Below are 144,179 nucleotides of genomic sequence, written 5' to 3'. Positions count from 1 at the left end.
CAAGCAATCACTATATAAGTTTTTGGGAAACAATTTGTATTTAAACCAGAACGAATGCTTCATATTCACAAAATAGGGTAACTAAGGCCATTATGACTCATGACTGATCAGCAAACTTGATTGTGAGGATTTTTAATAATTTTATCGCTTTCATTATTATTTTATTCACCCAATATTTTTCAACAAATAGATGTGTCATTGTACGCACTCTCCAGGACTTAAGCATAGTGATGATTACAATCTTTAACCAATAATAATAGGTTTGTATATGAACAATTAAAACTATTTACCTACAAATGAATTTTTGAAATTCAGGTAGGTATAATAATATTTTAAACTTATAATGGCTAAAGTATGAAAATTTAAGTATTTATTGACAGATTTTTGGCCCAGACAGGACCCTGTAGCCAGTAAAGCCTCAGGCAGAACCAAGGATCTCCATCTCTCCCACCCCTAGGAATTTACTTCTGGCACCAAAAGAATACCAGTGTGGGCTACCTGTGCATCACTAATGCCCCTTAGGTTCCACCCCAAACATAGGCTACTTATATGCCCACACTCCACATGTTCCATGGAGAGATTGCTGACCCCAAGGGGAGATGCTGCACCCCAGTGGGATGGGGGTCTCTCCCCACATTCTCAAATAAAGGTCATTTATATTTCATACTTCTTATCTTTTCAGCCACCGCCAGTCCCCCACAGATCTATTATATGGATCCCTGACCAGTCAGAGACTCCTGGCCCTCCCAGTTTGAGTCCCCTGCCGTTCAGGACCAGGACTGGACTACATCCTGCATTAATTCCTCATTTCTACACTCAGGAGTTGTAAACTTGTCACTGTTGCCTCACAAACAACACCAACCCAATTTACCACAATTGAGCAACCCCTGGAGATTGCTGCTGGGCCAAGCCCCAGGTGGGTTTTCTCCCCCTTTCCATGGGTTCACGTGATGCTCTCACATTCTTAGATAGCCCAAGGCAGAGTTTTTCTGGGCCAACCTGTGTCCACACTGGGAAACTCTCACGTCCTTTGGGATCAGATAGCCCAAGGCAGAGTCTTCCCTGGGCCAGCCTGTATCCACACTGAAAGACATTCACATCCTTCAGAGCTTTTTAAGTTCTCACGGGGAGAGCTGTTTCTAAAACCCATGAGAAATCCACTCGTATATACTTGTTATGGTCAATTATTATGAGCTTTGGAACCATATAATACTGATTGGTCTAAAATAAGTAAAAAGTGATGACTTATACTTAGTAGACCACAGTCCATTGCCTCATCTGGCTATAACTCTGTGGGCTAGACCCCATAGGAGATTTTATATTCGGGACAACATTCTGTCACACCCCCAAAAAACCATACCTATTTATAGCTTATCACACTGACCACAAGTTTACAAAATTCTCTATCTTTAAGCCTTTGTTTTGAGAATGTATCCTTTCCCGCCACGGTCCCTTTGTTTCCTCACTGCTTTCCCTTTCCAGCCGCATGCTGATCCATTCCCTGCCTAGATGGGAGGTACACCCAAACAGTGTTGAGAGATACTTGTGGCTACTTTAAGCTTCTTAAAGCTTTCACACCATGCCCCAACTTCACGCAGTATCTCAGCTCTCACGCAACACTCTGGATCTGCAGGGTGTTGGCTCTAATGCCTCACCCTAATCTTTGCGCCCCCTGAACAGCTCTGGCTCCACGTGGTAGCTCAGATCCATGTCAGGCTGCCTCCCAGCTCCACCCCCTGTGTGCCGCACACCCACCACCGCTGCCTCCAACACCATCACTCCCCCACCCTGCATGCATTTCTAGGGGCAGTCCCAGCCTGCTCCTTGTGCTACATCCCTGCACTCACCCCACCTTCACTGTGATTGTGCCGCCCCCACCTGGGGGACACCCAGCCCAGCCTCAGATTTCTGTCCTGCCTTAGGCACAGCGCATCTCCCAAACAAGAATGTCTCCCAAACAAGCATCTCCCAAACACAAGCAGAGCTTTAAACACGAATATAGATACACAACAGCTCAGGGGCTCAGCTCAGAGATGCTTTTTTTTTTCATTCTCAAACCATTTAATCAATTTTAAATAACCTGTCAATAGACAAGACTTTGGCTGATAAACGGGAAACTGGCCAACTGGTAATTTTACCAGCCTTGTATATCGCTAAAGCCTTCAGTAATCTCCTAAACATTTAACAAGTAAAATTAAGGGGTATTTATGAATTCCTTTTATAATAAACCACTAGTAATGTTTTATGTTAAGCTTACTGCCTATATTATACTGTATTGTCACTGATCTCCTGTTTAACAACTAAATTTTTTTTAAAAAAAATATATAAATTCCTTTTGCTGGGAACTACTAGCTCTTTTCCAAGACAAGGGTTATATGATACATGCAAAACAATAAGACCAACACTGCGGCAGAAGCCAAACTTAAACCTTTCCCGGCCTATCTGCCTGCCCTGGCTCAGCCCTCCACTGAGCCATAATTAACTATATTCAACCAAGATTAAATAATTGAATTATAGCTGATTTCTCTCCTAAATAAAAAGGTAAAAATTAGTTAAACAGGCCATCTTCTAAACATTATATGGCATTAGACATTTTAATAACATAAAGAGATACTCATATATATGACATAAATAACATGTCAGTTCCTAAAATTCTCTGGACCTGTCTTCCTTATGGGAATTCATTACTAAAATTATAAATACCCTGTTGATTATATTTGACTCCTGCATGCTTACTTAATTCTACAGACACCTTCTACTGTGGTCCAGACCCCAAACAAAAAGGCAAAACTTGACCTTCAAACCTCGTAGAGACCTTAATATGGCTTTTCATATTTTCAACAACAGAGATAACACTAACACTTGGAGTTCTGAGACAGGTAAACCTACACAAGGTGGAGCTGCCTGGGCCTCCCCCCATGGACCATGCCTCAAATGCAGCAGAAGACATTAGGCAAGAGACTTCTCCATCCTGGCATTCCTTTGGGACCTTACCCCAGGGCTACTGGACTGTCCTAACCACCAGAGAGTGGGTAAGCCATCCTAACTTCCAGCCCTCACAAGAAACGCCAACACTGCCAGATTCATTGCCAAAAAAGATCTCTTTAAACTTGCTGCTAAAGACTGAAAGGGCTCAGCGCCAACAACAGCCCTCTTTATGGGTGTCCGTATCAGAGTCCAAGTCCCACTAAAAGTCTCAGCTAAGACATTCTCTATATTTGTGGACATAGAGGCCATATATATAGAGCTCTTCCTCAGTTTTCAGGCTGCTATATTAAATCCTCAGCCTCTAGGGGCATTAAAGGTCAACCTATGCCATTTACAAAGAGGCCCTATTTTGTGCAGGTCCCAGACTGCTTCTTCCCAATCTACTCAGTGGTGCCAAATCTTCCCTCCACCACTCACTCTACAGTCCTAAATCATAAAAATGCTTTTTATTCCCTTGTGTTTACAGGCTGACCCAGACACTGAGGTTTCAACAGCTTATACCTGTTATCACTAGTAAACCTCTCCTCAGTGATATAAACCAACCCCTTCTTTTCCTACCCATCAGTTTCGAGGACACACCCCTGGTCAGGACTGGCAGATAGATTTTACACGCATGTCCTGCCACGAAACTCTCAAATATCTTCTCATCTTTGTTTGTATCTTTTCAGGATGAATAGAAGACTTTCCCACAACCAGGGAAACTGCTAATATAGTTACCAAAGTCATATTATAAGGAATCATTCCAAGGTTTGGTCTACCTCAGACTATTCAGGTAGATAATGGTCTCGCCTTTATTTCTCAGATCACTCAACAGGTATCCTCAGGCTTACACATCACCTGGCACCTACACATACCATACCATTCACAATCCTCAGGAAAAATAGAAAAGGCAAATGGCCTCATAAAGACACACCTTACAATACTCACTTTAAAACTACACCAACCTTGCCCTCAACTTTTGCCCTTAGCCTTAGCCAAGCTCAGGGCACTTCCCCAGGCTCCTACCTTCTTAAGTCCTTTTGAACTTATAAACGTCAGGCCATTCTTACTCCACAATCTTCCTGCTCCCCAAAATCTCCCTCCCCTTGCTGACTATGTCCCAGTCCTCTCCTTCCTCAGACACTTGTTGCGACGACATGATGATCTCTGCCTTCCACAATCCTCTGGAGAGACCAAACCAGATCCTCCTACATCCTCAGGAGATCTAATTTATCTCAAATGTTCTAAATCCACAGGACTACAACCAAGGTGGAGTTACCCTTATTTGGTCTACTTGATGACCCCTACACTGGTCAAAGTTGCTGGAATCCCATACTGGTTTCACATCACTCAGATTAAGCGGTGCCCTTTCAGCCCTAAATCTGATCATTCTGAGTGGTCACCTCATCTTCTGTCACCCACCCATCTCCTTTTCACAATGGCCTCACAGCCATAGTTCACAGGCTAAGTCATGTTTTGTTATCCACTTGGTTCCTAATTTCTTACATTCTATTAATGATCATTTTTATAGCAGGACTCTTGACAGTCTTTCCTAAAGACTCCCACATCATGCGTAAGATCATCTTCATAATGTTCTATGTGACAACTGTCTTAGTTCTTTCTACTCTCAGCTGTTTGGTTAAACGTGACATTCCTGAAAGCCTAGGCCCTTACCTTCCCTATACTGGTACAGCCACTGCCTTCCCTGCTCCCACTATTTTTTTAAAGTTCAACTCCTAGACCAGAGACAAGTTTTACCCACCTACCTCTTAACTTTTATGCTTTCAGATGATGAATAATCACCTCTCATAACTTCACTCCTCCTAACCTCACACTTATTTTTCAGAATTCTGCCTTTCCATGGAAATGATTCTACCTCAACATGGTCCTGATATAATGACATGTCTAAATCAAAGGCACCGTTCCTTCTACCTCACCTGGGTCCTTAAATATGATAGTGACATGCCTCCTCATAGCATCTTGTCTCTTTGTTTTCTCAGTCTAACATATGTGCATTCTCCAGTGAAGTTGTCTTGGCTAAAACACCTGGCACCAGCTTCTACCTGGGCATCAACCATCATCCCGTTGACTCCCCTAGACACCCATACAGTGCCCTCTTCCAGCAGGAATCAGTGAAGAAAAAAATCTTTGCCCCTTTTCATAAAAATAATCATTAGGCGGGATATGAAAGAGTTTTGGCCCAGACAGAACACTGTAGCCGGTAAAGCCTCAGGTGGAATCAAGAAGCTCCATCTCCCCCACCCCTAATTTACCTTTGGGGCCAAAAGAATACCAGTGGGCTACCTGTGCATCACTAATGCCCCTTAGGTACCACCCCAAACCTAGGCTACTTATATGCCCCCACTCCACCTGTTCCATGGAGAGATCGCCGATCCCGAGGGGAGATGCCACACCCCATGGGGTCAGGGGGGATCTCTCCCCGCATTCTCAAAATAAAGGTCACTTATATTTCATACTTATCTTTTCAGCTGCTACCGGTCCCCCACAGTTCTGTCATTTATTTGTAAAATATTCATTATGTAAAGGAGAAAAATGACAATTTTATCCATGTTAAATTTTTCTTACATTTAGATAATTTTTTAGGAAAAGAGCTAGCAAACTACTACAAGCAAAGATGAGGATAATCTTTAAAAAAAAACTTTTTTCTTGGTACTCAGATTTAAACTCAGGACTGCAGCTATGTGCCAGGTGCTTATGTCACTGAATTATATCCCTGGCCCTTTAAAATACATTTTATACAATAAAAATTTAAAGACAGCACAGAAGATGAGGAAAAGGAAAGAAAGAAGAAATGAAGGAAGAAAGAGAATGGGCAAAAGGAAGGAAATATACAGTAGTTATTCCAGGAAGAAATCAAGGTAGCTCTGTGCCTGATACACATAAGTTATTTCTAACATGAATTGTTAACCAAAAAGAACACAAATGTCCCTAAATAAAACCCACATATTAAAAGGTAAAAAAGAGAATCCTGCTTGTGACTGTACTCAATTACTACAATCATACAGAGCTTCAAGAAACTAAAATTAAATTTAAAATATGATTAATCTGCATCATTTGTAGACTTACAATGAATAAAAAGAAATCCATTCATGTGTGGCCTGAGCCTTCACATTTATCTGACATTTTTTATAACTGGCAAGCGATGGAATCAGTCAGTTTAGATGTCCATCGATGCTTGACTGAGTAATAAATATGTGTATCTATACATCGGAATATTATTCTGAAATTTATTGGAGAGAATAAAATTCTGAAATTTATCAGATAACAAATAGAAGTAGAAGACATCACATCATGTGAGATAAACACAGATATAAAATGATAAATATCACATGTTTTCTCTCATATAATGGAGCTGAAATACTTAGATTGAAAATATATGTACAGTAGTGATTACTAAAGGCTAAGAAAATAAATGAGAGTAAAAGAGAGAAATGTGGATAAGGTAAGATTGTTTAGCACATTATATATTGACACATCAGATTTATTCCCTGGTATGTGTGTTTAATATATCTTAATCAAGCAGTTTGAAAGAAAATAAAAGTACTTCACACAATAATCAGTACATGAAATGATTTGAGTCACTCAATTTTACTGAAAATTAGGCAGCAAAATACTAGTATTAAATAATCTATATACTTATGTGGCATATGCACTGTAATCCTGTCATAGTAAATACATAGAGTATAAAATTGGCAAATACTTAATTCAAGGAATAGAAAGGCAATCCTTGTGATATTTGGCAGTAGAGAATTATAACAGTGCTCAACTTACTACTGTTTGTTTGATAAGCCTGGAGGGATATAAAATAGTTTTGCAACCAACTTCAGTAACATGATTTTGTTTGGTTATTATTTCTTCTCCAAAAGTAGTCTTTGAAAATTGTTTGTAAGTTAAATCAAGTTAGACAGTGAGATGCAAATAATTTCTAATGAGAAAATTGCCAACTTTGGAAAAATTCAGGAAAATATATAAGCATTTTAACTATTAAAATAAAAGAGATTTTTTATAGATTTTAAAGATTTTCATTTATGAAGGAATAGATTTTATGCAGGACACATTGATTGGAAATTTTATAATATTCACCTAGGAAAGAATGCATGAGTTCTCTTAGCATGCTATAGATCTTAAAAAACAGAGCTGAGAGCCTGGATCCCATACCAGTGTTCCCAGGAGTCCAGCCAAAAGCCTTCCTTTTGCCCATTCTCTTTCTTCCTTCATTTCTTCTTTCTTTCCTTCTCCTCATCTTCTGTGCTGTCTTTAATTTTTTATTGTATAAAATGTATTTTAAAGGGCCAGGGATATAATTCAGTGGCATAAGCACCTGGCTGGTAGGTGCAGTCCTGAGTTTAAATCTGAGTACCAAGAAAAAGGTTTTTTTTAAAAAAAAGATTATCCTCATTTTTGCTTGTAGTAGTTTGCTAGCGCTTTTCCTAAAATTTATCTAAATGTAAGAAAAATTTAACATGGATAAAATTGTCATTTTTTATAAAATATTATCTCATGCAAGTGTGTATCAAGGATATGCATGGGGGTGGCCCATGCATGGTGGGAGCTAGAAAGTCTGCACCAGTGGGTTAAAGCATCTGTGTCACAAGGCTGAGGAGTCTGCACTGGTGACAGAAAGCAACAAAACCCAAGACAAAGGTGAAGAGCAGAGCTGCAAAGTGAAGCTGTAACTCAAATCAAATCATATGTGTCATGAGCTAACATTCATCCCACTTGAAGCATTTTCTTAGTTGTGTGTCCACTAAATTACTGTGATTTCACTGCAGTGTTTAAAAATGTTCTCCCAGCCCTGACTGTGTATTCCTCCTATGACATGCAAATTGAAACACAGAAAACTATCTTTTGATGGCTTTAATCCTAGCTATAAACAAACTCTTGAAAAAAAAAAAGCCTCGATATTTGAATGGCTAAGGCCTTGACATTTTTGTTTTTATAAACTTAATCATACCGATGCCCAAAAATATGTGGATTTTAATAAACAACTGAATAACTGAATAAATATATATTTTTTTTGTCTTTTTCATTTTTTTTTTATCAGTACTGGGAATCGAACCCACGACTGCCTGCTTGCAAGGCAGGTGCTTATGCCGCTGAGCTAGATCCCCAGCCCCATAAATGTATAGATTTAAATAAACAACAAATGACAAAACAATGGGCTGTGCCCTGCTTCCTCACATGTTAGGAAAGTTTTGAGGACTTGGTACAGTCACCTCAATTATAAATAAGCTACAGAAAGCAAAATTAAATAGATTATGAACGGTCATAGGAAGAGAGAAGAACTACAACGCATATTCATATAAAGACTGCACAATAAATAAGTTTTTATTTGTAAACCATTTATGTTAAATATGACAGCAATAATATACTTTCTCTAGTACATGATCTCTGAGGCAGGACTTTCAGACACCCTAAGAGGATGATTTCAACCAATTATTCCTGTGAGTCAGGACCAAAACAACTGTAACTGATGCTCTGAAATTTAGGTTAACATTGAACTCAATATTGTCAGATGTGAAAAGTGCGAGAATGATCTATATTAATTTAAATGTTGAAATAAAAAAATACCATACAGAGGCTGCATATGCAGACTTTGACAGAGGAGAAACAAAATTTGAGTACAATTTGGTAAGGAAGAGATATACATCAAGACAATGAGTATAATGGCATCAAGTTATTTCAAAGGCAGAACTGGCTACATTCTTACAAAGGTTTAATATTATAATAATCCCCTTGAATACATTATCTCACTTACTATACATAAATACAGTGTTTTATCCCATTTTACAGGTAAGAACAGAGATATTAAATTCTCTGACATAAATTCTGAATACGTTGGTAGAGCTTTAAGTCTGAGTAATAGAGCAGGAACATCAGTCTGTCACGCTAATTGATTAACAAAAGAGTGTTGAAGAACTATGGCAGTATAGCACTGAAGGACAGACTGCGTTTAACACACGCCTAGGCTTTATTATGTTCCCACCTCTCTGTATAAGCAGGACTCCCAAGAACCACTGGAAAGTGATTAAGGAAAAAAAAAATTTAGTCCTAACTTAGTTTTGAGATCTGTAATTAGCTTTATCCTGGAAAATGGGAAGCTTCAAACCAAATTAATCAGAGTGAGACAGACAGACAGAAAGGTGGAGATATAGGAGAGGTCACAGAAATAGAGGCAGTAAGAAAAAATATCTTGAGGATAGTAAATTGGTTTCAGTAAGCTATATTATAAATATCCTCAAAAAGTAAAAGAAAATAATATATCCACTTTGATGCAGTATTTTAAGAATGCTTTGTGATTCACAGAAAAGTTCTGAAAACAAAAAGTTCTCATAGATTCCACGACCAGTTCCCCACGCTGCTAGCAAACTGTATTAGAATGCTATGCTTCTCGTCATTAATATACCCATGTGGATGAATTATTAATTAAAACATACTTACTTTAATTTCCTTAGTTTTTATCTAATGCCCTTTCTGTGTTACAGGATGCTGTTTGTGTATCTTGAAATCTTCCTCCATTAGTGAGGTTAAAGATATTGTCAAGTGTTTATAATGTAGATTATGTAAGTGGCATGTTATTTTTGTCACATGACATCAACTACCATGACTTATCATTACCAGTGTTGACTTTGATCTCCTGACTGAAAGTTGGTGTCTTTGAAAAGTTAACTTGCTTTCTTCTGGTTCAAAGTAAGCCAATACACCCCACAGATTTAGGGATGGGCAGTTATGAGCCTCCTACTTGATGGCAGCGTGTTTCCATGAATTATTTAATTTCTTCTATATATATTGCTTTCATTTCTTCTCGCATTTATTATTCACTTAACTGTTTAATTCTGTTATAATAAGCATTTGAATATTTATTTCATAATTTAAATTGTAATCTAAGGCTGTGTTACTTATACTGTTGCTGAACTTATTCTATGTTAGCCATCAGAAACTTTTTCAAGTGATTCCTTGAACACTTTTTTGTTTTGCTTTGCTTTCCCTGTCTCTGTCTTTCGCTCTCTCTTTCTCTTTCTCTCTGTCTCTGTTTCTGTTTTTGTCCATCTCTCTTTTTGTCTGTCTCTCTCTTTCTGTCTCTGTTCTTGTCTCTGTCTCTCTCTCTGCCTCTCTGTCTCTGTCTCTGTCTCTCTTTTTCTCTCTTCCCTCTCTCTCCTCTCTCTTTTTCTTTCTCTCTCCTCTCTCTCTCTCTCTCTCTCTCTCTTTCTCTCTCCTCTCCCTCCCCCCCCTCTCTCCCCCTCTGTATGCTTTGTGCTATTGCTTGGATCTGAAATGTTTCCCAAAGGTGCATGTGTTCACAGCTAGTTCCTTGGTCCATGGTACAAATAGAAAGCAGCTATAGCTTCATGATGTGGGGTACAGCAGGATGAAGTTCAGTCCCTGAGACAAGCCCTACAACACTGGGTCCCTGGGCTATTCCACTCTGTGTTCCCCAATGAATGAATTTGAGAGCAATGAATTTGAGAGCTTTCTCTGCAACATGGTAAGTCCAAAAGCTGTGAACTTTACAAACATGGACTTAAACCTCTAAAAACAGGAGTCAAAATAAAGCTCTCCTCTTTTTGTCAGTTGATCTTCTGAGACAATTTTTATAGCTATAGAAAGCTAAAATATTTATCAATTTATTTATTTTTGTTTTATGTTATTGTTTTATTTGTTATGTTGCTTTGTTTTTGAACAACCCATAACTTTCTAGCACAGTGAAATACTTCAACATTAGATTGTAGATTTCCTATTCTAGTCCTAAACTTGTCCAATTGGTTCCTTGTGTAGAGAACTACTATTAAAAACCACATATATGTGTTAGATATGTTCTTTTCTGTTAAGATATCATTTATTCAAGCTTTGTTTTCTCAGAAAGCAAACAGGTATGCATATGCATTCTCATCTATAAATACCCATTTTTATTTGTACAAATGCATATTTTTATGTTCATTTATCTGAATCTATATCAACTTGTAGAAGATTCCAAATTGACATCTCTAATTTTAACATAATAACGTATTAATCATTTCAGGCATTTTTACTTCACTATCTGTAATTTGTCTCCAAAAATCTATGAGTTTGCTAGCTTTCTTACAGTGATGTTGTTGAATCTATAAATCCCTTTCAGTAGAATTGATGTCTAAAAAGTGCTACATTTTACACTGTAAAACCCAGGAAAGTAAACACAAAATCAATTCTTTTATTAAGAACTTAATTTTATTCCTCTAATTAGATAGATTCCACAAATAAATGTTGTATATATCTTGTTAAAATTACAAATGGATAAATAAATCTTTCTGAAAAGTAATAGATATGTGATATATTTTAGGCTTTTATGAGTGTGCACAAGAAAATGTGTATTTCTTTACAGATTATAAACTATTACACAGAGATTGTGGAGTTAATTCTTCTTTGTTATATCAACATGAGCTGCTAATTACAACCATGGTAATCTAACCACCTGAAGTTAAAGATACAATATTTATTTTTTCAAGTTGTCTACTTTTCATGTATCTGATTTAGAAAGATATCTGATTTAGAAAGAAAACATATCTGTAGTTCTAGGACATTAATATCATTTTGTGATTTTTAAAAACTCTCTGATATTAACTAATTATCTCTACCACTGAAATCATGAGCATAGGATTTAGTCCCATTTTTAAAAACTGTCAAAATATTGGCAAAATTATTGGATATTTTGAGGCCAATGTTCTGAGTCTATAATTGTTCTGTGCTTTAAGGCATCCTGAGAGTGCACTGTCTCATTTACAAAGATATACGAAGTAATTTTATTTCTCAACATTCATATACATGGGGAAAATTGTTCATTAAGTTTCCCAGACTAAAAGGAACATGATATATTCTATTCACCACTAATATTACATTCCGGAAGTTTGATTAGATTCAGTCCAAAAGAGGATGCTGAAAATGATGTGCATTGCTGTCAGACAGGCCACACAGTCAGTTGTCCCAGGATTTCTCATAAATATCGATGACTACATTATAAAAGCAGGAAGAAAATAAGTTTATTCTGTGCAACCAATATATGACACAATAGATGATAGTCAAAATTTGAAATTCTAAAATTAAAATTAATATTCAAATTATCTTCGAGCTTGACTTTCTTGGAAAGGATTTTTATCCTATAATATGTTAGACTCTCATATTTTGTATTTTTTTTTAAATAATGCCTTTAGACAAATAGTACTTAGATTCTGCAGCCACTTTCATATTGATTTCATTTATTCTACATTGAATCTATTTTATTTACCAGAACTATTCAAAATGTCTTGTTTGCAATTATTTGTGTCCTTTGTTATTTCAATAAAAACAAAGAATAAAATTAGAGAATTTCGCAATGCTTTAACAAACTGAAAATCTCTTTCAAAGAAACTGAACTAAATAGATCCAGGAAAAAATACAGTGAAACCAATTAAAGGTTAATACATGAAACGTGTGACAGATGGCAGGACCTTTCTGGTCCCCTAGCGTTCTGACAGCGCTGGCTGTGAGCTGTGGCTCTGACTGCTTGCAGAATTTCACACAGCCACATCCACCACTCAAGGCCCTTGATTTCACCACAGGAATACAGCCCTTTGTAAATTTATCCAATTTCAAAAATTGAGATTTCTATGAGAGTTTGAAGGGAATGGCCCCTTGCCTCGGGGATCCTAGCCCTTTTACGCAGATCAGACTATGAATTCCCCTTTCAAACTAAGAGTCAGCCTCTGCAACAACACCCTGAAGGAGTGTGGTTAAGAAAAAAATAATGAGAAACAAAAAGATGCTTCTCTTTGTGCTGCCTGCTTTGCTAATAAGTAGCTGATTACATTCTCTGGGGCCATGCTAAATTTATAAAGAACACATTGTGCCAGACAAACTCGATTGCTTTTTTGATAAACACACTAAATTAGTAGATAAAAGAGTAGAATGGATAGAAAATAACTAGAGCATAATAGAGCGAGTTGATAACAGTTTGTGAAATACACAGAGATTTTCTTTGAAAATTTAATTCAGATTACCTTAGCTGCCACTACTGGGACACAGGTTAAAAACTGAATGAAAAACGACCATAAGGAAAATGGTCGTAATGAAAAATACTAACAAAGAAATTTATATTGGGGATTTAAAATCTTAAGGAATATAATGTAAAGAGTCTAAATATCCAGACTTTTAATTTCTCTCTTTGTCTATTCAATTGAGAATTTCCAGAGTAAGCAGAAGGAAATATTTCACTTCACTTTTTAAAACCATGCCACATTTGGAGAAATTGGATTTCTTGTGTTTACTAGACTGCAGACATTAATTCTTTACTCCATAACTTTGGCCATAGTAAATCCTAAGGAAATACTTATAGTAGAAGAAATATTTTTGTAGCCTCTCTTACATTAGCACATACTGAGAGTTGGCCAAGTGAGGAGCATTGGCCTGGAATTTGTATAACTGCCCCAGGTGCTGTATCTAAAATTCTCATATAGGACAAACTGCTACAATTCTATGATTAATTGCATATCTTACTGCCTATTGAATTGTGGAGATTCAGCCTTCAAGATAAAATGCTGTTTGTTTAAGTCATAATTGTATTATCTTGTTCCCTGAGTCAAGAGAAAGGATGGAACAGAGGAAAAAAAAATTGACTTCTGATCTGCCTTTTAGAAAGCAAATAAACTTGTCATTTTTATTTCCTATTGCCTTGTCTGCAGAATAATGACAGTAACACAGAGTTACATGGCTCTACGACAAGGAAGTAAGAAAATATTTGTTATGAAAAAGTTAAAAAATTAGAAGTTAATATGTAGGCAATGATGGGCATTACAGTTTCTGATATATACAATATGTTCAGTTGTTTACTGTATTTCAAAATAAATAATCAATTATTGATGATGGTTATCATAGCTAGGATAATGTCCCAGGAACTGAAATCAAGTCTCTCTGGGTAGGAACCTAATATTTTCTCTGTTTTTTGTTATTTATGCTGTTGCTTTTGTTGTTGTTTTGTACTGTTTTTCTTTTTACTAGAGAAACATATGATCTACCTCCATTGCCTGTATTTCTAGATTTTATATTTCATGTAACCATAGTGCTTCTTGATTACGCATTTACAAATTCTACTCATTACCTCTTTCCCTTAGGATTCCATACATTTGAACTTCTTAAAATTTCTGATTGCAGTCTGCAACTCTTTCATCTTTTTGAATCAGCTTCACTGAACTGATTAGGATCCATTGATTCCCGCCTATGAAATTGCATTAGAAATGAATCAATTAGTCATGGATACAAAACATCAGTGATAGCTACATCAATAGCTGATTGATCAATTCCTCATTTTCAATATATGCAGGTAGTTTATACCACAGATGTTTCTCAGTAAAGTGAATAAAATTTTAAGGCTTACAAGTGTCTGTTTCCTTGACAAATACTTGAGTTCTTAAAGTACCCATTCATTCATCTGTAAAATGGGAGTTATAATCTCAGCACTGCCTACAGTATAGTGCTTTAATAAGACCACAGAATTGTTATGAGACTCTAGTTATTATTTCAAAATTCTTTACATCCCTTAAGTACTTTAGAAAATTGATAAAGCTATTAAGTGATCCACTTATTGAATAAGAAAGAGAAACCAGGCTCTCTTTATTTACTTTATAGCATCTAAGTAGGGATAATTTTAGCTATTATGATTTTTCTATTTGTATCACAAGTAGTTTCACTATGTTAGTAAAAGCAAAATAGTAGTATATATGTATTTTGATATAAAAGTTTTAAATAGACATTTATAAGAAGTTCTTATCTTTTGTAATGTTATAAGATTTCGATGAAATTCATATATATGTGTGTGTGTACACATTTGCATATATACACATGCACTTATGTATAGAAGATGGTTTTTCTGATAGCTTCAAATATTGTCATACCTGATTCAAATTAATAAGTTAGAAAGAGAGCTGTATTCAGACCAGACAGATGGGGTACTTTTTACTCCTCATTCTTTAACTTTCTATCAGTAGAATCTTTCAAATCCTCACTTCACTTCTCTCAGTGTGGTGTACCTTCTCAGGTTACTGTGATGTATAATATGTCTAATATTTTATATTTTAACTGATAGATAAAAATTGTGTATATCATATGACATACAGTGGAAATCTGGTACAGATATAAAATATATAATATATAATGCAGATATAAATTTGTAATGGATCTTAATATTATATATTTTGTTACTGGATTTAATGCTAATATTTTAACTTATTCATACCACTTCACATTTATTTTATTTCATAGCAAGTATTTTCAGTTACAGAACTACAGTAGAACAGAAAGGGTGCATTGTCTGCTGTGTGTGAAAACAAGGCGGCAGTGCTGTTGTATTTAAGAGGAAATTTCTAGACAATTGCTCATGCTATGACTTGCCTTGGGTAAAGGGTAACTCTTGTTAGTCTACTGCCTTAAATAAATACTTGCACTAAATAAACCAATTTTCATAATTTTTAGCAAAAGTATAACCTTATGATTGGCTAAGTAGAAGGTGTACTTTCACCGAAAATAAATTTTATTTTTCGAAATTAAGAAGAATTATTCAGTTAAAATCTTTGACAAGTATTTTTTTGAGCTTCCATTATTCAGCTTGATAAATAAGGCTAACCGTTTTATCACATAATAAAGTGGGTATTAAATGTATAAGGGCATAATCAGGTCTGAATGAACATAAATGTATGTTATAGACTGGGTTATGCCTTAGAAACTCAAACTTGATTTAACTCTTTCATGATCATAATTGACTTGGAAAATGTAAGTCAGTGGGATAGAATGTGTGATTGAAGAGTATCAGGCAAAAAAGAACAGATACCAGTCTATACAGCCATCAACAGTGCAGGAGAGTTCATTTTTCCCCACAGCCTCTCCAGCATTTGTAGCTGGTAGTTTTCTTGATCCTGGCCATTCTTTCTGTAGTTAGATAGAATCTCAGTGTGGCTTTAATTTGAACTTCTCTAGTAACTAATGATGATGAACAATTTTTCATGTATTTATTTTCCATTTTTATTTCTTCATCTGAGAAGTGTGTATTCATCTCAAATGCCCATTTTTAGATTGAGTCTTTGAATTTGGGGGTCTGATTTTTTAAAATTCTTTATATGTTTTAGATATAAATCCTTTGTCTGAGGGACAGTTTACTAAGATTTTTCCCAGTTTGTGCGTTTTGCTTCCACTAAGCTGAAGATTGTTTTGACATGCAGAAACTTTTTAATAAGATGTGATCCAAGTTATTGATTCTGTGAAGTATTTCCTGTGCAGTTTGATTCCTGTTCATGGTTCAGCCACTGTGGAGATCAGTTTGGAGATTCCTCAAAAAGCTGGGATTGAAAGTCCCATTGCACCCAGATATTCCACTTCTAGGCATATTCCCAAAAAAACTGAAAACATCATACCACAGTGGTATATGTGCACACATGTTTATAGCAGCAAAATTTGTAATAGCCAGATCTTGGAAACAACCTAAGTGTCCCTCACCTGAATACTGGATAAAATGTTGTGATATTTTCATATAATGGAGTACTACTTAGCTATAAAGAATGATCACATTAAGATATTTATAAATAAATGTGTGCAACTTGAAACCATTCATAAGCAAAATAAATCGAACTCACATATATAAATATCATATAGTCTCCCTAGTGTAAGAAATGGTAAGATTATATAACAGTTTATGGTAATCATGATAGCCCATTACATTGCTTTCAGCCTTATAATGTTTGCATTATTAGTTGGAAAGGTTTTATCCTGGATTGTTTGATTTTATTTTCTGTGATAATAAGAACAGCTATTTTGAAGAAAGCAAGACATTATAATAGCTCGTGCTGATTTAATATCATCTTATTCTGAAGTCCTACCATGCTTTTGTTCTTCTGTTTACACTGGTTCTATCATATTGTATCTTATTGTATTTTATTATGTGAGACAGAATAAACAAATTTTCTATGGAAAATGAGATAATAGAGTAGCCATTGTTCATTCTCTGTTATTTGGTTCTGAATGTCCTGTAACACTTTCATTCTCTTGAATGGTTTAATACTATTTTGTTATGTTTGATATTATTGTATACAAACATATTCAACTATTTCAAAAAAAGAGACATTATGGTAGTTACTGTTAATTACAGGTTGTCTTATGGTCAAATCCCGTTTAGCTTACTTTGTTCTGATGTGATCTGCTTTGTTAAGTGCTCTTTTGTCATAATTTCTTTCACAAAAAGTATGGGAAGAGGAAGCAACAAGAAAGTGTCCTCAGTCCCCAATCCTGAGAACACTGATCCAGGAAAGGTAAACACACAGGAAGACAGAAAACATGCAATATCAGACACGGCACCAATAGACATAAAGCGATATCTCCAGAGCCTCATAGATGAGTTTAAAAATGAAGTATTTAATGAAATAAAGCAAGATATAAGTAGAATAGTTAGAGAAATGCTAAGCACCGCCCAAGAAAAAGCAAATGGTTGAATAGAAGTACAGAAAAAAGGGGAGAATTGTTTGATGGAGAAAATAGAGAAATCATAGAATATGTGAAGCAGATTCAAAGAGATTAACAGGAAACTAAAAACTCTACTGAAAGTTGGCATAACAGCTTGAAAGAAACTAAGGATAGATTATCTGAATTTGAGGGCAGATTTGTAATTTGGGAGCATGAAATGAAAAACTTCTTAAAAATAACAAGAAAACAAAGAGCAATAATACAAAGGCTAGAAGATGATAAGAGGATCTATAACTTAAGAATTAAGAACATAAAAGAAGAAGTAGGGACACAAACAAATGGACTACAAAAGCTATTCACAGAAATAATCCAAGAGAACTTCCCTAATTTAGCAAAAGGTAAAGGTACTCAGATGTATGAGGCATACAGGACCCCAGCCGACTACAACCCAAGCAGAGCTACACCCAGGCATATAATAATCAAAATTCCAGAAATCCAATATAAGAACAGAATATTAAAAGCCATCAGAGATAAGAAACAGATCACTTACAAGGGAACACCCATCAGAATTACAGCAGATTTCTTGGCACAAACCATCAAATCACGAAGAGTGTGGGGGTAAATAATTCAAGCTTTGAAAGATAATAACCTCCAGCCAAGATTGATATATCCTGCACAACTGTCCCTAGAAATCAATGTAAAAACAAGGTGCTTACAGGATAGAGAGAAACTAGGGGAATTTGCAACCACCAATTCAACTCTACAGAGAATACTGCAGGATATTCTAAAAAAGGAAAATACCAAGACTTCAGAAACAGTGGCAGAGAGGCCACAATGAATGGAGCAGAAAGCAAAATGAAGAAGACAAACTGACAACAAACGACAGAAAAAGAGCTCAACAGAAATAAGGCAGAGAAGATTGGATGGTAGGAACAGCTATTTTGGAGAAAACAAGACATCATAATAGCTAGTGCTGATTTAGTATCATCTTACTTTGAAGTCCCGTCAAGGTTTTATTCTTCTGTCTCCATCGGTCTTAACAGGCTGTATCTTATTGGATTTTATTATATGTGATAATATAAGCAAAAACTTTTATAGACAAGGAGATTATACAGAAACCATTGTTCATTTTCTGATAGTTGGTTCTAAATACTCTGTAATACTGTCATTGTCTTGAATGGCTTTACATAGTCTTGATATGTTTGGTGCTACAGTATACAAAGTTATACTCAAAAATTTCAAGGAAAGAGACACTATGGTAACTACTTTTATGTCAGGATATCTTGTGGTGAAACACTATTTTGCTTAAATGGTTATGCTTTGATCTGTGCTGTTTTGTTGTTATGTCCTCTTTTATCTAAATCTATCTTTTTTATCTTTTATTTTTATCTTTTTAATTAAGGGAAACATAAAAAATGGCAGGATACATTATAATACCCTACTTTGATTTCCTAATAACTTGATTTGAAACACTGTATAGCCCTCATCATCTTGCTTTGACTGATTTTTCTCTATTCTGCTTTGCTTGATAATACCAAGTTCGAAAGTATAGGCAAAACTGTGAAGACAATAAGATTCATTATGACGCCCATTCCAGTTGGCTATTATCTTCCTTTAAAGTCCTGTAATGTCTCCAATGTTTTGGTTTTATTCTTTACTGTTTTGTTCAATTTTATTATAACTAATGATATAGGCAATACTTTTTAAGATAGCAAGAGGCAGTATGGCAACCATTGTTGATCACCTAGTATTTTGTTTTTACATTATCTATTATGTCCATCCTTTTGATTTGACTGACTCTGTTCTGTTATGTCACATTTGGTTTTACTTTCTTCAAAAAAAATTAATAAGTACTGTGGGAGTAATAAAACCCAAAATGTGTAATTGTCATTGTACAAAAGAAAGGAAAAGAAAGTGCTCTAAATAATATAGCTGCATGTATATTTAAATGTATAAGATAGATAACCATATTACTGAGTTTTAGTAAGCAAAGACCTTATCAGGGACACTGAATGAACAAGAGAGAACCATGTGCAAAAAGGGAAATAAGAAGCTTTACTTTTGGGATGAAAATGTGGTTTCCTACTGCAGAATTACCAGCTACTGCTTTAATCTCTTTGAATCATCACTTTATCAGAAATCTCGTTATTCTGAAGTCAGACACAGAAGTTACCTTTAATAGTCAAATTATTTCAGTAAACTCTAGAGGAGCTTGAAGAGCAGAAAATCTCTATGGCCAGCCAATTAAAAACAAAACCTCTCTAAAATAACTTCAGTGAGATTTAACGAAACTTATTTTAGGGTGAAAATACCTTTGAGTTCCTAGAATGATCATGATGTTTCCAGTCCATGCAATGTTCATGGAGTCGTCAATGCAAATACTATTTTACATTATACAGCTGAAATTAAAACAATCAGTTTTCCAAATTAGCTAAGAAACTAACTTAGGCTAAGTTATGTTAGCAGATTTTGATTGTCCAATTGGATATTTGAATATATTTATGTTAACAATTAAATTATGGGGCAGCTGGATGAATCATTTTCCAATGTCTGTTATGTGCTATGGTTGTGAACTTTAACAAGTACATTGAACCCACTTTTCCAAAGGAAATCAATAATATAGAAGTTTTACTATGGATCCATTTTACAAATATACCCCAGAAAGTGAATATAAAATTGTTTACTTTCTCTAAGTTCATATACCTATGATTCACAGATGACAAAAATGGTTTACTTGTCAAATCAATTGGTTCTTCTCACAGCAGTGCCATTCTCCTTGCTCAGGTCATTGTGACCATTAGACTACAATATGGAAAACAATGTGTACAAATGGTTACTAAAGTATTTAAATTATAGCACAAAGCAATATTAAGTCAATAAAGAATTTGAATGACTCATAGCCTTAGAACTCAATTTTAACTTTTAGCCCAGTGTCTTATGCATACTACATATCATGAATAATGGATGAATGAATATACAACTAACTTTTGATTATTAAATTTTTATTCATGGGTACCTCAAACAATTTTACATACCATTTGTACTAGGGCCCATTTGGAGGGGCATAGAATATTTTTAATTGTAATAAAAAATCATAAAAGCTTTGCTATAAAAGGAATTGCCAGTTTATCAGGTATTTGGGAAGAAGTAGAAGTGGGTAACATCAACAATTAAAACAAAATGGATATACTTCTTCATGGCTGAGTAGTACTCCATCATATAAACATATCTTCTTATCTATCCCTTGGTTGATGGGCTTTTCTGTTGCTTCCAAGACTATTACAAATTTTGATGCTACAAACATGGATGCTCATTTATCTCTGTGATATGATGTTTTTAACTCTTCTGGGGAAATACTCAGAAGGAGATTCATAGAATCAAATGGAACATGCATTCTTAGTGTTGAGGAATCTCCACATTGATTTCCACAGGGGTTACACCAGTCTACACTCCCATCAACAGTAGAGAAGGGTTCCTATTTACCCACAGCCACTCCAGCATTTATTATTGGTTGATTTCTTGATGATAGCCATTCTTTCTGGGGTGAGATTGATCTTGGTGTTGTGCTAATTTGCATCTCTCAAGTAATCAATGATGTTGCACTTTTTACATATTTGTTTACTATTTGTATTTCTTCATCTGAGAATTTTATAGGTAAATGGACAGAACTTAAGTCTATAGTCATAAGTGAAATAAATGAGATCCATGTGTGCAAACATTGTATTACATTTCTACTGTAAAATGCTGGAAGAGTAAATAAGTTTAAAAATGCATAATAGATATTGTTAAATGTGAGGAAACTATTCAAAAGGAAAGATAAACTGGGATGGGGAAAGGAGGAAAGGAAGTGAAAAGCAAAATAAATACAAGATGGGTAAGATAGTTATACTACTAATTCCCATTAGTTTATTACAAGACATATTTGTGCTTAATTGTTTGCGTAGTTTTGCATGCCCAGGCCTTGTAATCTACCAACTTCTTTGAAAATAACCGTGTGTAATGTATTAACCATTATTACTCTCCTACTATCTTGTTTTGAAATTTTGTATCATTGTTTTCATGGTTTTTATCCTTTTAAAATAAACAAAAGTTGAATAAAGTTCCATAGATGAGCAAAAAATGGATATAACTAGTGATATTAGGCGTTTTCTACCTTTTTGACAAATTTTCCTTAATAGGTGAAATTTTAATGCAAAACTTGTTTAGTCTCTGATTAATTTTCTCAGAGTTTTGAGCTGCATTTACTTAGAGAAAGGATTGCCCTCAATTTTTTAAAAGCTAAATATGGTTTCTTTAAAAGTAGAAATTCAGTAGTTGACCAATGTTTGAAAACTTGTTTTAAAAATGTTAACTGCCTAACTCACAGCTGTTTAAAATCTGCCAACACTGAATGAATCAAATCCTATCTCTGTATTACACACAGGGATAAAAGGATCCTTTTTTTGTTGTTTTGTCAAGCCCTAAAATAGTCTCCTGCTTTTCAGGTCAAAACAATTACAGTGGGAGTTTTCAGCAGCTTGCCTGTCTCATACTATAGTTGCCGAAGATTTTCGCATAATCAAAATTGGATATTTCTAGGGAGATCAAAAGAGATGGCGAAGTGGAGAGGCAGGTGCAGCGCATTCTTAGAGAATTTGAGAATGCAATTAGATAGCAAATGCACTTTGTGAAGATGGGCTTCCTGAACAGCATGACGAAAGCCATGGAGAAATAAGGTAGCAAAGGCCACTCCTGCAAGGAGCATGCACATGGGCATCTACCCTGGCTCTTCAATTTTAAGAAGAAAGAAAGATTCAATAGAGGTGGAGAAGTCAAAACAATTATGCAAATCTAGGAAACTCCAGGAGGAGATGAAAAAGCAGGCTGCTTTCAGGAAACCTCATGTAACACCCCACAGTTCCTCTTTGCTCTTTGCCAGCAGCACCAGCTAGAGTAACAACCATAAATGGCATTTGAAGCAAAATTAGACAGCGTCATGGTTTAATCACTTGACATTAATATGAGAGGTCCAAAATTTCTTCAGGAACAGAGAGAAACACTCACAAAATTTATCTCAGCTTTGCCAATTACTTAACCGTATCATGAGAATTGCTTAACCTCTCTAAGTGTCTACTCTTTTATATGTAAAGTGCCAATAATAATCATAATAACAATGCTGCTAGTAAAAAAATGATTTTTAAAAAATTTTTTGTAGAGTCATTATGAGCATGAATGATGAATATGTGAAGCCCATGAATAACAGCAAGGATTTGTTTTGGAATAGCTGTCTCCCTGAGTGCACGATAATAATTTCTTCATCAGTAATAAGCTACCACCTTCAGTACACAAGATTTATGATGGTGACACATTCCTTTGAAAATTTATATATTTCAGGGAAGCCCAAAACTAACAGCTAGTCAACGGGTAATTTAGTTATATAGTATTAAAGTGTTTAAAAAGTGAAGGGAGAGTGGTGAAGAGATACTAATCAGCAGAGAAAACTTCATCCTCTAATAAGAGAGGTGAGCAACTATGGCTCTACGGTGTGTGACAAAACATGTAAAGCCAGACTACTGACGCTTGGTTTCCTTTTTACTTTGGTAAATATGTACAAATTGATTACACTTTGGAGAACCATTCTGGATGTTTTCTTTTTGCTACGGAGTTCACACTGGCCTTGAACTCACTATGCAGCCCAGGCTGAGTTCAAACTGGTGGCGATCCTCCTATTGCAGTATCCCAAATGCTGGGATTATAGATATGTGCTCCCACACCTGGTAAGGAAATAGCATTCTAGAAACACTTTTCTCATCATTATCAAGAACAGTACTAATCTCAAATTAAAGAAACTTTAACAGGGGCTGGGGATTTAGCTCAGCAGCATAAGCACCTGCCTTGCAAGTGTGTGGTCATGAGGTCAACCCCCGGTACTGATAAAAAAGAAAAAAACAAAAAACAAAAACAAAACCATTAACAAGCCAAAATCAATATTCCATACATGATGTTTAATATAAAGTTGAAAAATTACTATTATTTTATTATTAACCTTTCTGTTGTTTAATTATTGTTAATCATTATTATTTAGAACTAAAATATAATTTAAGTGGCAAGAAGACAGTTTAATACAAAACTGCTTTACTGAGTTAACATTTCACATGTTACTCATATGTCAACACATTCATCTGGGTGCCTGGGAAAACTGAAATTATCCTATTGCTTCTGTCTCCAAAGTCTTTTTGAGGCATTCAAAATTGTGTTGTATACATGCTGTATTTTATATATATATATATGTTTTCAAAGTATATGCATATATATATGAAATTAAAGCACATATGCATATATATATATATATATATATGAATAGGGGAGCACTCTAATGACATTGCTGAGGATTCTTAGTTCCTCTTACATACACCTAAAAGAGGCAGCAAGTTAAATAAGCATGTCGTACTCAAGATCCACAGATGAGCAAACATGTAACTTTTAAATAATATTGCAAATAAGCTAATAAGCCCATATTAAAAATGAATACAATAATAATTAGCATTATACAAAATATGCTATATGGAATTATTATATATTATTAATATATCAGTAATTTGATATATTAATAATATATCAGTAATCAGTAATTGGCTATCTTCATCCTATTGATGAGGAAGGACTAAGAACTACAGTGCCAATGGTATTTAACAAATAAACATTTATACTCCTGTATTCATACACTCTTATCTTCTGAGCAACATAACAAGGAACCACAAGTTTCTTTATTCTTTTGAGGGGGAGGTAAAATCATTTTATTAACTGACCAAAACATTTCAATTTTTTTCTGATTTGAGGTAAAAGCATTAAACACGTCTCACAAGAAAATGTAATAACTATTTACAAGAGTTTGCAACCTCACATGCTGTTCAATAATTTTTTTACAAGTCATACAGCTGTAGAGTCTACTTAAACTAGGTTCCATATTAACAAAGAGCACTATCCAACACCTAGATACTTGATTACTACTTTCACAGTGACTATACTTTTGTGAAAACAGAGGAAAACAGAGGAAACTGAAATCAGTCTTATAATCTTCTTCATAGATATAAGCATTTTTTTTTTTTTTGTCCTCAAAACTGTCTTTTAAGTGCCCAGAACTTGTTTTAATTCGAACTGTGCGTTACTGTGCTCGTTTGTGTATAATAGGGTAAGGACAACAAAGTGGCCCAGAAACACAATAATAATTTCCCTAACTGAACCTTGTATTGAGGTTTCCTTTTGTTACTAGATGGATGTCTTTGGAATACTGCAGGTTTGCTTTAGAGGTAATTAAAACAAAAATCATGCAGTTAAGTTAAGCAAATAAACGGAATTTATTTAAAGAATAACACAACTGCAAGTTGATCCTTCGCTCTTGGTGCACATTAACATTTTCACCTGTTTGTGGAAACAATAGAATCTTCCCTGTCGCTCTGCAAAAGAAAATTTAAATTCAGTTTGTAGCGACTATATAGAAGAAAAACAGTATTAACATTTGCATTACAGCACTGCAGTTCACTTTCCGGATTTGTAACAAGCATCTCGGGAAGTCTACGAGGGAAAATTTATTTTATCAGTGTCACCAGCGATGTTAATTAAAAATTTACAGCCAGTCCACATTCTTCTAAATATTGAAATCACCATGTTTTACAGACAGACTGGTATGTTACAAAAAGTATGAAAATAGTCGTGTTTCCGCTTTAATCACATTTCTGAGCTTTCTCAGCTTTGGATTCATCTTCATCTGCTTACACAGTGGGTGCCCCCCTCCCCCTTTTGAGCAGCTTGCTCACGTGTGTGTTGATAACTGAAAGTGAGTCGAGAGAGTCTGGTCACTCAGAGTCACCAGCTGGGCAGGAGAAGGGCAGAGAGGTCATCGTATTCATCCTTTAGTGCTGCCTTATCCCGGCAAAGCCTGGCAAGTCCCCTGAATACGTGTCTTCCAGCAGACTCCATATGGACCATCGGGCACAGAACTTGCCAGTCGGTCACCTAGAACACCTTGCCCGTTTGATGGTCATGAGTGTGTTAGGGTATGGACACTGTGAAATGCCGCAGCTTTGCTGGGGTGAAGTCATGCTGATCCAGGTGGTGCAGCGGGGCGGCTCTTGGTGGTGACTGTCACCACTGACCCAAGGCTGATCCATGCAGGATCCTGTAGATCAGGAGGTGCAGAGGCCAAGCAAGCACCAGGTTGAGCTGTGCAGTAAAATGCAAACCTCCTGCAGCAGCAGGCCACTCTCCAGCTCAGTCAGCGTGGGGCCACCTTTATTCTTTCAAAACACTTTTTAAAAAATTAGAAATGAGATGAATTCACACAAACCAGAAGAAATAAAGGACTAAGCATTTCAACACTATTCACCATTTTTCTTTAAGACTACCATCCTTGAGTCACATTTAATCCTCGGAATTATTCTGGTAGATGAGGAGGCCCTATATTTCCGTGATCTTGCTCAGATTATCCATCCACACAAAAAATTGACCAAAAATTGCCTCTGGTTCATGTTGAAGTTTTCCTATTTGCTTTGGTGTTAAGCGTGTCGAACATGGAGTCATGACTAGAGACTGTGTCCATTAGGCTTTCAAGCCTGTATTCATAGTCACCCTGACTGGGGGTAAATTTTCCCTCAGTTAGCAGCTACTTGAGTAACCATGGACAAAACATTTAACTTCAAGCCAACTGCCTCTAAAAATTTAATATATGTTCAAGGAGTTGTCCTCACAAATTTGTTAGACTCTCACTTGACAAAATAAATTAAGCTAAATATGATATTTATTTTCCTTAGACGGGTAATGCAAAATTATTTCATGTTTGTTTTCCCATCTGAAAAAAGACAATAAATATCTCCTGCAGAATTATTGCTAGAAATATATATAGTCAACAAATCTCAACTGTATTTGGAGAACCTAATAAATATTAACAATTTTCTTTATGAAAGGTAATTCCTTTCTAATGTGATATTTAATCTGAGATTGCACTTTGACAAAGCCTTAGTTTTGGATCTTACATGAAATGAAACAAAATAACAATGTCTTAGAACAATTTGATGGTGTGGTACAAAGATCTTTCCTTCATGCATAATAAAGAGTGATTATTTCAGCTTTTTCAGTTATCCTAGACTTTCAGTCCCTCACCATGAACTCATGGTGCACACATAGACCACACAGTCAAGGAGCCTGGGTGTAACATGGTGACTCAGTTGGACCAATCGAATGTTAACAGGAATATAAATTTGCATACACATTTTGGCATGCATCTTGGGCCTCTTGAATTCATTTTTAAAATATCCTAAGTACTGGTGTGAGGTTGTTTTCCTGTATTTCCAGCACTCATAAACTGAGCAGGAGACTGACAGGCTTGAACTCAATCTGAGCGACTTCATGACTTAGCAAGAGCACACCTCAAAATTTAATTAAACAAGGAAGAAGTTAGGAATGCAGCTCAGTGTGAAGGCCTTGGGTGTAGTCCTCCGCATTGGGAAACAAACAAACAAAAAGAAAGCACAAGTATCTGCTACTTCTGTCTGAGCCTAGGAATGAAGAAATCAAGGCAGAGTCACACTAAGTTGATTCCCAGATGAATGGCTCAGTAATGTGTTCTTTTTGTATACCATGAGTTTGTATGTTTACTTTTTGAGCAGAATTTTTGTGACACCTAGTTGATGATGATCCCAGGTTTAGCTTCAAAGTGAGCTACCAAAAATTTCCATGGAATGGATCTTTCCGCTGTGGATTCCATGTTCAATACTGGATTCCTCATGTAATTTGGCCCTGTATCCCACCCAAAAGCTAAATTTTCCCTGAGATTTCAAATATGTTTTTTGGTACACATGTTGCTAATGAGTTGAGCCAAAAATGGTAAATTTAATTGTGTTTTTTATACTACTTTTATTGTTATGTCTGAGAGATAACATACTTCCTTTGGTATACAAACTCTATTTTCAACAACCATTGCATTATTATTTTTCTCATGAAATAATAATTATGTGAGTTTAAAATCTTGGTAATTTTACCTATCTTGGAGTGGTTTGTGATGTTTACTTAACATTTCATACTGGAGAAAAGATTTTACTTCTAAGAAAAGAAGCTATTTGGCTTTTGTATCACAGAAAATTGGTAGCTAAATGAGCAAATATTTATATCATCAGAGTGATAAAATTTGGGTGCACTTAAAGTGACTGCTTGCTTTCATTGAAACAATCAGACCACTCCTTTCAATTGGACATCACACTGTTATTGGAAATGATCACCAATGGAAAAATTTCTATTTTCTATGCCCTGTTTAACAAAAATTTGTCATTAGTAGACTTGAATGTGAATAATAAGACGTCTAATAAAATAAAATTATCAAATTTCTGTTTAGTCATTTAAATATGTTAAATATTGTATATAATTACTTTCACTTGAAATTTACTAATTCAGTAGTTTTTCATTTATAAAATGTATAATTTTTGAAATGTAAAAATATATGCTCTGGCAAATATATGCACATAATAAGTGATACCTATTATTTATTTTACTTAAAGTCCATTAGTTTAATATTTAACATTCATGAAGTAATGTTTGATTTGCATACAGTAACTGTTTTTAATTTAAATGGAGGTAAGATTTGAAATTTAGTATGATAATTACATAATGTTACATTAAAATCAATTATTCTTCCTTTTGCTAACAAAGAATCATAATTATGTACATGATGTGAAGTGATAAATAATTTGTTGAAAATTTTCCCAGCATGTAATGGAAGTATGCCACTTAAACACATAAAAGAACACATTTCTTCTTATTTATATAACATGTAAAATAAGTCATGTACATATTTTTTTGAAATATTCAATTCGACTTCCAGACCAAATAGTGCCATATTTTAGATTATCCCTTCCATGGTTAAATATTTACACACTTAAATGGATAGATAGAGATAAATGACTCCCGATGAATAAAAAAATGTGAAAAAAAAAATACAGAGCACGTTTGAATGGTACACAGAAAAAATAGAGAACATCACAGTCTTTGTAGTTTGAGTGTTATATTTTAAAAATTAGGTTTGACAGCCTGGCTAGATGGAAATTGATAGATGGAAAGAATACTAAGAAGCTGAGATCCACTGAGGAAAGGGCACATGAAATCTGTATATAGAATTGATTCACATCAGTACATGATCCTTGATATATGCCTAAAATCATACTATAACACAAAAAGTATTAGTCAGGGATTTAGCTCAGTGGCACAAGCACCTGCCTGGCAAGTGTGAAGTTGTGAATTCAATCCACAGTACCAAAAAATCAAAAACAGAAACAAAAACAAATTAAGATTTAAAAAGTCTGAGCACATATTTCATTTGTCATCAACCAGAGAGAATTTTATTTTGACTCAGGATTCTGTACAATTGAAAAGAATAAAGTAAATACTTAGGGCATTCAAGAGAGATGACATAAATGTAAAACCTATTGGCCACAATTGTGAATATTAGTTTTTATCCTCAGGTAGAACCAAGGAAAAGAATGAAATGATCCTACCTTAACAGAGTGTAAAATTAAGCCTCCCAAATGTCACTACTAATCTGATAGCAATTTAACTACCCAATATATAGATATAAATAAACAAAATTGCCCACAAACTACAAGAAGAATATATAATTACTGTGTAAGTCATGTTTCTCCAGGGCAACAGAACATACAGAATATACAGAAATTTATAAGAAGAGATTTACTATGGGAATAAGTGGTGCATGTGATTATGGTAACAAAGATTTCCCATGATAAACCTTCTGCACCTTGCACAGCCAGGAAAACCAGAATAATCCCATCTGAATGCAGAACCCCAGAGCAGGGAAGCTGATGGTGTCATTTCTAAACTGAAGGGCTGAGAACCAGAGGACTGGTGTATGTATACAGGTGTCGAAGGGCAGAGAATCAGGAGCTTGTACATCTGGGAAGAAAAAAGGGAGAATGACCTTGAGATTTTTTTGTTGTTGTTGTTTGTTTGTTTGTTTGTTGTTCTTGTTTTCTCCAAATAAATTAAAAATATCATTTTAAAGTTGTTCAATTGTTGAAGCAAAAATCTGAGTTGAAAAAAACCTACACAGGCTGAGAGTGAGTCAGGTATCACTGCTCACCTAGATAAAAAGGGGGAGATGATTCAGTCTGAGTGGTGCTCTTGCCCAAGTAATGCACAGTGCTTGTGTTAGTGCATTAAAACATTCATCACTGTGATCTTTTTTTCTCTTTATTTATACAAAATAATGGAATCATGTAACCAAAAAAGTTAATGATACGACCAGTAAAACTAAGAGGAATACTCGGAGAACCAGGACAGAAATAAAAACATCATTGCAAAACTTGTTGAAGTCCTGTAAAACTGAATTCTAAATGTAATACTTTGGACTTCAGAGCCAATTATTTGGTTTTTCAGTATTTCTTATGGGAAAAATATGTTCAGTTCTTAAACTTTTCAGTGTTTGATGCAAATTTGGGACGAATTGAGTTTGACAACTCAAGTATTATATAGATCATTTGGGAAAAGTAAAAAAGAGAAAATAAAAAGATTGGTGGTTTAATACATGACTATGTGGAGCAACATGGAGTTTTAGGTCAGTAGAAAGCTTTTGTGTGATAGCATAACACTGTGCATATAGCGTTCATGTTTGTTTGAACACATACAATGTACAACCCCAAGAGTGAACATTATTGTAATCTATGAACTTTAGCGGATAAAAATATAACTGTATAGGTTATTGATTTTAACAAAAATGTACTGCTCTAGCTGGGGATGTGAAAAGTGAAAGAAGCTACACTTTTGTGAGAGTACGTATTATTTAGGACGTCTTTGTAAATTGTATTCAACTTTCTCTGTGAACCTAAAGCTTCCTTCAAAAGTAAAACATCAAGGGAAAAAAAAAACTCACCAAACTATTAAGATCTTCCTTATCCATATATATTTTAGATGTACGTGGCTTAAGCTTGACAATTGTCAGTGAGAAGCTGGCAGAATGGGTGTTTTAAAAAATATGCTCCAACTATTTGTTTGCCATAAGATCATCATTTTAGTTAAGAGAACACAAATAGGTTTAAAATGAAAGTATGGAAATAATATGCCATGCAAATAGCTAACTGTTAATGGCACACTTGTATCAGGAAATATAAAGATTTGACCAGAACATTTTGCAATAAACAAGTAAATTACTATACATTAAAAAAAAGAAGATATAGCAATTATACATGTACCTGAAAGAATTAGAGCCCAACAATTTATGAAGCTAAAATTGCCAGAAATTACAGGAGAAACAGACTGTCTTAGAGTCACAGATACCATCCTCAATACACTACTTTCAGGAATGAACAGACAACTGGAAGAAAGGTAAAGAAAAATAAGAGAACTTGGACAACACTATAAATCAACCAGACCAAAAAGACATTAATGTGCTCCACTGCAAAAACAGAAGAACATACACATTTTGTGCATATACATGAAATTTTCTTTAGGATCCATTACATTATAGTTATTAAAAAATCTCAGAAAATTTACTAAATTAAAGAAACGAAAATATCTTTTCCAAACACAATATATTGGAAGGGAAATCAGCAATAGAAAAAAATTGAACAATCTAAACTTTAAATTAAAAATAATATTCATAATCAAACAATGAGTGGGTCAAATGGCAGACCAGAAAGTTAGTATAAAAACATTTTGAAACAGGTTGAAATGAAAACAGACAGCAAAAAAACTTTTGAGATGAAGCAACAGTAGTGGCTAAAGGAAAATGTGTCCCATAAATCCATCCGTGAATGAATGGATAAAGAAAATGTGATGTTGATACACAGGGAGTATTACTTGAACACAAAGAAGGTTAATCGAGTTATTTGTAAGGAAATGGATGCACCTTGAGACAGTAATTTTTTAAAGATAACTCAACCAAACACCCACACTTAATTATCACATGGTTTCTCTTCTCTTACTTGAGGAAACTAGAATATAAAAAGAGCAAAGTAAAAGACAGATGATAGCAAGCAGGAAGATAGGTCATTCTAAAAGTAAAAAGATCAAAACAGGAAGGAGATTCACACCAGTAACCCCACCATTTAGATAGCTGAGGTAGGAGAACTACTGTTAGACTCCAGCCTGAGCTCTTACAAACACACACACACACAAACGCACATGCACACGCACGCACACACACACACGCACACACACGCACACACATATATACACACATGCACACACACACATATGCACGCATGCACACACGGGGGAAATGGAAGGATATGGAAAGGTAATAAATATAATGAAAAAAAGGAAAAGAGAATTAATATTTATTGTGTACATGCACAAATTTCCTAGAAATAATGTAAATGTTATATAGTGCAATCATGTACTAATAAAGTGAAAGAAAGAAGAAAGAAAGAAAGAAAGAAAGAAAGAAAGAAAGAAAGAAAAGAAAGAAAGAAAGAAAAGAAAGAAAGAAAGAAAGAAAGAAAGAAAGAAAGAAAGAAAGAAAGAAAGAAAGAGAAAGAAAGAAATATAGATCAGCAGGGGTAAAAATATTAAATTGGACCTTATCAAAGTTTTTGAAAAGTACTTCACAAGATATTATTAAAACTTCAGAATAAAAGAATGATTTCCAAATATCTAATACATTTCCTGTACCCAGAATATGTAAATAATCCAAAGATTTTAACAGCAAAAAGTAAAGAATCCAAGTGAAATATGTTTGAAGTACTGGAAAAGCTATATCAAGAAATATGATATGTAAATTGCAAATAAGCACATGAAAAAATCTTCAAACGTCATTATAAAATTGAAAATCAAACCATATTTAGAAAATAAAAAATTGAATAATATTTTACATCACCTACTGTAACAAAAATCAACAAAATAAAAGAAATTGAAAGTAAATATTGATGTTTATGGAGAAATCAGCTTCTCATATGGCACTATTGAGAGTGGAAAATACTTTAGCTAAAACTTGAAAAAAGTTTTTTGATAATTTATAAAATAAAACAATATATAGAATTACTGTGTAACACGTGAATTCTCATTCGAGGTATATATACCACACAAATTAGAAAACAGGTATTTAGACAGGTTTTTAACAAATGTGTTCCAACAATGTACACTCATCAAAGTGGAGATTAGTCAAATGTCAATTAGAAGAGTAATATATAAACAAAATGAATTATATATAAATATTTGTTTATGTACATACATACATATTTTAGAATATATATATGTACACACAGATATATACATGTATAAAATATATATACACATGCTCATATACATTGTTCAGTCATAAAGGAAATCTTTTAATACTGTACATGCTGCGGCTTGGATCAATCCCAAAAGCATTGTGGCAGGTGAAATGACCCAGATGAAAAAGGTCAGGTATAATATACAATTCAGGTGACCTGTCAAGAACAAAAATATTTGCAGAGACTAAAAGCCAACCAGTGTTTACTAGATTACAATATGGAGGAGAAATGAATAGAGCCTGCTCACTAGGTGAATTTCTACTTGAGATGATAGAGACGTTTTTAAAACGTTTAACAGTTATGGTGTTACACAGCATGTGACTGCATATTAAAACAAGTTATTTTGTTTAATGTAAATTGCTTTCCCATTTAGGTGAAAATGACATTTTATACTTTTACTCATGCAACTTTTCCCCATTTAAAGTAGGTAATTGCCTTTATTTAAACTATTCTTAGAGAAATCAATCTCAATTGTTTCTCTAAAACATATTTACAATCTCTCTCTCTCTCTCTCTCTCTATATATATATATATATATATATATATATATATATGTCTATAAAATATTTTTCCATTTTCATGGATTATTTCTTATTCTTTAAGTTTTATTCTCAGCTTAAGAGTTTCTTTAACAGTAATCATCACTTGACTTCAACATTACTACTCACCAAATTACATTTAGCTTGAAAAGTTATAAATATACTATTTTGTTATAAATCAGAAAGTACAGTCTCATGATGTTTTTCTGCAATTATGAAAAAGAAATTTTGTATTTGAACATATATATATATATATATATATATACATGTATATATCTGTGTATGTAACTATTCTAAAAGTATGTATGTAAACAAATATTTATGTAGGATGTGTTTTGTTTATATATTACTCTTTTCATTGGCATTTGACTTATCTTTCCTGATTTGATGACTGCATATTGTGCCAATTCTTTTGTTTAAACATCTGCTTTCTAATTATTTGTTTATAGACCATGGATGAGAATTTCTGAGTTATACAGTAATTTCATGACTGTTTTTATTTAAAAATTTTCAAACTGTACTTTTTTTTAGACTGATTTGTAGCAAATGCTAAATGCATTTTGCTATTGCTTCAAGAAAAGCTCCCTAGGATATTTATTCAAGATCAAATTGCATTGTTTGGAGTTCAATCACTAAAGAACTATAAGATTAATAAAAATACAACTATCAGCAATCAGGTCATAATATAGTAAAAGCTGGTTAACTCACATATCCAATAAATATTCAATTTATCTATTTTTCATTTTTCCAGTGGTTATAAGTATTATGTTATCAACAGTAGACATGATTTAAAATTAATTTGGTCTCTTGAAAATTCAGTTTATAATGATGTTAGTGGGAACATCAGAAATACTGCTACCCTTTAGAAATTCTTTAAGAAAAGTAAAAACAGAAAATTTCAATTGTTTGATTTCCCATCTTCCTTTCTATTATTTAGAGACAAAATTAATGAGATTTCATAAGATTATTTCATTAATCAATTGATGCACATATTATATATATATATATATATATATATATATATAGAGAGAGAGAGAGAGAGAGAGAGAATGAAAATAAGAAAGATTATCCGAAGAAATAATTCTATTATAATCACTTAATTATTTATCCAGCACAGTGCCTGTCTGTAATAAACAGTAGATGTCTTAATGTATTTATAGGTTAGAAGACAGTACTCCAAGAATCTCTAAAGCAATTAGCTGAGAAAGCACTTTAACTTTTGCAATTTCAGCTATTTGTGGGATGTATATAACAGATATTGAGGGTATGAGGACTGCATTATAGCACAGAGAAAGGCTACTCCCACTAGTTGTATTATCACAGATAATTTTAGAATGTCAAAATGTAGAAACCGTCCTTTAGGTGTGTTGAGACCACTGCTGGATTGAGGACTGGCATTATGAGTTACATGAAAACAGAAAATTAGTTAACATGTCCAAATCTCATTTTAGATACTACTGATAGAGACAAAGCATAATTTCATATACAATAAGATAGAATGTTGTGTTACGATTTCTAGATTCTAGAATTTTAAAGGTGAATTAAATGTATACCTGTCATGAGAAAGTTATGGTCCGTAGGATATAACACAAATACACTGAAATAAACTATGATAAATAGTCATATGGAAACTAAATAATTTAGTGTTTTTCCAGATGTCTTTTTCAGTGATTCCAAGCAAAATTATTAAATGAGAATTTCCCCTTTTACTACTGGAAAATCCCATAAATCCTCATGTCAAAGAATCAAGCAAGGTCTACTTGAAGGCACTAACAGATAAAAGAGGGAAAATAGCCCTTGTGAAATATCTTCATTCCATTCACCGTTAAAAAAAAAAAAAAAAAAAAAACATAGATTTTGGGACAAAAATTATTGAGTTTCATCTCATAGATAAGGAAGGCATATTTACCCAGTGTGGTTCCCTTCTCATTTTCAAGAGAGACAATACTCTGAAATACTGTTCTATAAAAAAAAAAACTGTGATTTAATCATAAAAACATAGAATATGTATCTAATAGTCACTCTTTCCACAGATCCAGATACTAACAGGTAATTAAAGATGAAAAGGCTGCTAAGTCTCAATGCTACTTCAGGAGGCAAAGCTAAGGACATTAGAGGAACTTGACGCAATGCTGCTGATATCTATGGCAAGCGTTACACAGGTCACCTGCAGCCAAACTCGCATAAAATGCAAAAACTTCTTGCCTGGGGGTTTAGCTCAGCAGTGTAAGTGCCTGCTTGGCAAACGCGAGGTTGTGAGTTTCATGCCTGGCACCAAATAACAAACAACAAAAGAAGAATGCAAATGCTTCTCATCTAATTTCTTGTTAGCAAATATATCAAATCCAATTTCCGTACAAAAATTTAAAGTAAGAAGAAGAAAAAGAAAACAACAGAAAAGTCAAAGTAAATGTCATCACCAGATTTACAAATGATATTGAGTTTTTAAAAGTCAATGTGTCAATACTTTAAAATTGGTATTGATACAAAATCATCAGATGGATAATGTGAGCACAGATGTGAAGAACATGAGGGATCAAAAGGAAGATCTGGAAACTAAAATCACAGAAATTAAAAATGTGTTTATCTCAGAATAAATCCAACAGCACATCCGTTCTTGTAAGAAGAGGAAGAGAAAGTCCCTCTCTGCCCAGGATAACCCAACCTTGCTTAGTCAATGCCTTGACCTTGATTTTGGACTTCCGGTCTCCGGAGCTGTGATAAATACATTTCCGTTGTTTAAAAAAAAAAAAAAATGTGTTTAGCGGCGGACAGAGCTAAGAAAATATCATTAAGCTTAAAGAAACATCAATAGAAATTTCCAAAAATGAAAAGAAAGAGAAAAATGAATGGAAGAACAACATGAAAATATCCAATGATTGTAGAAGAATTTTAAAAAGTAACATATCTACAACTAAAATATTTATATTCAAGTTGAATAAATACAAAACCTAAATATTAATAACTATTAGACTATTGAAATGTCCCAGAAATCAGAAAATTTCTTTATAAAAATGATACTAAAATCATAGTAGTATTCTCTTCAGAAAGTAAGCAAGTAGAAGAATGAAGTCCAAATTTTAAAGTGTTGTAAAAGGAGAATATCAAAGGAAAATTCTATAACGAATAATTTTATAATGTGATTCTATTATCCACACGTGAAAAATACATTAAAACCTTTTCCAGAAAAATGAAGAACTACGCGCTATGTGACCTTCTTGGTAAGCAATGGCAAACAATTTTGAATGGCAAAAAGAAATGTAATCCTGTGATGCGAATAAAACAAGAAAGGAAAAAGCAGTTTTAGAACAGGAATAAATGAGGGTAGAATGTAATGTTTTTATTGTTCTGATTATTTATTTATCTAAAATGTAATTATTTTAATAAATGTTAATCGATTAGATGATGAGAGCATATGGATAAGTTACACTATTGATAACAGCACCCTAGTAACAGTTGGGAGGAAAATAGAAGATGCTGTGAATGAACCTTTCATTAGAAGTAATGCTTAAGAGTCAGTGGTATTCAAATGGGTATAGAATATTTAAAATATCTTATATCTGAAAACTAGAACAAAACTAAAAATTAATAAAATTTAGCCAGACATATTTATGAGTGATGCATGTTCTCAGAAAAAAAAACAAATATGGCTGAAGTAATAAAGCACTAAATAATAGCACCAAAGTAGAAAAAATTGTAACTGTATGTTATTAGAGGACATGAAAATAAATCATATAAAAGGAACACTGAGAAATAGAGGAACTAAAAAGAGAAAAATTAAAAATTAAAAGAACTAGTGGAGCAAAAATGAAATATAATTATATATGGAAGGCCAATGATATCAAGATTACTTCAAAAATGAGTAGTCTAAGTACACCAAAAGTAAGAAACAAATTGTCTCACATGGAACATTTACAGACAACCTCAGAATCACAAAACATACATTAACCTGCAAAATATACAATAAACAATATGTCCTTAGAGTATAACGAAACTAAACTAGAATCTGAAACGTACTTAAAAGTCCCAAAATATCTGAAGTTAACCAATATAAATTTAAACAATGTATAAGACAAAAGTAGAACTTTCAAAATAAATTAATCATTACTTTGGACTAACACGATAGAAGCAAAAGTTACTATAATATCAGCACGTACTAAATAAGTGAGGAAAATTTATAATATTAAACGCAAATATTGGAGAATAAAAGGTAAAGTGTAAAATCCAATTTTTTGTACTATAAATCTCTAAATTTAACCCTAAAGCAAATAAAAAGACCAAATAATTAACACTCTAAAATCTGTGCAATTAAAACTTAATAAAAAAGGGAAAATAGAAATGAATATTAAAACTCTAAGAAAAATCAGTGCTACCTACTTTTAATTAAATTTGGAATTTTAAAGTACGAAGACCTAGAAGGAATAACATAATATTTAAGATGGGCACAAGGATAATTAGGAAAATGATCTGGAAAACTAGAAGGAAGAAAGAATTATACAGTCTACCTTCCATATTTCTGGATATATCATAAAGTGTCTTTGTTCAAAATGGCATGGTTTTGATGCAATAATAATTCTGTAGTAAATTCTGTAGAAAAACCAGGCAAGCAAGAAACCTATACAAAGATACTCAGTTGATCCAGGAAAATGGAAGGAAAGAAGCCAATAAATGCAGTCATTTCCATAAATGGTGCTGGGATGACTGAATATTTGATTAAAAAGAAAAACTGAATTTGGATCTCTATTTCACTAAATATACAGAAATATTAAAATTCACTTAGACATTACACTAGATATAGAAGCCAAAATTCATTTCTTGGACTACATGAAAATTTAAAATTTTGTTTTATGATTGATGCTACCATAAAAGTAAAAAAAATCTAAAAATGGAAAAATATATTTTCAAGTCCTATTTTCAGATATGATAAAGAACTGGTCATTCATCAGTTGAAGAAAGAATGTGAAATATTTGGGAAACAACTTGCCAGTCCTTTGGTTGTTAATTTCAGAGATGGTTATATATCCATTCCACGGAACATTATTCTGCACTAAAAAGAGGAAAATACTGACTCACACACAGGCATAACCCTTGAACCAGCTATATATTCTAAATATAAATATCACGAAAGGCTACAATTCCTTCTACAGAAAATACCTACCTTAGGAAATTCATAGAGACAAAATGTAAATTATGTGTCTAAGATTATTAAAAGTGTTGACAATGATGTTTGATGGTGTGTAATTCACTTTCAGATGATAAAACATTCTAAATATGTACTTAAGTAATGGTTACACAACTCTGTGCATTAGACTAAATTTAAATTTGTACATTTTGCAGGAATAAATGTTATGCAAATAATATGAAAATAAATTTTTAAAAAGACTGGATGAAAGATATAATCAATACTCAGTACCACTGTTAATGGTCAGAGTAATAGCTAACAGAATCAGAATTCCTGATGTACACTGAATTCTGAAATCAAATTATATATATATATATATATATATATATATATATATATCAGATTAAAGAACACAATTGTATTTCATTAGAATAGCATTGTGAATCCTCAAAAATCTAACTTTCCAAAGGGCAAAAAATGTAAGTGAATGATGAATTATATTCCGATCATATTTAAAACATTTGTTCGAAGCTTGTGTGCTCTTCTGCTTCTATATTAGAAATGGGACTAACTTAAAACAGACTAAACATGGGGATATAACACAGTCCCAACCCCTGTGTTCACTCCCCAATTCTGCATCAAGAAAGGGGTTTAATTAAAACTACCAATGAAAAAATAATACCCAATTAATATAAACTACGAGAAGGAGTCAGTCTATATGCACTTGTATCAATATAGTAAATGACAAAAGTTACTGGTGATAGGGAGGAATTATTGCACTTTGCGTTATATGCAGGGAACTTTTATCGTTATGGTCATTCTGTTTCTTCTGGAAAGTAAGCATGTTTTAAGCACTTTTATCATTATGATCATTCTGTTTTCACATCTGGGAAGTAAGCATTTTTTAAGAAAATGTCTTTAAAATCAAGTTGAGAAGAGATAGAATTGAACGGTGAAGCTTAGTTATCAGCTTGTTTGTCTTGGGAGCTGCAGAGTAAAGCTGGTTAAGTAAAGCATACTTCCCCTTCGTGTCTACAAAATGATGCAGACTTCACTCGGGGATTTGTATCTGGGGCCTGGCTCCTTCCTCTCTGGCTGTTTCCCTGCTGTGTTTCGTATTAAGTGAGCAGCTTTACTCCAATGTACTCTTCCACTCTGATGTTCCTGCTTTGTAGCTAGCAAACCATGCATGGATTATGTAAAATCGGGAACCAAATTAAACTATTTTCTTTTTTTTCATCTGTGAATCCTGAAGTAGTCTCTGCAATGGGAAAGTTGCTCAATATGATTTTCTTAAATATATGTTCAGCTTTATTATTTTTTTTTTCTGTTGCAGGATAGATTCTGATTTTGTTCCCTCCACTAAGTTAGAACACCTAATTCTATGTTCTGCCAAACTTCCTTTTCCTTCCTACCCTTTCTTAATCATGCTGCTTTTGTCATTTTCTCATCAATGAGACATAGTGCCTGACAACCATGATTTAAAGAAGGGAAAGTTGCTTTGCCCCATAGTGTCAAATATTTCAAACACTTCATTCAGTCTCTCATTGGCTGGCTCCAAAACCAGCCAATCACATGGTGGAAGACTCAAGCCCATGAAAACTGCTCATGTCATGGTGGCCGGGCAGTAGTGATGAGAAGGCAAAGCCGGTGGCAGAAGCATAGCCTTCCAGGTTATGTCCTCTAGGACCACATTTCTGTCTATGCCTCATTGCCTTTATATTTTTTTCCCCAAACTCATTTTATTTCAGGAAAAAGAAAGGGGGGAGGGGGACGGAGAACGAGAGGGGGAGGAGGGGGGAGGAGGAGGAGGAGGAGAAGGAGAAGGAGAAGGAGAAGAAGAAGAAGAAGAAGAGGAGGAGGAGGAGGAGGAGGAAGAGGAAGAGGAAGAGGAAGAAGAAAGAGAGGAGGAAAAATCTACAACCAAATTTCAAAACATGTCAATGAGCGGGCAACAATGGTACATACATTGTCATCCCCAAATCATTCACCCAGAGCACAAGACATCTGAATTCAGCTGTACAAAAAATACCAGCAAATATTTTTGTCTTCAGTGAACTCAAAGAATTCAATAATATAACTATCTTAGCTATTGTTTTATATACATATACATACACATATACATATTTTTTCTTTCAACTTCCTACAGTAATGAAACAATATGGTATTTACACGTGTATCTTATTCATCTCTCTAATGAATATGTTCCAAGATGCATTAATTTATCTATAAATGTCTCCAGTTTATCCTTCACTATGGAGGAGTAGTACTCTATTGTATAATAATACCATATCATTTTTACCCACTCCTCAGTTGATGGGCATTCAGGTTGTTTCAAAGATCCAGCTATTACAAACTGTGCTGCTATAAACATGGATGTACATACATCACTGTGGTATGTTTTCACTTCGTTTGGAAAGACACCAGAATGGGAATAGCTGAGTGGAATGGGACTTCAAGTCCTAGTTTTTTTTCTGAGCGATCTCCACACTGATTTCCACAGTGTCTGCACCAGTCTGCATTCCCACCAGCAGTGGAGAAGTGTTCCTTTTCCCCAACAGCCCCTCCAGCATTTGTTATTGCTCAATTTCTTCATAGTAGCATTCTTTCTGGGCAGAGGTTGAACATTTTTTGCATATTAATTTACTGTTTGTTTTTCTTCATCTGACAAATGTGTATTCATCTCAGATGGCCATTTTTGGATTGGGTCTTTAAATCTGGAAGGACTGAGTATTTTTTTTTTAGTTCTTTTTATGTTCTCAATAGTAATCCTTTTTAAATTTTATTTAAAAGGAAAATGAGAAAAAATCAAAAGAAAACAAATCAGTGTAGGTGTACAAGTAATACAGAACTACAAAAATAAAACAGTAAGAAATCACCAGTTAATGGATTACACATTAGCATCTTAGAGATAGTTGCTCAAGTCACAGTATCAAAGCATACAAAGTGGACATTCAAACAGTGAGACTGCAAACAGTTGTGTTCAATGATCCAACCAAAAACATTAATATGGTCGGCTATTTAACACCCCTAAACACACTTGCAGTTGTTTCCTTTAGAACACTTTTTTTCCCTCTTTTTTACAACATAATTTACACATTTTGGGTTTTATTATTCCTTAGTTCTTATTATATTTTTTGGAAGAGAATAAAGTCAAATATGGCAAAACAAAGCTGTCAGTCAAAACCAAGGATAGACACAGCACACGATGTAAAAACAGAGTGCAAGGTTATCAACAATGGTTACCATAATGCCTCTTGCTTCCTTAAAAAGAATTGCCTATCTCATTAGGTATTATAAAGTTGAACAAAACAGTAGAGAACAAGACCAATAAAACCTAAACCTTGTAAACATTACAGGACTTCCAAAGAAGATAATAGTAAAACCAGAATGGGCATCTTAGTGAATCTTATTGCCTTCAAAGTAGTTGCCTATCCCTTCAAACTTGATACTATCATACAGGACGGAACAGAGTCTAATCAGTGAAAACAATGTTCTCAATAGTAATCCTTTGTCTAAGGAACAGCTGGCAAACATATTCTCCCTCATTGTGTCTTGTGTCTTCACTGGGCTGGTGGTTTCTCTTGCTGTGCAAAAGCTTATTAATAGATTGAGATTCCAGTTATTGATTCTATGTGATAATTCCTGTGCAGTTGGAGTTTTGTACATTAAATATTTGACTATACCTATATTTTTAATATTCTTAAGTATACTGTTTTCCAGTAGATTAAATATTTGTGTTTTAATATTAAAATCTTTGACTCATTATAATTTTAGCTTAGTACATGTTGAAAGATATGGGTCTAGTTTTAGTCTTTGGTATATGTAAATCAAACTTTTGCAGCACCTCTTATTAAAGAGGCTATCTTTCTTCAAGTGAATGTGTTTGGCTCTTTTGTCAAATATAAGGTGGTTTAGTGCAGAGAGTTGTTACTGCATCTTCCAATCTTCTATTGAACTTTGTGTCCTTTTTTATTTATTTAATTTTTGTTTTGTTTTGCCAGTACCACACTGTTTTATCACAGTAGCTTTATAGGATAATTTCAAGTCAGGAATTGTAATGGCCCCAGTCTTGTCTTTGTTACTCATGATTGCCTTTGCTATTTTAGGTCTCTTCTGGTTCCTTTAGAGTTATAGATATGTTTTCTCTACTACTTATGAGAAATAAGATATTGGAATTTTGATTGGGATTGCATTTAATCTACATAACAGTTCTGGAAGTATGGCCATTTTCACTTTATTGGTTCTTCCTACATAAGAATATGGGGTGTCCCTCAATTTTCTAAAATTCTCTTCAATCTTCTTTTTCAGAGTACTGTATTTTTCAGTGCAGAGGTCTTTTACATCCTTTGCTAGATTGATTCCTCGGTATTTCATTCTTTTGGATGCTATCATAAAATTTATTGTTTCCTTGATTTACCTCTCACTGAGTTTGTTATTTGTATATAGAAAAACTACTGGATTTTGAGTGCTGAGTTTATAATCAGTTACATTATTGAAGTTATTTATTAAATCTAGAATACTTTCAGGGGAGTTTTTCAGGTTTTTAAGTATTCAAGTCATCTGCAAATAATGATAATTTAACTTCTCTTCATTTTGTTATTCCTTTTATTTCTTTCTCTTGTCAAATTGTTCAAACAAAAGTTTTGAGGACTACATTGAAAAAGAGTGGACACAGTAGACATTCTTGTCTTGTTCCTGATTTTAAAGTGAAAGCTTTCTGCTTTTGTCCATTTAGTAAAAGCCTCCTTTCCTAATAGTACATTCATATGAACACATCAGTGTATTAATCCACAGATGAATACAGAATCTCCATGGCCCACTCACCTTCTGAAAGTTCCCCCTGTGAACACATGGGAGACAGCCTAGACCACAACACACTTAGGAATCATCAAAATTGTCCCCAGTGACATGCAGAAAATCTTTCAGATATTGTAACGAATGTTTCTTTTTCTGTCCTTTCTCTAGTTCTTGGTTTTCCCTTCGACTTCATTTGCTGGTTATAAAGTGATTTGAGGATAGGTAGCTGCTGATCATGAAACTGTCTCTCTTCAGTTTCAAGCAGAATTGCTAGATGCTCCCAAATCAGCAGTATTCTAGGAAGCAGATGTGTTTGCTCCTAATGAATCTTATTTTGAAACTTGCATCCCTCAACAATTCCTCTGCCCAGGTAAACATATAGTATAATATAGACGTATTATATAATGCATATTCTATTTTACCTAATATAAATATAATTTATGTAGCTAGGCATGCTGGCACACAGCTATAATAACAGAAATAGGGAGGCTGAGGCAGAAGGATAACCACTAGATTGAGGTCAGCCTGAACTACATAGTAAACTCAAGAGCAACTCAAACTATGCAGTGACATACTGTCTCAAAAAATACAAAATATATATACACATATTTCACATAATCTTATGTTTTATATTATATATTTTCATATATACTATAATTTACATTGCATATATATATATATATATATATATATATATATATATATATATATATTCTCATGTTGAGGATCAATCCCAGAAACTTGCACATATTGATAAGAGATTCATCGCCAAGTATATTCCCAGCTGCAGCATTCAGATTGATTGGATTTGTATTTACCTCAATTTTCATCCACACCTGTGACTTCTGACTCCCACTTTCTATGATTTTTATTCACTAGTTTTTTTTCCCTTTTCCTATGTAAAACTTTCAAGTAAATAGAATCGGAAATTATAAATAAGGACAAAAGCATATCAGTATGTATTCCAGTTAAATGAGACAGTTTTCATAGTAGCAACAAGAAGGAATAATAAATATTTTTATAAACATATTTTTAGTATAAGAACAATCTCAGAAGAATTGCTTGTGTCACAAAAGATGGGAAGAATTATTCATCCTTTAAAAAAAATCTGTCTTTGATTCATGGATAAAAATCACTTTGGTGTTTTAATTTCCTTTTGGCAACGTCTCCTCTCAGCCCCAAAGAAGTCACAATCAAGTACAAAGCACAAAATCTGAATAATGTATTCAGATAGCAACAATTTACCAAAGCTATTGTAGATTTGCAGAATTGTATGTTGAAAACATTCTTAGATTCTTTGTATGATCTTGATATGTTTCCCCAAACTTCTGCCTTAGTCAAAGAGAAAAGCTCATATGTCATTAAAAATACTATATTTTTTTTCAAAATAGCAACTTACTTATTAATCACAATTTTCCCTAAGACAAGACCATGTTCTCCAAGTGTATTTAGAAAAACAATTAAATCCTTGTTGTCGAATAAGTACTTTGATTATTAGCATAAAATTATGCAGGCTTCATTATTGCAGAATTTTTAAGAGGTTTTAATATGCTGAAGAGCATTGCATTGTTCCAATAAGGGAATATAAAACATATCATTTTGTGCACATGTTTTTAATTTCTCAGATAAAGAAAATAAGGGCCAAATGAGTATCATTTGAGAAGAGGCTTCTATTATAGCTATTTAGATGTTCACAAAATATTTCAGAATTTATGTCTGAAACAGGTATACTCTCCTCATTGAAAAGCTGATGAAATGAAAGATAGGAAAAGCTACTTAACTTACAAAAGTCCACATATCTGAAAAATGACATGTTTAAGTACAAAGTCTTGTTAGACTCGGGACAAAACTGCATCAAGCTATACACTGCAGATGATCTTTCTTCTAACTTTGATGTCTAGCCAAGAAGGTCATTGTTTGCCTCTAACCAATTCATAATTCTCTTCTATTGTCATAGTGGACTCGCAGATCATGTGATACTCTTTTTTTCAATGATCAATCAGATGCATCCTATGAAGAACACGTTCTGCCCTCCAAATCAGTTGCCTACATTGCTTTCCAAGAATGCTCTGCACAGCCAGATAGTGAGGCTTCATATTAATCATGTTTCCTTATTATTTATTTATTAGAACAAGGGAGCTGAACACCTGGCAACATTTACATTTGCAATTAGGAAAGCTGCCTCACTCAAGCAGAACTCTGAGTTTTTTTCCCTTTGCCTTGTAGAACCAAGTTGTCTCAGTGGTAGAGAAAGTTATATTAATATAAAGAATAAATTGCTGTAAATTGCATTTTACCTGTCTTGAGATCTGGTGTGTATTGAACAAACACGTGCACACAAAACTCACTAGGCAATTGTTTGTGAGAAATAGACAGTGCATTGACATTTTAATCACATTCTTTAACATCCAAAAATGTCCAACCTAAACTCTGTGTAATATTAAGATCATGTTCAGGTAATGTGTGCGAAATTGAAAGCTACATATTTGTATTTTTAAAAAAAGAATATCTAGTCAACTTCCTTCAAAAGATGGATTACAGGGACAACAGCAATAAATGTCTAAGTCTCATTAAAATCACAGCTTTGATGACCTTTCTGTGAAACGAAAGTGCTAACTGTACCATAAGTCTTTTGTAGGCTTAAGCGCACATAACCACTGTCCTTAAGTCCAAGGTGAGCTACACTAAAATTAGCCACACTTTGTCCTCCACTTCAGAACAGTTACAGCAGAGATGAAAAGAGTTAGCTCATGGTGACAGGCTTTAAACAAAATACAGCAAACTTCTTACAATTAAAATTCCTAAAACTGAAATGTAAAACTGACTAGTGTCACAAAATTCAAATACTTGTGTGCAAAACGTAATTTTTGCTATGAGCATAGTAGATAGCATCAAATTTTCTCAATATACTCTATTTAGAACAGGGCAAAAAGGTAGGGTAGAATTATAGATAATGAATGACTATAAAATAAGGCTTAGGAAGTTGAAATTTACACGACAGCCAAAATGATTCCACTGTCAGCCAAGAGTCGCATTTCAGCTACTTTAACTTAGCCACTGTGTACCTGTGAGAGACCAATTGAGACTAGAGAGGAGAAAACCAATTGTAACACTAGAAAATCGTAATTTCTCAGATAATGCCAAGTCCTCCAATTTTTTGGATTCACTATTTTAAAACACGGTTTTCCCAAAAGAGCATTTCTTTCCTTTGGACGAAAATTTCATATCCTTAGAACCGGCAATTCTAACTACAATGATGATAAAATTAGAGCATCTCTGTCACCAGAGGATGGACTTGAGTTAGAGATAAGGAGCATCCAAAGAAATGCAGGGAAAAAAGAAAGAAAACTTTTTAAAAACAGGCTTTTTCTTATCATTTTACAAGCTCTTAAAAATAGCCTTGTGTATAAATTAAAACATATACATAGAGATTATTCAAAACAAACATATGATAAAACTATTTCCCAAAGAATTGGATACCACGTAGGATCATTCCTGAAACAGCCAGTAAATACGCTAAGCACAAACCTTTCTTTTCAGTGAACTAAATTTGCTCATTATTTCATGCCTATATTTTGCACTCCAAGAAACTACTATGAAGATAACAGTGCACAATGTATTAATTATTGTTATTCTCCTATTATCTTGATTATTTTGTTTCTATTTTTCTTATTCTTTTTAACATAAAATTTAAGGACATAACAAAGTTTAAACAAGTACTCTGAACATAGAGTAACTTTAAACAAAAAGGTTTGTCATAAATCAGCTCAGTTACAATGTGCAATGAACTTACCCCTTAATGCTGGTGAGGAATGATGATATCCTATGAGGCAATACGCCATTAAAACCAGGGTCATAATAGGCAGATAGGACATTGTTGATAAAATGAAAGACAAGCGCATAACATAGTCTATGATTACAGAAAAGATAATTTACAAATTTCCATTAACCAGAAAAGCTTTAAAGAAGAAAACTTTATGAGAAAATGATCAATGAAACATTGATTTTTGAATAATACTTTGTTTGTAAATGCATGTTAGAACTCAGGAAAAATATTTCTGGTGGTAATGGAAAGTGAGAAAGTATATTTCTGCATATCAACAGGATTTGAATAAAGATGCACTTGAAGATACGCAGGCAGCTGAATTGCTAACTTGGTGGGGATCCAATTGCCCTACATGGGAAATGCAGCTACCTGCATAGTGAACAGATGTTAGCACTTTTACTTAATGTTGTAGCAGGAAGTTGGTAATGATAGAAATTCATGTTATCTCTAATGATGTGATTTTTACAATTTAGAAACTTTTCAAATCTATTATATACCTAGAGGAGGTGAAAACATGTATTGCTTTTTTCCCCTTCCTTGGTTATACTGATATATCACATTGATTGAACAGGACTCAGCATATTAATTTACATTCACACATAGATGCAACCAAACATTTGGCTTCCTTAACCATAGACTGAATATTTATAGATAAAATCTTATTTGGTTAAGATTATTCTAAGGAGAGCACATGTAAAAACCTGCCCTGATATGGAATGTTTTGTGTGTGTGTGTGTGTGTTTATATTCCACAGCTGTTTACCCAGCATGATAGATAAGGATCTTCACGTTGAATATCTGCTGTGTTCCCCAGGAGAATCATTTCTAGTCCTGCGAACAATAGGCATAACATCTCTCCTAAGAAACTCATCGGTCTTATCCTTGTCAATCTATCCTATTGCAATAGTGACAATAAAAAGAACAGTAGTGGTAATAATCTTCATTCATTGAACATTTATTTGTGATTGGAAATGAGTTCATCATGTTACCCATATCATCAGCTTTAATGCTAACTGCTTTTCTTTAAGTTCTAAGATGAGTAAACTGAGAGTGATTGTATAAATTTGTCACACATCTAGAAAAATATTAAATTGTACCTTAGACAAAAAAACAGCATGTTAGCCATTGCCGTAAGAAATTCATACTCAGCTTTCCTCAGGAAACAAGAAAAACAGTTCCAGAAGCTAGATTGTTTGTGTTCAAATTCTGAGTCTCTTTCCAGCTTAATGTTGTTGAAAGCTCTTAGTGCTCCTACCTCAGCCTTTGATTCTTTTGCTCAATTTGATGTAGAAATCACAGAGCCAAGCAGCTCTGTGGATGAGGCTTCCTTGTATTTTATGCTTTAGTATAGGGGGAACATCACAAGGGATAAGGTCCTGGATTTTCCCTAAAGACTGAAGGAGCAAAGTTGATAGACAAAAATAGAAAGCACGCATGGGACCCAGCATTAGTTATACTCATAATATCAGGACTCCTGTGCTTGTCTTTTCTGTGTTTTAAACTTGGCACTATTTGCACTTAACATTGAAGTCTGCTCATGAATTGTGTTTCATTGCATTGTCTCCCTAGCATAAAAAACTGAAAGGAGAAATAAGACCAAGTGTAAAACAGACATTGTGAAAGTGAAAGGGAAGAAACTGCTCAAAGGAAAAGAACAACTGGGATGGGGAAAAGAAGAAAAGACAGAAGTGAATATATCTCATATATATATATATATATATATATATATGAGATAGGTAGTTATACTGCTAATCTCTATTAATTCATCAAGAAGAATGGTTTGTGCTTTCATGGTTTAATGAATTTTCATTACTCTATCTTGTAATCTGAGTAACTATGTTGAAGATAACAATGTGCAATATGTAACCATTGTTAATCTAATATATTACTTTGTTTTCTCTTTAAAATTAAAAATAATTTAAAAAATCTGGGTGCTTCACTTAGCTTACCAAAGATGTTGGAAAATGTTGGAAGTGATCACTATTGCCACCTCAGGAAGCTATGTATGGGTCAAGTGAAAGCACTTTGCATCTACGGGATTTATAAGTGAGCTTGGGGCAGCAGTTAGCCATTCTTGAATCTGGTCACCGGTGGAAATCATTTTTAAAGCTGTTTGCATTCAGTGGAAACTATTCGTGAGAGATTCAAGGCCATCTCTGCTCTGTTTAGGACTAAAACAGAAATGGTCAAACTGTACTTGCTGTATCTTTCAAACAAAGTTTATAGTAACAGTTCCCACTTCAAGGGGCAACCATAAGGGCAAAAGAAGGAATACAGGTACAAGAAATAGTAGTTGCTAGGTATACTGTACATTGTTATAATATTGTCACAATTAAGAATTAACGTGAGGATTCTCCTTTGGTTTCATAGACTCATAAACTGAGAGGAGGCAAGAGGTGTGAGGATCTTCTTTTTTAATTTTTTGTTTTTTTTACCAAGGCCTAAAGTAGAACCTGAACAAATGTGTATATAATCATTTCCCCATAGGAAGCCTGCGTTTTAAGACACTTAGTGAAAAGCATGACGAATTTAAAGCGGTATAGGCTCCTATACATGTTGACTCTCTCTTGTCCTGGGGAATCTTAAACCTACCTCATGGAGAAGCTCCTCTTTCCTGTGGTATGTTGATTATGAAATAGACTTCTGTTCTTCTTTGATCTGAGAGTAATTTGATTTGGATTCACAGTCCAAGAAACCCTTTTAGCTATACTGTAAAGACTCCAAGACACTTGGGAATTAGAAAGCTTTAATGTCTAAGTAATAGAAGCATTCAGAAGAGTTGACTTTACACAATGAATGAGAAAATGATGTATTACCCTCTTTATTGTACATATTTAAATACTTTAAATTTCCATCAAACATAGTTTACCCTTTTATTCCTATACTGTAGAGAAGAAACTTGTAGTAGTCATTAGCAACCCTAACTACAGGTACTAACACTGGGCAAAATATGTTTACACATCACAATGTTTGAAATAATAAAACGCAATTGTAGCAAAAGATAACCTCAGAGAATATGGTGTATCTAACTGTATATAATTACGTTTCCACTGCAAGTAAATATTGGAAATAAAAACATTATAACCACTCCTACATTTTTTACTTTGATATTTTAATATTAAATGGCAATATTTTTTATTCATTTAAGATATGATTTATAATAAGAAACAAAAAAACACCATATTCCATAGAATATGCAAAGTAAGTACTAGCTACCTAAAATGATCAACAGTTTTGTTTATCTAATAGTATGACATTTAAAACCATGTAAAATCAATAATACACTGTAGAAAACTACATTCTATAAAATAAATCCTGAGCAAAAATATAATATGGCATTTATATTCTTCTATGAAGCAATTTAAAAAAGAAAATAGTGATAACGCTGTCTCTGATGGTAATCACAGTTGAACAGGTTACATTTAGTATTTTGTCAGCAGAGTTAACACATATGATCTTGAGTGATATTCTTAACATTTTAACTTCATTTATATTGTCCCATTTTTCAGATTACATGGCCCTTGTGAAACAGTCTTTCTGATAACTTGGTGCAATCCTGCAGAAATACAGGCTATTTAATCTACTCTGAGTACATTCGAAACCAAAAGAAAGAGAAAAAAAGAGAAGAGAAGGGAAGGGAAGGGAACAGAGAGGTGGAGAGGGGATGGGAGGGGAGGGGAGGGGAGGGAAAGGAAAGAAGAAAAGATAAAAGAGATTGGGTGGGAGAAGGAAGGGGAAGAGAGCAAGAAGAAGGAGGGAAGAAAGCAAGGAAAAAAGGACACTGAAAATTCTGTATTTGTTGTGGGAAGAAACAAATATCATTATAGAGATATACTGATCACTAAGAAGGAGAGAAACATCACTATAAATACTTTGGGTTTTATAACTACACATGCAGCCTTATTTTGGTATTCAAATGACCGTTTTGCTTACCATACATGTGATCAGAATAAGTAATATAGATAAAATCAGCTACAAAGAAGTAAAGGGTATTTCTCATGCTGACCATGAACCATAAACACTAATCTTTACATGTATTAGCTCAATTAACCCTTACCAAAATCTTATGAGAGAGCAATGTCCATTCTTTGTCTAGAGCTAAGAAAAGAAGGTCTTGAATAAATGGAATATCTGGCTCAAAATTTCACTGATCACAGAATAACTTTGTGATATGACACTAGACCTCTTTGGTTCTCAAATCATTGTGTTTTGTTTGTTTGATCTGCTTCATCTCTACAGTATTTTTTTTTTTACAGTGGATCTCACTATATTATCTTGCTTGGTCTCAGCTTCCTAAGCACATAAGATCTTCCTGTCTTACTCTGAGACTACAGGTGAGCACCAGAGTGTTTGTTATCTTTTTAATAACTCAAATGTTAAAGCTGGCATTCAGGAAATGCCCGAGTTTACAAAAAAATTTGTGATTAGAGTATCTGGGAAAATACAGTAGATTATATAATTTCATAGAAATACCTATAAGTTGGCTACCATATATCTATGTTCACTTTGACACTGTTTACAAATATGCCCATTCATAGACATATATATACATGTAAAAATACACTGCGGCTGCTTTAGGGCAAACTAGTGTAATCTTTCATTAGCAATCAGTCTTGGCTGCGGAAGCTACATCTTGATACTGTTTAATAAGGGCAGTTTGTTACAGTCTCATACCTGTGATTTAACATGATGCATTTATTTCTGCTCAAAGTCTATTCAGTTATAAGGAAAGTGGAGAATTGCAGTTTCACCTAGAGTTTTGCTGAGGAGTAACATACTCTGCACAGGAGTCAAGTCACCCTTCTAACGTAGTTCTAGAATCACTTCAGCTGTATCCAAATGAAAAGAAAAGATCACAAAAGATACTGAAGTCATATCCCTCTCTGTAAACAATCTACAGAAGATAAGTAAGTAAGCAAATAGTGGGTTAATATATGTGCAGCTAATTAAATTACAAATAGAGTAGTATTTAAAATTTATCACAATAATGATTCAATAAAAGTTTACTCACAAAACAGTGAAAAGTAAATAAAATTTATATTAATGACAAGTGGTTATCAGGGAGTGTTTAAGAGTCATCTCATACTATTTGTGAGTGTTACTTTCCTCTTGTTACTGTAACAAGTATCTGAGCGAGACATGGTGGTGCACACCTGTAATCCCAGCACTTGGGAGGCTGAGGCAGGAAGACTGTTGCAAGTGTCAGGCCAGCCTGAGCTAAAAAATGAACTCCAGGCCAGTTTGCACTGCTTAGCAAGACTCTGCCTAGAAAACAAAACAAAAATAAATAAATAAATAAATAAATAAGTAAATAGAAAGAAAGAAAGAAAGAAAGAAAGAATGAATGAATGAATGAAAGAAAGAAATCTCAGATGATCTACTTAAAAAAAGAAAAGGAATATGTTGGACCACTGAATTAGAGGGTGTACTTTGATAATCTTTTGGCTCCTTTCTCTTCAAACCTGTGACAAAGCAAAAGAAAAAGCGGGAACAGATTCCAATATTACATTCAAGACACTCTCCCCAGTGAGCTGATTCCCTTCCACTCAGTCACATTTCCTACAGATCCTAACACTTCCTGATAGTGTTATGCACTGGTGAACAAACTCTCAGCTCAAAAATCTTTTTTAAAAAATTAAAGAGTCAAACTATATAGCAATGACAATGCACGTGGACAAATCTTTTGAAAAATAATTGTTATGTGATATTAAATGTAATGTAATATACTTTACCATCTTCAAATGTCCTTCTAAACACTTTTCTTAAAGTGTTTATCAGATAATTTAACCAAAATATGTATGTGAGAAAATGTGCACTGTGATAATGTTTAAATAAATAAACAAATAAACAAAAACTTCAAAATTACCTGGACATTGATATGTATTATAATGAATATATGAGTTTAGTCATTGTAGGTATCAAAGTTCTAGATCTATGGACAAATACCTATCTGTGTATGGACAGATTCATGAACAGCTAAGTAGATCCATAGATACATGGAAAGATGCTTCGAAATGTAGATAGAAAGATGAATAAGATGTCTGACATATTATTATACTACCAAAAAGCAAGTGGTTAAATTGACTTATTCTAATCATTCATCTTAATATTGGTTAAGCAAAGTGGATTAGCCTGTATTTATTGATCTTCTGGTATACATCAAGGTCATCTTTAGATGATACAGTAACAGTCAGTCAGCAGTGCTGCTATTTACAAGTCTGAGATGAGGCAAAGAGTTCAACTCACACAACCCGAAAGTGGCACATTTAGGGTTTCAACACGTGCTGCTTTAATTCCAAATCTGATGCTCTTTCTACTGCATCAAGCTGCTTCCACAGCGGTTGGAACTTGTCTGCATCTGTTCCGTACTTGTTTTCATTTTTCCATGTTGAAGTAACAGCCACCCCCTGTCCCCCCATGCTCAGCAACACTTTGATTCCCTTCCTGTTGCTGAGGTGCCTCCACTCACCTCCCTGGCATTCACGAGTAGCTCTGCAGAGTGCATGAGCATCTGGCAATCCACCCAGCCAGAGTGACTGGGAAGTGCAGAAAACCCCTCTGAGAGCAGGCAACAGCTGTTTGATAGGCAATGAAAAACAAACCCATAATAAACTCATTTTAAGAGCAAAAAATGGCTTCTCAAAGTGCTGATTATTCATTTTATGCAAGTGTAGTAATGCTCCTCTACTTGACAAGCAGGAAAACAGCATGTCCACAAGCAAATGATCACAGCCGGAGGGAGAGGCTGCACGCACCAGGAGCAAACCCAGGCAGTGGCAGATGAGGAAGCGTTTAGAAAGATTACACAAGAAAGCCCACACCACCTGTGGCTGGCTCCTGGCACACAGACATGACCCAGGTGGTTGGACGGGGAACACACACGTCAGGAGTGAGTTTCAACCCGAGAGCAACGGCTTCCTCACTACTCCCAACTGCCAACCTGATATTCATTCAGTTGCCAAAGCATGCACTGTTTTTCTTATTCAAATATTCATTCTATTCTCTAATGAAAACATAATTTTGTCCCTGGAAGTGTTTTATATAAATGCTACTTATTATAAAAAAATTTTGGTGGTTTACTTAGAGAAGCCTGAAGAAGAGGTCTGGTCCGTGATGGCTGATTAGCATTTATTCAATTCTTGTCTCCCAAGATATAAATGAATAAAACAATAGGATTAGAGAGGAAAGGAAATAACTAAATGATGAAATCCTCCTTTGCAATAATTATTCTGAATAGAAATTAGCCTACTGACTACAGAAGAAAAAAGTAAAACAAACCAAAACTTTTCCCCCTATATTTAAGTAGGAATCATCCTAGTGTTTTTTTCTCAAGCAAAATCACTATGTATCGTAGCAAAGAGCAGAAAGGAAACTCCTCTAAAAACTGCATGGCTCAGCATGCCATACTAGCCAAATAAAGCAATCAATATCGTTAGTTTTTTTATGTTTTATATCATACACGTATGGTAGCTGAATAGAAATATAAAAGTTGGAGACAATAACACGTGAGAAAGTGAACAGGAGGATGTGGTCTCTTAGACAACATAGGTCATGGTAGCAAAATGTACAGCATCGTTCCAAGCAAATGGTGAACTATTCAAGATTGAAGCATGACACTCAGGATACCCAACTCTGCACATTTTCTACTGCTCATTCTAAAGCTTAGGATTATTAATCTTCTTAAGGTACAAAAATACCTCTCAAATGTCCCTATGTGAGATCTGACACAATACAATGACAGATGCAATACTGCATTCAGGTCTTCCTCCTAGAACCAGGAAAGTACTGTTTTGTTTTAAAAGTCAGATAGCCTTGGCTTTGATGTCATACTGTGTTACTGTCTAGTTCAATGACACAGGACAACTTCCAGTTCAGCATTTTAAAGTATGCAGTAGATATAACAATGCTTGCCTGTGGTAAGCATTAAATATAATTATATTTATGAAACTTTCAGAAGAATAAATGATACATATTAATCATTCAATAAGCAGAAGCTATTATTCCTATAATCATGATCATGATTATTTTTTCTGAGTCTTCTTTCCTCATTAGTTAAATCTGAATAAACATACATTAGGTTAGACCAAACAAGAACTGGTGAATTCCATGCTCACTAAGTGATAACAGTGTCAGATTTAGTTTTAGATAGATATAAATGGTAACACATTGACTATCCAGATACATCTTTAAAAGTGTATCAAATCAAATAGTGGATATTTAACTAATTTCTTGTGGCAATAGAAATCCTACCATGAAGTTCTGGGTATATGTTTGGCACGTGCAAAGTGAAAGGGAATTCACACCCTGCAGGTTCAAGGCTCTATACAGAGAAAAATAATGATAAAATTTAAGTCATAAATTTAGATGTTTAACAGTTTAGATGTTCAATTTAAGGCATGATATAAAAATACCATGAACAGTAAATCATACTTTAACACAAAATACCATATGCAGATTATAGGTTTGCAAGAGAAATAGTGATCTCCTAACAGGAATTAGTTCATAGCCCCTCATTCCTTGCTGAGAAACACCACTGTCCTTTCTCAGCCTGATCCTGCAGACTGAACTCTCATTTCCCCTCAGTTAACATCTTCACATCTTCATAACTCAGCATTTCTAATATTCTCATTAATGGCCCTCTCACGGCATGACTAGTAAATGTACTTCTTATGCACTTTTCCATGCTATGTTGTAGTTACATTCTAATAGGAGCAGCACATTCATTTTACTTTTGTAAATCTATTTCCCTCAATAGAGTGTCAGATCTTTAAAGGAGAGATAACCATCATTTCCTTGCATAGTTTTTTTTTTTTCTTTACATGTATTTCCGGATACAGTAATATTTTACATTTGCTTATTTGTTATTTGTCTCCTCTTTGAGAAGATTTTTTTCATGTTGGTAAAGTATTTGTCTCTATGTTCACTAGGACAGTCCAGAATGTAGATGTTTTCTTCACACAATGTGGGCAAATAAGGAGCTATTTGCAAAGCACATGAATGAAAGCTTCGTGTTTAGAACAGGCATCTTACTGCCTAATTACACTGGCTATTGTGAAAAATTTAGTTTAATTTTTTTTAACATTTGCAGTAAATTATAATATAATTTAATAACCAGCTTCCAGTCCTGAGACTAGGTCATTAAATGAATTGGTCGCTAAATGAGGAACTGTTTATATTATTTACATTACAATATTCAGAATAAAGAAAGATTCAAAGGAAACTCCATCTTGATGACTTGCCTGTTATTTGTGTAACTCTTATGCCAAGTACTGCAACATATAAGAGAACATAAAACCATAGCACTGTACTATATAGTATAATCAGCAAAAGTTGCATATGATATAAACAAAGTATACATTACAAAAATAAGACCTTGAGACTCTATCACCAAGATGAACAGAACTCTACAAAAAGGGATGGCAGGTTGTAAGTCCTAACAGTGTGCCTCAGGAATAAATCCAAACAGTTTTCATGTAGGTCATTAAATGAGGTATATCTGTATTAGATATCCTATTATAAAAATAGTTTTGTAAACAAGATTTGTTTGTCTTAAGAACACATGCTCCCCAGTAACCTTTAAAATACATTAGTCACCAACCAATCATCACGTCACATGGGTTCAGGTAATATTGATTCTTCATATGTCAAAAAATGCAAGGATGGTTATTATTCAGAAAAGCCAGGATAGCTTTTGCTATAGCTATAATGTAGAAAGTACATATCAGTAATTATGACTGCAAAGAAGATGCAATCCAAATATGATCTTTAGCAAGTCAGTAAAATGTTTATTCCTATAGCTACTCACACGACCTTTGCTAGCATCTTTGTACCTTCCATGAATTCTTCAAAGTCTCATTGATCACAGAGTTGATATTGTTGAAAGCTGTGCTTTGCATATGTGATTTTGGCTCATGAATGGAGAGTATTCTGAAGGTCATTGCAAGGGCCCAAGGAAACTACAATACTACTAATAAGATATCATTGAACCCTGAACTTGCTTGATTCTGTAACAATCATTGGAAATATCCAATATCCCTGACAGTGAAACTGAGATTAATGGAACCATTGTTCAGTCCAACTCTGCAATAAATACCTTGAAGGGGAGAAAGACACATAAAGTATGAAGTAAAGGGACAGTCTATCCGGGATTGTAAGACAAAATTAAACACATCAAACAATCTTGGAACCAACAATAAAAGTGATAATTAAATGTTCAATTCTTTCCTGTGGTTCAGAACTGTATATATAAACTTTGAGAAAATATGTGAACTCATATGTCATTAGGCATTTCTAAATATCAAAAAGGTTCAAGGATAACATTGTTACTAATAAGAATTTATTTATATGCAAAAATTTATTTAACTCCAAATGAATCAGCTTTATTATCACCCGAGGAACTGTCAGAAGTGAATAGTCCTTAGACATAAACCCAATAAGGGGAGTGCGCTGGCTCTTTGTGACAGCTGTCTGCCTGTATCAACAGATCTCATAAGACCATGCTTCACTCTCTTGTGCAACCTATAACATTTGTGTTAGAAATATATGCTTGAATGTAATATATAACTAGGTTACTGAAAATTAAAAAGAGGAAAGTATCTTAAATCATAAAGATAATAAGATTAATATAATGCATATGAGTATCCTGGTATGTACACCAAAATTCTCACCAAGGCCCTAAGAACAGGACTGGATTCAATAGTAGGTGGATTAATGGTCATCATGAGTAAAACATCAACCTGAATTGATTCAGAATATATTGAATTATTTTACTGCTCATTTTAAATAGTAGCACTTTCCCGGATACATCATTTCTAATGATATCCTTCAACTTTCTTTTTGTTGAGTAGATTTTGCCCCTCTCCTTTTTAAAAGTATGAGAAACTCAAAATCTGCCAAGTTCAGTTTTATTTTTGCTATTTGAAAAACAAGACATGGTACTTTTGAAATCATAGATGTTTCCACTTAATTCTTCTCCCTTATGCAGAAGACCTTTAGGAATCAACAGCTGGGGAGAATTCACTGTCCAGCAAGCTCTGTCACCCACATAAATTCAATCTCCAATCATAGTTTGATCAAATACATATCAAAATTACTGGATGTTTGTGGCTCAGAGCTGAAGAAATGTATGTGCTTCTTATTCATTTCTATTTATTTTCAAAATGACAAAATTAGATGTTCAAGAAATTTGTTTTATATATCATTAATTACTGACAAATTGTTAGATGTTCTGATAAAGTTATTTTGAAATGTTTTAGTCCAAAAAGTAAGAGCTAGAACAATACACAGTATTGTATTCTAATATTTGTAAGACTATGGTGAATTTGCTTCCAATAGAAGTTTCTCAAAATTTAAAAAAAAATATTGCTTCAGGGGAGACAGACTTAGAAATTCATTACTATGCTTTAACTTTATACATTCGTTGAGATTTTTTAAAAACTAAATTTGCAAATTACTATTTATTTTTCAGAATAATGCATGAATAAAGTGTTTAGTCTAGTACGGTTAACAAGAAACAAACAGAAATGTGTGGTTCATGTCCAGCATCAGGATGTTTAGCAAAAATAGAGAATATAAGTGAATTTTTCGGTGAAACTTCTGATAACTCTCAGAGCAAGAGATAGTGACAGTCCATAGGTTTTGAATCTCATATGTTGGATGACAAAGACATTCAGTTTAAAAAATAAGAAACAGTAATAATGATCAGTAAGCTGTTTACATTCACACATGTAGCTTAGAGTTCCAGAATCTATGACTAAACCTTTTTTATGAGTTGTGACCCTTTATTTATCAGGCCTTTCACCAGCTTCACCCAGTAGCTCAACCCCCGAACCGTCCACAAACAGCTAGCTGAACCAACTTGGAAGAAGTTACCTGAACTTTATCTAGATTAAGACTTAAATTTTAGCATATAGTTTTAGTAAAATTGTATCTTACAAAAGTATAACTTCACAAATTTAGTTTTCTCTAATGTCATCTTCTTGTGGTACTGTTTCATCAGAATTCTGGTATCTACAGTAACACAGCATATGATTTTTATTTTCTTGGTGTTAGATGGAGAGAGAGAAAGAAACTGAGTCCTGCTGGAGGACAGGACCCTGCTGTCAATAAACAGCATGTTTAGATTCTCTCTGTTGCTGTAGTCTATTCAGTGGAATGGGTAAAATGGTGCCTCCTGCCTTTCTGTTCATCTTAAAACTATATAAGAGAACAGATTCATCTTAAAACTATATAAGAGGCCTTTAAAACTTATCACCTTTGAAATTTACAATTGTAAAACTGATGTATATCATTTTCTACGTTTGATAGAAAAATCAATTCAGAAAGATTTAGTGTGCTTTCTGAGACTGATAGAAAGCACTTGGAATCGGTACAAGTTCTATTACTCTCACATTAATTTTTTTCTTAAATATATCTTTCAGACCTTGTTGTCAGTTTGAAATCAAAAGAAGAAAATATGGTAATGCAATTTCCAAAATTCAGGTTAAACAGTTGGAATCATTTGTTTATAATTTCGTGTGTAAACTTATCAATTTTTTCAGCTAGCAGATTATCAAATGGCTGATATATGAAAAGACATTTTCAAATTCAGCATAGGTTTGCAATTTACCTGGGTCGTGTACTTAAATTATGATATATTTGAATGTAAAATCATTCATTTGACAACAACATAAGTTTGAGATTTTAAAAAAATGCCTTCACATATCAAGTCTTTGCTGTATCAGCATTCCATAAAAATAATGAGTTTAATTTTATTATCCATTTGATTTCAGTTTATGTTATTTTCCTGTATTTATCAAGTAGAAATGCCACCAGATGAGACATTAACACACACAATTTTTGTGTGAGAATGACAAGTAATAATTACTTTAACTGAAGTGCTTACATGCTAATGGATTATCAACAGTGATTGATAACATTATATTGGCCACAAAGAAATAATTGATTTACAAATTGTGGATTAGAATGGCTAAAATGAGATATGCAATTACTTCTAAGGATGGTATATGTCATTGTCAGTCTGTCTTGTTAAAATATGAACACAGGGAATGATACACATTAAGGAAAAGTAAAAAAAGAAATACCAAGTTTTGAAATGTCTGCTTAATGTCTGTATGCAGAATCAAATTGAAAAAAAATATTGATAAAACATCTGTGCTTCCATTTATGTCTGAAACATGACACTATATACATTTTTGAAGCGTTATCCTGTACTATATTGTATGCTATATGATATTGTAGACAGATTATTTTATGAGCTTTAGCACATAGAAATTTGAATTGGAAAGAGATTGGAAGATATTTTCCAACACCTATATCATTTGATGAATGCCCTTGTTTTATGGTTCCATCATTTATTGTACTCTGTGTTTATAACAGGTCAAGACACTGTAAAGAACTCAGCATGAATTTATTGCTTTTTAGGCCAGTTTGCAAGGATCACTCATAAACTCTCTCCAACTCTGTATTGATATGGTCTTTTCACTTTTGTATCTTGTAACCATATTTTCTTTAAATCTTCCTTTCCATTTAACTCCTCCATAAGGCAGAATTCTACTGTATATCACTTTATATTCTCTAGTCTATTCATGTACCAATGATGTTTCCTTCTGTTGGCCTCTTTGCTAATGGTATGTCAAAGCACACATTGTTTTATTTGGACATTATTAGGAAAGGATTAGAAACAGCTTCTGTTAAAGTTTGCTATTTACACAATGCAGAGTGAATATTTGTTTTAACAGAAAAAATTCATAAAGGTATTAAATTGAACTTTGAAAATACCAATAAAGACTAGAAATAAAATGTTGTTGTACAAATACATATCCTCGTAAATTTATTGTGCTGAAAAACCTGGAGACTATGATCACTGATTCTGTGAGTTAGGAACTTGGCAGGAGCACAGTGAGGTCATTTTTTTCTGCTTCAGAACATCTTGAAATAACTGGAAGTTATCAAATAACCAGAGATCAGGAAGTAAAAAGATGGGAATCCATTTCCAGGGTGACTTTTTGAGTCATGTACTTAACTTCAAATCTGTGATGGTTGAAGTAAGGATTCAAGAAGCTCTTCAGACAAGGGAGTCTGTGAGTGCCTATATGGCCTTGCAGTTTGACATCTATTGCATTTCCTACCTAAAATTTTGCCAGCCTCCACCTGCAACTATAAACAGTTAATAATGCAAAAACTGCATGAATTTTTATAACCTAAAACTGGAAAAAGGAAGGGATAAAGAAGATACAAGATTTTTTTAGATATATAAAGGAATACTATTCTGCTATAAAGAAGGATAAATTTCAGGCATTTCTAGGTAAATGGATGAATTTAAAGTCATACTCGTAAGTGAAATAAACCACACATGTGAAATCAAATATCACATTCCCACCCTGGTATGAGAAACTGAAAGAGAGAATAAGACTCAAACTGTACATATCATGAAACTAGAATAAATTCTTTAAAAGGAAAGAGGGGGGAAGGAAAGAAGAAAAAAAGGGAAAAGGAAATGATGGTTTTAAAAGGATAATATGGAAACAAAGCTGTGTTAATAGGGAGGGAAAGATAGATCGAAGAAAGGACAGGGGTTTGGGTAAAAAAGAGCTATGAAAATATATCCCAAATGGGTACAGATTTTCTATGATGTATATCATCTTCACATCGAGAATGTACCAACTAACCTAATTAAAAAACAAATAAAATTGGAGAGCATTTTCCTGTAATTTTTGATGACACAATGACAGTCTCATATGTGTTCGAGGGCAGCAGGCATAGTTCCAAACCCTCAGCTGAAGAATATATAAAAATTTTCTGTGGTGTTTGAATTCTATGAATATCTAAATTTTATGCACAAACAAAGAGAATAAAAATGAGTGTGTGTGTGTATTTATACTGGTTTGGCCATACTAATACACATAATGCTAAATTAAAATGGTGACAAGCAATATGTGCATGCACGATTATAGTGACAATTATAAGATAAATACCTCAGTGATAAAATACCTATGAGAGTAGATTGTGAAATAAAACACTATAATCAAAACAAAGTACTATATTTATTTACTAAATAGTGTTCAGTTGATAAAAATTAATGAATTTTGGCTCAAGTATTCCCATTAACCTAGGAGTGCTGATAAAAGTGTTCATTAGTGCTAATCTTATAAAATATGATTGTCAGACAACAAGAATCTTAAAGTAGTTCTATATTTTGTGTTAAGACTGTAATATAAATGTTACATGTAGAAATATTTAAGTACATAAAATCATATCCTTGTTACATCATTTCCAATTTTTAAAGGTAAAAATCAATATTTCAACCTTCAGAAGAAATATTAAATCTTGGTAATCAATAGTAGGAACTATAATTATGAAAAATGATAATTAATGTATTTTATCATATTTGTATAATATAATGTATCATATTTCTAGTCATAACATGATGAGACATACATAAACTTGTGTTTTTGCATATAACAGGAAGTTGTGGTTCTGTGGATGGCTATATTTATAAGGAAAGATATCCATAAATTGTATATCAAGGTATTATATGCAGTTATGTAAGACAGCTTTTGTAGCTACCATATATAAGAAAATCCTAAAAAGTAATTTTAGAATACCTTCGGAGGTATTCCTGACAGTTACCATGTTCTGTAGAATAAAATTTATTTTATTTATTTGTTAATTTTTTTCACTCAATAAGATATTTTTTAATTTTAAAAAGCAAAACAGAAAAAAAGAACAGAAGTGATGCAGAACTTCAAAAAAGTAGGAAAATAACACTAATTAATATATTGTATATCGTTATCTTAAAAGTAGTTGTTCAGATTATAATATCAATGACAGCTCAAACTGTTCTTCCTGATGAAATAATAGAGGTTGATATTATAGTTATCTATGTTGCATACAAATATATACATATCTTTATATGATTATCAGCATACGCATATGTATATGTATTTGTATACATAATCTTTTCTTTTTCCTTTTTTTTTTTTTTTTTTTTTTTTTTGTCTTTTTATCGGTACTGGGGATCGAACTCACGACTTCCTGTTTCCAAGGCAGGCGCTTATGCCGCTGAGATAAATCCCCAGCCCCTTTGTCATGTTCTTTTCCTTTCACTATTACAATATCTATTGTACATTTTGAATCTTATTATGCTTTCAGCCTTTTATTTTTTGCTTTTACACTAGGGAGACAATCTGGTATTTATAAATGTGTTTGATTTATTTTATAAGTATGCATCAGGTTTCCTCCATTTACCTATAAAAGCATCAAGATTATTCCTTTTTAGAGGTGAGTTATAGCCCATTGTATAATAATACCATATCTTTTTAATCCACTCTGCAGTTGATGGGCATTTGTGTTATTTCCAAGACTTAGCTATTAAAAATTTTTCTGTTATAAACTTGAGTGCACAAATATAGTGGCATGACATTTTGAATTTTTTCTAGGAAAATACACAGGAGAGGAATAGCTTGATAAATTGGGACTTCCAATTCTACATTTTAGTGAATGTTCACACTGATATTCACAGTGGTTGCACCAGTCTACACTCCCTACAGCAGTGGAGAAGTGTTCCTTTTTCCCCAAACCCCACCAACATTTTTTATGAGTGGACTTCTTGATGGCAGCATTCATTCTGAAGTAAGATGGAACCTCAACATTGTTTTCATTTGCATTCCCTATTAAAATAGAAACATTAAATTACTTGAATACAAGTCGAGGGAAATCTTGAAGACATAGGGGTATGCAGAGTTCATAAACTGAAAACAAACTGCATGGGAAGTACTTCAAAGAATCAACAACACGGATCTCATTTCGTTAAAAAGTTTTTGTGCTTCAAAAGAAAACATCAACAGAGTGAAGTGAAAATTCACAGAATGGGAAAAAATGTTAGCCAGCTGTCCCTCAGACAGAGGACTTCTATCTAGAGCATATAAAGTGCTGAAAAATGTCAGGTCCTCCAAATTCAAAGACCCTTTCCAAAAATGGGCATCTGAGATGAACACACACTTCACAGATAAAGAAATACAAACAACAAATAAATACATGAAGACGTGTTCAACATCCCTGGTCATTTATTTGTTCATTTTAATCAGTATTTGTATACTGGTTTGTATGATTAAATCAGTAATATCACATTATATAGATGATTATAATTCTACCTATAATGTGAAGTGCTGTATTTACAATATGACCAGCTAACCAATTGTTTTTGAACAACAAATACCAAAAATTTAGGTCATGATATTGCAAAATCTTATTTTAATAGTGCATAATCCTCTCTATGAGTTAAGAAAATTTTGTTTGGCAATATTATAATTTGCCTGTGAGTTACAAGAACGGGAACATGTGGGGTATTTGTATTCCAAAGGCCTAACAAAATGCTATCCATGGCCTTAAGAAAAGTGATAAAGGATTCAGTATTCACGATAATTAGTTATTGTGAAACTATTGGTAATTTATGAGTTTACAGGTCATTTCGGATCATTACACCCTAACCAAGTGTGTGTCTTAAATACAAAGACAATTTTTATTGTTAGAAGATGCTTTGTCCTCCAGAGATTTAAGTGTTGAAAGACTGGACTTCTGACACAGCACATTGAGAAGGAGAAGAGCTTTGAGAGTGGAAATTTTTGTGGGAATGTCTTTAGAAGAAATTATAGGACTCTGCATTCCTGTTGGTGGTGTGATCTTTCCTTCACACAAATTCTCACCATGATGCAATCCAAAGAAAATGACCTTCACCAGAACTAAGCCAAATTCTGCACTGTGTGTTTTAACCATCAGAACTAAACCATCAGAGCTAAATAAACTTTTTATAAGTTTTGTTGTATCATGTAGTTCATCCGAGTAGTAGAAAACAGACTGATAGAACTCTTCCTAGGCCATTATTTAATTCCTATTGAATTTCAAATTGTTAGTTTCACTTAAAACATTAATAACTGTAAACCTTACCGAAACAATGATTCATCTATTGTTTATAGGTTTATAATTACTATGAAAAAAATTTTTAAAAGATGACAATCCTTTACATGTAAATTACAAAGTATCAAAAATTATTAAAATAACCTAAGAAATCTCTCCAAGTTCTTTTGGATTTGAATATGGTGAAGGATCTGGTAAGAGTCTCTACATCTCAGTGATACCTTACCCTGATTTGTTCAAGAGTTCACAGGTGAGTTTAACTTTTGTCCATTGTTATTTGTTATGGGGAATGATAAGAATTCATAGGTGTTTTAAAGAATGCTTTAACTTTGTCCTATAAGATAAAAACAGAAGGTAATATATATGATTTTCTAGGGAAACTATAAGATTTCTCTTATAAAATGAGTAGAGGAGAGAAATTCCATCGTGAAATACAGGTGGATAAGGATTAATGATAAATGGCCTAAAGAACAGAGATATTGTGAGCTGAACAATAGATCTGCTAAGGATAGTCAAAATAACTAGGAATATGTGGAAGTTTTACACACTTGTGTAGGGAGCGGCACGACAGCCCCATTGCTGCCTCCCCGCCTCTCTCCTATGGGCATATGATGCACCTGCCTACATTAACCATAATCCTCTCCTGCTTCTGTTACATACCTGGACATGATGATGACCCTGTTGTATTCATCCCCGTATCCTCTTCCTGTCCCACCAGCCCGCCCTTGGCCTATAAAGGATATGATCACTTCCTGAATAAACAAGGCTTAATTGGATTCTCTCGACTTGCTTCAATCTCTCTTTGTCTCCCCCCAGTTTTATTTCATCCCTGTTCCCCTCCAGGTACACCCTACGAATTGATCCATGGGCCAGATCACACTTGTAATGTAGTTTAAGTCAATCTGTTCATGTCATTTTGCTTTAAAATTTACATGCTTTCTTTTTGCACTTAATAGTTGGATGCTTTCTTGTAGCTTGAAGAGTCCACACTTTACCTACTTTCTTGCCTTTTAAGGCAATACGTTAGTGTCTGTGATGCAATCTCATCTCCAATTACTCTATCCCAATGTTATTGTGATATTTCTTCATTCAGTTGTAAGGTAAAGATATTCTTCATCTGAACACTTTTCTGACACCAATGTGCTAAGAACCTACGAATCCTTTGCATTTTAACATAAGAAGTCCTTCTTCTCACTGTACAAACTTAATTTCACCTGTGATGTGCTCTACAAGGAATATGCCCATGTAGAGCATGAGTGGATGGAATATCAGTTATACACTGTTAGAAGTTGAGTCCCCTAATAGTGATGCTGAAAGGGGTGGTGGGTTTGGTGAAGATAATTTTAGGGAAACAAGAAAGTAAATGAGACAAGTTGTTGAAGAAAGTTTACTACACAGGTGATCCCACATTTTTCTAGAGAGTACCTCTGTAACACCTTTTCAGTCAACATTCAGTAATGAGCATGTTTTACTGAGAGTTACTCTCATAGGCTCTATGTACAGTGAGCTCCAGCAGAGGCCAAGGGCAATAGTCTGAGATGAGAATAGTTGTGCATGGTTATTTGGCAACCATTACAATACTTAGAGGAATGTTCCCTGACACAGCTGTTAAAGGCTCTCTTAGGTAGGCAGGGAGCTATCAGCATTCACGACTAGTATATCTAACTGCTCTTTTGGGTAATGTGTATGTTTCTGAAACCACAGAATGAAAACCAATATGATGTTTGCTTTTATTTGACACCTTACTCTTTGTACATTCTACTGGAGCAGACACTCAAAAGTTAGATACAGAAAGGAAGGCTCTATCCTTACCTTCACTTTGTAAATTAAAAATGTAAAAATGTAGGAAATCCAAAATATTTTTAAATTCTTAGCATATGAATATGAATGACAGATTCAATAAGTCATTGCCTAGAAGCATAGTGAGATACAAAACTTTTTTTCTCCACAAATCATAGAATGCCATAATTTAAATAGTCATTAAATGTACGGAGAACAATTTATCAGTAAATGCTTGATATTTTTGTACTGGCTCTGTGTATCCCTGCATTAACCCTTCAAGTAAAGGACTATTCTTTCACATATGTAATACTTAATTTTAAGACCTAATATAGACAACCCAATGTTAGTCTTTATTTTACTCTATTGGTAATTCAGAAAACAAATAGTGACTAATCTTGAGTTTCAGCTTAGAGGAAATACTATGAATTTTATTCTTCTGTAGTGTAATTAGCTATTTAGTCAGTGCTTTTTCTAACTGTACACATCAGAAAGAGGAAATAAATACTTAATGAGAGATAAATAGAAATCTTAGAATAAATGTATTTGTTCCTAGAAATTAATGTAAAATGACATTATTTGGTATGGAGAAATTAGGGCATATGCCTCTTCTTTCATTTTGCACAAATGAAAGACATTATTAATATGCTGCCATTTCACTGATTCACTTAGATATGGGAAGAGCTCTCCCATAATTGCTTGCCACTTAATCATCTTCAATCCATCTACGTTGTCTATTTATGATAGACTAACATGGTTCTCTGCTGAATTTGAGTAACTTAAAATCCTGCTTGGTATATTTGTTACCTACTGAGAAACTCTGTAAGTTTCAAAATTGGAGATGGCAAATATACCCAGAATAAATATAATGAAAGCATAAACTGGGGATTATGTACATAGTAGAACACTGTATGGCTGTGACGATGGAGAAATGATAATTGCATATTACACAGCAGTGCAAGAAATACTGCTTGTGTCACTATTTGAGTAAGGGAAAGGGAGAAAGCAGAATCAAACACAGGAAGCCATATTTTGCTCCAGTCTTAATGGAAATTTCTGCCAAAGTTTCAAAAGAATTCTAAAAATGGTAGGCCCATTGGAGATTTCTGGAATTGAAACAAGATGGATGACTCTGCCATTAGATGTTGGCCAACTGGGAGGATGTCCTAAAACTTAGATGTGGTTACTGTTGTCATTTTAGGAGAGAGAGCTGATAGCTCAGAGTATCCTTTGCAAAATTCCTACAATCTGGGTAGGAGCAAATCATTTATTCCTAGAGAGAATTCTGGATATCAGTGTTGTATCACAATAATCATGCAATAATGTGAAAGGAGCTTGTAAATATCCTGAAGAAAAGGTCTTAGTTAGAAATGACAAATGATGATAATGTCATTTGTGTGAAAAGTACAATAGGACATTCATCTTTCAGTGCTATAAATCAGGATAGTCAGTATTACTGACAGGACACAGAAAGGATTATTTGTAATGGTCCCTTTGCAAATGTGATGTACAAGAGGGTATTCAGTCAGCCATGATCAGGGTGGTTTATAAGAAGGCACATCTCAGTCAGTCTTACCTTCAGGAATTAAGCATATGGTGGGGAGGAAACTCAAAATGCATTGCTAAGTGGGCACATTCTTCTCATAGTAGAGATAACGATTTCAAGGCCGTGGAGTTTGGTAGCATTTTTGTCTCAGAGAAATACATTTAGCAAACATTTGCTATTCGTCCTTTATTTCCCAAATCTGTACCATGTGTCAGTCACTGTGATTTCTGGAGTGATGAAATGAAGAAGTCACTTGACCATGAAGAAGTCAAAGTCTCAAAAGGAAGACAAATTATTATAAGACAATCATGTGGATGCTAACTATTAGTAGGCCTGTGTTTCTGTGTACTGACAACAAGCAAATAACTGTCACCACTAATTAAAGATATTGTTGGCATCATCATGAGACACTTTAGAGAAGTGGCTGCTAAATTGTGTTAGAAAGCTCTAGGATGAGAAAAAATAAAGAAGAGTAAATACAGGTTGGGTCTGGAGTGAACAGAAGAGGATAAAACCAATCACAAACCCAAAGCACTTGTCTGATCCCATGGCTTTATTTTTAGCATAAGACATGAAAAACTCATTACTTAAAGCTCTAATTCCATGTTAAAATATTATTTCAACTTTCTTCTCCTCAATTTTTTCCAAGTTGATGAAAAATTGCATCCTATATCTTTCTTCACTATTGACATATGGTTAAATAAAAAGGAAGGTCAGAAAGGAAAATCAATGCGATTTGACAGTCCTCATTGCTAGGTCAGCCATGTCTTCCCGGTGCATAGGCAGTGGGTTCCCTTGCTCTGAGCAAGGCTTTTAAAAGGTTGTTTGCTGGCTGACCTGTCAGTCGGGAGGAGAAAAAATGTTTTTTCAAAATCTATTTATACTACAAAAAATAAAAAGAAGTAAAACTTCATGTGCAACATCTATAATTCTATTTTAAATTATCATCATTAATATTGAATTAGGCAGGATACAGTGATCACTCTAATTTTAAAATAATTTAAGAAACTATAAAAATTTGCAGCTGGAAGGGCCTTTGGGGACTATCCATGTCAAATAACCTCTCTTGCTTTATTTTATAAAAATTGAAATTTTTCTGAGAAGAAGCCAAATGACCTGCTCCAAGGTGACAGATTGACCAAACAGCCCGACCTGAGCTCAGTCCCAGGACAATGCATCGAGAAGCCCAGACATTTAAACTTACAGTGCCAGCATGAGTGCTTTATTTTGAATACCAATTATTTACACCTTTAAAATGAAAACCTTCCTATGTTAAAGCTTTGGTATAACTGTACCACTGTCTCTAATTTTTGTGTGACTATCTCAGTGTGTACGGGTATGTTTGTTTGGGAAAAACTACTTTTTATGTCTTCAAATCAGGACATTCCAAACTGATGGTTCTGGACAATACCTACATGTTTAACTAGGAGATCTTTTTAAAAAGCAATGTCTAGAGTCCATTCCCCAGATATCTCAATTACTCTGAGATTAGGTCCTGGCATGTATAAATTCCTGAGGTGAATCTAACACCATGCATGATAAGAAAGAACAGCTCTCATCCAGGCTCGTAACCTGGATTCAGTTGTGCAGAAGTTTCTTCATATTTATGAACTATCTACACTGTTAAATATTTCATAGTATTGTCACACAGACTAATACTTATGTAAATCCATTTTAAAAATAAATGTTATGTCACTATGATAAATGATGCACAACTGTTGTTTTGAGAAAATGAAATAAATGTGACAGAAGGAAAACAATATTACTTATTACTAAGTACCGACTGTATGCCATTTCTCATGTGAGATTTCAATCATGAAGCCCAGCTTTTGCTGCATTTATAATTAACACATATGAGGTAAGTCTTAAAATTAGTTCAACTATGCATGATATTTTTGTATTAGTAAATGGATTAATAGATATAAATGAAGGGAACAGTTTTCTTAAATCTCTTATATTCAAAAATCCTCTCAAAAATATCCTCTCAATGCCAGTGATAAATATCTGACATTTGGAGAACTTACCTTTTATCAATAGGACAAAGCAGAAATAGTTTGTTTCCATTTCAGGATGTGTATCAGGTCACTGGCCTTGAGTCTTGGACATTTTTATTCTCAACTGGTAAAGCCCATGTTTTACTGAACAAAGTCTGTGATTATTCCCTCATGTTCAACTCCTTTAGTAGGTCACTTCATCTTTTAAATGTAACCCATGAAAAAAAGGGGAAGATATATTCAATTCTTTCCTTTATTTCTCCAGAGTTTCTAAAATCAGCATGCTACGTTTTTCAGGTTTATGTAAGTTGGTTTAGAGTTGGATTTGAGGAATTCTAAGAAGAATTCTAACCTGGAAAATGAAATTGGCTGCATTTAACTGTTTTATAACTGAAAAATATAAATGAAAAAAGGTCCAAGTTAGCATGTAGTCCCTGAGGGTATGTCCCACCAAAAACAGCAACACAAAGGTCTTCAGTGGTCACTGGAAAATGATCAATGGAAGGGAAAATGGTGAGGACTTGCCTTAAAAAGGAAAGTGTTAAGAGAAAGTCCAGCATCAGTGTGACGATCAAGTAATAAGATCAACTTATCTGATGCGTGAGCTGCCTATTAGATAAGTAAATCACACTTTTGAGTGTACCAGGCAGATGACGGAGGCTTGACGTGGGGAAGCTTAATCTTATCAGGCCTTTTCCTTTTTGGAGCTGTTTTCCCACTCTGTGTGGTGGCCACTAAGACTTTGTCTCACCTTTCTGCCATGATATTCACACCAGACAGCCACTCAGCTGTGGATTAGAACCTCTGAAACGAGGAATCAGATGAATCTCTTTTCTTTTAAATTGTGGGCACCAGGTATTTGGTCCAGCAACAAGAAAGTTCACTAACACCATCATTCGCAATTCACACACATTTGCTTTGGAGTTGTGATTCTGATGCTTTTTTAGAGGTTGCACTTACAATTAAAATTTCTGTTTGGAGAGCCTTAGCCAACCGTATCAAGACACAGTGTCCTTACAGCTGCAACTTGATATGATTTACAATTTAATAACTTCTGTGGCTTGTCTGTGTAGTTTTGTCTATATTTTTTCCTTTCCTTTAGGTTTCTGTTTTTGCTTATATTAATTGATCAGATCCCATTGATATTTCTTTCATATACAAGAAAACAGTTAACATATGAGACACCTGTTTATTGGAAATGATACTGTATACCCTAAAGCCAAATTTTGATCTTCACCTCCACCTTCCAGACAAAGGCTGAGACTTCCTAAATTCTTTTCCCTTTACTCCGGGGATCAGGTCTGCATGAAACATTCTGGACAGATATGATACATTTGCCTGGACGCACATAAGTGACATTCTCATCTCACAGGAAGTAAGAGACAGGGAGAGTCAGGGATGTGTCCCACTTGCAGCAATGGATACATACCTCAGAGTTAATTTCCCTTCTCAAAATTCCCTGAAGAATGGACCACAGGGCACATAGTTTCTCTGTTCAACTGACTTCAATAAACACTTCACAAGGATTTACAGGCTAAACTAATATTAAGAAAGTAACAATGTCACGGTGAACAAGTTACTTCCCTACCCTTTGGAACTATCATTCTTGAATTTAGCTGCACATTCTTATCATTAGAAACAACCATACTAATAGTTTATCTCTGCTGGAGATGTATTAAATCCATATATTTAGGATAAAACTTAATATGAGGTATTTTGAACTATCATCTGAATAAAAATGTTGTAAGTTTGCAATTCTGTATTTTAAAAGAATTACACACCCTTTATTTATTTATTTACTTATTTATTTATTTTCCCTTCACATTTTAACACTTGAAGACAATGTATGAATTATGCTTTAACTTGCCGTTTAATATTTTCACAGATTTCTGAGACTAGGTGGGAAGCATTGTATAGCAATATGATTGCATACCTCTAATCTGTTTTACACATTTTAAGATGTAAAAATTTTCCCTGTTAAAAATCTGTGATCTCTGTGATCTTCTCCAAATTTGAATTATAGTTTTTCTTCCTTTCCTGTTTGACTTCAGACTCTTTTTTTTTTTTTTTTTTTTTTTTTTTTTTTTTTTGTCTTTTTCCTTTTTATTGGTACCAGGGATCGAACTCACGACTGCCTGCTTGCAAGGCAGGCGCTTATGCCGCTGAGCTAAATCCCCCCTTTCCATTTTATGAAGACAGCAAAGCTCCACAGTATTTAAAAAAAATAAAATTTTGCTCCTGCTTTACACAGGTCCTGATGCCATCCTATGTCACCCAAGGGAACGTGTGCTCCTCTTTTCTGTTTCGGTTTCTGTTTGTCTCACTTTGTGTCTCCTTCCCTCCCTTCCTCCCGCCTTCTATGTCTGGCTCTCTCTCCATTTCCTTTTCCAATATTTCTTTAAATTATCAGAGCCATTTTTTTTTTAAATTCCAAAGAAATATTTCTCTTCACTATTCTTCTCATTTTTCTCTATCATAAAACTAAAACACTAACTTAATATGCATAATAACAGTCTCATTGTGTTTCTCTTACAGTATCATTTGCACTAGCAGAGAAATGTGTTTTTAGATAATTTAAAATGGAAGCAGGGACGAGACGGAGGGAGCAAGACAGGGAGAAAGGCAGGTGGGGGGGGGGGCGCTACTGCCCAAAATCAAATTAAACTATCTTAGTAAAACACCCTCCAAAAATGACACTTTATTTTCATAGTTATCTGTCCTTACGAAACAATATAATTTGGGATGAAAACAGTCTATCTGTATAAATATCCACATTCTCACAATTTCAGTAATATGGAAGTTAAGTCTTATTTATAACTCTAGTGGGCATTTTAAAAGTTTTGAATAGTATCTAATCAACTGTTGTGTGTGTATGTATAGGTATATAGTGCACTTTTTAAGTGAGAGTTATTTCTTCATAACTATATTTTTCCTTGTTTTCATTGATTCTATATTTAAAAAACTATATGTTTTACCATAAACATATCTTGTTCAACAATTATTTGGTAAATTTAGGCAAAATAACACCATCAATATGCAAATTTTCAGTTAGTAGGACAGAAAGCAGAAATAATTGTATTCTGGATTAAAATCAATATTCTGATCTAACATTACCCGCGTAGGTAATCTCTATTTAACGATGTGTCATATAGTTCAAAAAAAGAGAATCTTGATCTCGATACAGATTTCCATGCTGTTAAAATAGCCATCACGACTGACACGTCACTTTACATGAATGAAAAGTGTTTATTAGTTTACATCAGAGTAGTGTTCATATAATAAAATTGTAAACTAAAATGAGAACATTCTCACTAGTAAAAACAATGGGAAAATGCCACTTTTAAATATTTGTATAAAGAAAAGGAGATTGACAGGGATTGTTCTGCAAGAATCTGGCTGTGCTGGAGAATGCATATTCTTAAATATAGTACTGCAATTCTGTGAAAATATTTTCACTTGGTGAAAGAACAGATATGTGACACCCAGAAAAGCAGCTCCCTTTTATTTTTCTGTTTCTTATAAAGAAATTGTACCTCTAAGGTTCTTTCCTTTTCTCCTTGCTGACTGCCTCTGAAATCGCCTTATCCTCTTCTGATAGACAGACACAAATTGAATTAAAAAAAAAAAAAATTAAAACCCAGGCTCCAATAACCTGTCATCAAACTCTGTCTTGCCACTGCCATCTGGTGGACATGATACCACAAGGCAGCTTTCCTAGCCAAAACAAAGTCAGAGTAGACTTAATTCTGGGTAAAACTTAGAAATCCTTTGTATTCATTCTGCCGTTGATGCGCATTTTGGTTGTTTCCAAGATTTAGCTATTACAAACTGCGCTGCTATAAACATGGGTGCACACATATCACTGTGACATGACCTTCCTTGGAAAATGTCCAGAAGAAAATAGCTGGATTAAATGGAACTTCCAGTCCTTGTTTTTGAGAAATCTCCACACTAATTTCCAGAGTAGTTGTACCAGCCTACACTCCCGTCAGCAGTGGAGAAGTGTTCTTTTCCCCAACAGCCGAGTCAATGTTGGTATCCATTAATTTCTTTATGGAAGCCATTCTTTCTGGAGTGAGAGGGAAACTCAATATTGTTTTGATTTGCATTTCTCAAATGACCAGTGATGTTGAGCATGTCTTCAAGTATTTATTTGCCATTTGTATTTCTTCATCTGAGAACTGCATGTTTATTTTAGATACCTTTTTTTTGGATTGGGTCTTTGAATTTGAGGGGCCTGATGTTTTTCAGTTCTTTATATATTCTAGATATAAGTCCTTTGTCTGAGGGACAGCTGTCTAAAATTCTTTTCCATTCTGTGGATTTTCTTTTCATTCTACTGGTGATTTCTTTTGAAATACAAAACTTTTTAATAAGTAGAGATCTTGGTTGTTAATTCTGCAAAGTGCTTCTCATTCAGTTTGTATTTTGTTCATGAATTCTTTGGTTATCTGTATGTTTTCAAGATTTCTACCTCACTTGCCTTCCAGTAGGCTCAGTGTTTCTGTGTATGTATATGTATGCTAGATTGATAACTACACTATTAATCTCTCTTAGTTCATCAAAAAGAATGGTTTGTGGGCTAGGGATATAGCTCAGCAGCACAGCGCCTGGCTGTCAGGCATGAGATCATGAGTTTGATCCCTGGTACAAAAAAAAAAAAAAAAAAAAGTTTGTGCTGTCATTGTTTGATTGCACTTTTGTGTATAGATTTTTTAACCTGAACAACCAGTTCTGAGATAATATGCAATATACTATTTTTTGAAAATCTGTATCATTCTATCTTTTTTTTCTGTTTTGCTTTTTAAAATAATAAAATGTGAAAATATAAACAAAATTTAGAAATCATGAAACAGACACTTGGAAGAAATTGTGGGGCTGAGGTTTTAGCTCAGCAGCATAGTATCTGCTTGGCAAGCACAATGTCTTGAGTTCTATTCATGGTTTTTAAAAAAGGCAAAATAAATAAAAACCATAGAACTGTGATTCTGAAATTCTAAATACTCTGTGATGCTTTAATAATAATCCCAAGGATGGGACATCTATGTCAGGCATCATATAGCAGAGCAAGTGTCTCAATAGTGCTCCCGATCTGTGAGCAGGACATTGTTCTGTTGTGTTCGTGGTAGTAGTGTGAAGGACTGATCACTACACAATTAAATACTTGGCAGCAGCCCTAGATTCTGCCCCCTGGATGTCACCGCATCCCTCCTCCTGCAATGAGACAGCTAAAAGTGTCACCAACTTTTCAGTATGCCTCAGGAATTGTTATGGTGGAGAGGATGTGAGATTCTGGTTTAAAGTCATTGCTCTTAAGAACTGGACATGTAGATATTTCTGTAGGAAATCCTGTTCTATCCCTTATTTTTCCAGTCTTTCCTTAGCTCTTGGCTCATATTTTTCTCCCATTTTAATGCAGAATTAATTCAAAAATTCTTGAAGATTCATAAATCTCCACAATATTTTAATTATAATCTTTGTAATTTATGGTCTTAGAACATTTTATCTCACTTATTAGACAATAGGTTTCTTATGAACCATAAAAGGCATCTATTTGGCTTCTTTTTTTTTTTTTTTTTTTTTTTGTATCAGTACCGGGGATCGAACTCACGACAGCCTGCCTGCAAGGCAGGTGCATACGCCGCTGAGCTAAATCCCCAGCCCCCTATTTGGCTTTCTATAAAAAGGAATTCTCAGTTTTTTTCTTAATTTTATCAGTATATGTTTGCAGTACATAATCATTATATTAATTGTAGAGAATTGGTACATCTACACAGCACATTTCATTTCTTCTTTGCCACTTCCCTCGATTCCTTTTGTATTTCCAGCATCAGATTTATTTATCTTATAGAGTCTTAGAGTGTTAATTATCAAATATGAGACTAAAAACCAGGCTAAAGTAAAGAACACAAGAAACATATAAGACCCTTAAACTAGGTCAAAGTAAACTTTTAGACATATTGCCCATTCTGAATGTTTTTCATGAATTTCTGACACTGGCTATGCAATATTTGTGTATTGTGTGTGTGTGTGTGTGTGTGTGTGTGTGTGTGTGTGTGTGTGTAAGTAAAGACTGTTATAGTCAAAATCAGAAGAGCAGCAGCATGGAATTTCAGAATGTACATTACTGTATCAAAATCTGTAGAAATCCTTTAACATTACTATTTAATGAGGTTTTTATTCTCTTTCACATAACTTTGACTGTGTCAATGAATAAATTGATCAGAGAGCTTACTTATGTTAAAGCATACTGAAATTCAGTCTTCTTCCTTTTCGCTTTAGAAAGTTTTAGGATCACAAACCAGGGTATGTGTAAGGATGAAGCAACAGGGTGTCTTATGAAACCAGGAGCTGTGGACCTGTTCATGCAGGAAGAGAAAATATCACAGCAGACACAAAACAAGTTCTATTGTAGAGAGGCAGTTTACAGTAGAACAGGTATGGTCAGAAATCACGATCCATTCTCACAGATGAGCCATGCTCCTGCCTACGGAAGTACCAAGATTTTCACAGGTAAAATAGGAAATGGTATGTCACAGGTAAAGGAAATAATTGGAATAAAACCAATCACGTGGAAAAGAAAATTGAAGCAAGAAGTGTTGTGAGACCACAAGATTTCAGAAGTTGCTAGACAGGAGAAGCTAGAGAATAAGTTTTTATCCTTTATATTATTTGAAGAATGTTTTACAATTTAAAAATTAGGTCATCAAATTTTAATCAAATATACAGAGAGGTCCACAACTAAATTACTTAAAAATAAGATTAAATTGTTACACAAGATTGTGTTGATCAGTTTTTTTTCCTGGCATCCCTTTCAACTTATGTCATTTCAAAATGGTAACATATTCATACTTGAGTAGTGCCTTAGAATTAAGTCTATGGTAAAACTCCTGGAAGAGTGCTATACCCTAAAAATATCATGTAAGATAACTTTGGCATATACATGATCTTAATTTTTGTAGTATTCATATTAAAGAGTCAAAAATTGAGGTGAAATTAATAGGGTGATTTACTCAATGAAATACATATAAAACATCTTTCTCATTAAATAATTAAATTTATTTTGATATCTTGCATTCTATATATAAGCTACTTTATTGAAATCTGGGTAGTATTTTAAGTAGGAGCATGTCTAGATTTGAACTGGTTAGTTTTCAAATAAATCACCTCTTAGTGTCTGCAATAGATTGATAACTGGTGGTTAACGTGTAATACTAACTGAACTGAATCAGCACAGTGCTGAGCACAGATGGCCCAACATACAAAGGAGACTTGGAAAGGAAGAAGTACTCTGGTTGTCGTTGTTGTTGTTGTGTGGTGCTGATGGTTCTCACGTTGTTGTCATTGGTTGTCCTGGAGGAGATTTTCGAGTTTCTTTCCTGATAAGGAACTTGGCTGTTCTGTTCCTCAGAGGAGTTTGGGACCTTGCTGCTGAGAATGGCTGCAGCTAACATTGAAGGAGCTCTGCTCCTTACTTTGAGCATCACTTCCTGGCTCTGGAGGGGAAGTTGATGTTCTAGTCAGTCTTCAGGAGAAGCTTATCACATTAGCTTCCTATGAACTCACCTGTTCTCATCATTGCAGGACCTTGGGACCTCATTGTTACTGGATGGCAATTGTACTTGTCAGGGGAGCTCTGGTTCTTACTTTGAGTATTGCTATCTGGCTCCAGTGCAATGCCTCAGCCTACTGGCCCAGATCCTGCATCCTGCTGGCACAGACTTTCTAGCTTCCACTGATGACCTTGGGACCTTCCAAACGAAGATCTGTGAAACAGACTTGCATGAGTCATTGGCACAGGCTCTGAGCCTCCAGTTGAACACAAGGGAGGCATTGTCATAGGCTCTAGGTCTTCAGCTGAATTCATGCAGGATATTGCCATGGAACCCAGGCCCTGAATTGGATTCTCTAGGTCTTTAGTGTGTGGACAGATTTGCTACACTTTGTTTGTATGTGACTCCTTGGGTGACCATTATAAATCACCATATAAATTATGTGTCCTGAATTATCTTGTTCTCCTTGTAGTCTGACTACAACTGCATTCGTTGGAGGGTACCAATATTGAAAGATACTGAAATCTCTAACATAAAATAGGGAAGAATTCATATATAATACATGCATTTCTCTTATATGATTAAATAGTCTTTAAATTACCAACGATGCATAATGCAGTGTCATGAAAGAGGATGTTTCATTCTTTTGAATAGGATATTATTACATGAAAATGTCTATAAATATTCAGTACAGGTCAGTATTTTGTCTGATGAATTTTATCTTCTATGAAAACAGAAAAGTTGTGCATTTAATGGGGTACCATATAATGTTTGATACATAGACAATGCTTAATTTTTTAAACGTATTTATTTCTTCAAACATTTATCAATGGTTTGTGATGAAAACTTTCAAAATCCTTTGCTCTGTTTATGATTTACAGTATTTGCTTGACAGTCGTCATCATGTGTGTAGTAGTATCCCAGGACTTCCTAATCCTCTGAATTAGTAAATTATTTCTCAATATTTCTGACCTGTCATTGATTGAATCATAGATTAGAATCTAAAAATTCAGAAAAAGACCAACTGTCCTTAACAGTCACAGTGATGTTTTGTTTTGTTTTGTTTTACTGGGGGATTGAACCCAGGACTTTCCAATGAGCTACATCACCCTCTTTTTTAAGCTGAGATAGGATCTTGAGAATTACAGGCATGTAGTACCATGGTGGATATTGACTAGCATTCTAGAATGCATGTAAAAAAGTTGTATAACTAGATTTATTTGGATCTTTACATGAATTTTATCTACTTAAAAATGTATGGATTTTTGCATATTTTCCTAAAACTATGGTGTAGCATTTTATTGCTCATTTTATAAGAAATCTATTTTAATTTAAATACTATTTCCTGCTTTGTTTGCAGACATATCAATATGTATGTGTCTATTAATCTATATATTTCAATTCATATGCAAAATGAATTTGGGTTAAATAATTCAGTTCTGACTTGTGTTGTTCTAATACAATTTCCTCTTTTACCTCAATCTCATCCTTTTTAAAAATTAATCTATTTTTTCTTACTTTTTTTTCAATTAATGGAAAACTAAATTTAAAAATAGTGGGGTATATTATAGTAACTTTTTTGTTTTCCTATTAACCTGATATGATCCCCAGTACTGCTCTCCCCATCTTGTTCTGTCAGATTTTACTATATTCTATTTTGTTTGATAGTATCAAGTTTGAGGTTATAGGCAACCACTTTGAAGGCAATAAGATTCACAAAGGTGCCCATTATGGTTTGACTATTATCTTCTTTTGAAATCCTGTAAGGTCTCCAGTGTAGTTTTTATTGGTCCTATTTGATCAATTCTATTATACCTGATAATATAGGCAGCTTTTAAAAAAATAGCAAGGGGCACAATGGTAACCATTTTAGATCACCTGATATTCTATTTTTACATCATGTACTATGCCCATCCTTTTGTTCTAACCGACTCTGTTTTGTTTAGCCACGTTAGGTTTTATTCTCTCCAAAAAATAATAAGAATTATGGGAGTAAAAAAACCCAAAAAGAGTAATTGTTATTAAAAAGAGAGGAAAGGTAGGTGGTCTAATGATATAACTGCATGTATGTTTAAGTGTGTAGGATGGAAATCCATATTACTGAACTTTTGTTGGGTCATTGATCAGCACTGTGTGCAGTCTCATTGTATGGATGTTCACTTTATATGCTTTAATTTTATAATTTGGACAACTATTTCAAAGATGACAATATGTAACCTATTACCTAGTGATATCTTACTGTATTTTTTTCCTTGAAATTCTGTATTATTTGTACCCTTTTGCTGCTTTTTTTTAAATTTTATTTCCTTTCTTTTTTTCTCTTTAAATAATAAAAAAATGAACTTGTGTTGATATTCCATTCTAGAATCTTGCTATGTTCATTTTAATATACATAGTTTTTATTAGGCTTTCCAGATTATTATATTTTTATTATCAATCACGGATACTTTGTAAGTAAATAATATTTAATTCCTTTCTTTCAAACCATTTTTCCTTTTACATTATTCAAATGACTATAATCTCTAATACATCACTAAATCGTAGTGAAGCAGAAATAGCATCAAACTAAGACACAAAGTGATCAAAACTCCCTCTTATGATACTGGCTACACTCAGTTTCCCCTTACATATTTTATGAATGGTTGTTTCTATAACTCTATTTTTATTGCATTTCATATTTATGTGGTCAAAAATTGTGTAATAAATGGATGTTGACTTTTTTTCAATTATCTATCTATTGTTTTCTCTACACCTTCTCTTCACAAAAATGACTCATGATCAAGTTGAAATGTTATCTGAATTTCTGAAAGAAGTATTTTAAATGGGGAAATATGTGTTTGGATGCATAAAGATATTTATTCACTTTTAGTCACAAGTTAGTTTTAGTTTTAAGTTACATTAACTGTTTAGGTTTGACTTTTAAGTAGGCTGTGTGATAAAAATTAATGTCAAGTTGATGATCCATATTTTAATGTTCTCTTTAAGACTGATTTCACTAGAGAGGCTTCAGTCTGGTGGCTGTAACCACAACATGCTCATCATTACAGGCAACAGATGCTCTTCCTTTACTTCTTGTAGTCAATTTCTTCTTTCAAGATTGTCTATCCATTAATATTCTTGGACTCAGTCACCTTGGACCAGACCCATCAAAGGCTCTGTTGGCAGTGTCACTGGGCCCATTTGCAACCTAATTAATCTATCTTTGTGGTGCCTCAGAACAGCACCTACTCTGCCTTAATTGCTAAATCTCACACTCACTGGGGACCACAAACAGAGAATAAGCAGACTCTCATGCTCCCCGCATCTCCTGTATTAGCATCATTTACCATAAGATTAATGAGAGAAGCTGAGACAGCCAGAAGTGTAAAACAGAACCATGGATTTGGGCTTTAGAAGGCAACTTAAATAAAGCACCTTCTGAGCTATTAATATTAGCATTTTTGGATAATGTTTATTTTGGCTTTTTTATCATTTATGTGCATATTTTAGATATTGTACTTAGTGTTAATGAGCTAAGTGAACATTGATATACAATATTAATATTACTTAAGAAATCTCAACTCAAAACTATTTCTTTAAATATTTAAATATATTTTATATAAATCAATCAAATTATTTATATTTTAGGTTACAAATTAGCATATTTAGTGTACTAGATGGTGTCATTGTAAAAATAAGAGGATGTTAAGATTTTTAATTTTTTACTTAAGTTTTGTAAAATAAAATACTAAAAATTATAATTGTTAACATCCCAAAAATGAAATCAGAAAGACAGTACTCATAGCTAATAACAGCAATGAGAACACACTCATATATAAAACAACTGCAAGAATTCTTGAGCACTGGATATTAAATACAGACTTTCTAAAATTTGAAAAGTGGTTCTGTTGACAATTCATTCTTATTAAAGTTTATATATAAAATGTTCCATGTACATAATTAAGTATAAATGCATGTTCCAATATTCTAATTATCAACAAGGGACATTTGTATTGCATTAAGATATTAATTTATGCCTTGAAATAAAAGTCTCTAATATCCTATTATAGTTAATGTTACTTGCAGCAATTCTATAGACTTTTAATCAGTATGTGTGCAGAATGAAGCCAATTTCACCACAATGAGCTAATGTTTGCAGCCATAGATGTGACCATTTAAGGATTTTCATTTTGTTCCATCTCCCAGCCTACAGGAGAAGGGTATAAAAGAAGAAGTTCAAGTTTAACTGTTCCTGTCCCTCCTTAATGATTATGTGGGTAAAGGGATGACAAAATAATCTGAAACCACTGGATTGTTTACAAGTATTCACTTCTAAAAATTATTTTCTTCATTGTATATAGTAGAAAATTAGGCCCGAGAAAGTAAAAACTGTACTGAATAAAATGGGTCAAATTTCTATATGTATAAAAAGCCAAAAAGTTTCCAGTGGTAAGTTTCAAAATATTTATTATTCTCTCGTTGTCCAGTCATGTTTATGTCACACCTGTCTCTCTGCATCCATCTTCCTAATCTCTCTGAGAGACAGTCAGTTTTCAGTTTTAAATGATAGGAACCAGGCAACAAATAATCAGACGCAATGGAATGAAAAAACTTGCATTATGAAGCAGAAAATAAAGTGGGTTAGAAACCTAGATTGAAAATAATCACATAGCAGGAAGGAACTTATATTAGTTGAACAATCTCTCTCTCTCTCTCTCTCTCTCTCTCTCTGTATATATATATATATATATATATATATATATATGTGTGTGTGTGTGTGTGTATGTATGTGTGTGTACACATACTTCTATACAAATATACAAATACATACATCCACACATAATCATAGTTACTAATAAATCAAACAGGTGTGATAAGTATAGTAATATGTTACTGTATTTCATGGAGCTTACATAGTACTGAGGAAGTACAAAAAACAGAGATTTACATGTTCTAAGAATGATAATTGAGAAATAAAAATCCATTAACATCTACTAACTTTAGGAAGGAGATACTGTGCAAAGGGAAGACTGTGTTTCACTGGGCAGGACAGTAATAATGAAGCATTTTGGAAAATTGTCATCTTTTGGAATCAACAAAGGATTTAATATATGAGGAATAAAGAGCCTGAAGCAAGAAGTGAGACAGGACAAGTAGCTCAGTGTATAGATGGAGAAGGTCTTTTGTGATAGTCAATAGGTTTGGCATAAATACTGTCATCACCTGAAGCCATTGAAGGATTTAATGCAGCAGAGTGTCATCCCAGAGTCAGGCCTGCACAAGTCACTGTTGTCTGCCAGTCACGTGGTTGATAGCTTGAGAGTAGTGGTGAGAGATAAGAGGATGAGTAGTTTGGTTGAGAAACAGTGTCTCTAAAACTGAACTGATAACTGGAACAGATGATGGAATATGTACAGAGCACGGTAAATCCAGATTGTTCAAAGCATTGGACACAAAGGAAGAGGAGGGTAAATCATTAAAGATACAACTACCTCACTCATTAAAGTAGTTAATTAAAGTTCACTATGATTGGAGGCACACGTTAGATATAGTGATACCCCAACAAAATTCCCCGTTAGCACACACTCTGATTTACACCAAAATGTCTACAAAAGCTTTGTGTAAAACTTTATCCATGCAGGCTCATAAAAAGGTGTTTTCCTGTCTTTGATCTTGAAGTTCAGTGCCTTTTTAATTGAAGTCATTTGTGATTGCCACAAAATATTTCAGGAATGAAATCAGTACTCAGACAGAAAGAACTGTGACTTTTGTTCCCTTTTAATGCAGCATCATCTAAACCCTTGCACAAAAACCGTATGCCCCACGTACTGTGCGTTCTGATAATGCAGTCAAGTTAGATTAATTGTAATAAACAAAATTGTCACTAAACTTCTCAGCTTATGCCTCTAATTTTGTGTGAATACATTTTATTTTCTAACACTGTGAAACAGCCAAGAGTATAATAAATTACTTACCTAAGCCCTTTGAGGATTTTTGCATAATTTACCAAAACAAATTGATTTCAGTGGAAAAGCTGCTAATTTACATGGGTAGGAAGTGTTTTCCTTGGTGTGATGAATTTAATTTCAATTTCCCTGTTTGCATGAATTCACTCCAGTAATTCATCACTGTTAGATTAAACTACAACTATGTTTTACTTGAGTGGGCCCCTAACATTCAATATATAGGAATGAAAAATAAATTGCCCCCAGAGTATGGCTTATATGTAATACATGAGTGTTAAGATATCTGTAATAGAATAAATAATTTTTAAAATGAAAATATAGGGCTGCAAAAATTCAAAATATAAACAAAGAATTTTTGTACCTTTGTGCAATTAATTTCAGAGGAGTTTTTGACTTTTAATATTTTCTAAAAGAAAGACATACATTATAATAAGTGTTAAATATATACCCATTAGTGCCCTGGGTACTTTATCATGTTAGTCTTTAGACATTTTTACCTGTATGTATGGTTAAACAAGTGAATGAATAATGTTAGTATTCTTAAATAATCAATATCTGTCTCAGAATCTGAGAGGGACTCACTTAAGCAGTTTTGTTATAGAATTTTTCCACAGGTCACAACTCATCTGTTGCTTGGAGCTACAGCACTCTCCGTGTTCGAACTGAGCTGGAGAATTGATTGTCAACTTCGTTCCAGTGGTTGTTGGCAAAATTTTAGTTTGGCACTGACTTGTTGGCTGTTGACTTCTTTTCCAAGAGAGTTTCTCCATGGGTAACCTAAGTGTCCTCACAGCATGGCAATTGGCTTCCCCAAAGTAAGTAATCTGAGAGAGGAGAGAACAAGGAAGACACCAGTCTATTGCAAGCTAATCTCAGAAATGTCACACTCTCACTTCTGCTGTATGATTTTGATCCCAGAGTCTAATGCTCTACAAAGTAGAAGACAACTCTACAATGCCATGAACAGTGGAAGGCAGTTTTCCTTCGGAAACTGACTACAAATATCAAATCTACACCATAACTGAAATGTGGTTTATATTGTAAAATTGTCCTTAAGAAAAACAAGTTTATTTCTAAAAGCGCCAAGATCTTCTTCAGTGGTTAGAAATAAAGTTACCATTTCAATCTATAGGATCTGAACAATTAATTTAATGCCATAGACAAAGTCTGTGATCTAACAAAATGCTTACTGTGGAATAATGTTCTTTGACCATAAATCCTTAAATTCTCTAGAGGTTGTGTTTGAATATTTTCATAATATGTGATCTGTCCCTGGATCAATTTGATAAGTAGAGACCATTTTATGCAATGCTAGTGTTGAAAATTGGCAGTCAGTGTAATTCTGCCAAGATGTGGACAAGGAATAATTTAGGATTTTTTAGTGATTATAAAAATTGTCAATAATTACTTCAACACATAGGGGAAAACATGACTGCTGCTTTTAACTCAGCAGTAACTTGATATTAAATTCCACTTTTCTCCAATTCAGTCAAACTTCCCCACAGCACTTACATTTTCATAGGCTGTTCATACTTTGTGTTCCATCTGTAGCAATCATTTCTAAATTCATGGTAGCTATGAAACAAGTCATGTAAGGACCTGTCAAAGTTTTTCATTTTATTAAGAAAGTAAAAGCCATCTTAATGTCATAGTTGAATTTCAATTCCGTTCTGCATACCAGAATAACAATGTAACAGAAAGTAATTTTTTTAAAAAATGCCTTGTTAATGGGACTTTATTACATGCTGAAAAATCTCTAACTACTTTACATATATTAAATCATTTAAGTATATCTGTAACCATATGAGTTAGAAATGTGGGTCATCTTGATTCAAAAGACACAGAAACAAAAATAGAGTGAAATCATTTAAAGCCTAAAATCACTTAAACTATTGAATGGGATACATAGGACTTAAGCTATAGGATGTTTCTTTAAAACCCACACAGGTAACTGTAATGGTACAGAAATTTGTAATTAATGTATTAGCTACAGAAAGGATGAGACTATGGACTTGAAACTTCTTCAGTCTTTTACACAGCGGTAGACAGAAGACAAGAGGTTTGGAGAATGGGAGTTAGGTCTTCTAGACAATATTGTTGCCACACTATATTACATTTTATATTGAACCCATTTAAGGTTGGCTTTTTCCACATGTAAAGTTGTAAAGAAATTCATACTTTGGTGTTTAGGTTATATAATAATTATTTTTAGGACAATAGGGAAGAATAAATATTTTAAATTAATCGTAATAAATATAAAATATTCTAAGATATTAGTCTGATTTTTGTGGAGAAAATTATAATTCTTTAAACAATAAAATAGGTCTGGGTATTTAGCTCAGTGGCATAAGCACCTGCCTGGCAAGTATGAGGCCATGAGTTTGATCTCTGGTACCATATAAATAAATAAATAATAAAATCAATAAATAATAATATTAAATAATAATAAAATGAAATAACTTAAAATTTCACTAGGTTTTAAATTTTATGTTCTGTCAAAATTATTTTAGATTTCTTTGCAATTTTTCTGTATGTCTTGGTTACTTTTCTCTCATTGCTGAGACGAAATACCTGATGCCCAAAATTAGGGAAGGAAAAGTTTATTTAGCTTAGATTTTTTAAAGGTTTCAGGTCACACTCAGCTGGCTCCAAGGTAGGGTGGCATGGCTGGGGGTAACATAGTAATTGTGGCAGATACCAGAAGCAACAAGAGCAAAAGGGCAAAAAAGGGAAAAGTACATCTGCTTTCCTCCCTGACACTGTATTCTAGTTACCCACCTCTGGGTGGGTACAGCACTCACATCCCTAATCCCAGCACAGTAAACCAATCAAAAACGCTAGACTTACTGCTTTCATGAATGCATGAAGTTTGGTGAAACACGTAGACACAAACCATAACAACTCAGCAGTAAATGGATCAGTGAACCATTAGCATTGCTATGCCCTCTACGAAGTTTTATGTCATATGTCAATTCTGGCACAAACACTTGCACTTTGGATTCTTATCATAACTGGTAAAAAAGACATGTTTCTGGCTTTCTAAATGAGCATAATTTCAATCCTCCCCACTTAGGGTAAAATTATGTATTTATATGATATCCTTTAAGTAAAAATATGTATTAAGTATCTATTTTCCGTACTTGTAAATACTCAAAGTATGATTAAAAAAAAAAGTAGTCACTGTCTCTAAAGAGTGGTCAAAGTATAAGGAGGGAAATGCTTCCTTCTTGATACTGTCTGAAATGGATCAAGAAAGAATTTCTTTCCTATTCAATCCTGGAGGAAATATGCATGTTATTTCATACATGACAGGCTTGCACAGTATGCATCTTGAATATACCCTAAGGTCCCAGGTCAAAAGCTTGACCTACAAGTGAAGCTACTGGAAGATAATGGAGACTTTGAGAGTTTTGGCCCAGGAAAATCTTCTGGAGGTTGGTGCCAAAGAGATCTGAATCTCAGAAGCTTCATTCTACTATTTTGCTTCTTGGTTTTGAGGTAAGCAGCATTACACTCTCACATCCTCCCACCATAGTGCTCTGATCTGTGCCCAGACCAAAATTGTGGGAGTAATAAGGTTTAGAACTGGAGCTTCCAAAACTTTGAGTCCAAATGAGGCTTTGTTCTTTATAAAATGATTGTCTCAAGCATTTTTCTAAAGTGACCAAAAAATGAATAGCTTAGATCCCTAGTTCCAAAAGTAGAGGAACTGTTCAATAAGCACTTGTTGAATGAAAGAGATAATAATAATGGGGTCTAAATGTATCATTAGAGCATAAATTAAAGTAATTTACTTTAATATTTGAGACTATAAGAGAAGACTTTAAAGAAATATGCTACTTACTATGCTTTGATAGAAATTGTGTTATACTTTTGAAGAACCATGGAAAGAATACCAAAGGCTAAGAAAATGGAGGCAGACAGGTGAAAGAATCTCTGTCAGATTAAAGAATGTATTGCAAGAAATTAGTATTTGTTATGGTTCATGCATTGTTTCAAGTTGAGAAGTTTAGAAATTTAGCTGAGAGACTCAGCAAGAAGGCAGGATGCTTTGTAAATACCCTCATCCTGTACAAGAGCAGGACACAGAGACTTTGTGAGTGCTACAATTGCCCTGGTGGGGGGTGACTGTGTACAATATAAGGGAGGCAAAGGGGCTTGTTTCACCCTTTTGATCTGGCTGCTGTCTTGAAATGTTGCCCAGTGCCATGTCACCCTGCCTTGCAGCCAGTTGATTATGGACTGAAACCTCCACAAACAATGAGATAAATAAATCTTTCCTTCTTTCATTTTGAGTGTTGGACACTTTTTCACAGCAATGACAGAAAGTTAACGCAGACAATATTTTTTCTACCAGTCTGAAAATGATGAAATAAATACTTCTATTAAAGAGAACTGGTTTTCTTTAAAAATCTGTAAATCATAAACAATATTAACAGAGAAAGTCATCATTATGTGAATATGTAAATGAAGAAATTATTTTATAATCATAGGGTAAGTAATTACTATTCAACTCTCAGTTGATTTTCAAATTCACAAGGAATCATCATTTTATAATAATCTTCATTGTTGAAATAAAGATTGGATAAGGATGATATGAAAGATTAGAAATGTTACGTACAAATGCTCATCAACTATTTAAGATATATAAGGTCAAAATCATATTTATCTATCCCTGTATAGTTGGAAATTTGCTTTATGTTTGCCAAATATATTGTCCAATTAATATTTGAATATCTTCCAAAAATAATATGATCCTTATGAATAATATATCTCAGAAACTTAGCACTAAACATAACATGCAAAAGAAAATTTAATTGGTGGCATCCATCATATACTACTGAGATTCAAATGACTAGGAGAATGGGCCATAAAATATGAATAACAGTATGTTCAGAATGGTAAATCAAAGCTTGTGAATGAACATGGAGTTGTTGAAGATAACACTATAGAGTAAATTTGTGACACTCTATTGCATTAACTTGGACTAAAGAAGTAATGGAGAATGAAAAACAATTCATCAGATTCAAGAAAACCATCATAAAATTAAAGGTAGAAAATGAGTGAAATTTAAAAGATTAGTAGTTTTGCTTTACTAGAGCAAATTCCACAGGTTTATAATTCATCAAAAGAAAAGATTTATTTTGGCTCAGAGCTTGGGAAGAATTAGGTCATGGTCAGTTGACCTCATTTCTGCTGGGCTTCTGAGAAGGCATTACCACATCATGGCGGGGAATGCATTCAAAGCAAAGCTATTCATGACTTTTGTATAGAAGAGGAAAAAACTGAAGATCCTGTGTTCCCACAAAGCCATGCTCCCAATCATCTAAAACTTCTCTCTAAACTACCTTTTATCAATCTTTCTGCCACTTCCTGACTGTGACATACCTGGTTACTGAAACATCAACCCACGAGTCTTTGGGCACATTACAGACCCAAATTTTAAAAGAAGGATACATCTATGTTAATACAGGGTTATTACATATCCATAGAATAAAGTCAGAGAAATTCAAACATTCAACAGGAGTCTGCGGTGCAGGCTGTGTGAGTCATAGGATATGAGGATGTTTGAGAGCAGTCAGAACCCACTGTAGTTTTGTGATTTGTTGTACTATAATCACGAGGTGCAGTAATTGTGATAAGTAGATGGTTAATAAAATTATTGTCAGTCCCCCAAGTCTTTTAATTTCTTTGTCTACTTGTCAAATCACCTTAAATATAATGCATTCATTTTCACAACAAACCACAGATGAGGAATAAACTGGTCACTTGGAACAGTCACATTAATTTGCTTCAAGAAGAGTGTTGCATGTTACTATTGAAAAAAAAATTACAGACTGCCTAATATTTTTTGATACTGATTCCTAACTATGGAAACAGTAGGAGCAGTTTTTTCGATACAAAGTATATTCTTCCATAGTCTGCACAAGAATTTTGTATAACTATTTAATTACTCAGGCACTTGTAGAATGCTATGTTTATTTAGCTTTGGCCTTATAAAGAAACAATCATTTGCATATTTCTCTCAAGTATTATACTCACATACTTAATTAAGTCTATAAGGGCACTGACAATATTCTATTTCCTTAATGAAAGACAAGACACATCACAGAGTTCAGAATGTCTTTTTAATTTTTCTGAATTTTTTTTACTGCTCAAACTGTGCTCCGTCTATGAATGTTGTCAATTAGAATGAAAAGAAGGAAAATTAAGGTCGCTCTTGAAAATGCACTTGTGTTTTCTTGCGGAATCTGTGTACATTCAGAAAGTTGTAATTTGCATTTTTCATGTGTTATTAAACTCCTGAAAAATGAACATTAGGGAAGCTAAGATCATTTCACAATCCTGCCACTGTCTGCCATTATAGGACATTTAAGTCTAAAGGCATGGTCCCTTTTTCAAAAATGTTCAGTTTGTCAGTTTTTCTTAGAAAACTGCTGTATGTATTCTTTTCAGTTCTAATATGCTCATTTAATTACATTTATGAGCATATATTATACAACACTGCTTGGAAAGCAATTGTCAAGCTACATAGAGTGTAAATAAACATACATTGAACTTGGACACTGAAAATGTAAGTTTGAATCCTGGCCTTCCACTAGATTTATGAAAAGTTGCTATGACCACAGTAAAGCTATAATACTATTAAAATAATGGCACATATTCTTTATAGTGTAATATCAAATGTAGCATGCCAAACATTTAATGTACATATAAGTTGTTTATAAACTATAAAAGTTCAAAGAAGTACAGTCATATTTTATGATACTTCTCTCTCCTTAAATGCAAGTAGAAGAAAAAATGACTGTTATCAAAAAGAGCCTTAAAGTCCAGAGAAAAAGACAAATACATAAACAACTTTAATTCAAATAGAGTAGAATATTTATTTTGTTAGAGAAATAAAAATTATGTAAAAATATATACAAAGTATTTACATAGTTTTATGTAAAGTATATATAAATAGTTCTGGTCTAAAATTAGTCTAAATAATGAAACTCCCATTCATATGAATTTTTGACTAAACTCCTTTGGAATAAGACTATTAGGAATAGATCAAGCCCAGGAGATATAAAAATGTATTACCAAAGATGAAGCCAGGAACACTTTTTAGAGTTCACATTTGAACCAAACATGAAATGGAAAATTGGAATTATTCAGAAAAATATATTTTTGGGAAGAATCACAAGACTTCAAGGGAAGTAAGTTGATACATGGTTGCTTCCTGTTTGTAAGCTCATTTTTACTTTATTTTAACTGATCAACTACAAAACATTTTCAACCATCTTCACTCATAAAGTATGACATTGTCAGATACTTGTATCTCTCTTCTTCTTGCTCCTGGAATGTTTCTCGATGACTCTTTCTACACATTGCCTACACACACAAGCATATACAAACACATCATTCATCTGTTTTAAAAATTTTAATTGATCAGAGGAGTTTTAAGTTTGTATCATCTTCTCCTTATAATTAATTGTTCTACTTCTGCATTTTATTATTTTGCACTGCTCTTTGTCAACATTAAAATATCTTCATTATTATCATTTAATATTTCTTCATATTTGGTAATATCAGTACCCTCTATCTTTATTCTTCTCCTATAATTACTTGTTGAATTTTGGGTTTGTTTACTTCTCCACAGAAAATTTAGAATCATTATGCCAATTTCTACACAATAACTAAATTCTCCAGTTTACTGAGAATTTTTGTTAGGATTTCATTGCATTTACACATCAATTTGGCAACAATAAATGTCTAAACAATATTAATTTTATATCCATGAATACACAACTTATAGATTCTGTAGAACAAATATTTATCCTCAATCTTTTATTCAGCATTTGCTGTTGAACCATGAACTTTAACTATGTTTCTGGACACCTACGTTCCCACTCCTCATGTGGGACAGGATGACTGGTATGATCTAAAATTGGGTGTTTGCATTCCCCTAAAAGGAAATTTTTATCTCTCTAGAGTTAGACATTTCCCTGGAATAAAATGGCAATGAGAAATCTCAATCAGCCAAAAAAATTGGTTATTTTTTATTTTTCTGAAGGCAGAGCTTGTTAAGAAAATCTGGATTAGTTCAACATAATTTATTTCCCCTTTCCCATACCAGAAACAACATGTTCTGTAAGAATTTGTTTGTGCCCTTAAAGACAAATTTCACAAAATGTGGAGGTAATTAATCTCTTGAATTCATCTACACTGAGCCTCCAAAAATCAGTCAATTGTAGTTTGATAAACTTTAGATCTAGATGTTCCCTACCAGTCTCATGTTCTCAGAGGTGGGGCTTTTGAAATGTTATTGGATCATGAGGGCACTAATTTAACAGCAAGGTTCTGGCCCATAACCGAGTAGCACCAAGTGGATATAAGTATCAGCTTTATTACAGGGGCAGTCCTAACTGAGACTGTCACCAAAGAAGTTAGGCTCCAAATGCTCAGGAACAGACGTTTTGATGGGGTGCACAGCAGAAGGACAGAGGCAGAGTGGCTTGATATTTGAGCATTGGTTCTTACAATGTGCCTCATGGTGACCAGCCATACACCATACAGACCAGCCATTTCTGGGCAACAATGTGACAGAAACTGAAATAAACTGGGGCTCCTGGAGTTAAAGAAAAATAGAAACTGAAGTATACTGGGGATTTACATTCCAGGGAACCAGCACTGTCTTATAACCTTAGGGAGTGGAGTGGGGTAATAAGTATAGCTGATTTACTCTTGGGAGATAGCATCTGGTCAGAACAGGAAAGCCCCTGTGCAAGTGACCTCAAAGGGTGTGTCTCCATTCTTGCCCTGTTGCCTTTCTCTGCTCCCTAAATACCATGCAGCAGTCCTGCAGAGCTGGCTTTTTTTGGTGTTTGAGCCAGCCAACTATGGACCGAAACACTGAAAAGCATGATCACAAACACACCTTTCCTTTAAATTGTAGGTGTTGGATCTCTGTCTGACGAAAAAAAAGGTGTGGGGGGGGACTAAAAGAGACTTTTGGTACCAGAAAAGTGGGATTTTTGATTACACATAAAATTGAAAATACGGGTTCACAGGTTCAGGGGAGAACTTTGGGAAAGATTGGAGAAGCTAGCTAAAAAGGGCCAATCATCTGTGAGCTGAAATTGATGGGAGATTCTGAAGGGAATTAAACAATCAGAATGTTGATAAAATGCAGACAGTGAAGACCAGGCTCAGAAGATTTCATTTGCAAAAAAGAGTCCTATTGGCATTTAGATTCAAGCCTATGTGCATTACGCCCTGGCAGAACACTAGTCTAAATTTTGCTCATGTCTGAGACTTTGCAGAAGACTGAGATTAAGAGTGGCAGATTAATTAATTTGGTGGAGGAAATTTTAAGGCAGCCTGGCATGGTTATTACTGAAGTCTTTTAGGCACATTAACCATGACAAGTAGGACCAAAACAGAAAGCTGAATAATTGAAGGGAAAAAAAAATTAAAAAACACACATTATTTCTAGGCCAGGAAGGAAGCAAATATAAATTTGAACTAGTAAGATTTTGGCCCAGAAGACTTTGATTGCTGAAAATATGAGCATTAAAAATGAAGCCAAGTACTGCCCTTTTCATCTGTAAAAGTTTCAGCTATTGAAATTTCAGATAGATATTTATCTATCTGGATATAGATAGAATAGATTTATATGCAGATAGAATGATTTTATATGTCTTCTTGAATATCTCTAAAATTTAGGGGCATGTGTTTTGCCCTATGATATCATCTTTCTTACAGATCTAAGAATTGTGTGTTGTAGTCAGGGGTTGTACACAGAGAACAATTTAGATCAGGACAGGGAGTTTATAATATTTTTATAATGGTCACCGGGAGTTAACACAAGAAAATGCAGGAAATCTATCTGCAACACAAAAGACGTAGATTATTTGATCAATAGCCTAAACCCCATGGCAATGTCCCACATGAGTCCAGATAAAACCCATAGCTCAGGACAATGCCTCCCACAAGTCCAACTGGAGGTCCAGAGCCCACAAGAAGGATTCACGCCAGTCTCTTTTACGGATCTGTGCTGGGAAGACCCAAGGGTCAGCGGTGGAAGCCAGAAAGTCTATGCCAGCAGGATGAAGGAGCTGTGCTAGTGGGATGAGGGTTCTACACTGGATCTGAGAAGTCACACTCACAACAAAGAGCAGGGCTGTCCTGAAAGGCACCACAGCTGTCCTCAGCGACACAGAGGCCCCAAGCTCCTCCAATGACAAGCACATTCGGGTACATGTCAGAAAGCAGCGTGACGAGTTCATCCTGGAGACCAAGCTTCCCCTCTGGAGCCAGGAAGCAATCCTCGATGTGAGCACCAAGGCTTTTCCAGGAGAACCAACAGCTCAGACAACAATTCGCAGCAGAACCCACAATGCCTCCTTAACGCCTCAATCCTCTCCAACACCTCCCTTCTCCACCTATTTATCCTGGCAACCCTTCTCAGATGGAGCATCTTCTCTCAATGCATGCTGATGTAATCCATCTGGTGTTAAGTTGACCACCAGTTCTCAAACTATAACAATCCACCCCTGGTCAACTTAATTACCACATGCATTTCCTTAAACTATTGTCCTTAGTGGCAGATTTGTTACATTAATACAATAATTACATATATACACAATTCTTTTTACACGTAATTCCTGCATCAAAACCAAAACATTTAAAAGGTGACTAAGATTCAACATTAAAACACAGTACTCTGACAAATCAACCGGGTTACAAACATATAAAACATTAAAATCACACTAAAAGAACAATTACAATCACAGTCCTTGCTTCCCATTAACTTTTAACATGGCATGGCAAGACTAAAATATAAGAATCTCCTGCAATTAAAATGTACTCTTGATTTTTCCATTGCCCTGTTTTTTCTAAACAACCGATATTCTCTGTTTCATCTTTACAACCCACAGTTCCAATGGAGCCTTCTTCTTGGCCAAGTGTTTTAAATTACTCTACTGGCTCTTTGCTCTAAATTTCAAAATACATCTGGTCAAAAGTTCTCTAAAGTAACTGTACTACCATCCCAAAAGTAGACTGCACTGAAATTCTTCTGCCACCCAGAAAATATCTCTAAATACAAACAAGAAGACCAATTTCAGTCAAAGCACAATATACTACCTGGACTCCAGCAGACATTGCAGTCTTTGCCAACAGAAGCCTCCCAAACTTGGTCTTAATTGGCAGCATTTCCATCAGTACTCCAATCTGCCAGGTTCTGAACAGAGTCTCCAAAATAATACAGCATACAAAGGCTGTCTCTTTGGCCAGTCTCTCAAATATTTTCCAAATTAATTTCCAAAGCTCTCGAGTCACATGCCCAGGCAACATAATAGCAATGACCCCACTACTCTTGGTACCAATTTCTGTATTGGTCATGGTTTTACTAGAGAGAACAGATATAACTCGGGATATACAGAAACAACAAGATTGGCTTACGATAGTCACAGAGTCTGATGAGGAAGCGGACAGAGGATATCTATGCACTGAAGGTCCAAGGATTCAAACCAAGTTCTGGAGTTCACCCTAGTGTCTTGTGCAAGTCCACACCAGCAGGCTGATGGCTCGTGACAGAAGGCCGAAGGCTCTGTGATGAAAGGCTGAAGAGTCTACACTGGAAGCCAGGAGGTGAGGTCCAAACCAAAGGTGAAGACTGGAGCTTCTCCCAAGAATGGAATAGATTCATCCTTCCTCCTCCCCTTTTATACCTTGAGGTGATAACCCACCCTAGGGTGAGTCTTATTCTACATCCTTGGGTGCAGAATTGCTAAACCCATTCAGTTAGCTTCTGACTGTCTCAAGTTGGCATAATCAATCAACCACTACAATTGTGTTTAGGGTTTTTTAAAATTAGCATTTAGGATACAGTAGTAACATCTTAGATTTTTATATGTGGAACTGATATTATAACATGCAAATCATTTTAATATCTAAGTTTTTTTTTAAAATAATGACAAGTATTCTTTCTAAATCTCATGTTTCAGAATTGAAACAAACATTTCTGGCAAACTGAGCAGAAAGGTATCATGAAGATTCTTATTCATCTGTAGCTTTCAAATGCATGAAGAACAGCAGTTTGAGAAGAAAGCTTCAACATGTCTGATTTTCCTGCATTTTGCTAACACAATGTAATTTCAAATTATCTATTTCTTTTTCAAGAAACCTTGAAATGTTTTTTCACCAATACTGGGACCACATTATTCTAAATGTGAGAATGGCCATCTTAAACATGAAGAATGTGTGCTTATATGCTAACCTAGAAAATTCCCCATGTGTCAGCAGACAAGGGGATTACAAATACAGGGATCAGACTGTAAGAAATTATATTAGTGATTGTAGTGTGAAATGAATTGTTCTTATTGGGTCACTAGGATTTCATTGTCAACAACAGCAATACAATAGGTAATTGAGGAATTAATGAAATGCTTTAATTTTCCTTTGATCTATATGCAGCTTTTACAAATGGTCACTAAGTTCTCATAATGTAAATATTTGTTGGATTGTTTGGACTTAATTCTAAAATAATTTGAAATGTTAAATATGTTTGGGGTGCATAAATATATCTATGCACCCCGAACATATTTCTTGGACAAGAACTCTGAATAAAGCTGGGTGTGGTGACTCATACCTACAATCCCAGCACTCAGGAGGTTGAAGCAGGAAGATCCTGAGTTTCAGGTCAGCCTGGGATTCAAAGTGAGGTAAAGACCAACCTGAACTGCAAAATGAGGCCCTGTCTCAAAAAGTCAAAAGGCAATTTAAAAATAACTCTGATATCAGAATGTTTTGAACTCTTAAGTAATAGTCTTTCTGACTTTGCAAAGGTAAATGATTGCAATCCTAATTCTCCTATGTCAAGTTTTCCCAAGTAGAAATACATCCATTTCTTGAGGACCTAATTACAAGATTCTTCATGAGTTGCTACTACAATACACGTGGCAAAACTTGTAATGTTGGTTTTAAATAATTGTAAAATACACCTTGAATAATAGTAAGTAGGAAGTGGAATAGGACCACGTTAGCAAATTGGTGCTCATTTTGTGTTTTAAGCATCACTCTGACCTCTCTGAGATGCAATTTTTCTTGTAACCCTTTCAGATAATATTGTGAAAGGCATGTAAACCCACCACTCACTGACAGCACAACCTTACAGCTCTCTGTAATGAAATAGCCAATATACAAACTCAGAACTTCTCCCCTTTCTTTATCTTTACCTTTTTGACATTTTCACTGTGCTGGTTTTGAATCTTATCAATCTAGTAATTGCCTATAGATGTATTTTCTCCAGTCTCAATTTCTAAGTAAATCAGGTGAGAAAATATCATTACTCACCTCAACTAATACAAGAATTGATAGCCGTCATGTGAATATTCATTAGACTTTAGGTTCTTAAATATTAGCATCAAAAAGAGATTGGATATTTACCTATATGATATTTTTTGGAACTTGAGATCTTCTCTGAAATAACCACAACCTCATGGACACCTTAATGAATTTCAATGATAGTAGACAAGACTACCTTTCTAAGATAATTTACTTTCTGGCTCATTGAAAATCATTACAATGTAGTCAGTATTTGATTACTTAGTTTTAAATGACTGAATTAGCAAAATAATCAAATAGATCAATCTTATATTTATTGTAGTCTTCTAATAATAAAACACTGCCATAGTTTACTTTTGCCATTACTAGTTATGTTCAAATGAATCAAAGCAAGAAAGAATCTAGCAATTATTGAGCTATGTTTTCACATCAAATACCAGCACAGGCACTGTAAGTATTTCATTACATGTGATAGTCATGTTACCTTATAAAATAGTATTCCTATCCTATGAAGTTCCAACACTGAGATCAGAGATAATAAGTTGCACCATATTTCAAAAGCAGAAAATGTGTGATTTGAATTTACATCTGAGTTCTCCTTTTCAAGCACAATTTAAAACATGAGCACTTTTGCAAGTTAAAAGTAACACATGATACAGTGTTAATAATGTGCTTATCAGAATGGTTTCTAATAATGAGTTGGAAATGATAAATTAGCTCATTCATTACATGGGGATTTAATCTGCCATACAAGGCAAAAAAATAAGATGCAGAAGCACACTCCCCATTCTTTGCTCTTACTGAGGTTCTCCACACTGAGCCTTCCCACTGACTTCCGAAGAGATGAACACAGAGAGCATTAAAAGGCCACAATCTGATCTTGCTTTACCCCTTGGTGTGCTAATCTGAACTCCCTGAAAGCTCCTGTGAATTCAATATGAGCTCAGAGTTCAGTTCCACTTCTGTAAAAGAAGGGATGTGTTAAGAATTTTGATCCCAGTTAATGGTTCTTTTTATATGTCTTCCCAGAAGAGTTCATCTACTTAAAACTTGCAAGTCAATATTTTTGAGGTTGTACTCTTCAATCAAGAGTCAGTATCTCTCTTTCTCTTTTGAACCTAACCATCCTTCTAAACTTGTGTGCTATTTCAACAGTATTTATCCAAAGTTCTTTCAGAAATCTGTTTAGTTAATGATTTTTGTTTAAAAATCATTACTGCTAACAACCACAGATATTTCACTTTTCACATCTCAGCATAAACAAGTGTTTAAATGAAATGTTTCCTTCTAACAAAAGACAATAAAAGTTTCCATTACAGACCGCCTGTATTTTCAGGCTTTTTATATTGATATATTATGGTCACTTTTGTCAAAATCATTAGCACAGTATTGAAATTTCCTCTGTTTTTGACTGGAAAATTTGTCAAAAGTATAATTTTTGTAGATGTCATTCAATAAAAGGACACACATTATTTTGTTCTCTATGTAAATCCCATTTGTCATTCCTTGTTATAGATATATACTCACTGTTATGACTCTTCTCTATCAGCTCTTTCATAACTATAAATCTTTCTGTGGATTCTGGAAGACAAAAGGGATTAGTGTATTCCGTGATTAGTGCACTGATCAAGGGTAGTTATCATGAAGTCTCCCCGTGTGAAAGAGCCACTCCATATTGATGCATGTGTCCTGATTATTACCACACCTACAATTATTTATTTCAGTGATTTATCCTTTTCCCACACAGCTCAATACACGTGGATTCTCTGCTCGGATTAATCAGTAAAGGGGATTACAAGATTTTACTGCCAACTGCCTGAAAGAAAAATAAAATGCATTTAAGATAAAACAAGTCTGTACTTCTCAATCTTTAGTTCCAATATTTAGAGGAAAAAAATGACCTATAGGATTTAAGAGAAAAATGATCTTATTCAAATTAGCACTCATTCAAACATATATTTATTCAGATATGTTCACCTTGATTATCAGATGTGGAAGTAAGGGAGGTACAGAGAGAAAAAGAGAAAAAAAAAAAAAAAAACGGGATTTCTGGAGACTGTAAGACTGTATCCATCACCTGTTAATAGTCATGGCAAAGACTCAAGGCTGGGTATTGTGTAAAAAGAGGAAACTGCTTGGCCCCGACAAGGGCCTACTGACAGATCTCATTGCATGGACACACATCCATGAGAGATCAGAAGGCAGGACAAGAAGACAGAGTAACTTTAGAGGCCAGGGTTAATTTTTCTTATCAGTTTAGTCTCCTGGGTATTAATTCATTGGGTCATATTCAGGGTAGTACCCCGAGGATTTCATGGATTACATTAAGCCCTGTCTTTTAAAGGTTCTGTTGCTTCTTAACATGGCCACATGGCAGAGCAAGTTTCTGCCACACAAACCTTTGAGGAAAATGCCCAAGCCATAGCCAAACCTTAGCAGAGATGAAGGATTCCAGTTCCTTTTGATTACATTCCCAATATTTTAGAGAGGTTCCAGTGACTCTAGGCAGGGAAACTTTCTTGCAATACTAGAAATGTAGAAAATATACATTCTAGATTGAATATCTAAGTTTTTTTTTTTAATTTTATTTAAGGAGAAAATAAAAAAAAAGCAGGGAAAGGGTACAAGTTATACAGATTTACAGAAAAAAAATGAACAGTAGGAAATCACTACTTAATGGATTACATATTGTCATCTTAGAAATAATTTTCAAGTCATAAAATTAAAGCTTGTAAAGTGGACATTCCATCAATGATACTGCAAACAGTTCTGTTCAATGATCCAATAAAACTCTGTGATATCATTTTCTATCTTATACACTTAAATATACATGCAGTTATATAGTTTGGAGCACTTTCTTTTCCTCTCTTTTGTACAATGACTATTACACATTTTGGGTTTCATTGCTCCCACGGTTCTTATTACTTTTTTGGAAGAGAGTAAAACCAAATGTGACATAACAGAACAGAATCGTTCAAGTCAAAAGGGTGGACATAATAATGTAAAAACATAAATTTTGAAGACCTACAATGTCTCCAATGTTTTGGTTTTGTCGGTTTTATTCTTTACTGTTTTGTTCAATTGTATTATAACTAATGATATAGGCAGTTCTATTAGAGATAGCGGGAGGCATTATGGTAACCATTGTTGATTACCTTGTATTATGTTTTTACATTATTATGAATATCTAAGTTTGTATCCTGCCGCTATCATGTTTTAAACTCATAAAATAAGAACATTGCCTAATCATTTTGAGTCTCAGTTTCATGTGATTATTTCAAGTATTAAATGACAGAATGTAGCTACAATCATTAGTACATTGATTGTAAAATTGCTTGCCCTGAATGTTTATTTTTTGCATCAATTCACACTTCTTATGTTTACACTCTCTCTCTCTCTCTCTCTCTCTCTGTATTTTCATTATTTATCATAGATTTTACCTACAGAATAGTTTAAGAAAGAAGATTTTGCTGAATTCATGGTCTACATGCATATTGGTATTACACATATTTTTATATATTATTTACACTACAGTCTACTAACTTATATGCATAACCTATAAATTTTTGCTTTGGTTACATTATAAAACGTATTCCACTGAACTAAATCCATTGTAGTCGAATTACGGGCAAACAAACAGTATATGTTTTGCTCTCAGGTTGTTTCTCAAAAAGATGTAAATATAAAGGCCAGTCTGAATTTCTCCAATAGAGAGGCGCCTGTTTCAACTTTTTTTCTCATGCTGTAGTCCTGTCCGATTTTCTCTCCCTTCTCAATTAAAGTTTTTTGGGTTTTTTTTTTTGTTTGTTTGGTTTTTTTTGTTTTTTTTTTTTTTTTTTTTTTTTTTGTATAGAAAAGAAGAATAAGGGGGAGAAGCACAAAGAGGTAGAAAAGGAAGAAGTGGAGAAAAAAAAGTAATTGAACCTACCAGTTAAAATCACATGGATGCTTCTCTATTGAAATCATCAAGTTTTTGGTTGACAAATATTATTATAGATATTCAGTGCACTCACTGTGTTCATCAGCAGTGATTAAGTAGTCGTGGGTCCTTTCTTCTGCATATACCTTTAAGTTATCCATTTAAAATTCAAGAACTATGATATGATGGCATAATCTTGGTGTTCTTTAAACATGGAAAAATAATAATGTAGGAAGAGAAATATTACTAAATATAAATGTTATTTTCAAAACAAAGAAAAACATTGCAATCAAACAAGTAAATAAAATATACAAGAAATTTTAGCATCCAGATCTAGGTAATTTTTATACTAAAAACAGCACAGTCAATCCATCAATCAATGGCTTGTCTGGGACCAGATCAGTACCAAGGAAAATATTTATTTCAGTTACAGAAACGATGACTGTATTTGTGTTTTCTCTTTTTCCTTTTAAATAAAAAAAGGAGATAAATGAAATGGAACAGAGAGTTTTCCTAAAATACTATCACTAGAGCATTTCTATAAAGATTAGTTGTTTTATGCCCCGTATAATTTTGATTATCATGTAGTAATTGTACTTATTAGTGGAGTATAAAGTGATGTTTGAACATATTCATATAACATGGACTGAATAATTCTGGGTAATTAGCATTTTCGTCTGCTTATCAGAGGAAACTTCTGAGTTGTTTTTTTTTTTTCTATATGTTCATTTAATTTATAGCAGTGTTGTAAACTGTGATTACTTCACTGTGCTGCAGTATTTACTTACTCCTTCCTTCTATTTGTGTTATGATTTCCCTGGTCCAACCTCTTCTTATTTTACTCTCCTCCTTCCCATCTTCTAATGGCAATATTTTCCACTTAAATTAATTTGTATTTGCAATTACGTGAAATAAATCATGAAGTGTTTGTCTTTTTATGCTTCATTTCACTTAAAATAGTGTCCTTCAGTTCTATACACTTTATGCTTCAAATGATAGAATTTCACTTTTCTAAGTGACTGACCAATATTCAACCCGGGTAACTGTTTGAGTCACTGTCCTATCACTGGGACAAAATATCTGATACCCTTCACTTGAAGGAGAAGAGGTTTAATTTGCCTCCTAATTTCAGTTTATCTTTGGTGGGCTCTGAGGCAGAAACAGGATGACTGATGAAAAGATGCTTAAACCACAACAGCCAAGAAGCAGAAGAAGATGGGAGGAACGCAGGGCAAGGACACAGCCTTTCTGCTTATTCCCCCAGGCACAGACCTCTAAGGAGGCTCCGAGAGGCTCATTCAGCGGCTGAGCTGTGCGTGGATGAAGGCTTAAATGTGCGTACTGCCTCTGAGAGCGAATCCATGCGCACACCTAGAAGAAAGTGGCGAAGAAGACATTCTGGATCAAAACCATAGCAGCAACTTAGCATGATGCAATCTTAAAAAAAAAAAAAAATGAGGATTCAGCTCAGTGGTAGAGTGACCTCAGCTTCAATCCCAGGTGCTTTGAGGAACAATACAGTGTAAAACAATGAGCATCCTGTATTACCTGCCCATCACCAAAGTCTCTTTATTCACCCTGAGTGATTTTGTTCTCTTTTTGTTTCTGTTCATCAAAGATTTTGTAGATTCTAATATAAGGTTAAACATGCAGAAAGAAAAAAACATGCTTTATACAGTTTCATAACTCAAATTATTAGTAATTTGTAATGAAGGCATAATTGTAATGACCGAATAATTTGACTGAAGAACATATAGAATAACTATAAGATCATTGAGCAAATACTCATTTTTGAAATCAGAAATGTAGGTGATGTGGGTGCATGGATTTGCTTTTCCAAGACAGTGTTATTTTTTGTTCTGAACTTGATTGGGTCCTGATTTGATCACGTGAAATGGTATGATAAAATGAACCATGCTACTAACAACTTCAAGAATATTTTAGTACCTGCCAAAGGTTTTAATAGTTCAATAGTTTTCATATATACATATTGGATGAAGAACAAATAATTCAGTAGTTTTCATATACCAATAATGGATGAAGAAGAAATAGTTTTTCTCTTGGGTTGTTAAGCAGAAAAATAAAACTTGACGTTAATAACAAAATTAAATTTTATTTTAATGAGGTGTGCATGATTTGAGTATGAAAATTAAAGCAACATACAAAAGCACAAGGATAGATGCAGAGACTGCAGCATGATATGTGTGCACTTTCCATTGATATAAACTCATAATTGCTCCACAGTTAGTACCCTGAAATGAATCTTAAATATGTCCAATCATAAGAGTCCTGATGGAAGCAATATTGGCAAGCTTATTGTTAACCAAACTCTTAGATCGGCTTTGGACGCTGCAAAAAATTTTTTATGATTTTATTTATTTAATTTTTACATTCCAGGAGTCAATGTACAACACAGTATGGTGTTTACTGAACTATTCGGATTATCAGTAATGTATCAATAATGTGTGAATCAAATTATTACTATTTACCCCACCCTTATCCAATACGTCAGATTCCTTTTAATTGTAGAAATGTACCACTTTAGTGCCAAGTTCTTTGATGTTTTCATTCCTTGTTAAAATTTAAGATCATACATGTGATTTCATAATAAAATTACATATTTACTTTAAATATCAATTAATGATAAGAATTAAAATCTCTTCGTTGTTAGAAAATCACATTATCAAGCATGAAATTACTTTAAAAGCCATTTTTGCAAACTTGACTCAAGATATAACCCCATAACTCAGATCTTACCATAGGATTGGTTTTAAATTTGCAACCATTAAGGCATGTCTCCATTTAATATTAGGGTTTTAATTTAATATTTGTCACTAAGGAAAAACTGATTTGCATTTTAATAGGAAAAATTACCATGCAAACTTTTCATACATTTCACCTAGAGGTTGACAGCAAAGTGGGAAGAAGTTGGTTCCTAACTTTAAAAAGAAGTGAGTAAAACTTTACAAATTGAAATTATCATGTTTTTCAAATTAGATAAGCTATTAAAGATTAAACTTGTTTTGAAATTTCTCTAAATAAATACAACTATGTAATGCATTTCGTTTTCAGAATATGACAGCATTACTTATTGACACAAACGTGTACATATTCTTGTTTAAATCATGTGTTATCTAAATCCTATCAATATTGTAAACTATCAAGAATTTTTCTTCACATTGTTTCTTGTCATTGTAGGTATGTTCTTTTAAACATTTGTTCTACATAATTGTCCATATGTTGAGTTTTGCATCCATATGTACGTACATTGAGAGTTCATATGAATTATCTTTCTGAAGATACACATTTACATAGAACAATTTTTCATGTATAGTTAATTAAGTTTCAGCAAAAAAAAAAAAAAAAAGATAGGTAGTTCCAACATGGCAAAATATAAAAAATATTTGCTAATTTTCTGAAGTTATTCTTTAACACTCTCTAAAAATACTGTGGTTTAACATTTAGGATAAAATGCCTATTATGATAAAATATTCAACAATTGAAGCCCATAAAATGACAACGAATTAAAATGTCTAAAATGGTGGCATGGCAGTTGTGTAGTAGCTGCCGTGCAGAGCCCTCTCTATTGGCAGGAGAGTCATGTAATCCCATCAGCTGAACACCACAGAAGAGTTGCTTGTTCTAAAGTAGAACCTAAGTATTCAGGTTTAATTGCAGTGTTGGCACTTTGAGGTAACTAAGTGGGTTTGGGGTTGCAGTTTGGTTATTCAATCTGAAAGTCTTACCATCAGACTTCAAAAACAACATGTTTTTTGGAAAAAGAGGTTACTCAGTTAGTTATTTATCTTTTTAAAATAATACTTTCATGCTAATATTTGCTTCTTAATCCAATCACAATATTATTTAGAACAATAGATGTAAAATACTTAGTGTAGTTGTCATTGTATCTTTCATCAGCAGACAATTTATTCTCCTTTTTCTCAGTATGATAACTATTAGCTATTACCTTAGCTACACATATTGCATGAGGTCAGGGTCATGTGTAAGTCTTACTATCTTTTTTCTCAATTGTGGTACAATAATCCACACACTTTCCACTTGTAAACTAGATATGTACAGTTTCCATAATGCTGTTAACATTTCCTCCAGCTAACAGAGAATGTTTAGGAACTTAATTTGCCTTGTAATTTTCTAACTACTTTAGATTTCTTTTAATTTGAAGTTTAATTATCCTAATTTGAAGTTGCCTCTTGTCACTAGTTTGTCACAACACTGACATTTTAAAAAATTCGGACCAGCTTTTTATAGCTGCCCCTCAGTTTTGAGGTTTTCTAGTGCTTGTAGGGTTGAGATTCAAGTACAGGGTTGAGATTTGGGTAGTGTATTCCTTGCCAATGAATAGCACAAATGAAGCATCATATATATTCAAAGGCACAAAGCAGCCCACTTTTAAAGTCTTCATCATTTCAAAAGTATGCTGACATTCACTTTTAAAAGTAAATCACAAAAGTTCACTTTGCACCCTCCTTTGCACTCTCCAAAGATTGAAATCAGCTGTGTTTTCCCAATTCTTGGTTTCTTTTGGTGGCAAACGATTCTTATAAGCCAAGATATGAATACCAGCAATGATCACTACTATAACAACTGATGTTAAACAAGGTGATTTCATGAATTGAAAAAATAAATACATGTATACATACTTAAAAGATACTTATAAATTCATGTATCATACTTAAAGATTTAACATAAAAACCCACATAATATGCAATCAAACACAATTATAGTTCATATATTTTACCTACTTCATTTTTCAATAGGAAAACCGTTTTCAACAGACAGACATTTATTCTTTATTATAACCTGAATTTGAAGAAATTTGAAATTTTCTATTCCCATTACTACAAAAATCAAACACACAAAAATGTTTTCACATAATTTTTGCTTATACATTTATTTTCTTTCATAAAGCAAAATATACAATACACACTTTGGAGCACTTGACTTTCTGAATTTAAGATCTAGAACTGCTTTATATTAATTAATGCACATTTTTATGATTTTGTAAGAGATCATACATGGTATACAAAACAATTGGTTCATCAAATGTTCTGCATTTACACATAAAGCTATATAGAATAATCATGTATGCCTCTTGTTGTTTTAATGGAAGTGTAGCCAATAAAAATTCTTAAAAGTTAGTTTGCTGGTCAGAGTTTTGATATATGCATAAATAGTTTTGCTAGATGTTGGTAAATTCTGTGCATAATTTTTTTTTTTCATTTTATATGCTAACTGCATTCTAGGGTAGAACTCAAACTGATCAATTTGAACTTTTGGATTGTGACCAATCTGAAGAGGAGATATAACATTTCAATTTTATTTCAGTTTTCTTTCTTGATATGTATAATATCCAACTGTTATATATAAAGATTTATTTGTCTCATTCACTTTTTTATGTGATTTATGGACTGTTGCTTTATTTATAGTTAAATATTTTTTGGACAACACAATTATTTCACCACTGTCATTTGCTTCATCTTTTTCAGTTTAATAAGGAATATCACCCTCTCGTCCACTCCCCACCCATTTTTCATGGCCTCCTATGACTGTCTCAAGTTTAGTTCTGCACACAGAATGAGTAAAAGGTCAAATCTGACAATGTCTCTAAATGTTATCTAGTTTTCCTTGTACCATTCATTTCTGCTAATTTGATGTTGCTTAATGATTTGGAGATAACTAACATATATTAAATATTATAGACAGTTATGTAATATTAAATATAGTAGACAGTTATGTATTTTTCTCTGTATTCACATCTCACTTAGAATAATGTTAAATGTCCTAATTTAAATACAAGTTCCCGCAGATGAATAGGAGTAAAAACGAAGAAAAGTTATTTAACTAACAAGGTCTAGGTCAAATGAATAATGTATTTTACCATGTGCATTATTAAAACTTTATTTCAAATTCCATCTTCACACCCACATCCATGCATTTGGAATTACTTGTTTTAAGAAATTTCCTTCTCTGCTTTATTATGTGTGGATACGACATCCTACTGTGTACCCCCTAGACTTTCCCCAATTGCTGTTACTTATAATGTATGGGCTTCCTGGTTATTAAATCTTTAAGTGTTCCTAAGTTATAAATTAACTGCCAAGAAAACTCCAGGGCTAGATAGAGTATTAAATTGCCTATAATAATTACATAGTATATATTTTCCAATTGCAATTATTGGAAAAGTGCTAAAGAATAGAATGATAAAAAGATAGAATGATATGAATATTTGAGAAGCAATAATTTCCCATAAAAACAATTCTGCAATTCTGTATTTTTGAGATATCTCTCCACAAATCACAATGAATATGCATTCAATTTTTTCATGTATCTCATGGCAGAGTTAATACTCTATAACCTGTGTTTATAGTATTGAAACATAGAGAAAGAATTTCACTCATAAGTTCCTGATTTTGGGTTTATGAAAAGCAGCCACCTTCTATACCCATGACCTTTATGATACTGCTCCTAGAGCTCTTTATGCAGTGGTCCTAACATTCCAGGCTCAGCCACCTGGCATATAACACCTATCAAGGTGACATACAATGGGAAAAGCAAGATAGGATCTTTGCTTAGCATAGCCTTACTGGGCAAAATACAAGGAGAGGTTCAAGATCTATCTTCACGAAGTGAGGAGAACTTTTGATGTTTTGTAGAAAAGAAGAACAAATGGAAGGTTCCAGTATTTGTATAATGAGGAAGATGCATGGTTGAAAACTTAGAAGATCTTGGTCAGTTCACTTTCTGGTTGGTTGGTATCTCAGGACTGTGTCTGTAAGGTTCTGAGAGACACATCATGAATTGTGGGACAATTTATTTCATATCATATGATGATATGATGGCTTCTTCAGAGAGAAGCAGCCAAGGCAATTTGTTCCTCCTTTTGGGGTGATCTCCTTATGGAGCATTTAACAAGGCTTTGCTATCTCTGGCACCCAGGTGACAAGTTGAAGAAAATGACTGGGGATTTCCAGGCATTGCTATAGGTGGTCTGCAGCTGAATTTTTAAACCCCCAAATCTGAAAATTACTTCAGCTATTCTTTATGCTGCTCTCAGTCCTAAAGGGGGACAATAAGGTTTGGATTAATTTTAGACAAATAAATATTAAATTAAATACATTCATTAAGGAATTTACTTGAATAAACACAATGTTGAGGAGTGATATGGGCCAAAGTTTGAGGTAAAAAAGGACATATACTCAAACTGAAGGCCAAATGTTGTTGGGATTTTAGTTATATATTGGACATCTGCAGTCTCAGCCTTTAGGTCCTTGATACAATATTGGCTTGTAAATAATCAATGACTCAATCTTTTAATGGCTATAGAGAAAAAGGTCAAATTGTACTTATTACATAAATTTTATTTTTTAATGTACCCACACGCTTAATTTCAACAGGATTGAAATATCCTACAGTGACTAATTTTCACTCCTAAAACCATTGTCATTTTTAGCAACTCTATGAAGCAAAGGATTTAGGATTAAGTTTGTGATTCTTGAAGAATACTCTCAAAAACTCCTAAGAAAGTCTTGAGGAGTTTCAGTGACCTAAGGGGAAAAAAACGAATTTGAATTTCCAAGCATGGCATATGCAGGTCATGGGAAGTGTAAGAGCCAGGTGCAGAAGGGAGGATGTAGACAAAAGGAAACACGTATACACTGCTAGTGTTGATATTAACTGATGGAGCCATTCTGGAGAACAATACAGTTCCTCAAAAGTTAAAAATTAGAACCACAGTATAATCTAGAAATTTCATTACTGAATACATATCCAAAGGAAGGAAAATCACTGTATTGAATAAATATCTGTCACTTATGGCAACATGGATGAACCTGGAAGACATTTTAAATGGAACAAGCCATTCACAGAAATACAAATACTGCCTGGTTTCCTTTACATGCCAAATAGAATAAAGTAGAGTTCATTGAAACCGAAAGTGAAATAGTGGTTACCAGAAGCAGTGAGTGAGGGTATTTGGGAAATACGAGACAAATGGACACAAAATTTATTTAGATAGGGACAATTAAGTTCAAGAGAGCTATCACACATCATGGAAACTATAGTTAATGACAATATGCTGCGCATTTGAAAATTGCCAAGAGCAGAGTTCTCCAGCATTTTTGCCAAAGCATCAGTAAGTATTTGAGGTAATAAATATGTTAAATAGCTTGTGTTTCCCTTTTAAGAATATAAATATTTATTTATCATGTTGTACTACATATGCAATTTTTACTTATCAAGTTAAAAGGAGATTTAAAAGGCAAATATGATTAAGACAAATGACTTATGAGGTAGAGACTGGCACTGTTAAAAAAGGAGGGTACTGAACAGAAATGAATATTAAGTTCTAATTAAATGCTGGAGAACTGTGGAGTTTCAAGCAAACAGGCGGGTGCACACTATCCCTGGAGCCCAACCTATTTGGGACTCTTGCACTATCTGGGTGCAGAGTAAGGGATGGGTGGATCTGGGGCACCTGCATCTGCCCTCCCCATGTGTCTAGAGGACCGTGGATTTCTAAGCAGGCAAGCATCACCAGTTCCAGAGGGCCCGTGGCCTACAGTAAGTGCCCAGTGCACTTTGCCCCAAGCCCAGGCTGTTCGGGATCCTCAAGCCTTTCAGGTGCAGAGAAGTGGCTAAGTGGGTCTGAGGCATCCATATCTGCCTCCCCATTCTGGCTGTGCTCAGAAAACTGCGGAGTTTCAAGCAAGCAGGTGGGCGCACACTGTCCCTGGAGCCCAGCCTATCTGGAACTATGGAGTTCTAACAAGGCAGAAGATCACCTCTGGTTTCAGAGGCCCAGAGGCCTGGGGGAACTGGGTGCCAGAATCCCAGTTCTGTGAACTTAGAAGTGGATTTCAAACAGACCCTGAGGAAGCTTTCAAATAACACTTGAAACACAGAAATATAAGAATATGACAAAATGAAATACCAAATTACAGCCTCAAACCTCCAGCCCATCTCAAGAGACCCTAGGAATGATGCATATAGAAGAAAATATATGCCATAAACCTCAAATATTGGACATAATATCTACTGAAATAAACAAGCAAATCCAGGAAGCTTTAAAGGAATTAAAACTTGAAAAAAATCTCCCAGGTAAAAGAAGAAATGATAAAAGAAATGAAATAGATTCTGAATATATCTAAAGAAATCACAGTTAAAAAATTGGAGGAACTAAACAAAAAGATAGAATCCCTAGATGAGCAATATAAGAAACAAATAGAATACAAAAGCAGATGCACAGAGATATGCAGGAAATCAAAAACTCCACTGAAAGCTGTAAAAACCATCTCAATGAAAGTGAAGATAAAATTTCAGACCTTGAAGACAGGATTGCAGCCAGTGAACAGGAAAGAAAAGTTCTTTTAAAAATAACATGAAATCAGGAAATAATAATTCAACTACTGCAATATGATGCAAAGAAAAACGACATAAGATTGATCGGGATTAATGAAAAAAGAAGGGGACAACATAAAGGATGTCAAGAGAATATTTAGAGAAGTAATAGCTGAAAATTTCCCAAGCATGAGATTAGAAACCGACATCAGGTTCACTGAAGCATATAAAACTTCAAAAAGTCATAACCAAAATAGAACTACACCCAGACATATAATAATCACCATCCCAGAAATCCAACGCAAGAATAGATTATTAAAAGTTGTCAGAGAGAAAAAGGAAAACCTAATAGAATCACAGCAGACTTCTCAGCACAAACAATAAAGTCAAGAAGAGCATGGAGTGAAGTATTCCAGATTCTAAAGCAAAATGATTTCCAACCTAGACTGATGTACCCTGCAAAACTATCATTTAAAATAGATGGTGAAATACGATACTTCCATGACAAAGAACAGCTGAAGAACTTCATGAACACCAAGCCAACCCTGCAAAATTATTGAGAGACAGTTTGGATACACAAGGGAAAAAACCACTAAGCAAAGCAGATAACTAAACAGAACAGAAAGATAAAGATGCAACAGTAGAAAGATAACATGTTAACAATAAACCAGCATATAACAATTATAACCATTAATGTAAATGATCTCAATGCACCAAGCAAAAAAAAAAAAACAGACTAGCAGAATAGATCAAGAAACAAAATCCTACCATATGCTGTTTACAGGAAACTCATCTAACACAAAGGGATACTCACAGACTATAAGTCAAAGGATGGAAAACAATACTCCATGCAACAGGAATCCAAAAAAAGCAGGAGTAGCCATTCTGTTTGCAGACAACGTGAACTTTAAACCAACAATGATCATAAAGGACAAAGACGGTCACTACATACTCGTTAGGGGAAAACTCCAAGAGGAAGAGATAACTATCTTAAATATATATGCACCAAACTCCAGAGCACCCACTTACATAAAACAACTATTACCAGAAATGAAAAATCAAATTATCAGTAACACAATTGTAACAGAAGACCTTAACCCACAATTGACACCAAGGGACAGATCAACCAGACAGAAAATGAGCAAAGAAATAACAGAACTGAATAACACCTGTGAACAAATGGACTTGATAGACATACAGAATGATCCACCCAACAACATCAGAATACACATTCTTCTCAGCAGTATATTGGTCATTCTCTAAAATAGACCATATATTAGCTCACAGAACATAGTTTAACAAATTCAAAAGAGTTGAAATCAACCCTTGCATGTTATCGGATCATAGCACTTTGAAATTAGAAATTAATGATAAAAGATACTGCAAAAACCCACAAACACATGGAAACTGAATAACATACTCTTGAGTAATCAGTGGGTCACAGAAGAAATTAAAGAAGAAATTAAACAATACCTACAAGAAAATGATAATACAGATACAACTTACCAAAATCTGTGGGATGCAATGAAAGCCATCCTCAGAGGAAAATTTATGGCACTGAGTTCCTACATGAGGAAAACAGAACGAATACAAATAAGCAACCTGATGATACAACTCAAACAGCTATAAAAAGAAGAGCAAGCAAGCCCAAAGCCAAAACAAGAGAGGAAATTATAAAAATCAGAACAGAAATCAACACAATAGAGACTAAGAAAACAATCCAAAGAATCAATGAATCAAAGAGTTGGCTCTTTGAAAGAATAAATAAAATTGATAAGCCCCTAGGCAACCTTATTTTAAAAAGGGAAGAAAAAGCTCAAATTAATGCAATAAGAAGTGAAAAAGGTGAAATCATTACAGTCTCTACAGAAATACAGATCATCAACACCTATTTCAAAAACTTCTACTCTCAAAGGTTTGATAACACAGAAGAAACAGATTCCTAGAAACATATGAAGTACCAAAGCTAGATCAAGAGGATGTAGAATTGATGAATAACCCAATCTCTATTAATGAAATGAAAAATATAATTAAAGCCTTACCTACAGAGAAGAGCTCAAGCCCAGCAGATTTGCTGCAGAATTCTACAAGAAATACAAAGAAGACCTAATGCCGACACTGCTCAAAATATTCAATGAAATTGAAAGGGATGCAATCCTTCCTAAGTCATTCCTGGAAGCAAATATTACTCTAGTAACAAAACCTGAAAAAGACCCAACTAAAAAAGAGAACTATAGACCAGGCTCCCTAATGAACACAGATGCAAAAATCCTCAATAAAATATTGGCAAATAGGATGCAGCAAATCATCAAGAAGATTATTCACAATGATCAAGTGATATTCATCGCAGGCATGCAGGGATGGTTCAACATACTTAAATCAATAAATGTAATCACCATATCAATAAAGCCAAAAGTAAGAATCACAGATCATTTCTATAGATGCACAAAAAGCCTTCAATAAGGTCCAACATTCATTCATGACAAGAAGGTTACCGCAAATTGGAATAGATGGTCTTTACCTCAATATTGTAAAGGCCATCTATTACAAACCAACAGCCAATATCATACTAAATAGCCAAAAATTGAAAGCCTTTACTTTAAAATAAGGCACAAGACAAGGATGTCCTTTATGACCACTCCTATTTAATATAGTACTGGAAGTACTAGCCAGAGCAATTAGACAAGACAGAGAAATAAAAGGGTTAAAGGCAGGAAAAGAAGTTAAATTATCATTGTTTGCAGATGACATGGTGCTCTACATAGAAGACCCCTAAATTCCATTGAAACACTTTTAGATATAATAAATAAATTCAGTAATGTAGCTGGATACAAAATAAATACTCAGAAATCAATAGCATTCCTATACACTGACCACAAAATCACAGAGAGAGAAATAAGAGAAGCCACACTCTTCACACTAGTAAGCAAAAAAATTAAATATTTAGGAATTACTCTTATGAAAGAAGTGAAAGACTTACACAGGGAAAATTATAATACACTGAAAAAAGAAATTGAAGAGGATCTTAGAAAATGGAAACAAATCCTTTGTTCATGGATAGGAAGAACAAACACTGTGAAAATGGCCATTCTTCCAAAACTGTTATACAGGTTCAATGCAATCCCAATAAAAATACCATCAACATACCATATAGATCTAGAGAAATCACTCCTAAAATTCATATGGAACCAGAAGAGACCTAGAATAGCAAAGGGAATTCTAAGCACCAAAGGCAAGGCAGGAGGCATCACAATCCCTGACTTGAAGTTATACTACAAAGCAACAGTCTAAAATCAACATGGTACTGGAATCAAAACAGAGCTGAAGATCAATGGAATAGGTTAAAAGATACAACCACAACTACAAATACACTCAACCAACTTGTCTTTGATAAAGGAGCCAAGCAGGTTCACTGGAAGAACGACAGTCTCTTTAATAAATGGTGTTGGAAAAACTGGCTTTCCTTTCGCCGAAAATTAAAACTAGACCTATGCCTATCACCATGTACTAAATTAAAAGATAAATGGATCAAAGATCTGAATATTAAAACAGAAACACTAAATCTATTGGAAGACAAATTGGGTAGAAACATTGAAGATATGAGGGTAGGTAGATATCTCATGAACAGGACGCAAACCGCACGGGAAATACTTCCCAGAATCAATAACTGGGACCACCTCTTATTAAAAAGTTTCTGCATGTCAAAAGAAATCTCCAGCATAGTGAAAAGAAAACCCACAAACTGAGAAAAGATCTTAGTGAACTCCCCCTCAGACAAGGGACTTTTGTCTAAAACATATAAAGAATTAAAAAAACTCAGACCCCCAAAGTTCAAAGATCCAATCCAGAAATGGGCATCTGAGATGCATATACACTTCTCAGATGAAGAAATATAAATGGCAAATAAATACATGAAAAAATGCTCATCATTGTTGGTCATTAGAGAAATGCAAATTAAAACCACACTGAGATTCCATCTCACTCCTGAAAGAATGGCCAGGATCAAGAAAACCAACAATAACAAATGCTGGAGAGGGTGTGGGGAAAAAGGAACTCTCCTACACTGCTGGTGGGAGTGTACACTGGTACCTCTGTGAAGTTCAGTCTTGAGATTTCTCAAAAATCTGGGATTGGAAATCCCATTTGTTCCAGCTATTCCACTTCTAGGCATATTTCCAGAAGAACTGAAAGCATCATACTACAGTGATATATGTGCACCTCTGTTTATAGCAGCACAATTTGTAATCTCCAGATCTTGGAAACACCCAAGTGTCCATCAACTGAGGAATGGATAAAAAAGTTGTGGTATTTCTATACAGTGGAGTACTATTCAGCTATAAAGTAGGATCACATTGAGATATTTATCAATAAACGGGCGCAGCTTGAGACCATACTCATAAGTGAAATAAATCAATTTCACATGTGTGAATACCAAATAGTTTCCCTAATATAAGAAATGATACAAATATATAATAGCATGTGGTAACCATTATGTGGCCTTGAAGCCTTATAAAGTTTTCACTTATTAATTGGAGTGGCTTTTTTCTGCACTGCTTGATATTATGACCTGTGATGAAATTAACAGCTATTTTGAAGATAACAAGTCATCATAATAGCTAGTGCTGATTTACTATCATCTTGTTTGGAAGCCCCACCAAATGATGGCTCCTCTGTCTCCATTGGTTTTATCATGATGTATCTTGCTGAATTTTATTATATGTGATAGAATAAACAAATGTTGTTATAGGCAAAGAGATAATATAGAAACCATATTTTTGGTTTTCTGTTAGCTGGTTCTAAATACCCTCCAATGCTTTCATCCATTTGAATGGTTTTACACTGACTTGATATGTTTGGTGCTATAGTATATGAAGCTATATTCAAATATTTCAAGGAAAAAGACACTATGGTAGCTACTATTAAGTCGGGGTATTTGGATGTGAAGCACTATGTGGTGAAACTGTCATGCTTTGACCATCAATGATATGTTGTTATGTCCTCTTTTATCTCAATCTCTCCCTTATTCATTAAAAAATATTTAGTTATTTTTATGCTTCTTAATTAAGGGGAAAATCAAAAAAATTAGCAGGACATATTATATTAACTTTTTTCATTTCCCATTAACTTGATTTGAAGTCCTGTAATACTTTCACTATCTTCTTTTGACTGATTAGACTCTGTTCCCTTCTGTATGATAGTATCAAGTTTGAGGGTATAAGCAACTACTTTGAAGGCAATAAAATTCACTATGATGCCTCTTCTGGTTTGACTATTATCTTCTTTGGAAGTCCTGTAAAGTTTACAAGGTTTAGGCTTTATTGGTCTTGTTCTCTACTGTTTTGTTCAACTTTATAATACCTAATGAGATAAATAATTATTTTTAAGGAAGCAAGAGGCACTATGGTAACCATTGTTGATAACCTTGTACTTTGTTTTTACATCATGTGCTATATCTATCCTTGGTTTTGAGTGATCGCTTTGTTTTCCCATATTTGACTTTATTCTCTTCCAAAAAAAAAGTAATAAGAACTATGGAGTAATGAAATCCAAAATGTGTAAATTTTGTTGTATAAAACAGACAGAAAAAAGTACTCTAAAGGATACAACTCCTAGTGTATTTAGGGGTGTTAAACAGATGACCATATTAATGTTTCTGGTTGGATTATTGAACACAACTATTTGCAGTCTCACTGTTTGAATGTCCACTTTGTATGCTTTGATCCTGTGACTTGAGCAACTATCTATAAAATGATAATGTGTAATCTATTAACTGGTGATTTCTTATATATTTTTTGTATTTCTGTATTACTTGTATCCTTACACTGTTTTGTTTTGTTTTTCCTCTTTTTCCTTTTAAATAAAAAAAAAAGTTCTAATTGAACTCCTAAATGGTATTTGAGACTTCACAAAATCTTCAATCTTTACGATAGACAATTTGTAGGGAAATTGTTATTTTGTTGCTAGAAATTTCAACTCTTATAAAACAGAAGAAATAATGCTGTGTGTGATGAAAGAAAACTGCTCAGAGAACCGGAGAGAATCACTTACAGAGAGAGAATCGTTTGTGCTTGAGTTACCAGGGCAGTCATCACATCACACATCTTGAGATTTCACCACAGCTACTGAAGTGGGTGAAAAAGATGTAAAGACAAATACAGTATGATTAAATATTTTTTGCAGAACTATGTAGATGTAGAGATATCAGACACACACTTTAATACCTTTGAAGGCTAGGTAGTCATTCATTCTATTATTTGAACACTCACTAAAATCTTATATTCAGAGTCCTATGACAAGTGTGTAAGAGCTCCAGTGAGGTTTGTGGTGCAAAAAATAGAATCCCCCAAGTAAAGAAAACCAGCTAGTTGGAAGGTATCAGAACATGTAGAACAATAAAGACACCTCAATCTATTTCCTGGTTGTATTAATGTCAGTTGAAAAAAAAAAGATTATAAAATTGACTATATATTAAAATTGCCTGGAAATTTAAAAAATAGACTTCTTTCCAGTGATTTTTACTCTGCCTGTGTGTGGGTCCCTGTTGTAAGTCAGCATTTGCAAGAGAACAGATTTAATGCAGGACACATAAATTTATAAGGTTATTTTACAATATTCAACCACATAGTCAAACATAAAAAAAGTACAAGAGACCGGTTCACGCTACAAATCTGAAGAATCCAGCTCACAGCCTGGAGCCACAGCAGTGTCTCCTGCAAGTTCATATCAAGAGGCCCAGGCTTCAAGCTGCGATGGAAGACTGAAGGGTCTGTGCCAGAAGTCACTGAACACAAAACCAAAGACCAGAGCTCCACAGAAGAGAACGACCAGCATCCTTGGCAAAAGTGGGGCCCTGCACTTCCTCTTAGAGAAGAACCAATGCTCCCTCAAACAAAGAAAACAGCCAAGCTTCTCTGGGAAAATCAGCTGAACTCCTTCCCACATGTTCTCTTTTTGTACCATTCTGACAACTCTCCTCCAGTGGATCTTCCTCACCCAGATCCCCACTGTCTCAATTCAGCTTGGCATTCCCGCCCTAGATGATCATTAATCCTCCACAGTCGCAGACTTTGCTAATTTTCTCCTAAATTTCTCAGTTTTTAACCTACAACAGATATGAGAATCCCTGGTTCATACCATGTATTGCAATGGAGGTGAAGTGATATATATTTAGGCTCTTTGTGATCATTGTCTGCATAATTACTTAATATCTGTCTCCCTGATTACATCACACGTTAAAGGAAGCAAGTTAGGCTCACAGATTCATTTCTTCTAATCTACCCCCAGGACGATGGCACTTGCTCTGTCAGTGCAAACTGTGTAATTTCTCATTTCCTTATGAGTCCTGACTGAGCAGGGTCCCTACTAACTGTGGAGAAAATGAAAGTAGGTTCCTACTTATCCTCCATTCCCCTTTGTTTGGAAAAAGGAAGGGAAGCAAGAGAAAGAAGAAGGGAAAGAGAAGAAACTGAAGGGTAACATCTTCTTTGCCAACACTCAGTTCATTTTTATGTCTTGCTGCTAATGCTAGCTGCAGAGATTTCAGGAACTATTGAATGAAAAGAAAGAAGCAGCATTTGAATAGCAAATATGTGTGTGCACATGTGTCTCTATATTTTCCTACAAAACCTGCCTCTTAGCTTCACATCTACTGATTTCTATATCTATGTCTGGTCTTACTTTTCTGAATAACATTGTTGACTAAGATGCTCAATTCTATTTTTAACAGGCAAAATGACTTTTGCTGGTTATACCAATATTTTACAGTGCTCATTTTTTTTTTTTTGCTATAGCAGATGATTTTTGTAAAATAGAGTAGAATACCCTTCCAGTAAGGAGAAGAAAATAGTAATATTTAATTTATCACATTTTTCTTAAAAGCTATGGATGTGAAAATGTCATTTTAGAAGTCTAAGGCTGCCAAAATCTCAAGAATAATATCATATGGAGCAAGGGAATTAAGGGATGAAATCCGTATCTCCAAAGATGTTTCTTTGGATCAGCAGAGTGAACTGCATGGTCTATACAGTTAGGACTACATTGGGCTTCTGTAGACAAGGGTCCAAGGGCAAACAAAATTATACAGAATAGGTCTGGCACGTCTTTCAATAGAACATCAATATAAATATTGTTGAAATGGCTAGATTTTAAATTTTATTTCAAAGAGAAAAAAACAAAGTTTCAAAACAAGATAAAAGAATGTAACAATGGTTAATATATTTTGTACTGTTATCTTTAGTTACTCAGAGTATAAAATATCTGCATTTAATTGTCCAAACAATGTTAGCATAAAAGTTTCTTTTCTTCCAACTAGGAAAAATTAAATTAGTAGGATAGCTATCTTAACTATCAGATAGGTAGATGATAGATAGATAGATAGATAGATAGATAGATATAGATATAGATAAAGATATAGATATAGATATAGATATAGATTTCCTTTTCCTTTCCTTTATTTCTCCATTCTCCATCCTAACTTATCCTTCCCTTTGAAGTCTCTTTCCATTTTACATCATTTATTGTGCATGGTGGATGTTATTTACTCTTTTTGTTTCTTACATTATGGAGCCAATAGGATGTCTACACATGTACAACTGGTCTATTTCACATATGAATATGGTTTTGGTTTACATCGATGTACCTATAAAAGTCTCCAGTTTTCATTCTTATGGATGAGTCGTGCTCTTCTGTATAAAAAACACCACATTTTTATCCATTCCTTGGTTGATCAGCATTTAGGTTGCTTCAAGAACTAGCTGCTACAAATTGTGCTACTATAGACATAAGTGCACATTTATTACTATGCTAACCTGGTTTTAAATCTTATGCTGTGATACTCACAAGGGGAATAGCTGAGTCAAATGAGACCTCCAAACCTGTTTTTTTGAGAAGTTTCCTCACTAGTTTTCACAGTGGTTCTACCAATCTACACTTTCACGAACATTGGAGAAGAGTTCCTTTACTCCCACAGCCCGTCCAGTATTTGTTATTGGTTGATTTCTTGCTAATAGCAATTCTTTCTGGAGTGAGGTGGAATCCAGAGTTGTTTCAATTTTCATCTCTCAAATGATAAGTGACATGGCACACTTTTTCATCGATTTATTTGCTGTTTGTATTTCTTCACCTGAGAAGTGTGCATTCATCTCAGATGCACATTTCTATACACATGGTGCTGGTAAAACTGGCTTTGCACATACCAAAGATGAAAAGTTTGGACCATATCTTTCACCATGCACTAAAATAAATTTGAAATGGATCAAAAGTCTAAATATTGGGGCTGGGGATTTAGCTCAGTGCCATAAGTACCTGCCTGGCAACCACGAGATCATGAGTTCAATCCCCGGTTCCGCCAAAAAAAAAAAAAAAAAAATCTAAATATTAAAACAGAAACACTGAATCTACTGTAAGATAGAATAGGTAATATTCTAGCATGTATTGGTACTGACAAAGACTTTGTGAATAAAACACTGATTCCATAGGACCTGTCACAAAGAATCAACAACTGGGATCTCATCTCATTAAAAAACTTTTGCACAGCAAGAGAAACCACCAACAGAGAGAAGGGACAGCCTGAAATGTGGGAAAATGTGTTTGCCAGCTGTTCCTCAGATAAAGAACTACTATCAATAACACATGAAGAATTAAAAAAAAAAATCAGACATCCAAATTGAAAAGGCTAGTTTCTTCAACACAGGATTTCACAACTTAAGTCAAATATTTTAAAAGTGTCAAATACTGACTATATTTTAAGAAGCTTATATTTGGAATCACAGAAAGTGAGTATTTGAAGTCTAAAAAAGACATAATCTATGCATTTCTTTTTACTTTTTGAAACAGTTGTATTAAATTATAATTCATGTACATAAAATATAGAGATTTTTTCTAGTTCAATGAGTTTTAGAAAATATGATGTGTTCAAAAGACATCATCATTATTGTTAAATTTAAGCTTTCAATCACACCCAGAGACTTGTCTAAACTCTCAACAATCCTATCTGCCACAACAAGCTCAGGCCATACTAATCCACTTGCTATCTCTGCAAATGTTCCTATTATTACATTTTCTATAGGTGGAATCATATAACATGTCTTTTGTGTTTTATTGTCACTTGCTGTAAAGAATTAGATTCATCTATGCATATGTTAAGCATTGGTTTCCTTATCACTGATGAAAAGTTCTCAAGTGTATCAGCACTTTGAATTTAAAAATACGAACATTGAAATCAAGATAATACAGAACATAACATAGCTCCCGTCTCAGTTTCTCACAGCAAATCTGCAAATTTTGGAACCTGTTCTGTCTGGATGTTAAATTGCACCCTGATACCTGATAATAAGCATCATGGGCTTCTTATAACTGGTTCTGCTCACTGGAGAGAGAATTTCCATTTTTACCATCAGCTTGTGTGTGTGTGTGTGTGTGTGTGTGTGTGTGTGTGTATGTATGTGTGTGTCTGTGTGAAAGAACCTTCACATCAGATGCAAGCTGACTGTTAGTTGACTAAGTCAAAAAGTTTATCCTTTGATACTTCCCTGTTCTTCATAACAAATTGAAATCCACAGAGAATCATAAGTATCCAATATCAATTTGTTTAGTGTCCCACTGCCTATGATCATAAAGGACACATAGAGACCTTTGTTTACAAATGGGTTTCTGTCCAAATATTTTAGTTTCAAAATGGAGAACTTTGCTGAACACAACACAAGATTTCACAAGTTATGAGTGATGAAGATAAGTGAAGATTCCAGGTTTGGGTGACTCATGTTTGGAAAAATTCTATAATTAAAATAAACTTCAAGTTTCCTCTTTAATATCCATCATGCAGTTAATGGTAATCTCCACAGACCTTAATAAAGGCCATCACTCTCTCTAATTATTCCCCTTTAATTTCCATTTTATTATGAAGACCATGATGACTCAGATTTGTACTTTTACCTATTTCAATTCGGTCTCAGGAAACACAATTTGGCTATTTAACTAATACAAAGGAGACCAATTATTAGAAATCTGACCATCCAAATTCATATTTGAGAAGACTGATTATCCCATACAAGGTTGCTAATGAAAACAAGAAACTGTGTTTCCTTCCTGAAATTATTACAAGTTCCTAAACAATAAATAGTTACAATAAGTGCAAACCATCAAGTTTTAAAAATCAGATTTATTATTTAAATAATCTAAACCTAATAACTCTATTGGCCCAAGACACTACATAATTAGCCCATTAAAGCAAAGAATGAGTTGAATACTTAATGTATTAAAACATCAGTATTTTCCTTAAAGGTCCTGAATTAAAATCAGGTTTTGTAACCATTAACACGCATTCTGTCTGCACTTTCACTGCACAGAATAATAATTATATTGTGTTGCAGTGCATATTGGATGACATATCGCAAGTTAGCAATGTATAGTAAGTGATTGTGACAATACATAAACTCATCATTATAACAATTATTGAACTGAAACAGTTCCTATGGCTGGATTTCTCTTATTAATGTTAAAGAATCTTTTATAAAATCTGATATTTCTGTAATAGATGTTTTAATATACATTTGCTATTAATATAAAATATTCTAATATTTATTTCATTTCTTGACTCATTTCTTTGTAAAGAAACATATACATCTCTTATATTCATATCAGACAATATAATAAATATGTAAGGTAATTTATAAGGCAATATTAGTTTTCAAAACTTCACACAATTTATAGTACTTCTGTTGCTGTAAATGAACAATGAGTCTTAATTTTCTTAATTTTGTTATTTAATTTTCTTCATTATGTGTCATACCATAAAATCTGACTTCATAAAAAAATGAAAAATTCAAACATCAGTGCGAATTTAAACATACAAGGAAGATGAGCACAAGAAACAGAAAGAGAGAAAGAAAAAGACAGAGAATGTGTATTTGTATGCTACCAATATAAGTAGTTGACTTAGAATATTTGCATTAAGATCCAATGATATGCTATTAAAATACATTGACATCAGAATTGTGGTTTACTTGAAGAATACATAGAAACTCAGAACAAACTTATAATGTTTATAAAACATAGAATAGAATAAATATCAAAATCATGACAATTTACAAAAGGAAAGAAAATAAATTCATAGTCCATGTCTGGTAAAGGGTTAATATTCAGAACATATAAAGAATTTCTGCAGCTCAAAAACAAAACTATTGTGATAAAACCATAACACAGAGCTTCATGAGTCACTCTATCAGTGAAGACATGGGAAATGATGCTCTTGTATACAAAATTTGCTAAGCATCACTAGCAATCAGAGGATGAAAATCATGTAAATCCGAAACAAAAAATGATGTCTGTCTTACTCAATTAGGTACTCAATACAAAGCAAGAACAGCAAAAAACAGAAAGTAGTATGTGTGGACATGAGAGAAGAGAAATTTGACCTCTATGATCTTGCAGTCACTGTGGAGAATAGTGGGTAGTTTCTTCAAAGAACAAAATTAGAATTACTATATGATTTAGCAACTGTGCATCAGCATATAACTCAGAAAAGATTAAAAATGGCAATTTAAAGAGAGATTTATACTTCCAAGTTCAGTGCAATCTTACTTACAGTGATAGAAGCAATCTGAATATCCATGCACCATAGCAAAAGTTAAGAAAATTTGAGATACAATGAATTTATGTGTGTGCAATGAAATATTGTTTAGTTTTCATATAGAAGAAATGTTTGCTGTATTCTAATACACTGGAAATTATGGAGGAAATTTATATGAAGTAGAATAAATCAATAACTCATGTGATTTTATTCTGGCAAGAGATCTAAATAGTCATACTGCTACAAACAATAGTCTTAATTTTGTAAGGTGGAAAGTTTCTGAAGATCTATTTCTTATAATGCACTTACTTTGACTCTAGATATAGCTTTTGGCATAAATGTATTCTTAAGAGTATCATTTTAAAATACATTTGATTTTATAATTCACTATTATAACCTTGTCTATACACAGATTTTAAATAGTAAGAAAAGTGCACAAGTACATTCTGTGACTTATTTCTTGTGGGGACAAAAAACACTTGAATTGTTTTTCTCATTTTATCAATATTTGAGGGATATTCAGACAGTCCAACTGCCTGTATTTTTCCTAAACACCAAACTATTTGTTTGAAGAACAGCTTTACTAAACCCTCATAACAGTTCTGGAAAGAGTGTAAACATACATTCTATAAATATGCTCTCTCCTGTATGGTTTGTTTAGATGTACTGGCAGCAGAGAGGAGTCACATTCCAAACATGTACAAGGGCTCATAGACATTTCTGTATGAATTTCTGCACATCCAGCCCAAACCCTATAAACCTGTTATGCTTCTCTCTTTGAGTTCTCAATATTCTCTTTTTGTTAGACCCATTCATTTGGCTGTCACAACATCTTCAGATTTCGTTATTGGGCGATTTACTTTTGGAGTATAGTTCCAATCCACTGTCAAGAATTTCAGTACGATACAGAAATAATTTAATAAGTGCTTCACACCTATGAATGAGAAATTATTGCAAAGGTTGCTGTGAAATGTTCTTTCCACAGTCCATATAAAGTATAAGAAACTCTCACAGGGGATTGGAATGTTTGGATAAATGTTTCTCTCATCTTGCAAACTATCTTTTACAACTGAGTTGTTTCTCTCGTAAGAGCAAGTTTCTCTCACAGGAAGTTGAATGACCTCTTTTAAAAGAAAATCATACAGGAGAAAAAGTAACAACGAAAGGAGAGACATTGACATATAAAACACAAAAAAATCATTTTCTTACACAGGCACACACATGCTTGTCATGTATGTTACAATTGATACTTCAAGTACAATATTATTGCGTGCATTTTAATTAAGTTAAATTAGTCTTCAGCCTTCACCATTTTCATTATTTATTCTATCTTATAGACCCTCTTTAACCTAATACCGAGGTTGATATCTTGTGAGTTTTTATGTAAAAGCAAAAAAACTTGAACTTAAGATTTATCACTTGTACTTTTAAAATAAGTATTCTTTTTAGCTGTCATTTTGATCTCTAGTAATAAGCTAATGATTTTGAAACAACATTTAATATCAAGTGTATAAAACCTGCCTGAGCTATAGAAAATGCAGCCATATACACTGTCATTTTTAACTACTGTCCTGCCATTCAGCTTGACACCCAGATGTCATTTCAGATTCCATAAACTGATATAATAGTTTATTAACCTCTGAATTCAGGAGTTGTAATTCAGTGTTGTCTATATCTCCAATAGCAAAAATTTTGCACAAAAGAGTTGTACATAGTTATATTAATATATTCCGTTTTGCTTCTCAGGTTGCATAGACACACCTCACTGGTATAGGGATCTCATAAGTGTGACTTTTATTTTCCTCCATAAAAGCAAATAAGACTTCTTAACGGGTTCTTTTTTTCTCTTGTCAATCCTCCCCTAAGCATCTGTCATTATTTCAACATCTGGAGGAGCAGATAAGCTACTCCAGTTGCAACATTGCAGTCAGCAACTTTCTCCAAGAAACTAAATTTGTCACTTCTGCAAAGCATCAGTCTTCTGCCAGTTTTTGACTTCCTACCCCCAGGCCAAATTTGAAAATCAGGCTTCTGAGTTTGTAAGGCCTCTGTGCTATTGATTCATTTGGCTATGGAACAAAGTATGATAAATGATGGAAAGATCATGATTAATTAAAATTAATTTCTAGAACAGCAGGAGCCCATCTAAATATGATATAAAGATTTAATCTTAGCCTGATGCCTCTGCAGCTATTACATGTGACTCTTTTCTTAAAGACATATTGAACATTACCCTGCATTTTCTCCTTACAATTGGTTATACAGTTATGATTCCCCTTTGATTTGAGGACAAAAAATCCAGTTTTAGATTAACCCTATCAACTACTAAGTAGCTGATAGTTAAGACATGATATGAAATAAATTTCTGTGACTATATTCAAAGGCCAATCTCTGTTTTACTCATGCCCTGATAGGAATAAGCTTATGTTAAATCTATTCAGATTTATCTATTCTTATTATAAAGCTTCCTGAAATTACTCTGCATATAATTAATCCAGGTACCTAAAACATTTCATGACTTGAAATATTCTTTGCCTTTGATTTTTATTAATACCTCATAATGACTGCAGTATTGGAATCATATTCCAATCAATACAATTGAATAAATTGTATCATACATTGAAGGTAATATATGCAGAGCTACTACACTCCGTTTTGATGGTGCAGCATTATTGAGAAGAGGATTTAAATTTTTGCTAATCTTTCATGTTTTCTTTCTAAACCTTCTTCCAAGTTTCATTAAAATACTTTCTATTGAATTTTCAAATATAGTATTTCTAATAGTAAAATGTAAACTTATTTATCTTTTCCAAACAGCTCAGATTGCAGAACACTTGCTTCATTAGATGGAGCTTCTCAAAGGATTTTTATAAACTGTTTTTTAAAGGTGGAGGTTATGATTTAGGGTAGGTAGATCAAAGGAGGATGCATTAAAAGTGATAAGGCTATTTTTCTGTGATTCCTGTGTTGTAGTTTTAGCAGCAAATTTCTTTCTTTCCTTCTTTCTTTCTTTCTTTCTTTCTTTCTTTCTCTTTCTTTCTTTCTTTCTTTCTTTCTTTCTTTCTTTCTTTCTTTCTTTCTTTCTTTCTTTCTTTCTTTCTTTCTTTCTTTCTTTCTTTCTTTCTTTCTTTCCTATCGGTACCAGGCATTGAACTCAGAACTGCCTGCTTGCAAAGCAGGTGCTTATGCCACTGAGCTAAATCCCAGCCCAAACATATTTATTTCAAAAATAATTTAGTTGGAAAAATTAATCTTCTGTTTGTATCATTTTCTCTTTTTATTATTACTTGGTTTGAAACTGACATATTCCTTTTTTTTCTTGATAATAATTCACTGACTTATAAGTCTGTAAAAATAAATAAATGCAATGTGAATTTTCAAAGACAGAAACTTTAGTGCTTAAAACTTTGCATTAGCCAGGGATTTAGCTCAGCAGTGTAAACGCTTGTCTGGCAAGCACAAGGTCATGAGTTTGATCCCCAGTACCAACACAAAACAAAACAACATAGCATTAGTAATCACTGGTCAAGTTCACTTAATTAATCTTCTGAATCAACAAGTAAATGTGGAATAACACATAATCATAGAATATATTTGAAAACAAATCTAGATGATGAAGCACAAGCCAGTGGTGACTTAGACTTGTTACATTTTTTTTAAACACAGAAAAGGTCATATTACATGATTTATGCATCTTGGTTTTGCTACTACTGATGACACATTTGCTAGTTCTTAATGCTTTTGTCATTGCTTTAATATCTTTTCACTTGGATCACACTTCCTAAGGGCAGGGTCTCCATGTAATTTAGAAATCTAAAGTTTGCTTACAATCTACTTGGATAGGACAGTATTAAAGATGTATTAAGACTGCCTGCTATACACTTCACAGATTGAGAAATTGAGATGCAATGAGATGTAACAATATTTTTCAGGGAAGCGAAAATACTTGTAGAAAGTGCAAAGGCTAAAATACAGTTTAAATCAGTAAATTATTTTTGACCATGTCCCTTTTTAAATTTAAAATTGTAATAGAAAATAATACATGGAAATATTACATTTGACAATAATGTGATATACTACATTTGTTTTAAGTGCTGAAATACACACATATTTATATAAATGTATACAATGTGGACTTACTAAATCATAGAAATTCGGTCCTAAGGCAGGCAATAAAACTTAATATATCAAATGACACATTTTAAAATAATTTTGTCAATAGTCACTTTTTAAAATTTTTCATGCTATTTTAATATAAAAACAAAAATGCATGGCATTACTGAACATAGAATACTGTAATCGACATATTGTGGTATAAATAATTTTTATAAAAAAAGTCAGTTAAAACACGAATTTTCACCCTTTATTGTCAGGTAGGAGCTGCTATGAATCCAATTGCCATGGGACAAATGATCAAAATGTTTTAAAAGCAGGGCCCATAAGGAAATTTTAGTAAATATTTAAATTTTTTACTGTCATCGAAATAATAGATTCCAGATTAAAGCAAGATGAGAACAAAAATGTCTCATAGCTTTGGCAGATCATGAAGATTACTTGTAATCAATGTCTAAAGAACAGATATGTGAGCAATTATAATAAGTGGTATAGACATTAACAATAATCATAACCACCAGCATATGGTTAAATCTTCCTGTCTCTCAATCACACGGATAAAATATGATTATTTTAGTAGTTCTTGCCAGAATAGTACAAAATAGAGCATATTTTTCCATTATACAAATACACAGCTAGTAAGTGAAAGATAGAGTAAGTTCATTAGCCCAAGTTCTTATTAGTTTTAAATACAAGGGATCAGAACTCATGAACATTATCACTGTTAATACTCTTGGTGTATGAAAATAAATCTACTAGTGAGTATTAATGTAAACCTGATGATTAGTGTATGACTCCTTAAAATATGCTGGTTGGTGTTTATGTATAACATTATCGTGACAACCTTTTAGCAATAATATTCTGAAAGCGACTGATGAAAGGAATGTATGTCTCAGTTTTAGACTCTGTTGACAGAAGAATTTTTTAATGCTTTGTTTTCAGTTTAGTTTTCTGACTATGCAGTCAAAGGCTCACCTTGAACTCACTCTGTAGCCCAAGCTGGTCTCCAACTTGTGCAATCATTTTACCTCAGTCTCCCTAGTGCAGGGATTATAAGCATATGCCGCCACACCAGGCATTAGGAAAATCTTTCTAACATTAGAGTAGTCAAAGAACATTTAATTAAACAGTGAGCTATCATTCTCAAAAAATTATCTGTAGGTGGCATAAAGATTCTCCAAGAAAATTAAGGACATAAACATACAGTATAAATAAACCATGTAAATTTATAATATCAGTGATAGTCTAGTACCTGCCCTTTTGAATACTACCATTACAAGGCAAAGTAGATTACTCAAAAACTTACAAATAATCAGTACACTTGAGTCAGAGTATACACTGATCACAGTTTAAGAGAAAAATTCTGCCAAGACAGAGAGTTTCAAATTGGAGCATTTCTTCTTGAGGGACGCCAGGTAAAGGTAGAAAATAAAGTAATATATGAGCTTCTAAATGGAAAGGTCAAAAGCAGCACATGATTCCCTGCAATAAACAACCCTTCGGCCACTGTGTAAATCATCCTCTTTCTCTTTCCTGTGTTTTAAGCTACCAGAAAAGATTGGTAAAAGATCTTTGGAATCGACATCAAGATGCACTAATGAGTCTCCTGATGCTGCTCCAGTGATGGGCACCGCAGAATCCCATCAATAAAACATGAAGACGAAGCACCCACAGCCCTAAAGGTGGCAGCCAAATCTCATTTCAGGAACTTTCATTTTGTGTCAATTAAAGAATAGACTTCAAGAGATGGAATTCACTTTGTTCAGGCTTGTAGGATACCTCAGGCAAGGATTAGCACAATAATCGCCATCATATTTTTTGTACTTCTCAGGTCCCTGCGCAGTGAGAATCTCATTCCTCACTGGTGTACTACTGTTCTAATTTGCTACCCCATACCTGCATTTAAGTCCTCATTGAGCTTGTTGGACAATGAATTGGAGTAACAGTCACAAGGTTATTTTTTAAACAGTAAGTATTTCCTATATTTATAAGTAAACCTCTCTCTCTTTTTTCTTTCTCTCTCTATCTCTCTGTCTGTCTCTCTGTCTCTCTCTCTCTCTTCCTTCCTATCAGAAGAGTTTTAAGACAACAATGTGAGATAAGTATTTTCTTGTTTGTTAAACTAATACATCTATAAATAAATTTAAATTATGGTTTGCTTCTGGTGTATGTTTTCTCTTATGATTGATTCCTAGATTGGAAGGAAAAAGACAGAGAAATAAGCAGACTTACCATTAACTCATTCTGGTTTATTTTACAAAAGCAAATTATTCCATAATGTAATTATTAAAATGGAACTTACATATAACAATGGTATATTTCTTTAAAAAAAACAGAAGGGCATTTGTTTAAATCATTTCTGCTTTTGATTAAAATGTAGTTAGAGTCATACAATCATAAGGTTTTACATTTGGAAATATTTTTTCATTTAATTTTCCTTAATGTCATCCTTAGGTCTATAAAGAATAATCAGATTTACATTTCCCCATGTGTTTGCTTCACTAAGAAGTGCTTTGCATATTCAAGTATGTGTAACTTGTCTTTCTGGTCACATTAGGTTACAGTATAATTTTCCTACCTTTTCCAAGACAAGAAAGACACCATGATTAAATAGGCATGAAAGTGACAGACCAATCGAACATTTTAATCTCACGAAGAGAACAGGTGTATGAAGGTTAGAAAGCTCCTCGCTTTCACTCACCTGGCAATACAACAGATTCAAATACTGCACATTATGAGATTCGACCTCTGCCCTCCTCCCCAGAGGCTTGGCACTGCAGGAGTAAGCTCTCACCAGTGACAAATCCTTTACCTCAGACACTCACAAAAACCCTGTCACCGTCAGCAAGAACCATGCCATGTGCTCTCTCCACTCTGTCTGGCAGCTCCTGTTACAAAGCAATTTGAAATTTTTAGAATTGAGTGAGAGAAAATGTGTCTCTGTTATTCCGCCCCTTAATTAATGTATGATAGAATGTATTTTACTTTGGCACCAAAGATCATAAGCGGTTTATCTAATTTGATAGTCTACTTGGGGTCAGAATTGAAATTAAGAAACATATTTTTACATTTTCTGATTTTAAAAAATCCAATGTATTATTGTACATATTTGAAATACAGAAAAAAAAAACGATCAGATTAGATGCTTCAATAGTTAGTACAGTGGAGAACATAATGCGATGTAAATGTGCAATAAAGAAACACAGAATCTATTTCAGACAAACAATTGTTCTTCACAAATAAGAGGCTTTTTTGGTCTTTGGCCCCTCCATGACAGAACATGAGAAAACTTTTATTCAACATCTTCTTCAGGGACTAGGAAAAATATAAATTCAAAGGGGTGATTTTTACAGCTCCCAATTTTGCATTATGTGTTTTTATGGGCTCATTAATATGATTCTTGCACATAATATTATGACCCACTTCTTCTGGAAGCAAAGATGGTACTTATGTCTGATTTGTGTTTTGCTAGGAATGCAGATTTGACAAAGTACAAAAGTTCCAATACAATAATTCTAGACTAATAAGAAGAAAGGGTAAAAATATAATTATGAGTAAGTGTAGAATTATAAATTATAACCATGATCAGGTTATTGGGAAGAAGCTAATAATGAGAACTTGAGAGAAGATAAAGGGATGGCTGGGGCAGATCCAGGGGTAAACAAGTCCTCCCTCTGTGGTATTAACTAAAAGAACAAAGTAAGAATGGAAATTGTCCGCAGCAAAACTAAAGCCAAGGAAAAGAAAATGCAAAACAAAAATCATAAGAAAGAAAGAGTAAACAATGTAAAACCTGCAAATGTTAAGCTAGGAAAAATAAAAGACGAACTGACACAAAGATAGCTTGACTTTTGAGAAAAGCAGATTATGTTAGAACATATTAGTGACAAAAGCCAGTCCTTACATCTAAATTAGGTCCTCTCACTCCATAACACAGCCAGAGTTTGTTAACTCAAAAATTTATTTTTATGTTTCATGCATCAAGACAGAGAAGCAATTTGGTACACTCCCAATACTTTAAACAATCATGCATTCCACACACTAACCTGCATTTTTCACAAAAACTTTCATTTTGATGGTGTAATGAGAACCACTGGCAGATCTGGCCTGATAAATAGAGTTACATTAAGTCTTTCACATCCAAATGTGGTGCTCTCAAGCAGCAACAAACACTTATCATCAAACAGTTGCAATAAGCATCTATTTTGCAAGTTTCACCATCTCAATCTGTATTTGCCCTCAATCTTTCCTCAGGCGCTGTCTACACTGTCAAATGAAGAGTTGAGCGATCACCCTGGGAAAGGTATTGATGGAGACAGATCAGGTCAAATCAGTCCCCTTTTCCCAGCTTCTGCTCTATAATAGGCTCATGTCTCCTCTTCAATTTATCTGCATAAACAGAGCCTTAGGGCAACTGTGAGACTAGCAGACACTCCAAACGTGCCTCAAATAATATTACAAAATTTAAGGTCTTGTCTACAAAGCAGATTTGACCTGTAACACATCTGTGCTTAGGCAAATGGGGAGAAATTCCATTCTAACTTCTTCAGAAAAAAACTAAGGAAACTGAGACTTGTTTAACAATTACTTGTCTCATGTGGCAACACAGAGATAATATCTGGTTGGGAGGGACACTATGAACACAGACAGTCACACCCCTACATTGCAGCTTTCTTGGACATCAGTATGGACAGTTGGAATCCATTGATTCTAACAACACTGTAGCAAGTACTTAATATTTATCAGACTCCTACAAAGTAAATAATCATCACTAGCTACAGATTTCACTGTGTGAAGAATTGTGCTCAATGATATATATTCAGCTCTTTTAATTGGCACACCAGGAAAGAGACATGATTACTAATCCCATTCTATGTAGAAGAGACTAGAGATAGGCAGTTCAAATAACGTTTCTCAAAATTCCACAGTTTTATTTGGTTGCTAAGGTTTTATGCTCAGCCTGCCATCTTAAGCACTGTATTATTCTCCCCGTGCCTTTCATCTTAATCCTCAACTTGACTAAATTAAAAGGCTCCTGGAGAGATGATTGGATCATGGTGGTGCTGTATTCATCAAATGTCTAAATGTGGACTCCAGTTGAGGGATTACTTGGGCATGTATCTTGAGAGGGCATATCTCTCCCATTGCTGTTCCTTGCTCTGTTTCCCAGCTGCAATTAAGTGAGCACGTTTGTTCCTCCATCCCTTCTGCCATGATGGTCCACTTTGGAACTAACTCCTCATGGAATAACCCATCTGAAACTGTGGTTAAAGCAAGTATCCTCTTCTTTAAGTGATAAATATCAGATATTTTATCTTAAAAAAGGGAAAACTGTCCCATAAGTAATAATTTGAGTATTCTTTGAAAGGAAAAAAATAACTGAAAAATTCATTTTAGTCAACACGGGTGAAGTCTGAGTGTTTGGTCAACATAACGCTCAGTTGTATATTGCTTCTTGGCATGACTGAAGTCTTGATTTCCATCCTTGGATCAAAAATAATTAAAGCATCCAATTATGTATCTGGAATTGTGTTTCTTGCAGAGAGAGATTTCAGACACTCAGTACACATATTTCTCACATTTGTAGAGCTAAAATTGTCTAGTAGGTGATTTAAAAATTGATGATATGAAGAAAAATTTCTTCTAGACGTAGACAAATTTAAAGCTAACAATCTATTAGTGGGGAGAGCTCATGCCTCCCTTTCTAAATACTTTCTCAAGACTTTCTAAAATCTTAAAGGAGATTTCTTTTCCTATTGCACTTGAAACATGCTTGGTACACCTTTCATTTATGCACAGATTTCCATAGCAGTTTATCTTAACATTTGAGACAGCAACAATTTAAACAAGATACTCTGAGCAAAATATTTGTTGAACTAGCATTTTTTCTAGCCATGGACTGATGCCAATTTCTGTCTAGGATTTGCACTGCCCATGAATGAATTGTGTATCGAAGTAGCTCACAGAATTTTTTTTTAGTTTGTCTTTAAAGCTTTTTCATGTTTTGAGAATTCTATAATTTATAACTTGCAAGGGTACTCCGATTGCAATGCTGTGTGATTCACAAATAAACATTATTCTTTAGAGAATCTCTCAAAATTTTTTAGAATGACTATGAAAACCACAAATATATTTGTGTGCTAAGATAACTTTTAAATGAACTTAAAATGCTATTAAGTACCAAAGAAGAACAAGAGAAGCTATAAAATCATGTAATAATAGCTTGAACCGTGTGATGCTTGGGAAGTCACTGGTCAAGGTTGGACTTAAAGAAAGGTGAAATTGACAACATGCTTTAGGGCAGTTCTCTTGCTCTAACAGAATATCTGAAATTGTGTAAAGAATGAAGATTTATTTCTCACAGTATTGAAGATTGGAAAATCCCCATCAGTGCACCAAGTTTCACATGGTGTCTTCAGCTTTGGCTGTGCTGCCCCTAGGAATTGATTGCTCTGATCGCACAGCAGAAGGGCAGGAAAGGGCCTAAACTGGTTCCCTTCAAAGTGATTTCTTAAATATAGCACTTAATTTATGAGAGTGCAACACTTTTAATTTAATTGTAAAAAAAAAAAAACAAACCTACTTCTTAAGACTTGCATTTTGGAGAGAATGCAAAATCAAACCATAGAACAACAACAACAACAACAAAAATAAAACAAAAGATGCCTGGTCAGAGATGGAACAGTAGATAGGATGCTGGATAGGAAGGGAGCTTAATACATATGAAGCCTGCAGATGAGGTGACACATGGCATGGGCAGGAAGGGTGCTACAAAATAAAGCAGGAAAGAAAGAGAGAGTATAGCTGGAATGGAAAGGTGATCTCAAATTGCTGAAACATTTTTGTCTGTCTTTGGGAAAATGTTACTGGAAGTTTTAATAAGGAAGAACTATAATAAATTTGTATTTTCAAAATGCTATGCACCAAAGGAGTCAAATTGGAATATTTACAAGTGCCAAAATTTCATTCTCTTACTAGGGTATTTGAAACTTGGAATATAAATAGAAGAGGGCAAGCGTGTCTGGCAAAGCCTCCAGAAATCATTGTCATTTAGATATTGTAGAAAGTAAAAAGTATGTCTACACTCAAATATGAGAATAAGGAGACAGTGGGCCCCTAGGAGAAGAGAGGAAATAAAAAGAATGAGGTTAACTTACAAGGATTCATATTTTGGCTCAATATCACATAACCATCATTATACTCACATGTGATCAGTATTTCAGCTTTGTATCCTGGAAGACATTCTAGGAGAAAATATATATTTCTGTTTCTTAGGTTGTGCATAGTTGATTCCATATCTGGAAAGGAATGTTTGACCTATGTCCTCCTCCAAAGTTGTTTTTTTCATCACTAAGTTTCTTAATTTGTTTATAGGATTTGAATTTCAGGTACCTGTTGCTAAAGATGAAGAAACATAACTTATTTTTGAATATAATTTATATGAAATTGCCAAATTCTATTTATGAAGCTATGACTGTCTTACCATCAAAAAGTTGAATGAATTATTTTATATGAAAGTAAAGATTACTTCAATTCAGCTCAGTATGTGCTCTATCTGGTAATGGGCTAGGAATTTAGTCTAATGTAAGAGAGCATCTATTCTAGAAATATCTACATTGCTTTGTCTTGCATTCTATCAGTAATCATGCAAATACTTGCAAGAGAAATCTCTACTGTTACATTTTAAGAAAGCATTATCTAGAAACCAAAATCCAAAAACTAGAGTATGAGTCTCCCTCAGCTTTGCTTCAGTTTTCATTAACTCTCATCCATCCTATCCCAGACTTCCCTGTTTACCCCATCCCCTGCTTGTTCTTCCTCTTCCTCACGGCAAATGGTTTCTCTTATGAGTATTTCCTTTTACATCTCCATGTTTAACACATATTTGCATAGTAAATTTGTTTCCATGGCTCATAGTATAAATTGCATATAGTTTACATGACATAAAATGTGTTGTGTATTTTAATCTAACATACCCAGTCATTCTCATGGACACTTCTCTGGTTTTCCTCATTACAATGTATTAAAGATACTGTAGACTGCTTTTGATTTATTTCTCAAAGAAACAGATAGCAGCCATTATTGTAAGAAATTAAATAGAAATAGTATTATTATATATTTAAAGTGGATTAGATGTAGATTATATTCTACTTAACATCACTATGCTCTTGGTTATAATACAAACTATTACTGTCCTTTGAAGAGTTCATATAAACCATGTATGTTAAGCACCTATTTATATAACTGGCCTTTAGCACTTTTGATTCACTTATTTAGTACATATTCTTCAAAAAGCACTCAAGAACTGGCTCCATAAGTCAGTATAGTGCAGTAGTCTCCCCAAAGATATGATTCCAGTGAGTCATTACATTACATTTTATAAAGGTAAGTATTCAGTATTAATTTGTTTCCCTTTTCACTTTCTTCTCTTTCCTAAAAATGCATGAAAACTGTTTTGAGGAAAACATATAAGTAAACAAAAGTTCTTCATGTGTGCCTACAAATTAAAATTCAATACTCATAAATTATCATACCTTGATATGTTCATTAAGGATAGTTACAGCCTTCAGAAGAGTAGCCTGAGTTTGTTTCATTCACCTACATTGTCAAGGAAGTCTGTCACTTGGACTGTAGTTCTGAAGTCTTGTCTTTGCCATCAGTATTCCTTTTAATGTCATGTCATCTATGTGTCGCTTCAATAGGAGATCATTTAATTCTTAATATAGTCAAGTAACTAAGAATGCTTTTCACTCTGGGAAATGCTGGAAATACAGAACGAGGAATCTTCTGGACTGTGGCAAAAAGTCCAAAGAAAACCCCTGGTGAGATCGTCAGAGGCAGAATGTGAGGGGTTGTGAGAAAGTGTCACATGTTATCCACAAGAAGAAAGAGTGATTGGCAAGGTCAGGCTATTTGCAGGGATAGCACTTGAGTCCAGTTTGATGAAACTTGAAAGCTTAGATAAGTCAAAGGGTGGTGAGCCAGGGGAAAGGGAAAAATAAGTCATGCTCTTCCTTATAGGAAACTTAGTAAGAAAGAGTAGCACCCGTATAAGAGGAATTTCATAAATGGAAAGAGAATTTCAAAAGAAATTTAGTGTATATGCCCTTATAATATATTTAAAACGCACATAGTTTTATCAGATTAATAGAACTAATTGTGATTATGGGTATGTGTAAATGGGACACACTTTAGATGTATAAATAGGGCACATTTTAAAAATACTCAGAGGGTGAAACTAGGTAATATTAATAACTGCTTTTTAATTTAAAAAATTTAGGCAGTTTTGATCATGAAAAATTGAATCAGAATCATCAGGTAAACTTTGCTTTAAAAACACTATTTTTCTTGCCTACTCAACCCAGATCTGGGAGAGATGATCCCAGGAGTGGAGTTTTTTAAGCAAGCTCCTGGGGTGTAGAATGTGCCTTCTTTGTGTAGGTGAAGAGGAGACATACATGGATCTCTTTGGCTTCTTCAATCCCTTGTATTTTTTTGCTCATCCTCAGCTGTGCTTCAGGCACTTTGCTGCTATTCCAGTGTGAGATCCGTGCTACAGTGATGTTAAGTGACACTAGATTGCTGATCCTTCCCTCACTATCATGTTGATATTTTTTTTTTTATTTTGTTTCCAACATTTTTCAAAACACTCTTCTTTCCGGTTGCCTAACTGGTTTCTACCTTTCTTTCAAAAACTGGCTTACGGTCATTTTCAGATGGGGGAAACTCTATTGAGCATATGTGGGGCTATGCAGGCAGGTTTTTTCATACTCTTCCATAGATCATAAATCAGTGCCATTTACCTATGGTGGCAACAGTAAACTAACCTGAGGGTGTGCTCCCCGTTAATCATAAGACTATTTCTAACTCTATTCAGAATATTTTTAAGAAGCACAGGATTGGTCATTGGCAATATGCTTATAAGTAACTCCATGCCTAGTGCAAGAAACAAAAAATAAAGATTACAATATAGTGGAATTATTGCTATGATAGGATAAATTTAGGATATTATGGGACAATGATTACCTATATCTTTAGTGCTGTTTGGTAGTACATCATCACACACAATGTTTTAAAGAACACAGATTAAAAACAAACAAAAATCAAGCACACAGCTAAAAGTAGGTGAAATGGAGACATGTTAATAAATAAAATTTACCTCCTCTCACTGATCTCAGTACATATTTAAGGGTCAGCATATATTTGAATAAGCAGGTAGAGAGCTAAGTCAAGGCAGTTCTACCATTTTCCAGAACTTGACTGTTAGGGGTAGCTGATATTATTATTATTGTACCTGTATTTCTATTTTACATATCTTTCTTCAGTCAACCTGTTGCCATTAATCTATGAGTGATTTTTTTTTTTTGAAAAATCCCTTTCCAAGTTTAAGAAAAATAGAAGCCACAACAGGGATCATTTAAAATCATGCAGTATAAATATGGAGAGAAAGAGAAAGACGGAGAGAGAGAGGGAGAGGGAGAGAGAGAGGGAGAAGGAGAGGGAGAGGGAGAGAGAGGGAGAGGGAGAAATATAGAGAGAGTTGTGCATCAATAAAAAGATGCAGTAATGCAGTTATAGTGTTGTTAGAGTCCCAGAAGTTGAAATTTACCTATTATTTTCACTTCATAAACCTTTTATGAAGAAAGCAGGAGTGATTTCAATGCCCATTTAATAATTGAAACTTTAGGAAATTTCTTGAAGGAAATATTCACTTGCTCATTTTTAAAAAATAATAGATAAGTATCACATTTTCAATGTCACACTAAGTAACCCATTTCATTGTTTGATTTTTAATATTTATACATGCCCATAGTTTATTCGCTTCTAATTTATATGCTCCAACATCTTTTCTGCTTTTTCTTGCTTGTTTCATTTTGGCCATTAAATGACAAACTTTTCAAGGACAATACTGTAACTGTGCACCTTTTCAGGTTTTGAGTGTGCTTTGTTTACCAAGGATTATGATTTGAAACTATTAGGAAGCGCAGTCTGGTAACTGGGTGAGTTGATTGAAGGGTATATCACCCTACCTAGCTCTTATTCATGCTTCAGCTTCTAAATTGTCATGATGTACCAAGTTTCCCTTTAAAGCAGGCCTATCTACTATGCCAGTTTCGCATTGAAACTGCTGAAACTGTGAGTCAAAAATAAACCTCTCCACCCTCAATGTGTATATGTCTGGTATTATGTCTTAGTGAAGAAGAAAGTAACCAAGATCAATTTTGGTAGCATAAAAGTGGAATTATTGTTGCAACTCTATGTGATTTAGAATCCCTTGGAACTGACTTATGCAAGGAGTTTGTAACACTTTGAAGATACCAAGTAGAGAATATCTAGAATGCTGTAAACCATGCTTAATGGTGAATTCTAGTCAGGGCTCAGAGGACCAGAATGCGTATCAAAAGTAAAAACCAGGATTAGAAGGTTATAGGTGTGAACAAGGCAGCTGGATTTAAGACCATGTGTGTTATGTCTACATTTTGTACATGACCTGAGCTTTTGCAGGAGACTGAGGGTAAGGGCAGTAGACAAGTCTGGCAAAGAAAATTTCAAGAAAACTGCATTGAGGCTGCAGCATGGTAGCTTTTGCTCTTTTGGTGATAATTACAGTGAAAATTCCAAGGAAAACTCCAAGGAAAAAAATGTTTATTGGACATGTTTCCAGTTTTCCCAGAAAAGGAAGAACTTAAAAAAGTTTCAACAGCTGTTGAAAAGACAGAGGCCAAATACTTTGAATCAGTACACTAGGAAAAACGGCTTTAGAGTGTATAAGGAATCAACTAATCTCCATACTTCTCCAGTTCCAAAGTATACATTTGCAAGAGTTTTTATTGAGAAATGAGCTCCAGGGGACTCCTCCCGAGGGCTGCCTAAAAATTTGGTTCCCTGGGATTTTTCACACACTGTTCACCAGGTACTGATGGGCTTCTTTATCCATATTCTGAAAGATCTGTCTCCTGAGACGGTAGTACAATTTGACACCATGATTGTGGTGCTGGTTTTATAGGCATGCAGAGGCCAAGAATGCTCCTATTGAGATTTTAGAAGAAGATCCAAGAGGCTAGACAGTGGACAGCTAAAAGGGCAGTGAGTAAAGCTGGGAGAATAAAGCTGAAAATTCAATGGAAATCCCACAAAACTGGACATACCAGGAACGTAGAACATCTTAGGAAAGCCACACAGAGTAAGCAAAGTCACTCCAAGAGAGAGGTTAGGATGGTTAATACCAGCAATGTCATAGTGGCAGTGAAAGTGGCAGGTCCCTTAAAATTGCCACAAATTGTTCATGGTTCTAGATATGAAACTACTAGGTTCTGGGGTTCAGCATTCTCCTTTCAAGTTCTTTGCAGGTTATTAGAGAGATGAACATAGAATTGGAGAAGACATGAAAAAAGGTGTCAAGGTTTTACATTCCCTCAAAATAGGAAAAGCAGTATGGTGAGTGAAAGCAAACAGAGGTAGGGAAAGAAGAGACAGCTCGTGATGGTCACAAGGTTAATGGCCAACGTCTTTTTTATCCTTCATCCCTTTTTTACCTCTATTATTTAGATGGGCATATCAAAAACTTTTTTGACTTCATGCCGAAAGAAGTGAAGATAGAAGTTTCTGATTGCTCCATAGCGCAAGGCTTTAGAACTCATTCTTTCTGCACATATTTCCTAGATCTTCATGATTGACAGTTCATGCCCATTTGTAATCTCTTACTTTATAAGACTTAATGTTTGTTCTGCTAGATGTGGGTTTTGATTTGGTCCTATTATTTTCTATTCCCTTTTGGAATGGGACTGTTTATCCAATGATATTGGATATCAAGTGTTTAATTTGTTTTGTTAATATTTTTCCACAGTATATTGCAGCTAAGAGTTTCCCTTGAGTCTCAGAGATAATTTTGGACGTGGACTTTTCTTCAGTGCTGAGACTATTACTACTTGGGTGACTTTTAGAGATGGACTAAAATGCATTTTGTACAAATGGAAGCATAAAGGGTCTTTTGGCATCTGGAGTAGATTTGTTTTGGTTTGAATCTGGACTAACCCCTGAAAGCATCTTGGGCTCAGAGATGGAAATTTTGGGAGGTTATAGGACCACAGGATCACTATAGCTAAATGTCATAGAATTAAGAATATCTCAAAAAAGCATGGTTTGTTTCTAACGAAGTGAATTCTTATACATGATAAAACCCTCACTGCAGTCTGGTTGCATGTCTTTCCATGTGATCTTTTTCTATTACATACATTCGCACCATGATACTATCTTCCATTGTGTAATGTAGCTGAAAAAATTTTAATACATCAAAATCCATTTACTCACAAAGGTCAATTGAATAGAATACACATTGCTGAGGCAAGCTAAGCAAGTCACTAAATAAGCAGGAAAAAACTGAGAAAGTTGTGGGCTAAGTCCTGAAAGACCATCTTCTTACAACTTTTCAGCTTCCTTTTTACTTAGGCAAGTAAGAATAAAGTGAGATTTAAGCTAAGTTAGGGAATGACTGAGACCTGCAGACATAGTTATCTCTGGCAGTCTGGAGAGGATGTTGTGAAGTCTGGTAGCTTGTTATCTGTTGATGTGCTATGTAGCCACAATAACCCTGTAAACTTTGATACTGTCTTAGTTATTTTCATCTCATTTTCGTAAACTCCAAAGTGAGAGAAGAAAGATTAGGAATGTTTCAGATACATCAAACCTGTGCTATTCGTTTGAGATTTATATTCATTAAATGACTACCGTATCTTCTGTGAGGCCTCGAAAAGCATCTTGGACAATTTTTATCCTCGTTACTTACAAGGACATGTGTCATCTACAGCAAAATCATTGAGAGACTAACACCTTGCTGCTCAATTCCATGATCTCTAAAATTAGTAATTCTTAAAGTCAACTAAAAGTAAGGGATTTAAAGTAAGTGAGATAAGGTAGTGTATGTAGGATTTTTATTCAGTTTCAAGGACCAGAAACAGAACTGAGCCAAAGTTAATACAATATCCTTTGACTTCCAGAACTTTGAGTTAAATCAGATTTTATTCTTTAAAAAGTACCCAGCCTTAGTTACTTCCTTATAATAATAAACAAATGACTAATACAATTCCATCCTTAAGAATTCACTATTACTCATTTTTCCTATTTTATTTATAAATAAAATTTCTTATAGTTTAATCTATCATTCATATCTGTGATTCAGGTGTTCTCTACTTAAAGCATTACAAAAGAATGGATTCTTGGTACTGAGCATGAGGAAAAAAAGGATGTAGATATATTTAATGTTTCAATACATATCATCAAATTGCTTTTCCATAAATACAGATGTCATAGTCAAGAGGTTCTTTAGAAAAGAGACATTTAAGAAAGACTACTTTAGAAAGCAAGAAAAGAGAGGTTAAATATTAAGAAGTTTGATAGTAACTTTAGGAATGAAATATGGGAGGACTAAGCCAAAAGGGAAGAAATGTGAAATAACACTTGTTTCAAATGCACAGCTGAGATCCCTCACTGTACTCCCTTGAGCAAGGTCTGATCAACCCTTTGGTACTCATTGGGCCATGAGCCAAGAGATTTTATTGCATGGCAGCTCAGAAACCTCACCAGATGTCAAAGAAATGAGAAGCTCAGAGACCTTTAGAAATCTGAGCAGAAGTGGGCAAGCAATCAACCCAGTCATCAAGGAAGGTAACTCCCCATTCTGTGGGGAAACTCTCTTTTCACCTTTCTGGGTGAAAAATGATTTCTGGAATTTCAGGGTGAACTGACCACCATAGGGAGAAGACTAGACTGTGCAACTAAAAGAAATAAAACATCAATAAAACAAAATAGTGATAACACAAAGCCGGGCATGGTGGCTCTTGCCTGTAATCCCAGCAGTCAGGAGGTTGAAGCAGGAGGATCATTTGAGACAAGACAAACAAAGTGGGCAATTTTTCTACACATCATGCCTGCCAGACAGCTTGTCTGGAGGCTTACCAGGGATGAAAGTGTTCAAGATAGCTTCTTCTTAGTGACTCTCAAAAGTCCATGTTTACCTAGACTTTCAGAACATAGGGGTACTTGGCAAAAAGACCTTTACAAATACAGTAGTTAAGATATGGCCATGTGGAAAGCCATGTTAGAATCCAGGGATGGTGCAGTGTAACAAGTCCTAAGCAAGGGGAGATGTACCTTGCTGACCCAAGAATGAACTACACTGAGAGAAACCAACTGGAAATACAATCCTGGTGCTATAACCTGAACAGATAAAATCTCAGCACAGAAGCTGGAACTCGTGCCTCTGGAAACTGCAATTTGAATTTCTGGCTGCCCCTGCTGCATCTGAATTGGCACGGTTGGGACAGAACACAAAACTCTGAGAGCAGGAATGGACAAACAGAGTTGAGAGCGGGACTGGCGAGGAGCCCTGCATTGACCTGCAGTGAGTGACTGGAACGAGGACCCTTCCATAGACTAGGAGGCCTCAACAGAGGACATTCTGGACTGAGCAAATTAGTAGGAACAGGATGCTGCAGTGACTTTAGTTACATATTCCCCTCTCAAGTGGGATTTGTGGGGAGCCCTTGGCCTGAGTGACAACATGGACTAAGACCCAATAGGCTAGCCCAAACCAGGTCCCAGCACCTGGCGGTGTACCCTAGCAGTGAAGTCTTTAGTAGGTTGACCTGGAGGGGTGGGCCCAGCAGAGGCTGCTCAGATCTGTGTCTCCCTAGTACAATGCAGTGGGCGGGAACACCTAGTCAGCACAATTCAAACAAACTGTAACTGACAAAGAAACTGGGCCTCCTATATACACTTGTATGGAAGAAACAAAAAGTATGGGAAAAGGGAGCAACAAGAAAGGGTCCTCAGTCCCCAATCCTGAGAGTACTGATCCAGGAAAGGTTAATGCAAAGGATAATGAGGACAGAAAGCATGCAATATCAGGCATGGCACCAATAGATATAAAGCGATATCTTCGGAGACTCATAGATGAGTTCAAAAGTGAAGTATTTAATGAAGTAAAGCAAGATATAAGTAGAATAGTTAGAGAAATGCTAAGCATTGCCCTAGAAAAAACAGATGGTGGAATGGAAGAACAGAAAAAAAAGGGGAGAATTGTTTGATGGAGAAAATAGAGAAAACAGAGAATACATGAAGCAGGTTCAAAGAGGTTACCAGGAAACTAAAAACTCTATTGAAAGGTGGCATAACAGCTGGAAAGAAACTAAGGACAGATTATCTGAACTGGAGAGCAGATTTGTAATGTGGAAGCATGAAATGAAAACTTCTTAAAAATAACAACGAAACAAACAGTAATAATACAAAGGCTAGATGATGATAAGAGGATCTATAACATAAGAATTAAGAACATAAAAGAAGAAGCAGGGCCACAAACAAATGAACTACAAAGGCTATTCACAGAAATAATCCAGGAGAATTTCCCTAATTTAGTAAAAGGTAAAGTTCTCAGATGTATGAGGCAGACAGGACCTCAGCCACCTACAACCCAAACAGAACTACACCCAGGCATATAATAATCAAAATTCCAGAAATCCAATATAAGAACAGAATATTAAAGCCTCCAGAGACAAGAAACAAATCACTTACAAGGGAACACCCATCAGAATTACAGCAGACTTCTCAGCACAAACCATCAAATCATGGAGATCATGGGGGGAAATAATTCAAGCTTTGAAAGATAATAACCTCCATCCAAGATTAATATATCCTGCACAACTGTCCCTAGAAATTGATGGAAAAACAAGGTGCTTCCAGGATAAAGAGGAACTAGGGGAATTTGCAAATACCAATTCAACTCTACAGAGAATACTGCAGGACATTTTAAAAAAGAAAAATTCCAAGATTGCAAAAACAGCGGCAGAGAGGCCACAATGAATGGAGCAGAAAGCAAAATGAAGAAGAAAAAGTGACAACTAATGACAGAAAAAGAGCCAACAGAAATGAGGCAGAGAAGGTTGGATGGTAGGAACAGCTGTTTTGGAGAACACAAGACATCATAATAGCTAGTGCTGATTTAATATCTTGTTTTGAAGTCTCATCAAGCTTTTGTTCTTCTGTCTTTATCAGTCTTAACATGTTGTATCTTATTGGATTTTATTATTTGTGATAATATAAACAAAAACTTTTATAGACAAGATTATACAGAAACTATTGTTCATTTTCTGTCAGTTGATTCTAAATAACCTGTAGTATT

The sequence above is a fragment of the Cavia porcellus genome, unplaced genomic scaffold (genome assembly GCF_034190915.1).
Source record: "Cavia porcellus strain 051 isolate PalLab524CR breed Dunkin Hartley unplaced genomic scaffold, mCavPor4.1 scaffold_4, whole genome shotgun sequence".
In the NCBI taxonomy this organism is placed as follows: Eukaryota; Metazoa; Chordata; class Mammalia; order Rodentia; family Caviidae; genus Cavia; species Cavia porcellus.
Note: the sequence above shows the minus strand (reverse complement) of the source record.